At 41.8% G+C, this 141,488-nt stretch overlaps 10 protein-coding genes and 2 non-coding genes across 21 annotated transcripts in view; 2 read left to right on the top strand and 10 right to left on the bottom strand.

Annotated features, from left to right (window-relative positions):
* Positions 1–848: 848 nt before the first annotated feature.
* loxl2a (lysyl oxidase-like 2a) lies at positions 849–30,923 on the top strand. The gene is made up of 14 exons (XM_085776009.1): positions 849–955; positions 2,940–3,245; positions 6,203–6,375; positions 15,027–15,235; positions 17,816–18,032; positions 19,037–19,220; positions 21,144–21,295; positions 21,391–21,558; positions 24,212–24,380; positions 24,508–24,748; positions 25,132–25,247; positions 25,378–25,514; positions 25,965–26,076; positions 29,537–30,923. The coding sequence occupies exons 2-14, from the start codon at positions 2,969–2,971 to the stop codon at positions 29,605–29,607; spliced, it is 2,226 nt and encodes a 741-aa protein (XP_085632135.1). The 5' UTR covers positions 849–955; positions 2,940–2,968; the 3' UTR covers positions 29,608–30,923.
* On the bottom strand, positions 28,513–34,594 carry r3hcc1 (R3H domain and coiled-coil containing 1). Its single transcript, XM_085776010.1, has 8 exons — positions 34,417–34,594; positions 33,677–33,814; positions 32,894–33,476; positions 32,559–32,734; positions 32,244–32,314; positions 32,044–32,139; positions 31,758–31,903; positions 28,513–28,773 (listed from the first exon to the last, which is right to left on the bottom strand). The coding sequence occupies exons 1-7, from the start codon at positions 34,458–34,460 to the stop codon at positions 31,794–31,796; spliced, it is 1,218 nt and encodes a 405-aa protein (XP_085632136.1). The 5' UTR covers positions 34,461–34,594; the 3' UTR covers positions 28,513–28,773; positions 31,758–31,793.
* A 4,510-nt stretch (positions 34,595–39,104) lies between these two features.
* golga7 (golgin A7) lies at positions 39,105–41,815 on the bottom strand. Its single transcript, XM_085776011.1, has 6 exons — positions 41,723–41,815; positions 41,120–41,242; positions 40,085–40,237; positions 39,853–39,954; positions 39,661–39,719; positions 39,105–39,356 (listed from the first exon to the last, which is right to left on the bottom strand). Exons 1-5 carry the CDS (start codon positions 41,729–41,731, stop codon positions 39,672–39,674), a joined length of 435 nt encoding a protein of 144 aa, XP_085632137.1. The 5' UTR covers positions 41,732–41,815; the 3' UTR covers positions 39,105–39,356; positions 39,661–39,671.
* A 684-nt stretch (positions 41,816–42,499) lies between these two features.
* On the bottom strand, positions 42,500–44,769 carry rplp0 (ribosomal protein, large, P0). The gene is made up of 7 exons (XM_085776015.1): positions 44,711–44,769; positions 44,447–44,622; positions 44,104–44,191; positions 43,541–43,687; positions 43,240–43,425; positions 42,995–43,135; positions 42,500–42,818 (listed from the first exon to the last, which is right to left on the bottom strand). Exons 1-7 carry the CDS (start codon positions 44,762–44,764, stop codon positions 42,660–42,662), a joined length of 951 nt encoding a protein of 316 aa, XP_085632141.1. The 5' UTR covers positions 44,765–44,769; the 3' UTR covers positions 42,500–42,659.
* On the bottom strand, positions 43,766–43,894 carry LOC146987047 (small nucleolar RNA SNORA63). The gene has a single exon (XR_015035958.1). It is a non-coding gene; the product is annotated as a small nucleolar RNA SNORA63 (small nucleolar RNA).
* Positions 44,266–44,395, bottom strand: LOC146987048 (small nucleolar RNA SNORA63). Its single transcript, XR_015035959.1, has one exon. It is a non-coding gene; the product is annotated as a small nucleolar RNA SNORA63 (small nucleolar RNA).
* A 1,217-nt stretch (positions 44,770–45,986) lies between the features above and the next one.
* On the top strand, positions 45,987–47,644 carry LOC146987049 (uncharacterized). The gene has a single exon (XM_085776016.1). The coding sequence runs from the start codon at positions 46,156–46,158 to the stop codon at positions 47,506–47,508; it is 1,353 nt and encodes a 450-aa protein (XP_085632142.1). The 5' UTR covers positions 45,987–46,155; the 3' UTR covers positions 47,509–47,644.
* A 1,902-nt stretch (positions 47,645–49,546) lies between these two features.
* LOC146987050 (uncharacterized) lies at positions 49,547–82,584 on the bottom strand. 2 transcript variants are annotated; one of them, XM_085776012.1, is made up of 14 exons: positions 82,257–82,584; positions 60,395–60,573; positions 60,225–60,310; positions 59,823–59,962; positions 59,415–59,604; positions 59,164–59,311; positions 56,807–58,108; positions 55,714–55,977; positions 55,089–55,472; positions 53,679–53,837; positions 52,697–52,870; positions 51,436–51,517; positions 51,172–51,320; positions 49,547–50,615 (listed from the first exon to the last, which is right to left on the bottom strand). In XM_085776012.1, the coding sequence occupies exons 1-14, from the start codon at positions 82,267–82,269 to the stop codon at positions 50,349–50,351; spliced, it is 3,537 nt and encodes a 1,178-aa protein (XP_085632138.1). In that variant the 5' UTR covers positions 82,270–82,584; the 3' UTR covers positions 49,547–50,348. The 2 variants fall into 2 exon arrangements, with proteins under 2 accessions (XP_085632138.1, XP_085632139.1); XM_085776013.1 differs by lacking the exon at positions 82,257–82,584 and adding an exon at positions 62,113–62,288.
* Positions 82,585–87,249: 4,665 nt separating this feature from the next.
* On the bottom strand, positions 87,250–90,903 carry myl2a (myosin, light chain 2a, regulatory, cardiac, slow). The gene is made up of 7 exons (XM_085776017.1): positions 90,861–90,903; positions 90,115–90,207; positions 89,434–89,509; positions 89,227–89,331; positions 88,346–88,424; positions 88,026–88,074; positions 87,250–87,490 (listed from the first exon to the last, which is right to left on the bottom strand). Exons 1-7 carry the CDS (start codon positions 90,861–90,863, stop codon positions 87,386–87,388), a joined length of 510 nt encoding a protein of 169 aa, XP_085632143.1. The 5' UTR covers positions 90,864–90,903; the 3' UTR covers positions 87,250–87,385.
* Positions 90,904–93,413: 2,510 nt separating this feature from the next.
* On the bottom strand, positions 93,414–131,391 carry cita (citron rho-interacting serine/threonine kinase a). 9 transcript variants are annotated; one of them, XM_085776019.1, is made up of 50 exons: positions 131,243–131,376; positions 130,889–131,011; positions 130,592–130,733; positions 129,960–130,135; positions 128,732–128,833; positions 126,238–126,380; positions 125,763–125,856; positions 125,453–125,659; positions 125,073–125,226; positions 123,425–123,614; positions 119,189–119,294; positions 118,491–118,634; positions 118,190–118,309; positions 116,430–116,600; positions 116,278–116,331; positions 116,121–116,174; positions 115,731–115,871; positions 115,473–115,598; positions 114,808–114,903; positions 114,160–114,276; positions 113,370–113,479; positions 112,818–112,992; positions 111,333–111,530; positions 111,039–111,092; positions 110,228–110,425; positions 109,511–109,704; positions 109,239–109,374; positions 108,973–109,077; positions 108,543–108,683; positions 108,222–108,329; positions 107,900–108,092; positions 107,207–107,368; positions 106,261–106,284; positions 105,631–105,768; positions 104,965–105,145; positions 104,772–104,863; positions 104,499–104,603; positions 104,116–104,285; positions 103,698–103,742; positions 101,938–102,018; positions 101,693–101,828; positions 100,891–101,030; positions 100,636–100,728; positions 100,392–100,500; positions 100,092–100,220; positions 99,793–99,873; positions 99,621–99,699; positions 98,686–98,868; positions 96,843–97,230; positions 93,414–95,558 (listed from the first exon to the last, which is right to left on the bottom strand). In XM_085776019.1, the coding sequence occupies exons 2-50, from the start codon at positions 130,988–130,990 to the stop codon at positions 95,535–95,537; spliced, it is 6,411 nt and encodes a 2,136-aa protein (XP_085632145.1). In that variant the 5' UTR covers positions 130,991–131,011; positions 131,243–131,376; the 3' UTR covers positions 93,414–95,534. The 9 variants fall into 9 exon arrangements, with proteins under 9 accessions (XP_085632145.1, XP_085632144.1, XP_085632147.1 ...); XM_085776018.1 differs by having other exon boundaries at positions 115,473–115,601; XM_085776021.1 differs by lacking the exon at positions 106,261–106,284.
* Positions 131,392–132,218: 827 nt separating this feature from the next.
* Positions 132,219–134,114, bottom strand: LOC146987053 (beta-crystallin B3-like). Its single transcript, XM_085776030.1, has 6 exons — positions 133,980–134,114; positions 133,511–133,590; positions 133,284–133,399; positions 133,046–133,178; positions 132,813–132,955; positions 132,219–132,684 (listed from the first exon to the last, which is right to left on the bottom strand). The coding sequence occupies exons 2-6, from the start codon at positions 133,583–133,585 to the stop codon at positions 132,402–132,404; spliced, it is 750 nt and encodes a 249-aa protein (XP_085632156.1). The 5' UTR covers positions 133,586–133,590; positions 133,980–134,114; the 3' UTR covers positions 132,219–132,401.
* Positions 134,091–141,488, bottom strand: part of LOC146987054 (uncharacterized) — a 20,762-nt gene continuing 13,364 nt past the window's right edge. Inside the window, exons 4-10 of the mRNA XM_085776029.1 lie at positions 138,426–138,538; positions 137,662–137,746; positions 137,318–137,462; positions 137,045–137,178; positions 136,744–136,955; positions 136,527–136,612; positions 134,091–135,602 (exon numbers count right to left, since the gene is read on the bottom strand). Coding sequence (XP_085632155.1) covers positions 136,537–136,612; positions 136,744–136,955; positions 137,045–137,178; positions 137,318–137,462; positions 137,662–137,746; positions 138,426–138,538 — 765 coding nt within the window. The 3' untranslated portion in view covers positions 134,091–135,602; positions 136,527–136,536. The remainder of the gene's footprint in view (positions 135,603–136,526; positions 136,613–136,743; positions 136,956–137,044; positions 137,179–137,317; positions 137,463–137,661; positions 137,747–138,425; positions 138,539–141,488) is intronic.

Consider the following 141,488-nt stretch of genomic DNA (forward strand, 5'->3'; position numbering starts at 1 on the left):
TCCCTGGGTGAGTCTTGGCAGCAGCTTCTCACCACATGGTGGTGTCCTCAGACACACGTGATGTGTAAAGATCCCTCACAGATACAGTCTGGAAAGTTTTCCTCATGTTTCCTGTCTGTTCTGAATTGAATCCAAGTGTAGACCTGGCTACTCTCAATTCTTCTTTAGATTTTGTTTCTTGGTAAGAATATAGATCATCTTTTTTTTATCTCAGATTTATGGTATCAAGAAAACATGTCTCTTTTTGGTGTGTAAGATATTTTTTATCACACACTATTTTTTATTTTGTTTAGTCACTGTGTGATGGAAAGAGTCTTGTTTATTGGAAACACTTACAGGTGAGGCAAACCATTGATTCTCAGTTAAATCAGCAGTATTATGAGCCTTCACCAACACTGTCACTAAAACCAAACTTTTAAGATTCACTCCAGGTGCTCCAGTATCTCAGCTGAGATGTATGCTTATGAGCTGGGAATAAGTTTCATCATCTGGTTTGATCCAGTCCAGTATGATTTGATGTGATTACAATAATTGGACAATAAGAACAACAAAAAGTTAAAAAGTTATCTGAGGTAACAGAGTGAAGATTCAGCCATGGACTTTGCATATGTGGCCATAAAACTTTGTTATATATCATCTTAGAAATAGGTTTCATAATCCACAGATTCAGGTCCAGGATCTTTCCAGCTCCTGCTGAGTGTTTTTGTAACCCTGGTGACTGTGCCGGAGGGGGCGGGTCCAGGATGCTGAGGCGGCCGCTGATTGGCTGCCGGCCGTGGTGAGGAGTGGGACGGGAGCGCGCTGCCAGCTGTGAGGGGCGCAGAGGAAAGGGCCAGGAGGAGAGTACTAAAGGGACGAAGAGCCGCAGCTTCACGTCTCATCCTCTCCGGCAGGTTGGAAACCTAAGATCTGCGTCCAGAGGAGGCTCCACACTGCTTGTCCTTCGTCTGTCAAAGTAAGTGAGACTTTCCCTCTTAAATTTCTCTGAGGCGCGTTCACCAACTGATGGGATGTTGTTTCGCACGTGCATGAAATTTTAGGAGATAGCAGACTTAACTGCAAACTGTGTAATCTTCTTGTCTTTTCTTTTCTTCCATCCTCTTTTTACGACTTTGAATGTAAATATCATGTAAGTGTACTTTTTTTTATCCAAGTAAAATGTAGTTTAGTTTTATTTTACATACCATAGTTGTTTCTCTTTTAGGAGTTGTGCCCACCAAAAATTAGGGTTAGGGTTAGGGAACCGGTGTGTTGCTCCGTTGTAATATAGATATAGATATAGATATAGATATAGATATATAAATTACCAAATCCTGCAGAAACTGGAATTGATCTGTGTTCCTGACTCTGGAAAGACTCTCCAGTCTCTTCAGACATCTCTGAGCTCTTTCTTTTGTCACACACACTGAACATTTGGATGTGAGCCTTCCAGAGCTTAACAGGCACTTGATGGTTGATTTATGCTTTTTTCTTTCTTTCTTTCTTTCTTTCTTTCTTTTTTTCCTCAAACGAACAATAGACAATACAAAAGTACTGGCTTTAACTGAGAAGGCAATAAATTCAGGATGTGGGATTTTGGATTTTTCCAGTTGACTGGACAGTCCCTGGTTACCTTTCACTGCTTCACCTATTGTTTAAACTTATTGTTCTTATGCACGACCTACATGTGTTGGATTTAAACCATATTTAAAACAATTCATAGACTATATCAGCTGCTGTAAATACAAGTCTAAGTCTAGACCAGGTTTCTGAGCCAGATTTATGTGTTGGATGTGAACATTGTTCTGTGGGAAGTGGGTGTGTCTTCAGTGGTTTTGTAAGAAGTAGCATATTACACAGATCCTACTTAATATAAGTGTTGTCAGGACTGGATTGATGTTTGCTGCACTCGGTTCTCTGGTGAACAAACATGCACATTTCTGACTCTTTGACTCTCTGTGTTGAACTAACTGTTGTGTGAAGAGACACACTGAATATTAAAGGAGCAAATCAAAGTAGCGCCTGCCTCCTGATGAGCACGACGCTCCTTTAATGGGAAAATAAGCCAGATGTTTCACTGGGAACATCACAAGTGACGTGCAACAGTTTATAGAGTGTGTACTCCCGGGGTGTTTTTTCAAGCCTATATGCGCTCAGAGTTTGTTTGGCTGTTACTATGACGTCAACTTGGAAAGCAAACCCCCCCCTCCCCTCCTCCTCCTCCTCCTCTGCGTTTAACACACCCGAGACGTGGAGGTCTCCTAACTTTCACCGTCTTCCTTCCCTCCTTAAACTCCAGAAACATTCCTCCCCGAGGGCTTCTGGTTCCTCCATTGACACTTTCATGGTTTACCATGAAATATCGAGGTGGAGTCAACTTTCCCTATGAACTTCAGTTGTGCAGCCTCCAGGCACAGATCAGTAGATAAATGAAAGGGGCAGCACCCACCCTGCAGGAGCACACATTTGCTCTCCATTAGGCTGTCAGAGGGACGGAGTGAGGAGCAACATTAACCTTCATTCTCACCAAAATCTCTCTCTCTCCCTTTGGTATAGTCAGATGTATCTTCACTGTTTGTTCACTATATTGTGAATCTGTGGTGAATTCAGTCAGTGACTCTGGAACTTATACTTGTGGTTTCACAGAGGCCAGTGTGGGGTCTCTGGTAGCCCGATCATGGCCAAACCAAACTGTTAGCACAAGCTTTTATACTGAAACTGCTCACTGGCCCAAATTATGGAGAAAACCTACCACACACCGCAAATTACTCTCTGCCTCTTCCTGTCTTAAGATCATATTCAGCCCTCATTTTAACTCTTTAGATTTGGGAAAGGCTATACTTTTGAATTGCAATACATCTAGAAATAATCTAAAGCACAGTTCAGTGCAGCAATATTTACCTTAAAATTAGCCTCCGATACTGATGCTAACAATCTTTTATCTTATTATCTCCCTCTAGATTCATCTTTTCCTCCCTCCTCCTGCATCATGCTTCGCCCAGTTGCCATCCAATGTCTCTTGTTTGCCTGCATGTGGGCGCTGTGCAACGCCCAGTCAAACTCTGGCACCCACACTATCCAGCTTCGTCTAGTTGGTGAGAAGCGGAAACACTACGAGGGCCGCGTGGAGGTATTCTACAATGGAGAGTGGGGGACGGTGTGCGATGATGACTTCTCCATCTACGCTGCCCAAGTGGTGTGCAAAGAGCTCGGCTTCGTGGGCGCTGAGTCCTGGGCGCCCTCGGCAAAGTACGGAAGAGGAGAAGGTAAGAAAATGGAGCAGCATGGAGAAGTATTTGTTGCTTTCTAGAGTTTGATTCAAGTCTTTTATTATATAAGCAAACTTTGAAAATTCATCTCAAAGCCATCATATTCAGCTGTCGAAGACCTGAGGCGAAGTTTATAGGGTGTTTATCTCAGTAACCTGCCAGTCAGCCAACCACACACATTCAAACGCAGCATATCTCTTCACTTAGTTTCATAAGTTCCATGGAAATCCTTCAATGAGGTATATGTTTCCCCCTGTCTGGCTGCTAATATCCTAAGTCACTGGTTTACCCATTAGAGGAGATGTGAGAGACGCCAATCAGTTAAGAGCAAGAGGAGTAGGTCAAGACTGGAAACAGTGGGAGTGTAGATTGGACTCACACAGACATAATCTCATCTCCATTTTCTCATGAATTCCTCCTTTTACTGTAAAAAAAAAAAAAAACCCAGATGAGTTCCCAACTCTATAAATGCAGTAGCTGCTGGCAGACGGTCGTATGTGTAGGTTGGTAGCTGGTAATTAAAACAGTGTCGCTTGTTAAAGGCACATGTTTTCCCACTGGGTCAGACGCATCCAGACGCATCCACCCTGCCACTTCAAAAGTGGAATAATTAACTCAGTTATTTTTGCTTCCCAAAGCACCCCAGTCATTACAGCAACTTAAAGAATTGCTACATTTATGAAGTCATACACTCCATGCATATAATGCTGCCTGCAGATACTGTTTTATGAGAAGCAATTAACAGCCAGTTAGCTGTATGTGCAAGGCCCGGTTGTGCAGAAGGGTAAATGTCTGCACTTAATTTTAGCTGTGGTGTAGGTATAAAAAATCGAGGCATCCGGGATTGGACTAGAGTCTGTCCAACTAGTGTTTCTGTAAGTTTACTGGAGGACACTGGTGCCAGTTCAGAATAGGGTGAGGGTGCAGGAAGTCTGACTTTAACATTTATTATGAGGAGTGTTCCCGCTTTAATCCTGACTAATAGATATTTTGTTTATCTCACAACTCGTTGAGGCTGTCTGCGTGTGTGAGAATGGGAACTACGTGCTTTCTTGTTGTTGGTGGAGAGAGACACATGGCTATAAAAGTGATCAAGAGCATTTTCCATTTTCCATCATCATGATGACTGGTGAAATAAACCACCAAATGTTTTTAATTGAAGACATTACAACATAGCAATTACAAGGACATCCCTTTTGGATGCAGCATGCCTTTCCCGTTAATCACATCTCCAGCTGTCTTTGCACAGCTATCACCTACGAGCTCAATCTATAACATCACAAAATCCATTTTAGTCTGATCTTCATAGGAACGCAGTGCTCTGTCCAATTTGTTATGACTTTGAGTTAAACTATGTGGTTGATTTAATGTGCCAATAAAAGCAGCATTTCAAAATTAATGGCTCCCTGCACGCTATGCTCCATGCTCCTTTCACCAGCTTGTGAAATTACATTCCCATAAGACCTGCAAATGATGGTTTTAACACAGCAATCCAAATTTATCACAATTGGCAATGTTGGATATTTGTTTAGACTGAGGTTTACCGAGTCCAGGCTGGTTCTTACTGGAGACCTCAGCTCCAGAAAACGTGCCTCTTATTTTGAAAAAAGAAAGAAAGAAAGAAAGATAGTTCCTGAGGTAATCATGTGCTGCCAGGAGGAGGCTACGTGACCGTACAACATGCAGTCACTTTCTTGGTATGATCAGGATGTTCCTCAGCAACATGTTGAGACTGTCTAGATGATGAGCAGTCTGTTAGCAGTTTCCATGGCCACAGTTATGTGGATTTCTTTCGCTGGATGATTCAGAACAGCCAGCTGGACAGCAGATGATCCGTTTCAGCCGTGACAACATTTTTTGGCCCGTGTTTAGCAGAAAAAAAAAACGTGCCAGGTTAAGTTAGAGACCAAACACATCTCCACGTGAGTAAGTTTACTGCGTCTGTGACTTGACTCATGTGGAAATGCTGAAATAGCTAGATGTCAATAGGCTGTGACACAGCTCAGGTTGTGAAGGTGCAATGATGAAATCACTGCTTCACCTGACTTCCCAGTGGTTTTAACCCCCTGTTAAGGAAAATTACAGGAAATTGAAGATTGTACCTACAAGAGTTGGAGGCATCAATTCAGACAAGATACTAGATTCTCATTTTCTATGCCTGAAAATCGATTCACAAATACTGAAAACTTACTTTTAATAATAATAATATAATATAATTTGTACTATTATTATTATTATTATTATTATTATTATTATTATACATTTTGGTTTCTGCGCCATTCTGGTTTCCGTAGGCGGTGACGCAATTACGCAGCCGAAGATACCTTGGTGGTGCTATGGCAGCAGGGAATCGATTTTGAATCAAATCGTGACCAAAAGAATTGTTGGATTTCTTGAATGGTGAGCCCCTAGTGGCTACATGTTGCAGAGTAGAAAGAAAGAGGCACCAGACCTGACAGTGCAAAGAGTTTGACTTCTGATACCAAGGCTCAAACTCAAATGATGATATACAGCAAATGCTCTAAATTGCAGAATGCCACATTCTGTTTCTTTTTATTATTATTTCTAATGAGGACACAAATAGAAAACTTCAAGCGTCTCTTGAAGTGAGACCTACAAAGTAGCACCAGTCAACATGCACTGTGGCTGTAAATCATGATTATTTTCTTCGAAACTGATGCTCGTGGCATTTGTGACGCTTCCAAACCATTCTTGTGGAAGTCCAGTCGCTTTTTACTACAACTCCACAAGAATAAGATGACCTGGATGACTGAGAACCTTCACAGACTTCCAAACCATTAATTTTGGTTGACAGTCCAACATCCATTAAGATCACATAAGACAAAGCAGCAATTTGTCACAGTTAAAGAAATTGGAGCTGTTGTACTACTAGGAAACCTTCATCTTTGTCAGAATACGTGCTCATTTCCTCGTATTGCCTCTCTCTGTTCCAGGTCGTATCTGGCTAGACAACGTGCACTGCACTGGTGGAGAGAAGAGCCTGGCTCAGTGTGAGTCCAACGGCTTTGGAGTGTCTGACTGCAAACATTCAGAGGATGTCGGGGTGGTGTGCAACCAGAAGCGCATTCCTGGCTTCAAGTTCATCCGGAACCAGGCCAATGACGAGGTAGGTTCACATGGCGCTACCCGTTCACAGATGTGGTCTCAGTCAAACCTGCTCATGTACAGTACGCTAACACTATACCTGGGTGCAGCACCTGGGTGGGATCGCTTGATTTCAGAAATGATAGCACTTAGGTAATATCCACACATGGTTCAGATACACAAATGTAACAGAACAGATGTTCATCATAATATAAAAAGGAACAGGACAGGCTTGGGGTGAAAGAAATACCTTATCATAGTAGAGGATTCCTCCAAAGAGCCTGAAGTGCACTACTGTCTTTGAATCCTGCCAAGATCTCCAGACTGAGCTGTGGATTATATGACTTTTCTGTCTGTTCATTTGAAGAGGAGCAATATTTACACTCCCCGCAGTAAAACAGACCCCACACAGAATACAAAAAAACTTACTGTGTGATTAAATATTTGCCATCCATTCATCTTTTTGGTTCACTGATTAACTTTCACACTCTTGCTCCAACCCTGCTGTTTGAAAATCTGCTTAGAGCACAGGACTGGGTGGCAGCAGCTTTTTGTAAATCCCCTGCTAAGTTTCTGGATAAAGTCCTTCCTGTGTTCTTAGTAACTACAAGATCATTTCAAACCAGATTAACTACATTAGGTTGCACCATTAAAATTTAACACATGTCTGAGCCTGTATAGACAAGTAAGGTGTGAAGTGGATGATAGCGAACATGCATATTGAAGAAATGTAGCTTAACAGGCTGTGACATAAATTCAAAATATTACGCTTTTAAGACCAAACAATATATATATTAAGCATAGTAGCATACAGTACTGATCAAAGTTGCACTTGTTTCGTAACAGTTAATCTCATCATAGTATGTATATATGCTGTTTTAATATCCACGTATGAGGAGACAAAGTTATTAAAAATTGACAAAGAGCTGGTGAAAGTGGCTCCAGAATTTTGAGCTGTGTGATTAAATGATCTAATGGATACTAAATATGAACGTCTGGACAAAACCAGACGAGCGTTCTTCCATGCAGGTAGTCACATCTACCATGACATTAGGCCAGTAAAATAATCCACTATAGTCAGCGCAGAATGGCAAATAATGTAGAGCCATTTGCACTAATGACTTTGCCAGGCCTCTATTAGTCCATCGCTGCCCTCAGCAGACCCCCAGTCTGCAGCCAGGGAGAGTTTGGAGATGAGTCAGAGAGGAGGGGAAGACCATCCTGTCTGGCTGCACAGAACGCCTCCGTATACCACATGGAAAGTCAGTGTGGGTCTGTGAATGCGACTGAAGAGAGGGAGGGAGGGAGAAAAGAAGATAGGAGCATTCCTTCAGCTTGTCTAAGAACAAATGATTAAAAACACTCACTGCTGCAGAGGGTTTCCTAATTAAAGCCAGTCTCATAAAAATGAAGCAGAATTTCTTTTGGCAGCCTAGAGGACAGTGCTCTAACACTTTGCTACTGCCTTCATATTAACAACATATTTAATCCACTAGACGTGTAGTGGTAGATTTAGATTTTTTATTCCTCTCTCTACAACTGCCAGAACAGTGACTGTGCTTTTTTTTATTGGATTATACTAGACGACACCCTCATGGACTCCATCTAAAATCCTTGTGTCCCACTCTCATGTCTTGCTGAGTCATGGGAATGAAGAAATGAAAGAATGGAGAAATTGAAATATTTAATTATAGACTAATGAGCCTCAGACTCAAAGAGTTCCTATTTTTTTTACAGGTTGCATACATAAGCAGCACCCTCTCTTGTTCCTTATTTGTCTTGTGTATTTAGGATCTCCGGGGTGTAACTGCAGTTCAGCCCCACACCCTGTAAATATTTCCTCAGTCTGGCCAAAGTTATACACCTCTGTCTTCAACCGTGCTTGAGCTGACGTCAGCAATGGGCAGCACTGTTCCTTCAATCTGTTTACTCGCTGTATGAATTGACATTCTGTGCTCAATCTGGAAAGTTAACACCCAAACCATGAGTGTACTACAGTCCAGGTGAAGGTCAATATCAAACGGGTGAAGCAAACAGAGTATTCACCACCGTATTGATAAATCTAAACGTTTGAAGAGGTAAACTGGTCAGTCAGTGACATGTCAGGTCATCATGACAGTTTTTTAAAGTCTGGTCTGTATTTCATTCACAGACTTTGCATTATCAGCAATTTCTTTTAGTATATGAATATTTCGTAGTCTCATAAAGCTACAGGTCACAGAGTTGCTTCAAACGGTAATTATTTTGTTTTTGTGAGGAGCACATCATGAGACTACTTTACAGGGATATGGGAATATGTGAAGATAAGACCATAACAGCTCAGTCTGCCAAGTTCAGCTTCGACCACAAATGATAGTCCACTGAAAACATCAGTCTGTCATTAATGAAAACAGCAGATTCCAGTGCCACGAGCTGCACGTCTCGAATTTTAGCAGAGGCAAAAAGCAAAGACGTGTTATCCGATACGCACAACTAATACCAATCGATCAGTCAGTCACTTTATTCATCCCTTTATCATGTATCTGTGGGGCAACTGGATACGCAGTCGTGGGATCCATGCATTCAGCATGCATAAAACATAAAGATATAACGTCCTAATAGAATTAGAGCATTAGCAAAGTATCAGAGTCATTTAACCGAGGAACTAGTGTTGTTTTCTCACAATCCCAGCTCCTGTCAGAGCCGTCATTTAACCTCCGACCCCTCCTGATTGCCGCTTTGTCTAAGTAACGTCTGTCTTTAATGCTGTCTGCTACCGATCTGACCTCTGGGGGCTCTAACCATGACAGCCTTCTGAGCTGGTTACGTAACACCCCTAAAACAACAACAGAACATACATTCCTGCGCGACTCAGTCATTATCATAAATGTAAAAGTTCACTAATCCCCCCCTATCATTCTGACAAATCTACGATCTATTTAATTACACACAATGCACAGTTTTCTTTAACAGAATTTGTCTAAGCCAGCACAGTTGTGTTATTTATTACCATGTGTTTGACTCAGGGACTGTTTTTTTAGTCAGAAGAGGGGGTTTTGTTTCCCAGCAGAACCAAACAGCAGAATAAAAGGAAAACTTTGTTTATCATCTGTTTGTCGGGACTTTTTAACCAACTCAGCCATGTTCCACTGTTGTTCACGTGGGAATGGCACGATGCACGTGCCGTCCGTGCTCACACAGGCTCATTGTTGATTACATCTCCTTCATTAGGAGACCTCTGAACTCTCAGTCCGTGTAAGGTTGATGTTTATGAGAGAGCGTGGCCAAGATTGATTAAGAAGATAGTGTATATACTGTGTGTTTCAGGCATTGCTCTGTCACGTGTCATTGTTGCATAATGCATTGCTCTGAGCAGATGAAAAGTTTCTAATGGGAAGTCACATAAACGTGAAGATCTCCTTTTCATGCTGTTAAAACCGCGTTCCTTCTAAACAGATTACAAATGTAGATGAGTTCATCATCAGTCCTCTTCCTGAAAGCATGAGAAAAAGGATCAGCAGCCAAAGCAGCTGCAGTTTGCCCACCAGACCATTTAGTGTGTTTACTTGGACCAAACACTCAGATCTTGAGGCAACACAAACACGTCAGGAACCAGTTGTGATAACAGCAGCGACTCAAGAGCCTGTTGATTCTTCGCAGGGCAAAGGCTGCGATTCTCCACGAGGCGTGACGGTGTCCTCTTACAAGAATTTGAGTTCTGCACATTCTGAGCTATAGAACAAAAGGAAACGTGAGCCTGAGCTGGATGCGCATGCAAGAGCTTTGAGAGGAGGAGAATGATCGAAGGGAGAAAAGGTTGATGCATGTCAGGAGGCTGCAGCCAGTTTCTTTCTCTCTCTCTCTCTCTCTCTCTCTCTCTTATGGATAGAGTAGCAGAGACATCCTCCACATGTTCAGCAGCTGGATCCCAATGTGGCCTCAACTCTCCTCTTGGCTGCACAGCATCCAAAGTCTTTTGGACTCTTTTTATTCATACCTACACTTTATGATTTACCATTGGCACATTGGGCTGGCTCAGTAGAGATGATTTATTATAGGTTCTCTGCACATCCTGTATGCATTTAAACTGAAGTATAGATATTACACAAGTGAATTTATTCAGATATCAAGAAGTTACTGTAAAGGCACACATGAATCACTTGAAACCAATTTTGGTGTAGATCTTCAATCCCTCCACAGAGCTGTTCAATGTTATTAATTTTCTTGCTGGGAATTTAGATAGCATCGGTGTCAACCTCATTTTTCTATTACATATGACAGTCTAGTTTAGTTTGGCATAAAAGCTGGAGGGAGGAAACAGCAAACACAATCTGCCCATTAACACGTCTAAAGCTTATTGTAATTTAATTATTATCGTATGTGTTTATTCTGCACAAACAGTGAAGTGTAGAAACACTTGAATGGGAAGTTTTTCGCTAGATTATTTTTTGGCTGTGAGCAGTGAGCTGGTCGTCTGGCAGCCTCGCAGTGACGAGACTCCTGGGATGAAAACCGTCGTCCGACAGGAACGTTTCTGGCAGGTGACCCAACTGTGAAACTACAAATAAACAAATAGGATCTTTTTCCATGTGAAGCAATCTGAATACAAACCATTAAGACTTGAGTTACAACTATTTCACATCCAGTCAGTTTCTGGAGATAAATAAATGAAGAAAAATCACCTTTAATATTAACAGTATAGTATTACACTGTTTTAAGTTGATTCATATGCAATAATAAGTCATTCTGTAATCAAGTCCAGCAAAACCCTGCCGACTTTTTTCAGTCCTGAAATATTTGCTCGGGGATTAGTTTGAAATGTGTACGTGCACGGATTTACCTGTAGTAATGGTTCTTTTTCATTGCTATGATGGGAGCAGCACTGTAATAGTTATTCCAGATGCAAAGTACACACACACACACACATACACACACATACTTCCTCTGTCAAGTCAGACTGGGGGCCGTTGAGGCAGAAAAGTGGGGTGGGGCAGATGTGAAAGTCATTTCAAAGGAGCTCGCTGTTCTCTCGCTTTTCATCTAAACTGTGGAGTGATTAACATTCAGACTTGCCATGTTTTGTAAGGTGGGGCGGGTAGTTGATGGGTGGGGGATCTGGTGGTGGTGGGGTGTGCACGTGCAGATGAACGTGCAGCAGGTCTGGAAAGCTGAGTAAAATGGAAGAAATGCACAGTAGTGGAAGCATTAGTCAGACACTGGCTAGACCACAGTCTCATGTTCACACATCTACATTGTGAGGGGTCCTGGTCAGAAAAACAAGTCTGCTCTCCAGTTGGAAACAGTTCAGTAATGGTCATCAAAGCTCACTTCAGAGATGAGGAGTAGTGAATAGAGCTAAATGAAGAATGTTTTCTTTTTTTTCTCAGACGCCTCTTACAAACAAGAGCAGGAATGTGAGACTATATTTGAAAATGAAAAGGTATTTTGGAAGGGAGGGGGAGAGAAAAAAAAAGAAAAGAAAATCCTCATAGTGAATGAATCACTACAGCAGCAGCACAGTCATAGAGTTACTGTAAGATGAGACAATTCTGTAGAAATGTCCAGTTGAGATTTAACCTCACAATGACCTGCAGGATGGAAAAGCCTGCTCTCATAATAAATGGGTTTATGTCCCTGCATCACATATTTAAGCTGCTCCGGTTGCCAAAACAGTTACACACATCCTGGTGACATCCACCCACATGTCCTATACTTAAAGGAATAAGTAGTTGCATATATTGGGCAATACCCTTATTATATAGAACTACTTGTGGGAAATGAGGAGTTACCACCATGCAGCAGCCATTTATCTTACCTTCCTACAAAGACTGGAAACAGGAGGGAAGAGCAAAGCGACAATAAAATACGCTTAATCTTGATATTTAACCTATGATATCTTCTTTATTAATCTAGGACAGAACAGGCCTTTATGCTAAGATAAGCTAAGCTAACCATCCAGTAGCTGTAACTTCATACTTATATGAGGGTGCTATAAATCTTCTCAATACGTCCATCTATTAATTCCTGCAGCAGATCTGACCTCTTTTTTTGGAGAGTCTATATTTCCATCCACATTGATATTATGTGATTATTTAACCATATAATATAAAAGGATTTATCATGGGTCCATGTTCTATGTGCTGCAGCAGTCATTTTCCTGCATTGCTTTACAAACCAAACAGCATTTTGCTGAGTTTATGTCTGGTGGTCAGAGCTCGGTGGTGGTGTGGGGGTTGGGGGGCACCTGGACTGACTCCAGCTGTGGGTATCTGTCCTCTTCTCTTTTAGTCTCACACATTCAGACGGCCAGTTTCCTCTCTCTGGGCCAAATACAACACTGGTCAGACCCTGCTCAGTGCCCCATTTCATCCTCCCCTCGTACCCCTCGTCCTGTCTGGTATTTTAACCTCCACACCTGGATTCACTTTGGTTCTGCCAATGGTTTTTCCGTATGATATCATGTTTTGTATCAGGTGTACGCACATTAAGCCGTTAATGAGTGTGATTTTCAATTGTTTTTTTCTTTTTTGTGTTACACAATTTCACAGAGCTTCATGTTTTTTAGACCATAATTAACAATACATCTTTCTTGTTTTGCTTTTATTTTGAAAAGCTAAATAAATTTCTGAAGAATACCGGATCCGTGTTCGCGATCACGTCCCCTCACCTTCATATCCTGCCGTGGAAAACACTCTGTCATGCTATAGCCAGCAGGAATCTCTTCATGAAAGAGTGGTTTTTATCCGGTCTAACCGCTGCGGTCAGTGGGTGGACCGGGGTCACTGTTGAAACAGTCTGACTTAGTCGTGGCTCCTCCTGCCTTGCAGCCTTAAATGTTCAGAGACCCTGAAGCCTTGAACATTCCCTCAGGCTGACGCCATCGCAGGAAACCACCCTCAGGGCAAGCATTTGATATTTCTGGGAGACGTGCCTGAATGTGTGGTTTTTTTAGTTAAAGAAGCTGGCTGTTTCGAAATTATACTGAGATCAGCGTTTGCATACCACAAAGCAGCTCAAGAAGTTTTTGGCTCCTTTTTGGCAGCCGGCCGGGGAACAAACTGCAGCACTTTAGCTCAAGCAGGAAAATGAACAATGGAGGCGAGTTATTGGGTGGCTGTTCTCCCATAAAGCCCTGGAGGTCAAAGGTTACCATTCCTTCCTGATTTAAGGGGTCTTCAGGAGACACGTGATGCTAACTGTGGTTGTTGACCCTCCGCCTCACCAACTGGCCTTACAGCCCTTTATAGTGGACGGTGGACCACCCGCAGACACTCTCCCAACCTGAGCCGTGTCAGACGCTCGGCTCATCATGGCTTCCTTCTTTAGCCGCCATTGATCTAAAATCAGATCCCTGTAGATAACAATCTTCTTCTGTTCTTCTTTTGAACTCCTGCCACTGTTTTCTTATCAGGCAGGAAATCCAAAATGCAATTTGAAAAGTCTTTGAAAAGAAATTTGGGCCTTGGACGATGAACACTCATGTGCTCTAGTGATTCATGTGAACTTCTTGTCTAAAAAAATAATAACAATGATTTGTTTAATTTAATTGAATCTGTGAATATCAAATAATCTTTCATCCGGTATAAAACACCAACTCAAGCACTGTTAGTTGGATTTGACAGCTGTGATGTATGTCGTCCACCAGCTCCCCGCGGGCCCTTAAATCCCCGGTCTAAACTCTAAAGACGCAACAAAGATGGAGAAAAAAATTCCAGACATTCATCCGACCTGCTAAGGCCTCTCGCCGACACTTAACAAGTTTAAACAAAGATTTCATCTCCAGATTTTTTAACTTCACTTTTTGAAGCATGTGTGTAAATAGTGCAGTCCCTAAAAGTTAACAGTGGGATTTCTTTTCCTTTTTTTCTTCTCCAACACGCCTGCATTTGCTCTGAATGCGATCTTCCTTTATGAGTCATTGGCCGCATAGTATTTACAATATATCAAAATGGAACCCATACATATGAAGTCCAAGTATAAATAAAACCAACTACATCCTGTAAACAACATTGTTCTTGTTTAGACAGCTGGCAGAGCTTGATATTCACGTCACTGCTTATGATAAGTGACAGGTTAAAGAAGTTGTCTGTTTTCTTAGATAATACTTAGATACCTTTTGCCATCAACACATTTCACTTATTTTCTTCTTTGCACTGATTATTTTACAGCAGGATTTGTCATAATGGAAAATATTTTGAGCCATTAAAACTCTGAAGTACCGGAATCTCATGAGACTCTGTTTGCACAGCTTCTCTTTAACAATGATAGATGAGTCATTTTCTTAAGAATCTGTGCCTGCAGCCCTGTGAGCTAAATGCTAAAAATCAAAATGCTAACACGTGGTCACTGAAAATGGTAACATGCTGATGTTTTGCATAATGTTTACCATGTGCACTCTTTCAGTTTCGCATGGTAGCATGTTAAAGTCATGCTAATGCTAATTAGCACTGAATGCAAAGTACATCTGAGGCTCATGGTAAAGTCTTTAGCTGTGCAGGTTGTAGCATTCACCCCCTGAGGACCATGAACAGCTCATTTCAATCCATCTGTTGACTGATGCTGGCATCTGAAAGAAATGTATGCTCAGCACAGTTGTCTCCAGATGGACTGAAGTCAACTTTCAGAGGTCAGATTTGTTGTTTTTATTACGTGTGTGGCAGAAAGGAAACATTTCCTCTGTTCTGTGTGTCTCAGAGTGCGACGGTGCAGGTGGAGGATGTGAGGATCAGGGCAACGTACTCTCACAGGAAGAGGATTCCCATCACTGAGGGCTTCTTGGAGGTGAAAGACGGAGGCAAGTGGAGACAGATCTGTAACGAGGAGTGGACGGCGATGAACACCAGGGTCATCTGTGGCATGTACGGCTTCCCTGGGGAGAAGCGCTTCAACGCCCGACCCTACAAGTGAGTGATGGCGCAGAGGCCAGCCGCACGGTCTAAATAAGGACAAACACATAGGTTATAATGAAAGCCTTCACATGAGTTCAATTTTAACGTAAACATTTGGCTGAGTTAATTGCATCTTAGGCTGTGGGAATCGAGCAGCGTTACACAACACTGAATCCGTTTAAAGTCACACCCGTGAAAACACTTGTTATCATTCGAGGCACACCGCACGCATTCCTTTATCATATAAACACTTTGATGTGTTAAAACGCTGCGTTTCCTGTAGGTAACCTTTTAGGTCTGTGTCTATTTAGAAATGTTGTATCACACCAGACCAATGTTAGGAAAGATTACATAACCAAAATTTGTTTACACTGGTCATTAGTCAACCCTTCGTCCACTTTGAGCAGTGAGAATAAACAGACTTGGGCCTGGAGATCGTTGACAAGAAGCCAAACGCTGCTTTAGGAAGTCACGGGATGAACGATGGGCCTTGCTGGGAAACGTCTGAGTGCAGCGCTCTGCGAAAACAGTGGCTCTTTTGGCAATGTCTAATTATTTCCCTCTGAACATAAGTGATAACATTCTGCCACTCTAAATTGTCAATCTGTAGTCAATATGTTGCTGACACGAAGCCAGCTACTTCCTAGAACATTTTGTGTCCAATAACTTTTATCTGCTTTGCATGGGATGGTGGGAAGTTCACAACAAAGCAGACGCCTATGACACATGAAAAAATAATCACATGAGCAAATCTCCATCTGGTGACTGCATCAAAGAGAATAACATGTTTCTCTCTTAAACAGCTCAAAACTGAGGTATAATTTCCAAGAAACATATATTTCTGACATATTCTTAGATGATTTTGTCTCAAGTGTTTACATTCTTAAGTGGGCATTGGTTTATGTTTTTCATATCTCTGTCAAATCTTTTCATTATGCACATCCAGCCAGTATTAGACTTTAAATTCTTTGGTTCAACCACAGTCAAAATTAAAGCAGACAGACAGCAGAAATACATTTATTTAATACTTTGAGTCTCTGTGATGGTCATGTTTACTGCGGCAAGTTTGCACCTGGATCTTCACATCTTACACATAGAGCCACTATTGGGCAATTTGTTTTTAGGTTTATTTCCACAAAGCACGTATGGTTTTAAAGCATGCATTGCTGCTGAGGTCTCACGTGGTTCACTGTTTTACGGAGGTGAAAGATCACAGTCAATCTGTCTTTTATCTGGAACAACAAAAGCCACTTCTCTTCACCTAATGTGCCCATAACAGTCCAACAAAATTAAACCCCCCCCCAGTCAAATTTGGCATTTCTTCACACTTTCACAGGCCACAAATTGTTCTTTTATTCAAACGGACTTGGAGCTTCATTGTGTTTACGGCATCTGGACGAGCTGTGAGTCCTGAGAGGTTGTAAATGAAGCTCATGCTGGTTTCATTACGTGGTCATTCTCCTCAAAGGTTCAGACCTGCAAAGTCCAGTGTTGTTTAGGTTTCCTCTATTCAAGTACGGGGGTCATGAGAAAGTTCAGGTGTCTCCACAACAATATCTCAATTGTGCCTCTCAGTATAGGATGGATGTTGATGAATTCTTCAAACAAAAACCAATTAATCTCATAAAACAGAGCTATAATATTTTAGTAAAGTATGAGAAAGTACAATAAAACATTTTACCACTTTTCTACATAACAGGAGCAACACTGGAGGTGGTGAAATTAAAAGCTGTTTCAAAAGAACTTAATAATAGTGCCAACTCTGAACAAAACCACTGCTTTCTTTTCACCGAGGGTGTTTTTTTAATTCCTGTGGATTTCAGAAACGTTACTGTAGAAAATTCCTTATAGATAGAAGTTATGTCATCGTTGTCATCAGCTCTTCTTTGCTAATATGAATCATAAGAGAGCAATGCAGCTGAATGGTGATTGATTTAGCGATGTCAGATTCTCTCACCGGTACAAAGTGGAGCCCTTTTCCAAACAATCCTTGCACCATCGTCACCATGCAACGATGACATAAGATAACATAACAACGACTGGATAAATACTGAGTGTGATGAAGTGAAGTGAAGTCTGCAGGTTTTGGCATGAGTTGACATCTTAATAATTTGAATTACCTCTGTAAAGTCTCCATGTTGTAAAACTGACAGCTATTTAGGACCGAATGTTGAATATTTCCCCCCAACTTCACGATGATAAAACCAAAATCTTTATCATGGCCCCTTAGAGAATAAATTTGTTTAATGGTCCTTTAAAAAACTTTCATATTTATCTCTCCTTAACCAGAGTCACTCTTCTGTGTCTCAGCTTCCTCTGGTCTGAAATGCAGCCACTAGACTGTTAATTAATACATGACATTGGTTATTATTAGTCTGTATATAAAAATGTATGTATGTATTTGTCCTCTATAATGAAATGTTAATAATGTAACCATGCTTCAAATATTCATCTTTAAACCTATGGCAAATGATCACAAATCATCAAATCATGTCAACCATATGTAGCTGGTCTGCAATTAAATGAAAGAAGAACCCATCTGTTACATATAGACTGTAGTAAATAACCTTAAGTGTCATGTCATTTCGTCCTCAGATTGCTGGCCAGCCGTCGCAAGAAGAACTACTGGGGTTACGCTGTCAACTGCACAGGCAACGAGGCCAATTTGTCCGACTGTAAACTGGGCGGCGAGATCCAGCTGAAAGGCAACAACACCTGTGGACAGGGCATGCCCGTAGTCATCAGCTGTGTGCCTGGACGTGCCTTTGCTCCCAGCGTCAGCATGGGCTTCAGGAAGGCCTACAGGGTGGAGGTAGGTCAGATTGCACATTCTCGGCCGTGCGGTGGGTCAGTGGTCAACACGCTCGCTGCAGGAAAAAGAGTTTTGGATGTGAGGGGAAGCATTTTGAATCCTCGAGCCAAAAGTCTTGGAAAAGACTCAAGAAGGCCTCACGCTGGGCTAGTTTCTTGTTGCTGCTTCGTACCTAGTGATGTGAGTTGTTTACAGTGAGTCCGATACTGAGGCCAGATATGCCGATGGGGATCAATAAAGTGAAATTTATTTGTTAGTAACTCCTACAATCAGATGGTTCCCAGGAAGAAATTAATATCCAAGATGATCTCAGTTTGTTTTCTGAGCCTCATGGAAATCAAACGGCCGATGCCGACGTAACACAAACACCAGCAGGGTTTGTTCCTGGAGTTCACCTGACACCGCGCACAGAGGAGCTATAAAATAAGCAGAAAAATCTCCTCAACACTTCAACACGTCAGTTTATGGTGCCACGTGGATGGCATTCATCTCTCTGAGTCAAACTGGACAGATGTTTGTTTGTTTGTTTGTTCTGGATTTGACCACATTGATTTACATCATGATTTTCCAACTCAGCATCTGTTAGGTCCATAAACACCGTACGTTGCTGCATCACTACGTTACGTAATAAGAAGCACAAACACGTGTAAGGTAAATAGACTTAAACAAGTACAAGACAGGAGACAGATCGTCCTATAAGCAAATCTTGACCCCAGTTCAGCTCTGTCTGGATTACAACATTTCCTGCATATTAATCAAGTGGCCCCTGTTGTTGTCAAGCATCTGGAAACAATTTGAATGGACGAATGTTCAACATAAAATAACTAGTATTTCCTCCTGGTGTTTATCCCAAGGGGGAATCCGTGTTAACAAAGTATAATCCACTAAAGTAAATTCATCTCTTAAATTCAAACTCTTCATCTGTACTAGATTTAAAACAATGATCATTTACAAGCCGGTCATTTTTCAACTCATTTTATTTTTTTAATTGATTTTTTCTATAGCAACCTTTGGTGCGTCTGAGAGGCGGGGCTATGATAGGCGAGGGGCGAGTGGAGGTGTTGAAAAATGGCGAGTGGGGCACAGTGTGTGACGACAACTGGAACATCCACGCTGCCACCGTGGTCTGTCGAGAGCTGGGATTCGGTAGCGCCAAGGAGGCCCTGACTGGAGCCAGACTGGGACAAGGTAGGATCTGCTGCACAGATTAGTCACTCTGTAACATTATACTACTGTCTATGTGGGCGTAATGACATTAAAATAATGATAATACTCATTATAAAATATCTTTAGGGTGCCGGTGAGTCAATATTTATGCATATTTAATTATTTTATAATGCATTCATTGGAATTTAAAGAGTAACTTTTGTTTTATTTTGTGAATGTAGGCTACTCTTGAAACACAAAATATCACAATTCACTTACATGTATTTAACAGATCCTTATAAATAAATAAAAAAGTCAAAGGTGACTGAAAAAGATACAAAAAAATGGCTATACATTGTTAATAGATATTTTAAACGGGGCCTCAAATATCCAATAATGGTCAGGCTTTAGGAGAAATTATGCAATTATTGCAACACACTCCTGATTGCTCGCACTAAACCTTGACGGACCACAGTCCCAACAACCCTCCTCCATGCAGATAGACTGTAACTGTTCCTCCAGATGTTCAGGGATCATCTTGATATAGAGCTGAGCTTAACTGCTCACGGATTCTTAACCTTCATTACATTTCACATTTACGGTAACATCACTAACAAGAGTTTAAATGTGACATCGAGAAGAATTATTTCCAGCTGTGAAAATAAAAGGTGTGGAATGAAACCAGAGAGAGACCTCCACATCCACCTTATCTTTGGCCTCCGTACGGTATCACCACCTGTTTGCGTCTCACTTCAATCAGACTAGACCTGAAGTCAGCACATTAATGCATTAGGGAATGTATGGAGTAGCACATTAGTGTTTATTCCTTCACTAAGGAACCTGATTTTGTGAAATGCAATATACTTCAGCATTATAAGAAACATATGTTTGGTGGAACGGTCGTCTGCTCTTCTGCCATATTCTCACAGCAAAACACACAGTGCACAAAATGTTCCAGCAAAGAAAACAGAGTTTATGGATTTCAGAGGAGGAATTCTTTGTTGGAAAGTCCACAAGGTTTTTTTTTGAGGGGGCTTTTTTTTTCACGAGCTGACCACTGGATCCAAGAATGGTACCACACACAGACTTGAAATAGATGATTGTGTTCATTTTCGGAAGTCAATGGAGTGGGAATAAACAAGAATGACAATAGAAACGATACTAGAGGACACAAATAGAGACAAATTAAATGTACCACATAGGAAAAGCTGTCCGTTTTTCTTTTTTACCATGTAGCATGTATGTATTTAATGTATTTTGGGGGGATTTTATATCTTTTGTCAATGGTATTTTATACATTTAACCTCCTATAATTGTCTCTCAGACATGGAAATTGACTGTGTGTTTACAACAACACTGTGTTCTTCCTGTCGCTAATTTATTTTTCTCCCGTGACTGCCAGTCCGTCTCCGTCTTAGCCTTAAAATTTCAGAGCTCAGCTCACATCACTGGAGACATTCCTGCTCAGTCACATGGGAAGAAAACTGGCATGGAGGGACTACTCACACATGTTATTGTGGAAAAACTGCTCCACTTTTTTTTTTCTTTTAGTTTCAAAAATAAAAGATGCAGAGTTTTTTCTTTCTTTCTTTCTTTCTTTTTTTCTTTTTACAGGTCTCAAGTGTCCCCTTTTCATTTGAAATAACTGACTGCTTGTTTCCGAGTAGTTCTAGAAAACAGGATGAAATGTCACATCTGTCTTCGGACAGAGTTGTTCTAACGAAACACTCACGCGGGTGAGGTTACAGGAACAAGGAGCTGCTGGCTTGTATATCCCAAAATCACTATGTAATCCACAGATCAAATTTCCTCTTTCCAGTCAATAGATGATGCTCTAAAGATTATTTTGTGTCCAATTATGAACATGGCGACTACTCCAACCCTGTTGTTAGTCATAGTGACTTGAATAATAAGTTCAACAGGGTGAATATACTCAATGTGCCTGCTTTGTTTGTGTCCCCACAGGCATCGGACCGGTCCACATGAACGAGGTGGAGTGCTCTGGGTTTGAAAAGTCACTGACTGAGTGCCACTTCAACCGGGAATCCGTGGGCTGCAGCCACGAGGAGGATGCAGCTGTCAGGTGTAATGTTCCTGCCATGGGTTTCCAGAATAGAGTGAGTAACTCCAAAATCCATCATGTCAAATTAAAGCAGGTTTTATTTACATAAGCACCCTAAGACACACTGTCTCTGTCTATCTCTGTCCTCAGCTCCGGTTGAGCGGTGGCCGTAACCCCTACGAGGGCCGAGTGGAGGTCCTGGCAGAGAGGAACGGCTCTCTGGTGTGGGGCGCCGTGTGCAGTGACAGCTGGGGAACCATGGAGGCCATGGTGGTGTGCAGACAGCTGGGCCTGGGCTTCGCCAGCCACGCTTTCCAGGTAAGGTCTCTAGAATAATATTCATTCCCTCCTCCTGCTCATATACCCCATGAAATCATTTTTAAGACCTGCAGTATCTCTACTGCACCGGAGATGGTCTGAAGTGCAGTTCCTGTGTGTTATTTTCATTCAAACTGTCTCCAAGTCACTAAACCACATCGTGCCACAAACTGTATATCTGGGATTGGATGCTGTCACATTGTGTAGGCTGCCAAAGTTCAAACATTTAAGAAAACTAGCTCGCAGAGTAATGATAAACATAGTAAAGTGGTCATAAACTGTTTATATTCATCCACATGCAGTAGTATCCACTTTTACTGATAGAATTTGAAGTTAATGCTCATTTCATAGCAGCAACAAGAGTGGTTTTCATTATGGGTGTCTGTTTCTGTATAGTCTTGGGTTAAATCAGTGGTTCCCAACCTTTTTTGGCTCGTGACCCCATATAGGCGTTACAAATTTCTGGCGATCCTGCAGTCACGTGACGGCCGTCAATGAAGATGCGCCAACTCAGATATTTTTATAAGCTGCATTTTATTTGAACTCGGTTTATATTCAAGAATGTGAAAGTATAGAATACAGTTGTTTTAGATTGTGTGTGGTATTTGTAATGATCATTAAAAGAATAGTAATTTGTTAAAAAACATCAGTAATTTTTTTTTATCAATTACTAGACATTTCAGGCGACCCCACGTGGGGTCCCAACCCCAAGGTTGAAAAACACTGGGTTAAATGGAAGTAGACGTTCCTTTGTTTACCTTATCAACCAGGTTACATTTGTGAAATGGAAAGAAAAACACTCATATACAGTTTCCAGTGTCATTGCACCTCAGGCCCCCAGTGTTTCAAGTTTTTCTTTTCCTCACCATAACAAAGCAAATCTGTGTTATCAGATCCTGAGAGTTGGACGTGAACTTGAATAAAAATCAAATAAAAGTTACAACATGTCCAATATGAGAAATCCAACTGGCAGTAGTGCTACGCATTTTAAAACGTGTGTGTGTGTCAGTGGTTGCTATTAACTCTCACTGTAACAAGCTTGAGCTTTATTGATCCCAGAGGGCAAAATAAAGATGGCGCTAGCTTGGAAACATCGGAAACACGCAGTCAGCAGAGAAAGCAGGTCAGCCATTTTAACCCATGACACAAATGGGCGTTTCGCTCCTCAGCAGGAGTGACGGGGAAAGCCTCAAACTTGAAGTGCGTTTGAAGTTCAGGGGACCCTCTGACAGTAAAATGACTTGGCAGCGTCACAGCACTGTCCTGCTTACGTTCCACTCTTGCTTTTTAACTGAGACCCCCAGCGCTCTTTTTTTATGTGATGAGGTGAGAGTCCGGTAAAGAGGAAGGAACCCCTGCTTTTATTTCTATTTTAAGGCAGAGGCGAGTGTGGCATGCGTGTTTTGAGATTATATAGGTCTGGAAAGTATGTATGAATCACTGGGGACTTGCCTTGATATCAGCGGGGGGTTTTATGAGTGGAACATGGACTGGCTCTGTTTATCTCACCCGGCTGTGTTTGGGACAATTACTTGAGATACACTTCTAATGGAGCAACACATAAACACGTATCATTGTGTTGAGCTTGCGGTCACTGCTCGAGCACTCGCCCTCAAGTCAAGAACACTTAAACAACAAGATGTTTTTCTGATTCAGTATCTGAGATAAAGTCTCTACTTGTGAATACAAGTAGTTATTTCACTTTATTAAAGAGTAATTCTATGCCAAGTCAAATAATCATGTCAAGGTCTCGTAATAACAAGTCTCTTTGCCATCACATACAGCTGCCTTTGCATAAGAGCTCTCATGTTAACGGCAGGTTTAGGAGTAATAAATGTCTTCTCCATGTTATCACAGCAGTGCAAGGAATCAGTTTCTCCGGAGACTCTTTCCTGTCTGACTCCTAAATGCTTCTGCAGGCAAATCCCACCACCAGATGGAACAAATGACACAGAGCTTAAACTATACAGCTGTACGTCTGTCCCTCCTCTCAACCCACCAGCACGTACTCCCACATCCATATCTCTTTTTCCATAGCTCAATTTCTCATGAATCCCCCGCTTCCTTGAAAGATGACGGAAAGTATGAGTTTGTTCTACAGAAGGTTTTTCCCTGTGGTCTGCAAGATGTTGTAATAAGGCTGAGTCAGGACTCTTGAGGACAACAGAGCAACCCCCCCACCTCCCCCTGCTGTGTATGTGATACACCCTCCGATGACATTGGTCTTGTGGGATAACTAGGACAACGTGTCTGCAAATTAAATACAGGAGTAGAAATTAAAATAAATGTCTTGGTTCTAAACCGTCCCACACACATCTTATTTTCCAAAACAGTTTAATTACCAGCACAATCATCGTTTCCTTGTTTGCAGCTGTGAAATGATGTAACAGAGCTGTGGACTGAAGACTTACGACTCAACTCAGATCTAAAGAAGTAGTTTGAGACTATGGAAAATGGAAAATCCCCTTCCAGAGTTAGACAAGTAGATACATATTGTAGCTCAGCACAAAATCTCACCCAAATAATATGGTGCTATAAGGGAGATGAACTAGAGCCAGGTTAAGTCACAGCAATTAGGACTTGAAATCTTTCTTTCTTGACTCTCATTCAGGTGAGTCACTTATTCTTTTATTATGTGTTTGTCTTTATTTAGGAAACATGGTACTGGGAAGGAGCTTCCACTTCAACTAACACCGTGGTAATGAGTGGAGTGAGATGTTCAGGAACCGAGCTGACTCTGGATCAGTGTCTACATCACGGGAAACACCTCGTCTGCCCCAAAGGAGGCGGACGTTTCGCTGCCGGAGTCTCATGCACTAAGAGTAAGAAACTTCAGCATATGAGGGCAACATACTAAAAGAAGCTTTTTGCAAGCTTGAGAGAAAATACTGTATTGTAGCTACACAGCTGGAAATAAACTTTGTAAAACTGTCTGTCTGTCCCTCCCAGCGGCCCCAGACCTGGTCCTCAACGCTCAGGTTGTAGAGCAAACCACTTACCTGGAGGACAGGCCCATGTACGCGCTGCAGTGCGCTGCAGAGGAGAACTGTCTCTCCACCACCGCCATGAAAGCCGACCCCACCTCCTACCGCCGCCTCCTCCGCTTCTCCTCCCAGATCCACAACAACGGACAGTCAGACTTCAGGCCGCGGGCAGCACATCAGTCCTGGGTTTGGCATGAATGTCACAGGTGAGAATCCAAGTTATTCACAGGTGATTATTAGCAAAAGTTTATTAATGATACTGAATGAAGTGGGCCACTTCGAAGATGACTGAACTCAAATGAAAGGAAGTTGGAGCACTCGATAAATTGCAGAGCTTTAGTAAGGTGCAAACAGACTAATGTTTCAACACTGCTGCATCTTCATCAGAGTCCGTTTTGTTTTATTTTTAATGTTATTAATGTTTGGCATTAGATTAAGCAACAGAAAATCTCCTCATCCTGTTGGCGAATCAGGCCTTTTTGCCTCAACTTCTGCTGTAAATGCTGTTTGGACTGGTTCCTAATAAGAGCATGTGTGGTAATACAGAGGTTTCAACATCTGTATTTTGCCTTTGTCCCTTCTAATCTAGGCATTACCACAGTATGGAGGTTTTCACCCACTACGACTTGCTGAGTTTGAACGGCACTAAAGTGGCAGAAGGACACAAAGCCAGCTTCTGTCTGGAGGACACCTACTGTGACGAGGGTAAAACACAGACACCTTCCTTTCCATTTTCATTTTCTTTTTGAAAAATATGTCACAGTACACACAGAGTAAGATTTATCATGTCAAAATATGAATTCCTTCTCTAATTGTAAACTCTGGATGCTGACAGGTATCCAGAAAAGGTACGAATGCGCAAACTTCGGCTCACAAGGAATCACAGTTGGCTGCTGGGATACCTACAGACACGACATCGACTGTCAGTGGATCGACATCACAGACGTGAAGCCCGGCGACTACATCTTCCAGGTTAGTCTGTTAGCTATGGTGCATGGTAAAGATCGTCTCATCTCCAGCCAGTGTCTCTCTTACAGACCAAACAGACACTTTCCACGTCTCTGCAAACTGCTGTTGTCTGGCTTTCAGCCCGGGTATACTGTGATTCAGACGTGAAAGGAGTGAGCAGGGTTTCCTGAGGACACAGATATGTCTGATGGTCTATTGAAACGTACTCCGACCTTGATGAAAATCCTTGTTCTGAAGCATTTGCAGCAGCTTTTTCTTTTTGAGACACTCACTTTGTCACCCTGCCATCCTCTTGCTCCTACGACAGTTAATTAACAATTAATAAACCTGTATAATTTGGACCTGAGTAGTGCTAAATCGTTTATTAATAGTGCATAAAAGTGTAAAGGGCAAACATTTTTATAAACATTACTTTTATTCGTTTAACATATTTATATATTTTTTCTCTACCAGATTGTGATCAACCCCAACTATGAGGTTGCAGAATCAGATTTCACCAACAACGTTCTGAAGTGTCGCTCTCGGTACGATGGACAACGGATGTGGACGTACAACTGTCGTATAGGTGAGACCACGATCTCCTCTGCATTTGGGTTAAATTAGATTAACTACACTACAAAAACTCAAAATCTTACCAAGAATATTTGTCCTAGACTAGTCAAAATGTCATTTCTAGTCAAAACAAATCTAATTATACCTAAAATAAGACTCATCACATAAAAAGTAGCTTGTTTTTACTTCTTTCAAGCATATTTTCACTTGAAATAAGTAGAAAAATCTGATAGTGGAGCAAGTTTTTCTTTCTTACAAGCACAAAAAACTTGCTTTCACTGGCAGATTTTTCTACTTATTTCAAGTGAAAATTATCTAATAACAAGTAAATTTTAAGGTGGTGAGTGGAAAGAGATTACTTTTGACTAGAAATTAGACATTTTGACAAGAAAAAAGACAAATATTCTTGGAAAGATTTGGATTTCTTGCAGTGTACAGTCATAAAACAGCTCAAGATTTATAGTTTGGGAAATTAGGATTGACTGAAAATTAGATTATTGAAAATTATTTCAAAACAAATGTTAAAAGTTAAGACAATTTACACTGCTGCTGCACTGTCAAAGCACTTTGTTAGGAACAGCTATTACTATTACTGAGTAGGGACTCCCATTGCTCTCATAACTGCCTGAGCTTTTCTTGGCACTAACTCAACAAGTTGGAAACTTTCCTGTGAGATTCTGCTCCATATTGACAAGATTTCATAACTTTATTTCTGCTGGTTTGTCAGCTGCAGATTCATGCCGCCAAATAATCTCCAGTTTTACCACGTCCCTATGACTCAGGAGGTCAAATGAGTTCATTGACCGCATTGCCATGTTCATGAAACCAGTTTGAGAGACTTGGTGCATTATCCTACTGCAAGTAGCAGTGTGATAAACAAACTGTGCACATAAAAGCACATGTTCAGCAGCAATACTCAGGCTATGGCATTCAAGCGATAGATGTTGGATAGGAAAACATTCCCCTCACCATTGCACCCACTGTTGACACAAGGCAGGTTGGGTCCATTGATTCGGGCCGTTCGTGGCAAATAGACCCGGACATGTGCTGCCTCAGCAGAAATCCAGATTCATTCAGCCGGTCTACGGTTTTTCCAGTCTTCATCTGCCCAGTTCTGGTGAGCCGGTTCTCACTGCAGCCTCAGATCTCTGTACTCGGCTGACAGCGGTGAACCCTCATGTGGTCTTGTGTATTTCTGAGACGCTTCTCTGCTCACCACAGTTGTAAAGAGTGATTATCTGACTTACTGTAGCCTCTCAGCTCCAATTAATCTATCTGACTCATTCTCCTCCGGTTACCACTCATCAACAAAACTAACGTCTGATGTGAACATTAACTGAAGCTCCTGACTAGTATCTGCGTGACTTTAAGCAGTGCACTGCTGCTGCACGATGGGCTAATAAGAAATTGTGTATGAATAATCAGGTGTACAGGTGTTTCTAATAAAGTGCCTGGTGAGTGTATGTTTATTTAAAATGTTACAACACTTCTTTTATACAATATATCTTATCAAATCCACATATATATTTCTTATTTCCATGGGATTGCGCTGCACTTAATGCTACAATCAAACCTATTTTTCCCCTGCAACTAGGCAATACTGTAGTTAAGTTCAACTCCACAGGTAATCGACATGGTAACACTTACATACTAAAGAGTAAGTCCTGTCAAACTCAAATCAGGCACAAGATAAGTTCAAGGAAACAGCACATCATTTCAGTTTGACAAAAAATAAAACACTCATCTTGTTTTACTCATTACAAACTCATACATTTCTCTGTTAATGGCATGTTGTACGTCCCTTTACACTACGTTGCACGTACAGTACGTGACATAGGAACATATTTACACTAATGGCTGAACATTCAAATTCTCAAAGCTTAAACTTTAGTGGATCAAAAACCTCTGAAATCTGATATTTTCTCTAACATTGAGGGAGAAATAACTTCTTTCAATCCTAAAGTAGAATTTGATATTTAGAGAAATAAAATAAATATTAAAAGTAACCAAACATCTTGCAACTTCTTTACAAAAAATAAAAAAATTACTGTAAAATGAACTAAAATATTATAAAATATCTATGAACTCCAGTATAACACTGCTTGTAACTTGCAGTTTTTGTTTGAACTGTCTCTCTTAAATACTGGCTTTTGAAAACAATAGTGTTTTTTGAACAAATCTGCTTCTGGTTTTGCACTCTATATAAAATCTATCACAACACCGCATAATGAAATTTCTTTAACCAAATCCTGAGAATTAATCTGTGGAGGAATTTGACATTATGTTAGAAGAAAAAACGCTACTGTTTACACAGAATTAATAATGCAACCAACCCCTGGATTACCTGGGCAAGAACAACCTGACCAACCTTGAAACCCTCAGTCCCTCAGTTTCAAGGCAACATGCAAATCAAACCACAACAAGGACAAGAGTTTCTCCAGTGTCCTTTCAGCTCTCTGTATAAACTACCTGGTTAAGACTGTTTCATGGTGACTGTGTGAACAAGTGGAACCACGACAGTAACGTCCAAAGATCAGGGGTCAGGTGGAGCTACAGAACAACACTGAGTCTGGTGGTGATTAGGTGTCGTGCTCCACAGTTGAGGTTGATGATGTCGTGAGGCAGTGAAGGAGGCAGATAGTGGTGGACGGTAGTCAGGACTCTTGATGATCATTTAGCCTCTTCAGGAGCAGACCGCTGCTGCACCTCTCTGTAGAAGATATACAAAATATTCCAGTTAAAAGATATCACAACATGGCACAAAATCATTTCCAATTAGGGATGTCACGATTATAAATTTTCTTGGTACGATTATTGTCAGAGAAATAATCACGGTATTACGATAATCACGATTATTATGCATTCATTAATTTCACAACACTATGAATGTGTAAAATAATCAAATATAGTCAAAATATAATTACATTACTCATTGTTTACACAAAACATTTCCAGTATTTATTAATATAGGGACCAATTAATTAAGTGTTTGGAAAATTCAGATCATAAATTGTCATGTATACCAAATGTTTACGTTTATTTTAATCTTTTTTGTTTTGTTTTGTTTTTTTAATTACAAATGACACGCCAACATCTAAATTTCTACCAATTCAATGTTACGTTCGTACGTTAATTGGACCAGTATCTGACTGTGCATTTACCTTTATTTTGGCGCACATCTGCACATCATTATCTTTTTAGGAAAGTAACGGTATTTTAAAAAAACTTTACGATTAATTAATTGTGGCGTTTAATACCACAATTAATTGTGAAAACAAGTAATTGTGACATCTCTTTTGATTGTTAATAAACTGCAAATGGTTGTGCCACCACTTCGTCACAGCTAATTACAGAGTGTCTTGTTTGGTTGGTGCATTTTTACTGTTTTAAGTTTAGATTTGCTGACCTATGATTTGCCTTATGTTACAACGTGGTATTGTTCTTCATCATCCTCTCCCTGTCTGACCTCACAGGTGGCACGATGAGCTCGGAAACGGAGGAAGTGTTCCCGGGACTGCTGACCAACCAGCTCTCACACAGGTAGACTCGGGATGGACAACACCATGTGCACGCACGGACATTGGGGAAGCAAATATCAATATTTGACAAGACAACCACTAGAGGGGGCTGTACTGCTTTGCTTCCTCGGATCAGTGCTGGATTGATGAGCTGCAAGAGCTCATCTGGTACAACGGACAATGAGACGATGAGAAAAAGACCTGCTTGCTTATTAAATGTATTAACCACATTCAGCTGTACAATAATGTTCTTATCTCTTACTGCCTCTTGCCTTTGTTGGCAGTGAAATGTAGGCGTTGACCTGGTGCTTAATGAGGGAGATGTCAGGGAGGATTGTAGCCAAATTATTTATTAAATGAACTGTGCCAACAGTTACTTTCTAAGCCAAAGTTTCAAGCATTTGAGGACAGCCTCAAATGGGAAGAAAAACAACATTAAACGTGGCCCTCAGCTGTATGTTGAGTTGGCCTGGGGTGGATGAAAACCGTCTGCTGCCAAATATGCCGCTGCATATGGTCGGCATTTTGCACAGACTGTTTTCTCCCCATCACAACTGAACTGAAAGACGGGTGTAGAAATCACATTTGCTTCCACATTATTAAATAGTACAAGGCCTTAACTCAAAACCAAAGTGAAATACGTTACAAAATGATAATTACTGCAGAGAAACAAGCCGCAATCTATTGGCAACAACACAACAGACGTGACAAATCATTTGTTTTCTGAAGAACTGTATTTAGCTTTCGGTAAGTTATGACAGCTGCAATATAGGCCGTGAGTGTTGGATTTGTTTTTACAATTCCTGTTACAGCCACTCCACTGTTGAATATAGGAGATTTATTTAATGCCAACAGTTGCTTGGATTTGTTTCCTGCAGTATTTCTGACAATCTGACATGATTTCCAGTCATAAATTGAAGTCAGAATTAAGCTGAGTGGGAACGTGCTTTTTGCTTTCAGGACTTTGTGTTCCACATACTTGAGCTCACTTTTGAAAATGTTTTATTTATTGATTATTTTTTCTTGGTTGTTACGGTAGACACACACGTTTTCATCTTCATGAAATGCACATCCCCTCAGCTTATTTTTCCGTTTTGTTTAAATTATTACCATCAGGGACTATGATAACATTGTGGATGTACTGTAATAGCCACAAATGTGTGTGAAAATGCCTGTTCATTGTTTTGTAAATTAGTTTTTTTTAATGTAACAAATTTGAATGACCCCTCTTTTTATAAGGGTACTTGTTAGTTGTTGCCTGATTGTTTTTATTTTGTATGCAAGGGTGAATGTGGAAAAGCGTTACTTTTTGAAATAAAAGTCGTAAAAGCAGATTTTGGATAACATGAGGAACCTTTTTTTTCAAGCAGGATTAACATGACATCTGCTATCCAAAGTTTTGATCTACACTACTCACAAAAAGTTAGGGATGTTTGGCTTTTGGATTAAATTTCAGAATGCACCTAGAATGCACTATAACCTTTACAGGTGAACTTAATTTAACCTTCTCTAAACTTTTGAATGCACATGTCCAATTGTTCAGTGTTTCAGTCCTTATTGAATAACATGCTGTTCTGTAACAAGGTGATTAACCACAAAAATCACAAGCACCGTCTGATTTAGTGGTTCAATTGTCACTGAACCACTAAATGTTCTGGTTCAATGACAATGGGCTCTATGCACAGCTCCACTACTTCCTGATTTTAAGGCTGCTCTTTTATTTCCTGTCTTACATTATTTGACAAACTGATTAATCCAGGTGTGTTTGACCATTGTGACTACTCAGACACAACTGAGGACAGTTTGTCCAATAATGTAAGACAGGAAATAAAAGAGCAGCCTTAAAATCAGGAAGTAGTGGAGCTGTGCATAGAGCCCATTTGTATACAGTCCTCTTCTCTCTCCCTCTCCTCCCCACCATGTTCAAATTTTGACATCATGAGACCAAGACAACACTTTGATCAAATTGATCAAGTTATTGAGACATTGAGATTTTTGTTGTGCTATAGCCACCACTGTTGTTAGCTTTTGTTTGAGATAAAGAAATGACCATTGCATCCTTCTACTTAAAAAGCTTTCATGATAGAATATCACTGTAGCATGAATTTTTTGTGAGTAGTGTAACTCCACCAGTGTTAGCTGAGTGAATCTATAATGCCTGGATTGGCCTGTTTACCTGTATATACCGACACAGTATGAGCAGCACGTCTCTTCAGTAGCGCTGTACTCTGCCTCGTCCCGGCAGCCCCAGGGCTCTGGTCACCATCCGCCTGGCGACAGCACAGTCTGTCCTGGGACGCTCCTTCACTGGCTGGATAAACTCTGGAGGACAGCAAACACAAACATTGTGTTATCCAGTGGTACAACAAAAACTAGTTCCCAGACTAAACATTAGATACCACAGAAGGGCAGATTTATTATTGTGTATGGGGGGGGGGGGTGTCAGTAAGTGAATCTCATACCTGCTCGTCTAATCGCCTTGCCTTTGGATTTTTTACTCCCTTCGGCTAGTGTTCGTGCCTTCAGCAGTGGGTGACAGATGGAGAGGGCGTGGAGTGCTGCGTGTGACACAGTGAAACAGCGCTACATGTTAGTAACATATCAGACAGTCATATAAATTAGCTGTTAACTTCGAACCCTTTCATCCTGTGGGAACTCAGACCTGCTGACTCGCTGGAAAAAACTCCCAGGGCATGTGTGTTGTCCACCCACTTAATCTTCATCCCACCATCACTGAAACACACAGCATAGCATATGTGTTTAGTACATTTTGTTAACAAGTTTATTGGCTACATCAACAGTTTGAGTTTAAATTGGAAACATAACAATGATGAGAATGTTTTTTTACAACTCTCAATTAAAACATTTTGATTTTGTTGAGTAAATACAGAAGAAAAACAAGAGAAAGAGAGTTTCTCCTGCTAAAGACTAAACTTAGAAGAGGGTTAGGTTGAGGATATTGACTCTCTGTTCACACCTGTATTCTGCAAAAGCATCCAGGAGGTCGTCTGTTTTAAACATAGGTGGGAAGTCATAGATCTCGATCACATGGCGGAAATCATCTGCGTTGATGCACACGTTCTCATAAATGGAGTAGTCGTTGTGGACGTGCTCAATGGAAAAAGACACTGCCTCTTTCAGATGTGTTTTAATCTGATGGGGGAAAACACAAAACAAATGGTTACAAATGCACATAACAATGGAAAACGCCTTGACAAAAAGTGATGATAACGATATTAATATATATAAACTGGTATAGAAAAAAAATGAAAAAACAGCTAAATCTTAAGAATTAAGTATTTGTTGACTCACTTCTTCAGTTACATCATCTGTCTCTGTGCTGATGTCGTCTATCTGGGAGCTGTATGGCACACTAGCAAAGTCTCCTCTGTCTTCTTTCACATCCTCCTCCAGAGTCAAGTCAGCGAGGCAGGACAGATTCTCATCCCAAATTTCAGTTTCATGCAGCCTCAGCACCAACTTCTGTGTCTCCTCCTGAAGACAATGTGCTGAATTGTCTGAAATATGGTTAAGGACACCGTCCGTTACCCCGGGGTGCGATTCCTGTCCGGATGTGGACGAGGGTTGAGTGCTTTCTGAAGTTTCATTGCAGGAACAAGAGTCAGATGAACTGCTGACGTGGCTACAGCTAAAGCTAGAGGATGACGGACTTGGTTTCTCTTTGAACGCCGCGGGTCCTGGCGAGTCGTGCGACAGTCTCTCCCGAGCGGCTCGCGGCATGTAAAGAGGTTTGTCCGGCCTCTTGGGTCCGCGGCTTCGTGATGGGATTGAAGATTTAGGCTTAGCGAAGCTGTCCATCTCCTCCTTAATTCTTAGCGGCTCTTCACACAAGCTGTTGTTGCTCTCCAAATCACTGTCTTCCTCAATCTCACCCCTACAGAAGAAAAAAAAACAACAGAAACCCACATTTGCATCAAAACCCTACACTGAATTTGATTTGCCATTAATTATTCATTTCAGATCAGATTGAATGACGAAATCTGGCTGCTCATGTATCTGACAAACTAGCTGTGATTTTTTTTCTCAGTCTAACGAGACAACTTCTAAAAAAGAGCTGATAAAAGAAATGTGTACCTGAGCTCAGAGTGACAGACCACCACCCTTCGACACCAGCTTTCTCCCACTGAGAAAGATGTGAGCTCCGGCAGGTCCTCTATGGTCTTGTGGATCAGGTATCGCAGTCTGCTGGGTAGACTCGGGAACAGGAGCACGCTGGAGAGAGACACAGAGGGAGTGACAACAGAGATGGATAATGAGAGGCCATGATGTCTTTAGGCAGTGTAAAACCTGGTATTGAGGCTTTAATTTCTATGTTTATAGTTTGTTTTTTATGTTTGTCTTACATTGTTTTTAATATCTCTCTATTTGCATATTCTTCTACTTTTTTTTTTACCTTGTATGTTACAAATGCTACTGTAACAACCAAATTTCCCATGTGTAAGATGAATAAACAGTCTTGTGTCTTTTTAAATCAAGTAGTCTCAATGAAATCAAAACATAACAAGAAAAAAATACAGAAAGAGGAAACAATCAGACACATCTCTATAAAATGGTATCATAAGATTATTTTAAATACACCCAATGCTATGGGATATTCAAGTTTTAAGACTTTTATCATGCAGTTCGTTTTATTTTGTAGATTACTAAAAGACAGTCTGCCCTAGTTTAGTGTTGTAGTATTGTGTATAAGTTACAGTGTAATGTTCTCTTCTTATTAATTAATTAATTGATTAATTAGTTACAATACGAGTGATAGGTTCTGGTTCTACAAAAAGTTTTCATCTTCTATTTATTCCCAATGAGGAAAGACTCACCTCTTTTGGTTGCTCCTGTGTTGGTATGTGTCCAGTTCATCCATGATTTGGTGCACGAATTCATTTTCTTGCTTTGGCAGGTAAATGCCATCGAAACAAGGAAACGCCAGGGTGGCCAGAGGAAGGATGGATCCCGATGCTGTGGTGATGAAGTTAACTTTTCACTGACTTCAGTGGCTGCAACGTTAAAAAAATAAATCAAAATATGAGACATAATATAATGCAAGTTCACTTGTGCCCTGTACCGTTAGCTAGCATTCGCTGTTATAAAAGCTAGCCAAACTAACAAAAGGTAAGAGGGGGGGAAAGTTAACGTTAAGCTGGTTGTGTAGTTTTGATTTTCCCCAACTGCACGTTATTACAAAAAACAGGCTGAGTCCAGTCAACATTAACGTCCGTGTTGAAACTTGTCAATCTAACGTTACCAGACATTTTAGTGCATGCTTGTAGTAGCTTTAGTGGGCTTACCGTTGTTGTTGTTGTTGTTGTTGTTGTTGTTGTTGTTGTTAAATATATTAGTTTTCACCCGGGTTTGTTTTAGTGAGGTAACTAAACCCACAAGATCACAGGTGACAGTCAGAGGCAGCAGCAGCAGCTCAGCACAGCGAGTTGCTAGCGTCGTTTAGCTTCCGGAAGCAGATGTGCTGTTTTTTCTTTTTGGACATATCCGGTAAGATTATTTTCACAATAAAAGCCGTATACATTTAAATAAATAAATAAATAATAAATGGAGAAACTAAACTGTAAACAAACCCTCATTCCGGGTGTTGTTTTTGTTTTTTGTTTTGTTTTCCTTCATGAATCCCCTAAATGTTTTTGCACTTTTATACTTTTTTTTTATTAGAGAGTCTGCCAGTAAACCCGGAACTCCGTTGGCGCTTTTAGCACTTCCGGTTCCCTCGTCAACCCGCATCTGACGGGGATTTAAAAAGTGTAACGTTAATAGTGTTTTAAATTGTATTATTAAATGCTAGACGATGGTGTTTTGCTTTGCACCGGGATGCAACCACAAGTCTACGCGTGAAAATTGCTCGTTTCATCGTTTCCCGACCGATGTTGACCAGCGGAGACTCTGGATTCGTGCTTTAAGGCAAACTCACATTACTATGATTTCCATGTCAACACCACATTTACTTGCTTGGTCAGGGTGAAACAGTCTGCATTGTGCTTGAAGCAACGCTGGTGTTAATTATAATTGGCCACATGAAGCTGTAAAATAATTTAGGGGAGCTTTATGGTGTGCGGATCTCCACGTTTTGTTATAAGCTAAAACACAACAGTAAATACCCAACTTGTAAATTTTGAAACTTTTATTATCTATCAATTTGGGAAATATTTATATATTTGATTATCATCCAAAATGTGTCACATTCCATAGGCTGTTTTCGTGCACTTATTGGGCTGGAAAACCCATGGAAAACATTAAACCAATCTGACAACACTATTAAAGGCACCAAAAGCCGTTTTAAGTCCTGCATGAAGGTCTAATTTGTACACGACTTTAATTGAAAGATTCATATTTAGTTGTAAATGTAGCCTATTGATTAACAATGTAGGCTAATGTATTTTACATTTAGAAAGTATAGAGAAAAATAGATGCAAATTTGTACAATATTCTTCCTTTATTTCTTTCCTGCACTTGCTCTTTATGACTGTGTTGTGATTGAATGGAAATATTATGTAAAGCACATTGTGTTGCCTTGTGTATGAAATTAGCTAGGCTAAAGATTGACTTGACTTGACTAAGTGAGGCAATGGGCCAACTATAGTCTATTACAAAAATAATAGCGTTATCTGTAGTTTGAGCAGTGTAAATTTTAAATGTGCGATGGCCCCATCAGTGCTGCTTAAATTATGATTGGTTTTGCATGCACCATGGTATTTGTGCACTTGGTTATTGTAGCCTTAAGTTTGTGTGCTCTTATCTGAGAGGGTGTAACTTCCATGAAACTAATATTGTATATTTTATCTTATCTTTCCCCCTAGACAAGCTGACAGGAAGCCCACTGCCCACTCCCGCATCTGTGGCTGTCATTTTCCTGTCAAGAACAAAAAAGTCCCTGTTTTATTTGTAATCACAACTCCGGTTCAACATAGAGATCATTCCTACTGCCTGACGGAGGAAAACACTGAGAGGGATGAAACTGCTGTGGAAGTAAAGCAGGAGGAGGAGGAGGAAGGAGGAAGCAGACAGCTTATGACTGCTGATGAAGAACATGGAGAGCAGCTATCTCAGGCTGATGCAGAAGAACCTCAACCCCCTACAACGGTTAAAGAAGAGCCGCAGTTTGAAAGGAGTAGGTGGATTCAGCTTGAGATGGAGCTAGAGCAGGCCAGAGCAGAGTTGAAGTCTCTCAAGGATAAACAGAGTTACTGCCGTGACAGGTATTCTGCCTCTCAGCTGAGTGAAAATGTTATTCGGATGGAGACGGGATTGCCAGATAGAGAGACTTTCAGTGCTGTTTGTGAATACGTTGCCCGTTTTGAGGATTCAATCACATACCAAGCTGATTGGAGCCCCAAAGAACTCACACTTGAAGACCAAATCTTTATGACCCTCATGAAACTCCGTCACAACTACCCACATCTGCATCTGGCTGCACTCTTCCACTGCAGTAAAAGCACTGTCACCAATGTGACAATAACATTCACTGAGCTTCTTCACAAGCTTTCACCTGCATTATTAAAGCTTTCACCTGCATTATTATCCTCATTGAGAGTTTGTATTTCTCGTTTGCTCAATAAAAAATCAATGTAACTTTAAAGAAAAAGGAGAAATAATTGTCTGAAAAAGTTTATTTGCAGTTTTTTTATGACTAATATATATAATATATAATAAATGTCTGCAGTTTATAGTATTTTAATTTCTTATGACAACTAAAGAAAATGTACCAGTAAATAGGTTTTTTTTTTTTTTTTTTAAAGTATATTTTTTGGCTTTTTGCCTTTATTTGATAGTGATGACAGTAGAGACAGACAGGAAATGGGGAGGCAGAGAGAGGGGGAATGACACGCAGGAAAGGTCTGCCCGACGCGGGATTCGAACCGGGGACGCCTGCGGCGAGGACTGTAGCCTCTACATGGGGCGGCCGCTCTACCCACTGCGCCACGCACCGCCCCGTAAATAGGTTTTTTTTGTTTGTTTATAATGTAATTCAGCTGTTGTTTAATTTAAATAAACAGACTTTTGGAAATTACTGTAAAAATGGATTTGCATTTCTGTAAGATTTTTTGATCTTTATATACAGCTGTAAATAGTATTTGCTTATTTTGCGTCTTTATTTATTTCTTTATCATATTTAGAGTAATTATAAGAATCTACCAAGTAATTGTTTGATTAATAAATATACTTAAGTAGAAGTGAAACGGTTCCCATTTTAAACGTAGTGGGAAAATACTTAAGTGCTAATTAGCACAGTATTTCAGTAAATAATGGGTCACCTTCCACCAGTCCATATGTACGTACTATGGCATCTGAAATGAGGTCAAACACAAGGAGTTCTGCAGATTTCAGGAAAAGACTATTTATTTAGACAAAACAGAACAATATTTGTAAGAAAAGTAGACCGATTAAACACCAACAACAGCAATCATCTGTGGAGTTCAAAATGTTTAAGGTGTTTGGTGATAAAGAAAAAGGGGGGTGACATTCGCAATATAGATAGAGAATCTTAGGAGAAACATTAACAGGACTGCTGGATATGATTTTTTAGGAGATTTAGTGCAGTTTAAGAATGACACAGTAGAGACAGACATTTCATAAAATGTACTAGGTCCTGTTACTGTTCTGTGATACACTTATTGACAGTAAACATGCTCCACCTTGAAATCTCCAGTTCAGATCTTCCCATGTCTGTGTTTCACAAGCCAAGATTCCCCTGAAAAAGTCACATTCTCCCACAAATAAGAAAACATCTGCCTCAACGAAGGCTACGACCAGCATGTTAACATTGTGGAGCACAACCCATGACAGAATCACTGTTTACAGACTGAGCAACAACAGCCCCAACCTATTTCTATCACAACTCTTGGTGACAACACATTATTTGGAAATACAATTCACAAGTCCAATCGCTCATGATAACCACGGTCAAAAACTGGCATTAAACACAATGGTACTATTTATAAAGACCAGCCTTTATCAACTAGGACATGATTTATACAGTCCAGGCAACAAGTATTTGGACAATTACACATTTTTTTTGCTCTTCAATTAGGTTCAGAACATTCGATCTGAAATACAAAGATAATAGATTGAAGTGCTAGGCTTAAGCTTCGATTTGAATAGACTGAGGATACGTCTCTTTTAGCCCACAATACCAAATTGTCAAAGGAGTTAAAGGGTAACTGGATAGATAGACATCATATCTAATATTTTGTACAAAATCTATTAGTACCACAACACACAGTTCTTCAACAAGTGGTTATTTGGATTGAGATTAGGCGACTGACCCACCCAATCAAAGATATTCCACCTCTTCATCCAGAAAAGCTATTTGGTTGTTTTGGACACACATTTAGGATTGTTGTCCTGCAGAATGATGAAATGCCACCTAATGACGCATTTGGCTGCATTTATCATGTTGCTTGTATCCATGTGAGCTCTTTTTGACTGTATCTCCCACACAGTCATTTCTATATTGATGTTAGCCTACTCAAAATGAAGTTAAGACTTGTTATTATTGTGTTTCAGTTTGAATGTTCTGAAGTTCAGAGTCTGAAGGGTAAAAACATGTGTCATTTCCAAATACTTTTAGCCCGGTCTGTGTGTAGCTTCATGTATAAAAAAGACATGAAAACACATTAACAAACATAAGGATAGGCAGACGGTGATGTGCTTATAAATAACAGAGAAAAAAAAAGGATCAGATCAAAATTATTTACATCCATTCAGGTGAAGCAGATATCTGAATATGTGTTGCCAGACAAATGTAGAGTATCTGGTCAGTGTCATCAGTCAATGGAAAAAAAAAGTAGGGAAGAAAGAGAAAAAAAAATCTGTTAGTGAATAAACAAAAGGTTGAAGTCAATGGAGTGACAACTAGCTTGATTGAAGTCACTATCAAATGATGATCAAATCAATTTGTTTACATATAATAAACAAGTTTAAGCCTGACTTTTTGGAAGATGTTGGAAAAATTCAGATTTCTCATTGTAAGAGCAAGAACGGCATATTGGAGCTCCATTTTATTTTTTTCCCCCAGCTGACTCTTCATAAACAATGGCATCTGAGAAACAACATACCACGAGGTTCTTTATCTTCCAGAGCCAATACTTCTGTCCTCAAAGATGGTGATTTCAACCTGGAGAGCAAGTTAAGGGAAAATCCTAATTTACCTCCACATAGCATATGGTTTTGTGCTGCTATGTGGGAAAAAAAATGACAGAAAGTGATCTACATTATCCTCTTATTATCCCACTTGTCTTAAAGGATACAACTCTGAGTCCTCTCTCTATGGGGTCAGTCAGCAGCAAGCCCCTCGGAGCATATATCTTCTCATTCTGGTCCTTGATGAACCGGGCAATCTTCTTCAAGACCTGTATGTAGAGAGGAGTGGTTATGAACTCAGACAGCAGACAGGACAGGTAGTGATATTCCAATTCACACTAAAATATGAGCTGTTGGTATACTGTATATTACCCAACATAACAATGAAAACAGCTGTACCTTTTCATAGTGTGTCTCCATACAGAGGAAGATTGTGTAAGCAGTTAGACAAGCCAGGCAGCCTTCCAGGTAAGACTTCCCCCCTATTTTCTCTGCTTCTGCATACAGGTTGTTTAAAGTTTGGATGGTTTCCTCGAACTGCTGCTTGTCGATCTGAAACCACAACAGCAGGTTTAAAAGGCATAATCTTTTCAAACTGAGTCAGCAATGATAACATCAATGTACACAGTGTTGTAACACTCAAGACCGGTGTTGAGACCACATTTTCAAGGTCTTGGTCTTGTCTTGGTGGTCTCAGTCGAGCTGGACCAGTCAAGACCACAGCTGCGGTGACATCTTTTTTTTTTTCTTTAACCCCAAATGTCTCTATGTCACTTACCCAGTTTGGTTTATGTGATGTAATTCAATAACTCTAAGATAAATAAATTCTACAAAAGTATATGCTTGTGTAACCATCTGAAGAACTTGGTTGGACTTGGACCACTGTCAAAAGTGGGAGGAGACTTCAGCAAGTTCTGTGCTGTGTTCTTATGTTCAATCCAAACTTTGATTCAAGTATAGATTTTATATAAAATGATTATTTTCTTTTTAGCTGAGGAATAATGTAAATATAAAGCCAAATGATTATTATGTGTAGTACTGGTACTGATTACAGACTGTCCCTAAATGGGGCCCCTAAATTTTGAGACAGTGCAAGTAAATGTTTCGTCTACTTGTACATCTGCAACAAGTAAATTAGCCCCCATTTTTTAACACTGGTGAAACGTGGAAGGGTCGACTCAAAGTATCTGCAATCTGTCATTACAGGTCAGGTGGCAGGCCAATGTGTGTGAGGATCATGAATGAAAAGGAAATGTGGATATTTGCTTTGCAGGTCGATTTGCGGTGTGTGCCCCAAAATGTTCTGCTTGTGCTCCAAGTAAAAGATGTTAGTCTGGAGTCTTGGGTCTTCAAAATAGTCTCGCATAAGTTTGGTCTTGGTCTTGTCTCTGTCTCGGGTTAGGTGGTCTTGGCTACAACAATGATTGAACATACCCTTGACTCCAGATCGGAGGGGAACTTGGTCTGAAACCTGCAGATGGTCCCTGAGCTGTAATCTCTCTGGACAAACACCTTGGAGGAGACAGCTGGCTGCTGGAGGTCCTGTAAGCTGTGGGTCTGGACAGAAAATCAAAAGTTGTACTTCTTTATCGTGAATGGTGCCTGTCTGAGAGGCTGGGATAGTGGTATCGACTGTGAAGCTATATTTCACTTCAACTAAGGAAGTGAGCAGGCTCATCTAGCCAATTATAACAACATATAACAACTAGCTAACGTTATGAATCAACTATTAGCTACAACATATACTATACTTCCTTATATATATATATCTAATTCAATGACAATTATTACCCATTTATGTGTAATTTGACAGATAGATCCTACGATCTGCTTATGATAAGGGGTAACGTCAGCTAGCGTTAGCTAATAACACATTAGCTTACGTTTGTTGACCCATCAACGCCGCTGGAAAAGTACGGCAATATCAGCCTTTATCAACACCAAAATAAACAAATCACCGTAAATACGTAACTATCTAGGTATCCAGCTACATGACAATGTTTAAAAATCAATTAAAACCCCCTAGAAAAGCCTTACCTCAGCCATAGTGGACGTTTCCCCCGGAGTTGCTGCGCATCTGAGGTGGTGAGCTCCAGCCCGACTTCCGGTCCACCGTTTTCACAATAAAAGTCTTATACAGACATGAGTGATTTTATATCACGCGTTACTAATATCAATTTGCCCAGAAAAGAAGATGACCTGCATGAATGAGAATATCCATAGACACTAATATTACTTTCTTTTTTTTGGGGGGGGGGGGCTTTTATTGCCTTTAATCGATAGTGCAATCGAGAGAGAAAGGAAATGGGGAGGCAGAGAGTGCGGGAATGACACGCAGGAAAGGGCCGCCTGCACCGAGGACCGAGCCTCAACATGGGGCGGCAGCTCCACCCAGTGAGCTAAACGCCGCCCGACACTAATATTACATTTTTAATGTCTCCCCTCTCGATGTCTAAATGGCATTAGTACAATTTACTGTGTCAAGAAAATTGTGGGGTAGATTTTAATGTATTCTGTAGACTGCACCAAAGGCAATTATTTTCCTTGGTGTACAGTTTGCTATACTCACAAGCCGTTTTGTGGTACAATGAGTGCTATACTTCACTTGCGAACTCATTCACATTACTTTATTCTGAAGGATGACACACCCAAGTAGTGTGTGGATTTCCACTGACCAACCTCAAGGAGAATATTGGAAGTTCATTTCCTGGTATGTTATGTTAAACCCACCTCCCCCAACTAAACTAGTTCACTGGTCAAAGAGTTAAACCTGTGAGAGACCAAATGACCAAGCTGTTTAACCATTAAGTATAGGTTGATGACCACAGAAACTTGACATACAAACTGCAGTTTAACCACATGTAACCCACTCATCTACAGTGAGAGAAATGCACAAACGCAAGGATTTAAAGAACATTTTTTTATTGAATCAAGGTCTTGCGATTCATATCTGGTGCTGTTCGCCGTTAGTGTTTTAGTCGAACAGACCGAAGCCCATGTCGTCATCAGATTCCTCAGACTCTTCCTTGGCCTCCTCCTTAGCAGCAGCAGCTGGAGCTGCGGCGGTCTCAGCTGCTGCTGCAGGTGCTGCAACAGCAGCAAAAGCAGATGGGTCAGCCAGGTAGGCCTTGACCTGTGAGGGAGAAGAAAAAAAAATTTTGTTTTCCCATGTATACTGTAAACCGACAGGGAGGGGAGGAATGAAACATGTTGCTATTTGCAGGTTGATCAACAATGCAGCACTGCACAGGCTACACCAGAACCAATCCTGCACAACTAAGCACACTTTCCTAGTTCAATGTGAATTACCTTTTCTGCCAGAGGGAAGGAGATGTCTGTCTCCACAGCGACAGCCAGGACTCTCTTGTAGCCATTGATGATGGAGTGGGGGATGGAGGCCAAGGTGGGGTAGCCAATCTCCAGGCACACACTAGCAATGTTCCTCACACCCTAAGAAATGACAGTTTAATTAGTCATTTTACAGCAGATGCAGAACATAATCATGGCCAATTGTCAGAGTAAGACGTTTACTTCAGACAAGCACTGTATCTCACCTCCAGGAATCTGGTGTGCAGGGAAGCCTCAGTGATGTCGAGCACCTCAGGGCTGTACACACTACCATTGTCGTACACCTGCTGGATGTTGAGTCCGTACGAGAAGGGCGAGATGTTCAACATGTTGAGCAGCGTGGCCTCACTGGCACCGACCTTGTCACCAGTCTTGATCAGGTTCACGTCACTCTGGGGAGAGAGAAATATTCATTAGTTAGTACTGATGTTATCAATAAGTGTGCTTTATATAACAAAAAGCTGCTGCATGTTCATACAAATTCAAGTAGGGGCATTGTAAACTCACCAAGATTTCAATGGTTCCCCTGGAAATCTTGGTGGTGATACCCAAAGCCTGGAAGAACGAGGTCTTCTCAGGACCCAGACCGGTGTTCTGGGCAGGCACCATCACTTCACAAGGGGCGATGGCTCCAGCACGGGCAGCTGCAGGCACCTGAGGAGTTGAGAGAAACAATTTAGTATAGTACTTAACAACCTGGGGTTGAAAAGGCAGAACTTTGTTTTAAGTTTACTGTCTGAAACCTTACGTCCCTGGCAGCCAAAGGGTGTGACAGACAGGGATAGCGAAGGAACAGTTTACTGTTTGCAGGGGGAACGACAACGCAGTACTACACAAGCTGCATTGTAACTTATCCTGCACATGTAGTTTGTCATTTATAGCATTTGGTCACATGGCTGTTTGTAGGTGCACTTTATGTTGACATTAGAGGCTGTAGTTGGCATTGTTTATGATTTGTGGTTTTTCATAAGCCAGTTGCACCCTCAAATGTGTCACCAAACCAATCAATACAGATGTATGTGGCCTACAGCTGAGTGTACAAGACAACATGGTGGTCCAAGTTTTCTCACCTTGTTGGCCAGCAGCATGTCCCTGACCTCAGCCAGATCCTCCTTGGTGAAGACGAAGCCCACATTGCCTTTAATGTGGGGAAGGAGCCTGTCAAAATCATGGGATCAACTGTTATTTATGCTACTAGATTGCTACTTTAATAAAATATGAAAAACTGCAAGTTGTCTGAGACCTTGCGTCCCTGGCTGCCAGGGGAATTTGGGCAGACAGGGATAGCTGGAGACAGGTTGTTGTTTGCAGGGGGAACGACAACACAGCACCAAACAAGCTGCACTGTAACTTATCCTGCTATATAATATAATGATTCAAGATAAAATGGAGTAAATTGAATAGTAAACTCACTTCTCCAGAGCAGGGTTGTTCTCCAGATGGCCACGGATGGCTTTGCGCATCATGGTATTTTTACCCATCAGGACCACGGCCTTGCCACGGAGGGACAGACGGATGGTCTGCATCTGCTTGGAGCCCACATTATCTGCCCCGACAATGAAGCATTTGGGATAGTCATCCAGGAGTTGCTACGAATCGCAATACACCAAATTACTATGTTTATGGTGAATTACTTATCAGTGATTCTAGATTTGAATACGGAAAAATTATACTTACGATGATTTTCATAAAATAGTTGGACTTCCACGTGGCCCTGTCTTCCCTGGGCATCTTTGCAGTGCTTCCAAGGATCGCTACGTTAGCTGGTTTAAAGACAAGGTAGTATCTGTACAAAATAAAAGCATTAGTTATTTACAGTGTAATGGAGAGAAAAAAAAAACTGTACAATCCGCAAAGCAGCACACCCTAACATGTGGTCGGCCGCTAACGTTAGCCGGCTAATTGTACGCTAGCAATATCTGAACAGGCCGCACTCGGTAAATTCGCACTATCGCACATCTACGCTGGACAAAATACAGATCAATATGTGCTAAAAACATTTGTCTAACTATTTCGAAAACAATAAACAGTGTAATTTTTCAAAATACAATCTTTTTCGTTCAACAAGACAGCGAGGGAGAATGGTCCTTACCGCGCTCGAGGGTCGCGTGAAAGAAAGAGGAAGAGGAGATGACGCGATTCGAATTTATAGAGAATCACCAACCAATCACAGTCGAGCTCTGGGGCGACAGCTCCGCCCCCATTGGACGGTTCCACTGCCACTAATGTCTGTTGCTACAAGGCATAAAGTATGGAGAAAGAAGTGCATTTTAAAACAATAAATGAGATAGACTCATCTAAACAACTAATACACCTTGAATTTAATATTGATTTAAATGAATGTACATTTTGTAAACGAAATGGAAACACAAGAACACATTTTCTTTTATTGTAATGTTTCTGTAATAATTTGTCTCTGTCAGAATTAACTTACAGTAAGGTTTGGTGTCATTTTAAAGGATTCAAAACTGGAATTTGTCTTAAATAATCCCATATTCCTACTTTCTTCGAAGAGCTCTCTGTATTTTGTGATTCACTAAAAATGCACATCTTTCCCTTCATCAGACCCCAGGAAACTATAATTGATTGTAATATTATTATGACTCTAATGTGTCATGTTTGTATTTATTTATTTACCTTCCTTGTATTAATCTTTTTTTTCATGGCTTTCCTGTACCATTCGTTACTGTGTTATAGGTTATAATATAGGCAAACGCTGACATGTGGCATTTGTTCAGTATAATTTGTATTGGAAATGATTCTGCTTGTAAGATTTTTATTTCGAAAAAATAAATAAAAAAGAAAGAAAAAGAAAGAAAGAAAGAAAGAAAGAAAGAAAGAAAGAAAGAAAGAAAGAAAGAAAGAAAGAAAAGAAGTACCGGTAGATCCTGTTCCACCCCCGCCGGTACGCCAGGTGGCGCTGTGTGCACGTAAAAGTTGATATTGCAATCCGACAAAATATCACAAAGAAGAAGGCTTCCGACACATTAGTACACATGAGCAAGCGTGGGGTGGAGTATTATAGTTTTTTGCTCTCCGATTAAAGCAAAACAAACCAAATAGCAGCGGTTAGAGAGCCGACCAGCGGACGGACAGATGCGGTAGCGGAGCGACGCGACACGATGGCGCAGCCGCCTCCACAGCTGCTGCCGGCGGAGGTGTGGAACCACGTTTTCGGATACCTGTCAGCGGCGGATAAGTTTCAGGTCCGGGCATCTTGCAAGTACTTCAAGAAGCTCGTCGACCACGGCTCTCTGTGGAAAGACTGGGCCGTGGTTCTCGGGTTTCAGCCAAATGGCTCGTACAACGGCGAGTTCTGGGCGACGCTGCGCCGCAGGAGAGTCGACAGCGTGGTGGTGCGGAGCTCCAAGGCGAAGGACTGGAAGCAGCTCGCCCAGTCGCTTCCGGCTGTCGGCACCGTGGTGATGGACCAGAGCTCCCAGCAGAGCCTCGACTGCTTAAAGGACTTTGCACATTTGCAGCGTTTGGCCATAAGGAGCAGCTGCACGTCTCTTTCTCTGGACGCGTCCACCGTGTGCGCACCCGAGCAGCTGACTCACTTCAGCATGTGTGATGTGACGTTTCCCACCGCAACGATGGACAGCGTCATCTCAGCCGTCTCCCACTTCACAAACCTCACATCTCTGGTCTGTCATCAGATGGGAGTCTTTGAAGAGACTATTTTAATGGTTCACTCCATACTTAACTGTCTGCCCAAGCTGAAGCATCTGTCTTTATCTGTTGTGCATAGACTGTGCACCTTCCACAGCATCCCCAGACTCAACCCAGGTCCCTCAGGAGGAGGAGGAGGAGGAGGAGGAGGAGGAGGAGGAGATGGACGACCTGGTGCTCCGAGCTTGTCCAGTTTGGAGCTGATCGACTGCATGGATCACTCGCTACCAGAAGATGCGATGAGGCTGATGCCTGGCCTGAAGAGACTGGCTGTTTTCTACAGACACTCACACCAGGAGATGCTCGACAGGAGGCCGTCGCCTGTGTGTCACCTGAAAACGTGGCTCAGCGACCTCCCTCAGCTGTCAGCCCTGGTCATAGTCAAGGGTCCACCTGTGAAGAAGTACGTCGCCTCCATCCCAGCCACGGTGACCAGCCTCACGCTCTGTGTTGCAGGTTTATCCTCTGGGGACATGTCAGCCGTGGCCGTGCAGGTGCCAAATCTCCTCCACCTCCACATAGACCCCTGGCCTTCACATCTGGGGGCTCGCACAAGTCAAATCCCGCTCCTTTTTGCAAAGCTGAGACGTCTCAAACTGCGGCACGAACATGTGCCAGAGAAAAACTTCCTGCGGCTTCACCAGCTGCAGGATCTGAAGTACTTGGAGATCCTGGATAGCCGTCCACATCTCTCTGAGCTCATAGCAAAGCTGCAGGCTCTCACAAACTACAGACTTGAGGTCACAACCTCTCCACGCAAGAGAGACGTGCTGTCTTGTCCTTGTGTTTGTCAGGTTTACTGAGGAGCTGCCACTTGTACAGATTGCAGCGGGACCTACGAAGAACTTGTCTGGGTCCAATTAATGTCTGGGGTTGTAATTTCAAGAGATTTTTATAAATCACACTGCACAAGCTGAGCATTACTTTGTTTTGTTTCTAATTTTGACTGCCTTGGGCATCTGTTGTGTCTTCCTTTTACATTGTTAACCTAAATGTGCAGTTTCCCAATCTGTGGTTCAGACCTTTATTAATATAAGGTCACAAAATAAAATAAAAAGTGATTTGCTCCATTTTGTGTGTTTTAATACTTTGTGTAGATCATGTGTGTCAAAGATGAAATTTTATTTAAAAAAAAAAATTTCAAAGTATGTGTGAAAAGTAAAAGCACAAAATGTCACACATTCTCTTGGACAGGACAATGCCAGAAATACTTTTTATTTGCAGCAGTTATATTCATCGGTCAGTGATCAGGACCCACCCACACATAGAGCCAAAACCATTTGAGTGAGAAAGTTCAAATGGCAAAAGATCACATGAATGTCTCCATTTACAAAGCAAAGTTCACATAATCTCAACAGTAAAAGGTTTTGATTTTTTTTCTTTCATTAATCTTTGACAGAAGCAAAAAAAACTATAAGGCAATACCGTAAGAAGTTAAATGTACACGGGGCAAAATTAACTCACAATTCCTGTTGATTTTCTTAGGCATACACAGTTTAAATGAAGGCGCAAGTGTCTTTCCAACAGCCACACCGCCCCTGCTACCTGTGAAAATCTTAATCTGCTACACTATACTGCCTGCTCAACGACTCAGTACAGAGGCTCTCGTCTTTTACAGTGTAAAGTTTCTGGGTTAAGATGCACCACAGCAGATGAAGCCTCTTTTGAGAGTTCAGCCCCAGAAAAAAAGAGTCAAAATGACAGGAAAGGCTGAAACTCCACAGTGTGTACGACCTTATTGCATTGACACATTTGGCACAAGAGCACAAGAAAAACTCTTCCTCAAAAGTAAAAATTATCTGAATGTGGATAACGGTGCATTGATTCCTTGCACACACCCAGTGATCAAAGTCAAAGACGAGCAACACTGGGGAAAAGTCTTACGTCAAGTCTGCAAGTAAAATAACGATTAAATCAGTCATTACATACATTTTGCTAAAGGCTTGGTGTCATTTTCTTGTAACATCCATCTTCCACCAATATCAACCCAGACAGCAGGATCATATCTCACAACTCGTCTTAAAGATACAGAGGGATGCGTTTCCTCGAAGGTCTGACACACTGGAGTCCAAGCTGGTAAAGTGTGTGTGTGTGTGTGTGTTAATGTGTGAGGTGGGTAAATGATTATTAGCCTACTTGCCAACAGAGCCAGCTCTTTGCATATCAGTGTGAGCCTCCACAGCTCAAAAATATAGGATATATATATTTTTTAATCAAAACAGCGACAAAACACAGTTCTGTCACAAAGTCGAGCATAATATAAATTTAGATTCTGATTGTAACAGCAACTGGTGGCAGCTAGTGCTGATAAAACCCCACAATAAAAGCAGCATGCTTCTAATAATCCAAACGCACAACCCAATTTAACCCATGAACAAGCCTCATTAACAGATTTAATACAGTGATAAATTCACAAGTGTAGCAATAGTAAAATAGGGGGGGGGAAATGTCAAACTGAAGCATCATTTATTCTGACGGCACTAAATCTCCATTTCTAATAACTTTGTTGGGGTTCTTTCTTGAAATGTAAAACTGCACCAAAAGTTCAACATTTATGACCACGGTACAGATTGACCTATTTTTGTCATCACTAAGCCGCAATGTTTTTATTTCATTTGAACATTACTAATGTAAATGACAACACACACTTTGCAGTAGTAAAATAAAGACAAAAGTTTCAAGTTGCTACATGAAGAAGAAAGAGAAAGTTCAGTGAAGTTATTTTCCCAGTAAGTGATTTCACATCCACCGGGAGACAGTGAAGTTACACAAGCACACATGAATGTACTGTATGCTGAAACTGAGAAAACATCTGGGTTTATTTTTTTTAATATATATATATAATAGTAAAACAGTAGAAAAATAAGAACCGATATCTTGATGACAGTAACTAGTAAAATGCACCTTTAAGACGGTCTCATCAAGAGATCTGTGGTTGGAGTGTGTTAAAGAGTTTGAACTGGTATCTTAAAGATGTGAAGACGATATGAAGAGTCCAGTGTGTGTCGTGTCGTGTCGTGTGCATGTACATGTGGAGTGTTGTCATAGGTATTTTAAATGGCACCTCGATCATTTCCAAAGCTACAAAAATACATCTTTTTTTTCACAGATTAACACTCATTGGCCAAGCACTGGGTGTTCAACACTCAACATGTTTTAAAACTGATTAAGTCGACTCTCCGTGGTCCATGCAATCAAGCAGCTGTCTCATACCTGCATTCTGTAAAACCACCATACGGTGCAAGGTCTCGCCCTGCGGAAGGGGAATAAAATCATTTACAAATCACAGCTGTGAGAGGAAGCTTCACGACTTCTCTCATGTTTATATATGTACACACGCACAAGGGGAAATAAACCTCTAAATAAAAATCTCTTTGGGCTCTCTTAAAAATGTTTTAGCAAAAAGTGTGAAACGCCAAGCCTGAGAGGTTGGACAGCTAGGGAAGTCCCTTTAGTCTCAAGAGTCAATAATAGTCAGAGTTGTTTCCAATCTTTCTGATGTTATCCACCCTCTGTCTTTTAAAACCACCTCACTGACTCATACATGCTAGTGCGCACACATCCGCACGCGCATTTAGACAGCAGAATAAATGTCTGCGGACGTGTACACACACACACACACATTCACACGCAGACACTCTGTCTAACTGAAGAGTTTGATGAAGCAGCCGTGGCAGTAGGGCTTGTCGTTCTGCTCCTTGAAGGTGCCTTTGTTGAGCTGCTTGAGGCAGAAAGCGCACACAAAGTGCTCCGGGTGGAACTTCTTGGCCATGGCGGTGATGCAGCGGCCGGTGATTGGCTTTTGGCAGCCGGAGCACAGCGAGCCGCGCCGCTCGTGGTAGTGCGCCTCGCAGTACGGCTGGCCGTCGTGGTCGAAGAAGCTGCCATTTATGAACGGCGTGAAGCACTCCTGCAGAATCAGAAGAGAGGAGGTTTATGATGAAGGGGGTGCAACTTAATGGCAAAACGGCTTTGTTTTGTTTTTTAGGGAAAGCAAAACTGAATATGTGCATATCATCCCAATTTACTACCATGGGAACATTTGTTTCTTTTTGTTGTGGGTGTGTGCGCGTGTGTGCTGTTGCCTAGTCGACATCAGCGTTTTGTTGTCCTCTAAGAAGATTGTTGCTCATTTGTGAGCCTTCATTACAGTAATGGGATGTTTTAAGGAAGTGGCGGAGGTATTTATGGGCTCTTGGTTGGTTGCATCTTCATAACAACTCCTGTTTAACTCAGATGGCTTTCAAGGTTTTGAATTGTACTAATTTAGATTGTTTACCATACAAAGTAGTGCTTCAAGTCACTACCATTAGGGCAAAATGAAAAATAAAACTGGGTTTACATTTAATTTTGTATTTTTGCATTTTTCATTTGTACCAGTTTGATTTCTGTCATACAAAAGGCTTTTTGTCCAGAGCAAAAAAAAAAAAAAATGGCAAAACGGCCACGAGCGACAAGTGACTCACCCTGCAGACGAAGCACTCGGGGTGCCAGAGAGAGTTGAGAGCAGAGATGTAGTTCTCCAGGATGGCGCGGGCGCAGCCGCCGCATTTAGGGGCGAACATGTCAAAGTAGTCCTTCCTGCAGAACGCCTTCCCATCCTTCTCGTGGAAACCTAGAGGGCAGAAAAGACACACACTGACTCTCTCTGCACGCTTCCTTTAGCAATTAAAAACATTCCAGCACCGCTCTGAGGCTGTTTGTGCCGCTAACTGATAAACAGCTGATACCTTCTGGTCCGAAAAAGGCTCCACACTGGGCACAGAAAAAGTGCTCTGGATGCCAAGTCTTGTCCAGAGCAGTCACTACTTTCTGTGAAACAAAAAGGTGAAACAAATGGTTAAACACTCATTCTCCATCTCACTCTCAACAGTCAGATATGTTTGCATGAAGTGAATACATCAGTGAGTGTGAAGCCAGGAGAGGGCAGACGAAGCCCACAGAAGCGGTGGTGTGGGAGGTGCAGGAATACTCTGAGTGTTAGCTCATGTTTTCCAGGCCTGATATCATTTCTCAGCAGCTTCAGCCGAAAAGCCCACTCACACTGTCTGTGTATTGTATAACACAAGATTTCAAAACATCCACAACTGCGTCAACGACAGTTTCGAAAGAAGAATAAGGATTACTCATTGTAAACCCCCCACACCTCTGAGTGCAGAGGTGATTCTTGACTTTGCCACCAGGGGGTGCAGTGTTGCAAAAGATGGGGTTTTGATTACCATTCATTAACTGTATAGAATACATAATATAGGTGCTGTAGATACAGTTACTGAGGTATTCAATTGAAAATATCACAGCACAACTGGTCATTACCAAACTTAATCAAAAATAACTCAACATTTTAATACAGTTGAGAATTTCTCGATCAATTATGATGTTTAAAAAAAAAAAGTGCACATTTTAGATCTACTTTGATGTTTCATGCTCACATCATGGGGACTTGTCAATGTAATGTCCTCTAAAGTGTGTGTGTGTGATGAATCTAGAAGTCTTGGCAGGGATTCATGTTGGCCTTTCCCCAGGCTAAAGACCACGATCCACTATCTACTTCCCTTCCAGCACCTCTGGCACTGTGTGTGTGTGTGTATGTGTGTAAGTGTGTGTGTACTAAGAGCAAACATCCGATGGGAGTGTGTCACTATGAAGATATGACTGAGCGCTGACAAGTGACAAATGAGAGGAGCAGTAGTGACATGGACGGATGCACTGGTTCAGTCTGCATCAGCGAGACAACTAGCAATCACATCCCTTCAACTGTAGCTAGGACTGTGTGTGTGTATATGTGTGACTGTGTGGGAGTGTGTGTGAGTGTGTGTGTGGTAACTGACAGTCTGCTGCAAAAATATTTCCACCATTTCCGACATATAGCAATTTCCAGTAAGGCTTTAATCCATTAGGTTATGAATAAATAAATATCATTATCCACCCACAAGTATATGCGCGCGTATGTGTGTGTGTGTGCGTGTGTGTGTTAATGTGTGCATTACTAACATCCAGTATGGGTCCATTACAGTAGTGGCATCGTGGTGAGAACAGGCTGTGGTAGTCTCTCTCGCAGTAAGGCGCCCCATCTCGCTCAAAGAAGTTCCTGGAGCCTATCTCCTCCTGGCAGTGGGTGCACACAAAGTGCTCAGGGTGCCACGTTCTGCCCATGGCAGTCACCACCTGGTGTGGGGAGACACAGTGCATTAAACTGAAATGAGCTGCTGGGGGGTGGGGGGTTGGGGGTTGCCCTGGCTCAGCAGAGAGAAAAATCAGTGCAGTCGTGCATGCAAGAAGCAAAGGGGATCTTGCAGACAGCAGCAGCTCTAGATCGGAGAACTCAATGTTTCAAAAGACAAAAAGTTTTTACTCATCCATTTTTGGCTCAGTATTTATGATAACGTCAGTTCCTTTTAGGGGACATTTATTCCCAGAAGAAGAAAAAAAAATCTATCTATGCTTTCATATGGTCCACTTGGGTTTCTTCAAATTGAACGCACAGTTAAATCTCAACATTTCTCAATGATAAAAATATATGATCTGCTAACGGAAACTGCTATGAGATAATACCAGTTAAGGTAGAAGGAAATCTAACCTCAGTTACAGTTTAACCACTTTCATTTATGTCTGTGATGATGTTGTATTGAAATAAATATATACTGAAACAATTAAAATTGTTGATTGGTACATGACAAGTTGCATTATTGATAGATTGTGAGGATTTGACCTTAATCATTGTAGCATAAACATGGAGCCTGAGCTAACGATGCACAACCCATCCAATTTGGGTACATACTGTACATGACAGCTATGATGATGTTACATAAGTCCATTGGATATTCTTAATTATGTTTCAGTTGCATGCTTATGTCATGTGTATATGCCGCAAAGCTCATATCTAAACACATCCACATTTTCCATTTGGTATATATACCAACTTAAATCTTGTTTGACAGCGAGGATGACTGACTTATATGATTTAGTATCTCACCTGTCCAACAATTGGTTTCTTGCAGGCTCCACAGACGCCTTTAGCCACAGTCTGGACTCCCAGTCTGTTGAGGTCTGATTGCAGGCTTCCCAGCATGTTGTCCAGCTTGTTGGCTGGTTTGGGGACCGCAGTCGGAGACGTCTTTCCCTGGGACTGGATCTGGTAGAGATGGACGGCCAGCATTGATTTAATCATAACATTTAGCTGTACAGTACAATGGAGTCAATAGTTTTACAGGGAAGCTTGTGATATTCAGACACAGGAGACAAAGAAGACCTGTCAGCCTCTATAAGGGATAAAATATTTACAGTTAATATGAAAATGTGTTGTTATACTGTATGAATAACAAATAGTGTGACAATGCTAATGGGCCTATGACAAAATGTGTCTTTATCAAGCGTAACTCATGCTTGCAGGGTTCGATGATGACTGTGAATGTGCATGGAGATGCATTTGGCTTCTGTAATGTAAGCAAACACCTTCTCAAATGGTCTGGTCATCGGAGCTTCATGACTCCTGCATTCCACTGAGAGAGAAAATAGCATCTCTGCTCCATGTATTCTCTCTCTCTCACTCTCACACACACATACTCAGTGACACACACATTGAACACACACACACACACACTGACACACACATTGAACACACACAAACAAACAAGCCACCTTACCTTTGGCCACATTAAAATAACCTGGCCTCTCATCAGGCCTTTGAATATAACACGCGCCTCATGCCGATCATCTAACTCCACTGGGCTAAAATTGCCTCACAACAAGATATGGATTTGGATTAGAAAAGATGTGGCATCCAACAAGGACATGCTGGTATCTAACCTAGTGGGACCTGTTGACCTGTTGACGGAAGTCCTGTGGGAGATGCTATAATTGTGGTGGTAACTGCGCTGTCATGTGGCAGATTAGGTTTCAGTTGCACCGCGAGCCAACCATTCCTGCGCATGGCAGGACAGTTAAGTGTGGCGGGAACATAGGGGGGCTACACTCTAAGCCCCTTAAAACTCTCCACTCCACTCTCCTCTGAACACACGGCTCTTGGCGCCATCACATGACAGAATTAGAAAAGGGGGCTCAGTCTCGCTTTCCTGAATGTCAGCACCCCTCATAACCTGGACTGACTGGATTTCAGACAAAGTTTAAAAGAGGCAACCGGCTAAAAACTTGGCACGGACGAACAACAGGGGTCAAAGACAAGAAGAGCCGATGACGAGACAAAATCGGTGGCTCGCGCTATCGCGGTGCAGCAACTGCTTGGATTTGGACCAAAAAAGGAAAGGTAAGTAAATAAATAAATAAATAACCCACAAACTCACTCACAGTACAAACAGGACAAAGAGAGTCAAACAGTTCAAGTGTGAGAGAAAAGTGGAGAGACAGTATGAGGTCAGAGCCGTGCCTGCATCGGTGGGAAGATGGGGTCGTACTCGGTCTGACATCCGACGGATACAAAGACCTTGGGAGGCGGAGGTGGCGTGACAGGCTTGGGAGGGGGGCTAGGTGACGGAGGGGGCAGGACAGGGGGAGGAGTGGGCTCTCTGGGGGGAGGAGGAGGAGGAGTGGGCTCTCTGGGGGGAGGAGGAGGAGGAGGAGGAGGAGGAGTTGGCTCTTTTGGCGGCGGAGGGGTGGGCACTCGAGGAGGAGGAGGTGTCGGAGGGGGAGGAGGCAGCGGCGGAGGAGTCTGCTTTACTACTGGGGGGGGAAGCTTTTTGGGAGCGGGGGGAGATGGCGGAGGGGACAGGACTTTTCTCTGTGGGGCGGGGGATTCAGGAGGGATGATGATCTGAAGGAAAGAAGGAAAAAGGGAAAACAGCAAAGAGAGGAGAGCAAACAGATGAGATACAAGAAAAAAGGTCAGGATGAAGAAAAGGAAATAGTGATGAATCATAAGTGGCTCAATAAAAATGATAAATATTTGCCGGTCAATTCCTTAAATTAAAAAAACAAACGGATTTATAATTGCGAATTCCTGGTTTAATGTGGTCCAGGATTAGCCTTGACCACCAGCCACCTGTAACATCTACCTTAGATGGCTGGGCCACTTCTTCACGTGTTCGCTGGGGGTTGGACATGACGATGACTCCTTCCGTCATCCAATCGTCCGGCTGCTGTTTGCGCCGGCGCTCCACTCGCCCGATGCCCAGTTTCCCCTGCAGCTCCTCGATGAGTCGGTCTTGCGAGTTGCTTTTATTCACAATGACCGGTCCCATTTTGCGCCGCAGCATCCCCTCCCTGAACATCGGATGCACGTTGGAGGTCTCTTTGGTGCGGCGGATGACTGACTTGAGCTGGAGAGTATAGATAATAAAGCTGGGGTTGCGCCATTCACCAGAAAGTCCACGGTGGGTTACGAACACAAGCAAGGCAGGCTCCAACGCAGGATGTCGCACTCGAGTGGAGAAAATGCTCAAGCACTGTTTTTTTTTATCAGTTTTTCTTGATGAAGCTAAGCACAGCCTGCCATTGCAATCCATTCCCTACTATCAAATCCATTCAGGAAACTGTGGTGTGACATGCTGGATGGTTGATGGACAACACAGGCGTACCACAAAATGCTCTCAGAAAAAGGGTCTACACATGCCAAAAGCAAGGCCAATGGTCAAAAAAGCAGAAGTCTTGATGTGATCTCATTGTATTGACACAGCCAGCGATTAAAAAACACGTCTCTGCGTTATTCACTGGTTGCGCAACCATGGTAAGGCCAAGGCCCAGTGACGAACACAGCAAAGTCGACTGAACTGAAGCAAGTAGGGGCGTGCCGTGCACAGATATCCTTAAGGCCACAAATAGTTTCTACAGGGAAACTTCTCCCGCAAGCCATTTTGTAACTGCTGCTATGAAATGACAACACATGCATCACACCAGATGGAGGAATTTCTTCACACACCAAGGCACTTTTTGTACAATTGCACAGCTCCTGACATGTTTACAGGAACTACTCTCCCAAAATAAGCGTGTCTTAGCAACTCGAGATATATCCCACTTTGAGAGATCCTCTGACACCGCCGTTATGCCATTAAGTCAGAGAGGTAAATAGTATCTTAATCACAGAAAGACAACAAGGCCGTTTCATTATGCCAGCCACTTATTTTGGAAGAGTTCGGTCGAGCCTCCTACTTGTCCAGAAGCAGATAGTCGCTCCACAGCTGACGGCTGCTGTACGGGCAGCTCCAACGTTGCGTCCGGGGTCCCGGGGCAGGTGGACGGGGTGAAACACTCGTCGATCCAGCTGGACTCAGTCATGGGCGTCATGGTTCCGTCTCGGCTCAGGTCGGGGTAAACTCCATCTTCATCCTCCCAAGATCGGTATTCATCTCCAGGTGGCTGGTTCTCGTCCAGCTGGGGCGAGTTAGGAGCTAAGAGTTTGTCTAAAGCGTCGTCCAATAGAGGCTCCCGACACGGCCACGTTAAATCCAATCCTTCCTGTTTTTCTGAAGGCGGAGGAGACAGACTACTTGGTGGCACAGCACCGAGGGAAATTGGTGAAGCTCTGGGGCTGTTGGTGCCTGGAAGTGTGTAAGCTTTTCTAGCGAATGAAGCGGGACTCTTGGGAACCGTTACTGGACTTGAATGTCTCGGCAGCGTTGGGGAACTAGAGATATAGGGGATCGTCACAGGGCTTGAAAGTCTTGGAATTGATAGTGGACTTGAACACTTGGGAACAGTTTCGGGACTAGGACTCTTTGGGAAGGTTGTCGGACTAGAAAGATTAGGGACCGTCACAGGACTCGCACTCTTTGGTACTGGGCTTGAAAGCCTTGGAGCTGGGACCGGACTGGCAGCCTTTGGCTCTGTTGCTTCTGCCAATAGACTTTGATCCTTTGCAGCTGGACTTTGGCTACTAAGAGCTGGACTTGGACTCTTGTAAGACTGACTTAGATTAGAAAATTTAAGATCAGGCGGACTAGGACTCTTGGCTCTAAAAATAGGACTAGGGCTCTTAGAAACAACAACTGGACTGTAGTTAGAACTTTGGCCAACAGTAAGTGGACTTGGACTCTTTTCAGGTGGATTTGAGACTTTACTAGCAAATACTTTAGTAGCTGAAATCTGCGTAGAGCTAATTTCAGGCTGACATAGAGAGTTTTGGGTAGCGGATACACTGAGGCTCTCCACATGAGAGATCTCAGAAGAAAAACTGACACCATCATCTTTCTGCTGGATCTGGGAGAACTTGGATGTCGTAACTACTACAGTGGAACCGGCTGAAGCTGAAGGAGCCGAACACCCATCTTCATCAATATGGAGCTCTAGTGGAAGAGGGGTGCAGGAGGGAGTGGTGTGACTAGAAAGTAGAAGAGCATCCACTGAATCAGCATGGGAATTTATGGACGGGGCAATTAGTGCTTGGACGACTGGTGAGCCAGCTTCCAGAGACGGTTCTGCTGCTTCCTGATTTAAAGACGACTGAGAGCCAGACTGACTCGAGAGCAATGGTGTAATAATGCAATGTACATACAAAGACAAGACAGACACAGTGGTGGAGAAACGAGAGAGAGAGAGACCAGGAAAAATAGATTGAGAATGAAGGGAATGAACAATAGAGTCTCACACACAAAACCCAGCGAGGGCAGAGCCTCCGAAATCAAAAATCAATGCAACATGAAAAAAACTTCACTTTAGCTTATTTTTTTAGAAAATTAAGTCTTGATCTTTTCCCTTCAGAGATGCAAGGACCAGACACCATCACCTAAATTAACAAATATTACTGAGTGTTTGAGGATATATTTTTCTCATATTGTGTCAAAGAAAACAACAAATACATACAAATCTAAAAATACCAAAAGTTACCTTTGTTTGTTCATGGACTTTAAAAGGAAATTGCATTAAATTGTATTATATGAAGCTTTTGCTGCATAAACCCAACAACGTCCTCTATGGCTGCATGCTTGAAACCAATTGGACAATTATTCAAATGAAGCAAAACAAAACTTTTCTTTGAACCAAGATTGAGCACAATTTAAAGGAAATGTTGAAGTAAAGCCCAAAACTATAGTCTGGCTGCTGCAACACTGCAAAGGTTTAAATGTGTGTGTGTGTGTGTGTGTGTGTGTGTGTGTGTGTGTGTGTGTGTGTGTGTGTGTGTGTGTGTGTGTGTGTGTGTGTGTGTGTGTGTGTGTGTGTGTGTGTAGGCTGTGGAAAAAAGCTGGATGATGATATGATGTGAATCAGTGTAATAGGAGAGTGTGTATGGCAGGAAAGCTCTGCCATTACTGCCGTGGCCCACGGCCAGCAGCAGTAACCAACTCATCAAAACAAAAACACTGGATCAAATCAGTCTGATCCAATCCATTTCTACAATTAATATAACGAATGTGCAAACCCGCAAACATGTACAGCACAGTCCTAAACAGTCTCATACACACTCTCTCACTCAAACATACACACACACACACACACACACACACACAGACAATGCCAAAAAAGCATCCTCAATCATCTGTACAGACTGCAGAGCCCCAAACTCTACTCACATTGCTTTGGACTTTGAAGTCGGACAGAGACGCCATGAGCTCATCCAGCTCTCGTGTGGCAGAGGAGGCAGACATTCTGGCCTGCTGCTGCGCCGGCGTTTCCTCCTGGCCGTCTGTTTGTTCATCTGACACCACCAAAGGTGTGGGACTAAATAAAAAAAAGAAGGAAATCAACCCCCCAAAAATTGCATTAACTAGAAACTTTTTTTTTTTTTTTTAAAAGCCTTCTGCAAAAACACTGCATCTCTTACATGGGTGAGGGCACAGAACTTTCCAGCTCATCGAGGAGACTCTCCACACTCGGTCGTACGTCCTCTATTCCACGAGCTGTCGCGCTGCGTTTGGGCTTCTCCATTACAGGTGGTGCGACTTTGCCGGAGACTCCATTCTCTTGGATGTGGTGGACGACGCCGCTGGCAGGCAACGGTGGAGCTGCCTCTTCTGTTATAGAATAACAAGCTAAATGAATTTCCCACATACATCTTGCATGGTTAGCTTATTATAAAAAATGTTTTTTAAAAAGGAGCAGGACAACAAAGTAGAGCGTAGAGAGAGGAAATCCCTGTGCAGCACCACAGGAACAGAGATGCCCAAATTTGATAGTGACATCTGAGCTCGTACAGTGAAACGGGAGAGAGTTTTATGAACTGTGAATGAACCTTCTGTGGCGAAGGCAGGGGTGCTTTGCTGGACAGCGTTGAGCTCCAGCAGCAGGCGGTCCAACTCAGACAGGTTGCTGCCCAGTGATGAGTTCATGGCCACAGCTGATGACTCACTGTTCTTCTGCTTATTAGGAAAACTGTACAGAAGAAGAACCAAGACTTAGCATCAACAGCTGTGAAGTGAAACTGTTGTTGTGCTTTCAAACAGACATCATCTGTACACAGTGTTTCTGCAAAATGACGACTCAAACAGAAATAGTCCAGTTTAATTTTACTGTGTCAAACTAAGGTTAAGGTTAAATAAAAACACCGTGTCACCATGTGAATCCCCTCTAGTCCCAAAACGAAACGATCTCACCAAAGACTTCATTCACTTCTAGAAGTTATTGTGATTCCTACCTGTATACGTGGTCCTCTTCACCAGCGGGTTGGGTTGGACTGCTGCTATCTCTGGGCCACGGACTTCTCTGAGCTGAGCTGAAGGACTGAGCAGAGGACACAGAGGACCGTTCACTCCATTTAGCCCACATAAACCTTTATTTATATAAGTAAATAAAACCTCTGTTTACCTCTGTTTCATCTAGTCCATTCAGGGCTTGTTCAGTGGGAGCAGGTGGGACGGGTGGAGAGCAGACGTCTTGCTGGGTCTGACCCCTGACAGGGAACGAGTAGGCGGTCTCTTCAGACAGGAAGAGTGGGCGCTTGGAGATGTGGGATGTTGTGGACTCAAGGTCCGCCAACAAAGCATCTGCAGAAAAAGAAGATGTATCGTCAGCGGTGTGAAGATGTAAAGATGCTCACAGACAAGTAAGAGCAACATGATGACATATGTCCTGTAAGATTACTATTTTGGTATCTGTTTGTATGTTTTGCTATATTGTTTTCCCCTTGCATGTATATATTTACTGATTCAAGTGGTGTATTATGTCTTGTGTTATACGTATGTCTGCCTCTACTGTATGATTGTATCTATGTGTTGTGACTGTATTAGCTGTTTTTGTTTTGTTTTTTCCTTGATGGACCTTGAAGAATATAATAGTCAATTTTGACTTAATGTTTGGACTCCAGGAAGAACAGCTATGTTAATGTGCTGATGCTAATGGAGATCCAATAAATGAAATGAAATGAAATGTATATACTGTAAAATGAACAGAGAAACTGTTAATACACTGAGATACTGTATCTTAACATTGTGATCAAAGTGCTAGAGTCACATGGTAATATTAGATTTGACAGGATTTCTGCATTAGTATGAGCATTTCATTCATTGAATTAGCTTTAAATCAACATTTCCATCTGGTTATCTGATATGATGCCAGAAAACACAGTATACCAACCATTAAAAAACAACTTCAACATTAAATCATGTAAAATATGACAGATTTCAACCATATTTGCACACCCCAACTCAAACACTGAGATTAAACATTGTACAGCAACAGTTCGGTACACACACACACACACACACAGGCCAAATAATTACAGTGCCTTTCGCAATCGCTCAAAACCCCATGTGCACTGACATCAGCAGCGGTGCACTTGTAAAAGGTGAGTCATGGAGACTGTCATAGCCGCTCCTTTAGTTACTCATTGACTCTCATCTGTCTGCAGTCTTTACATGTCTTAAATCCGCTTGTTGCTGTCAAGGCTGCAACCGGCGGGGACACAAGGTCATATTCAACATTTACACACCGGCTGCTGCCATCTACTACCACCGCCTGAAGGGGTTATTTAGTATTTAGAAAACCACGCAGTCCAACAACACAACTACTCATTTAGCAGCCAAAACCAGTAGGTAGAGCAACACACAACAGTATAGGGGATTTAATAAAGAGCAGCACAGGCTGTATTACTGAATACTTGGGCTTATTTTAGCGCGCTCACTCACCACAGCAGGGTTTAGTTTCTCTTGCAGAATTTCACAGTCCTAAAAAAAAGTAAAACCCTACATTTAACAACAAACTGGATCCAATGAGAAAGACTGTAGGATCTGTGTGTAATTACTGCTTCGCATTTACCACAATAACAAGATATGACACTTTGTTAGACTTGTAAAAAGTCCAAAAGTCCAAGAGTTAGATACAGAAAATGAATCAACACCACCATCATCTAGTATTAAATCTGCACCTGCCTTCAACAAACTATAAACAGTTCTGATAATACTGTATTATTACCAAAATTGCCAAGGTGCGTTCAAGAACGACTACACTCAACCTCCATCCAAAAATAAATCGCTGGGTCAAGAAAGACAAAACCACGGCTGCAGTAACATGGACATGAGACGTACCTTTGAAAAGGACAAGCAGTTACACCCAAGGAAATGAAGAGGAGATAACACAGAGTAAGACGAAGAAGTAGTGGAGAAGGACCGGGGGTCTGTCTGCCAGGCAGGAACTGCCTCTCTTAACTCTACCATCAGTATAAAGAGCGGGAGATGAGGAGAAGGAGAAGGAGAAGGAGAAGGAGGAGGGGGGAAGAGTAGGGGTAGCTACTGAACACAGGGGGGGTAAAGAAGGGATGGAGAGGTTAAAATTAATGGCTGGGGAGGGGGGGTTAGGTTCATCCGGCTCAAACTGCCCTACTGCTATGTCAGGTTGAACCAAGCTGTCTGTCTGCTGTCTGAAAGCTCAAGTTAAGAGTTACTACTCACGCAAATGACGACCCCCCCCCTCCTCTGGAAAAGTCTGGAGCTGTCCAACTTGGGCAGGCAGAGCACGTTACAGCACAGGAAGCCGTGATGAGGACAACTGAGAGCAGGCAGAGCTTCTTATCAACAGAGGCATGCCCATCTATGGGAGTGGTATCACAAAGGTATATAAAGGTGTAATCCGCCCCTCCTTCACACTGAAGAGGGCAAACTCTGCTTGGGTTACTCATGACTCACAGTCACTTTTAAACGTTACATCTCACGTTAATCTTAGCGCCGAAGCACAACGAGGATCAGATTATTAAAATTCGATCTCTTTTACAACTTCATCCGAACATAAAAACGTGCCTGCGAGGCGAGGTGAGGCGAGGCGCACCGTGGTATCACCAGGTCTCAGTGGGTACACTGCAAAAACTCAAATGTCTTACCAAGAATATTTGTCTTATTTCTAGTCAAAGTCATTATACTCAAAATAAGACTCATCACGTTAAAAAGTAGCTTGTTTTTAGACGCTTTTTTACTTCTTTCAAGGATATTTTTACTTGAAATAAGTAGAAAAATCTGATAGTGGAGCAAGTTTTTCTTCCTTATAACAAGCACAAAAACCCTGCTTTCACTGGCAGATTTTCTACTTATTTCAAGTGAAAATTAGTTTGAAACAAGTGAAAATGATCTAAAAACAAGTTCATTTTTAGGTGATGAGTCTTATTTTAAGTGGAAAGAGATTAGTTTTGACTAGAAATTAGACATTTTGACAAGAAATAAGACAAATATTCTTGGAAAGATTTTGCAGTTTTTGCAGTGTAAAACCAGACAGAGAGGAGACAGATCAATACCAGATCCACTTGGAGCAACCTAGCGTTCGCATGGCGAACATGATGATCATGGCTGACATACCAGTTGACTGGGTTTCACAGCACTGTCTCTTCTCTGGACACATTCCATAGAGTTTCATTATGGACACAGCACAGCCCAGTGTTTACACTACTGCAGTGTGTGTGTGTGTGTGTGTGTGTGTGTGTGTGTGTGTGTGTATCTTCATCTCTCATTTGGTTGTAGCAAATTATACCACACCCACAGATATGAAGACACAGAGGCAACACAACCGTCAATCTGTATCGTCCATATCAAAGTGTGTTGTGTGAGACAGACCATTATACAGACAGGTGAACCTAACGCTGAAGTGTCTAAGCTCAACCTCTGGTCCAGAAGAAGAGGAAATGAAACTATGAACTTATTTTAAAAAGCAAACTTCTTCAGACTTCTCCTTCTTCACCACATTTCTCACAGTGCAGTTGATTTCTTTTCTTTTTTTTCTTTTTACAAGTCTAGTCCAGTCGACATGAACCTCTCATTTTCTCATGTCTGACCTGATCTTCATTAAGTTTTACACATTTACACACAGCACCAACTGAAAAGCTATAAAACCAGATCAGACTAGATGAGAGCACGTCCACACGTTCACATATTCACTCTGCAAACATGATAAGAACTGATCAAAACATAGTTAGGATTTCATCAGAGGCTCCACTGAAACGCTGCATAAATACATGGTAAGCATATCTGCAGGACTCCGAGCGAATCCGCCGCTGATGCCAGAACAAAGTTTTTTTTACTGCAGCTGCTGGAGACCACGGTCTTCACAGACATTGGTCCAGATGGTTTACACCAGAGATGTTAATCAACTTAGCTCTGGAGCTGAACTGGCCCTCACCCTGGTTATGAAGAATCTGCAGCTCCAAAATAGAGTTACCGCGGCACAACACAAGCCTGCCGCAGGCTACATGAAACAAATACTCTGTTTGGCCTGTAGGACTCGCTTTAATGTCTAGGACGTCTCGTATTATAATGAAGCAACCCTAATCGAAAATCAACAGCTCATTTCCCTCGAGCACAGTCCTATAATTTAGAGGATTACAAGATAAAGCTGAAAAACAGAAACCAGCAGCTTCGGAGTTGCCTTCGCTGCATACTAGACATGCTCTGACCCATCCACAAACTACACAAACACACAGAGGTGTGTCAGCCCCCCTCTCTGCCAAGGGAACATACCATGATACACACAGACTCCGGCGCAAAGCACAGACTTGTTCCCCAGTGACCAAAAATGGGACTACAGTAAAACCAGGAACATCTGAGCACACAGTCTTAAAGATGAGCCTCCTGAATCACTCTGATCCTTTGTGAGGAGACGAGAGATAACACCAGAGATATTATATCATTCAGGACTATGAGTATATTCTATCTAGTATATATTTTTTGGAAAGAGTATATGGAAGGAAACTTGCTTGAAGTAATTTCACGTGGGATTAAAACTTCTGTTTGATGGTTTATAGGCACAAAACTGTAAAAACCCAGAGAGACCAAAGTTGCTGTAAAAGCAGGCAGATGTAGGGAGGGTGACAGATCTACTGCTCTACTCCTGGCTTCCTAAAATAGTCCACACCTACATCTGGCCAACTGCCTTCATCAATTAAACACAATCCACCCTCTTCATCTGCTGCAGCCGGTGAGGACAGGAGGGGGAAAAAAAAAAAAAAAAGCCATCACCGCCATCACTCTATGTCCACACTAAACTCTAAATGTGACACGGCCGGGCACAGCTGGGCTCAAACTACGAGGAATGGCGACAAGAGATAGCGAGGAAGTGTGTGTGCGTGTGTGTGTGTGTGCGTGTGTGTGCGTGGCACGCAGCAGGCAAATCCTCAGAGGCTAAAATGTGGGTTGACGCAGATTAAGGAGACTCCCTTCCTCCCAGATGAATGGTGTGCATTTTAATTACACCAACACTACTCCACATGGGGCTCATTACAGGAAAGACAGAAAGGAAGAGAGAGAGAGGGAAGAAAAGGAGGACTGGGATGGCAGGAGAAGGGATGAAAAGGGCAGGAAAATTAGGAACGAAGGGCGGCGGATGCAGGGAAAATGAGGGTATGGAAAGGAAACCATTTGAAGAGTCAAGTATGTGGAGAGCAAAAGGCCTGAGCAGATGTTGGATCAGCACTTAAAATTACAACCTTTGACAGTCAAAAGCAACATAAAATATAAATGGGATCTAATTAGACAGAGTAATCTTAGTGGTGCTATGAGTTTTTAACTCTATGGAGGTTGTTTTTTTTATCAACATGAGTCCTGGACGTCAGAGAGTCAGAAGCAATGTCTCCATTAGCTCTGACAGGACATCCTGTCTGCTTCACACTGCACACACACACACACACACACACACACACACACACACACACACACACACACACACAATGCTCCAGCTCCTATCAGTGCTGACCAGTCGGTGCACGCAGTGAATCAATGCTGTCTCCTCCTCAACACTTCTCGGCTTTATTGAATCCAGCTCAGGGACGAGTTTCCTCTGAAATGTGGCAGTATAATAAAACGCAGCCTGCAGGGGGGGATGTCGAGTCGTGTTTGGAAGCCTGGTGAGCTTCTGGGGTTTTTTTTTTCCCTCCTCCTCCTCCTCCTCCTCCTCCTCCTCCTCCTCCTCCTCCTCCTCCTCTTCTTCGGGGCTGATACACAGAACGAGCTTTATCTGAGGGCTCCACAACAGCACAGGCATGAGCTGACACCACGGTGAAGCTGAGAGGATGAATATCAGCAGTAAACCTGTGCATTTCTGTCAGTGCAGCAAGTTAACCTGAGTTTCCTGTCCTGCCTTCATTGCCTTCATCCCCCCCTCCTCCTCCTCCTCCTCCTCCTCCTCCTCCTCCTCCTCCTCCTCCTCTGTATCTGATGTGCTGCAAGGTGCAGGGGTGGCTGAGTGAATTCCTAACATGCCACAGCTCGTCCTCCAAATGTTGAGAGAAAGGGCGAGGAACGCACAAAAAAACCCGATAAGACAGAGAAGGAGGGACTACAGGCAAGATAGCGCAGATGAAAGAAAACAAAATGTCAGCTGTTAGACAAAAGACATTCTGGATCTAATCTGTGGTCTCAGTGTAATATCGAATAAAAATGTAAAAAAAAAAAAATGTAAAAAAAAAAGCAGCAGCCTCGGTGGTTAAACCTAAACTGACAGCCTTTCATGTGCTGCAGTGAACGACGCGGCCTTTCAGTGCGACGCAGGCTGACAGGCCATCACAGAAATGATAAATCCGTCTCTTTGCTTTCACTGGAAGAGAGAAAAGAAAATCAGGGCACATGCACTTACGCTTTGCTCCCCCTCTGGGTGTGTGTTGGGCAGCAGAAGGCCTGTGCCTGTGTTCATTTGGAGCGCTTCAGCAGGCGCAAAATTAAATCACAGTGGAAACACACACACACTCTCACACACACAAACACAAACACCACAGGTACAGCTGTAGAACAACACAGCGTACAGGTGCCTCTCGGCCCGGCTGCCCACACACACATACCAGAGACAGAAGGAGGCATCTAGCCCCACTATAAATATAAATACCTCCCACCGCCCGACCCTGACCTGCGCTGCTGCGTGTACAGTAGATGATGGATGGTCGTGACGTTCAGGACAGACCACCCAACCGGCCTGTGATATGTGTTACATTATATTTTGCTGTACTCCTTCTCTCCTTATAAACTGTGTGACGAAGAGCCAGCTTGAAGTTTTCCTCAAGCTCAATGAAGTGCTGCCACAGATGCCGTGAAATGGAAATGGCACCACAGCACAGCCCACACTGGCGATTAAGCCGTAGAGTAGTAGGACTCTGCCTCTGCAGCAGTGACTGAACTATTCAATAATACAATTACACCAAGTCTGTTTCAGACACAGTCAATTCTAAACTTAATACAAGACCGACAGCCCAGAGAGCGTATAGGCTACTGTATGCTAACCAAGAACACTGCAAAAACTCAAAGTCTTACCAAGACTATTTGTCGATTTCTAGTCAAAACAAATATCATTTTACCTCAAATAAGACTCATCACGTAAAACGTAGCTTGTTTTTAGACACTTTTTACTTCTGTCAAGCATATTTTTACTTGAAATAAGTAGAAAAATCTGATAGTGGAGCAAGTTTTTCTTTCTTATTACAAGCACAAAAAACTTCACAGGCAGATTTTTCTACTTATTTCAAGTGAAAATGTATTTGAAACAAGTGAAAATGATCTAAAAACAAGTTAATTCTTAGGTGATGAGTCTTATTTTAAGTGGAAAGAGATTAGTTTTGACTAGAAATGAGACATTTTGACAAGAAATAAGACAAATATTCTTGGAAAGATTTTGAGTTTTTGCAGTGAAAGAAAAGCAAACTGACTGACGCTAGACTCTGTGGGTGGTGATATGAATATCCCTGTATCATTATGACTTTACAGTGGGTTTGCATGATGATTTTCAAAATGACACTCCTAAGATTCTGCATGAAGAGCGAGCTGCGAGATGCTTAGTTTCTGCAGCGTCTCTGGTTCACTTCTGGCAGACGACCTTTGTTGCACATCTTTTTTCTTTTTTTTTTGCTCCAAATCCAAATCTTCTCCCGTCCATACAGCATCTTACCCAGACAAGGCTCTGGAAAAAGCTAAATGCCAGCAGGCAGCTGTTTACAGCAAAAAGCTATGATAAATCAACTTACCAGCGCAGCACCAAACAACAAACAGACACAGTTGAGTGACTAGACGGAGGATTTAGGAGCTAAAGGAGTTACTGGAGACCAAAAAACAAGGCTAAAAACAGAGTGAATACTGGACTTACATTCGTCTTGTGGCCATAAATAAATGCAAATTACTGAACATATAACTGCGGGATGTAAATAAGCCACTACTTAGAAACCATATCAAATACAGAGGTGAAAATATTTCATTGTTGTGTTCACAGCTCGTTTCCTGCGGCTCAGAAAACGACCAATTTGGTTTCGGCTAGACTGCTACCACTCTCATGTCTGGTCAGGTACAGCACTAATAGTACCCATAGCTGAAACTGGTCAAGGGTCAACAACAAGCACGGCTCTGACAAAAGGTCAGAAATATGCCGAACAGCATCTCTTCTCCAACTCCCATTCATTTCCCAAAAAGTACCACTTCTTCTTTAATTCCAGAGTAACACACCGATTATTTCATTTACTTTATGCATGTACATTTTATTTCTATTCCTTCATACTTTTTAAATAAGCTTCATTATAAATGGATCATATGCTACTTGCCGTTAAGCCGTCTGACAGGGTGCAGCCAGCTCACCACATGCTGTCTGCAGCGCACGCTCACAAGTTTGACACCTCATCTCTGTACATTTCCACCCAGAAAGTAACACGTCTGCTCTCATTTAAAGGCTATGACCTCAACAAATATGTATCAAAAAAAAAAAAAAAAGCTGTGGTCAATAAGGTGTCAAAGTCTGTGGGTCGAAAATATCTTCAAAAGCAAACATCACCTTTTTAAAAAGGTCATTAAAGAGCATGAAGAGCACGACAGCAAGTAGACGATCAAGATTCCTGCACTATATTATTCTGAGTCATTTTTTCGTGGCTCATTATCTGCAGCTTTCCTCAGTCCGGTCTCATCTTTGAGTCCTTTTCATCTCCCACAGCCGAGCCGATGGCGATTTTGCTTTTGCTCTTTTTGAGCACGTTTACCTCACTGTGGATTTCATTTACCTTGAATTTGGTCTGTTGATTAACCATTACCCAGCATCCAACTGAGACTCTGGATCATTTCTTCATTAATATATAAATATATTTTTTCATCATCTTCCTTATTTTAAGGCCGAAGCAGATCTAAAAAATATGAGAGCTGCCTTGACATTGTTATTTTATGCAGCCCAGTATAAAAACATACAAGTGACAAATGATCGCCAGGAAGGATATAGTTTTACATTGTCATCCATCACACAATATCACTTCCTCCTCTGTCTGTTTTAAGATCACCGCTGATTACATTTGCTTGATGCTTTTTCTACTGTTTTAATCCTCCCGCTGTTGCTCCCGTCTGGCTTGTGTTTGCACTGTGTTTTAAATCCTTGATGCAAACAGCTGCTCATGGGGGACAAAGAACTTGTCTTCTAGTGACCAGACCACAATCACCTCATTTGAAAAAAAAAAAAAAAAAAGTAAAACCAGCGATGAATATTTCAGCGTATGAATAATGCATCAACCTGAGAAGAACTGAGGGAAATAATAAGGGGAGAAAAGAGTTTTTGTAACCAAAATACAAAGACTCTTCTCTTCCTGATTCTCACCTGCCCCCAGCCCCAGCCCCCCCCCCACCACCACCACCACCACCACTTCCCCCCACACCCCTTATTCCCGGCAGTCAAAGGCACACAGAGCAAAAACAGAGGTAGTTTGTGGGCGCAGCAACAGCTTTCCTGTGGTTTTTATGTTGACCGTGTGGTTGGTATACGCTACGGTGAAACGCTTTAAAAATGTTACAGCAGCACCTACAAGCAGGATGGTGCTGCATTTATTAAAGACAGTATGAACATTGTGGTGGGCATGTTTCATTTTAAGTGCACATATGAACATCTACGTCTTTTACCATAAATATTATACAAAGCTCAAACTACAGACTGGACAAAAAAGAAACTATACTACAGATAATAATGATACTATTTATACTGAATGCCTCTGTACAGTCAAGTCATTCATACATATATGTTCTCAAGTGGAGTGAGGAAGTAAAACACTCCTCTAGACTATTGTTGTGACACTGATGACATCCATTCATTCATTCCTTCAGACACCTTTTCCTGCTCCACTGCCAGACAGGAAATCCTCAGCACTTGTCCTGTGGCGATCATGTGACTCTGCCCGGTGAATAACGCTGTAATTGAGGCCACAACTGAGGATGACAAACTGTTTTACTCCACCTGAGGCCAGACACAAACTGCCTCCCATTCATATAAAATGTTAAATTGTAATTTCTAAATCTTATACAGGTGATGCTACACAATAAGAATCTCTTCCTTCCTTCCTTCCTTCATCCACACAGTGATAATACGCAGGAATTTGGCAGGTAAATCTTAGCAGGTTAACATTTTAGTTACAGTTTCATCTGAGCACATTTCATCCTTGAACGATTTGGAAACGACTGTTCAAGTCCTTAATGACTTTCCTCCGCTCACTACGGTCGTAACCCATACCCCCAATTAGTGTCATAAAAATAAATGGCTGCAGAGACAGATGGGATGGATGGAGGGATGTGATGTGATGGATTGAAGGGTATTTTCTCTGCTTTCCTCCTCCAGTTCTGTCTGGTTCTGGTCTTTTCTGGGCTGAAGTAGGTCACAGCACCAGAAACAAGCTGCTCTTTGTCCCCCTCCGGCAGGACGAGGACAGAGGGAAGAGGATGGAAAAGGAAGGGATAGTGAGGTCTGCAGAGCAGGGCCGAATGATTCCACTGGAAAACAATCAGCTCTGTCCGGGTGCCAGAGCCTGCGTATATGTGTGTGTGTGTGTGTGTGTGTGTGTGTGTAAATTCTTGTTAAGCCTACACCCTTATAAACCTGTGGGGTAGTAATCCTGCCCCAGCATCACTGATGTTGTCATTAACTCGAGTGGGGTCTAGATCAGACCTCCTGAATGATCCTCTTTAACAAGCCAGATGCTGATTGTAAATCCAGCAGAAGCATAAGCAGTCTGAAACACACACACACGCACAGACACACACATAGACACAACCTCACTTTCTCCACCACCCCCCCCTAACTTCCCAATTCATCAAAGGCCCTCATTGTGATGTCTTTATATCCCAAATAGGGCAGAAACAGAAGTGTGTGCTGTGACTATTTAAACCTATGGCGCAGCCAGAGGAAACCTGCTGGGCTCAAATCCATTTCCTAAATAAAAGAGCGATGAGCAATCCGAGCCTGCAGCCACGCCGACCGTACAACCTCTTAGAAAAATGACATTTAGGAGCCAATTAGAGGAGGAAAGCCTGCAAAAAGCAAACCACGCACCTTTGCGTTTGAAAGGCCGTGTGTGACATTTCAAAAAAGCTCCATTTCACATTACTTATTATAACACCGGAGCAAAGGACTGCTATTTTAACGGTTGGTTCCTGTTTGTGCCATGCATGCTGCTGCACCCATCACGAGCGTGGGGTTCTATTTCTACGATGCAAGAAATTGTGATACCAGCTGTTTTCCCATTACAGCTCGCATCAGAGGATCAGCAGCATCACATCAAGCGTCCTGTCAGTCACTGTCAGGATGCGCAGGGATGAGAATCCCACCGAAGTCAACAGGGAACCCAATTCATCAGAGCACAGCAGGATGGCGGAGGGGCTTATTACAGCTCCAGGCTTATATATGCGGATATTTATACACCTAATATAGTGTGATACTAAATATTTCATAGGCGCACCTTTACTTTCTCATCCTTTTGCCTCATTTCTTCACTGACAACATGCTACATCAAGCTAATGAGCTGTTGTGGTTGCCAGGAAACAGGGAGGAAAACATAAAAAAAAAACACAACAAGAAAGAAATCCATGATTCAAGAAGATTAAAAACCAGTTCCTTCTGCTCAGAACAAGGAAGTTCACAAAAATAGGAGGATGAGGAATGCGCGCAAGTTGTGTGTGTGACTAACATCTTGTCTGGGATGGCGATGAGACCTCCTGACTGCTACTACTACAACAGAGGGGTCACTAAGGCCACTTCCTGTCATGAAACATGTGTCTCACTTGGTGGAGAAGCTTCTCGATAAAAAGGGCTCATTGAGCTCAGCTGACAAAGAGCCAGACGGAGAAGATGAGCACATAGACTCACTAGTATGTTGTGACATGTTTGACTATTACTAAACCTGCACAGATTCTCAATGCAGCCAGATTTCTGTGAGCCTCCGTTGTGTTTTTTTTTTTTTCAGTTTTAAAGGGATACGCCAACTTTTTTTTTTCATGTCTTGCCTCACTCCCGAGTCCATGACAAGCAGATAGACACCATCCTTTTGATTGTGCGTGCAGTAACAAGGGAGATAGAGCCGTATCGCCCGTAATTAGCTTAGCTCAAACGCTGGAAGTGTATAGGTAGTGTTAGCCTGCCTCCACCTAAAGTCATCAGAGACATTCTTCAGCATCTCTTAACGGAAACCGACGGGCCGATCTTCGTCTCAGAGCTGACAAAACTCTCCGGTAAGGCATCTTGAGCGGTCAAATGCCGGTAACGGAACGAGATCGGTCAAAACGGAGGGTTCAAGCAAAGACGGTTTATTTTGGTTCAAGCTAGCTACATCGAGGGTAGGTTAGCTTCCTATTTCAAACTAAAAGCACTTCTGTATGTAAAGGGCAACGGGTGTTTTATTTTGTGAAAGTAACCGGAAGTGCGTTGGTCACAAGGGCTAGCTTGAGTAGCGCCGAATTCGTCCGAACAAAATTGTAAACAGCTGGTATTTAGACAAATTGGCGACACACTGCTGATCTAAACAGCTACTTTCTCACCTAAACATGTTTGAAATGTCGATAAAGTGATATATTTACAGAGTTTAGAGCTAAAATGAAATCAGCTTCTGACTGCTGATTTCGGCTGGGGTAGGAGGCAGGCTAACACTACCTATGCACTTCCAGCGTTTGAGCTAAGCTAATTATGGGCGTTACGGCTCTATCGCCCTTGTTGCTGCACGCACAGTCGAAAGGACTCGGGTCCGGGAGTGAGGCAAGACACACAAAAAAATGTTGGCGTATCCCTTTAAAATTTATTTCCATGTTTCCACCGGTTCCAAAAAACCCACAGTAGCTAGCTGCTGGGATATCGACCCTGCAGGCTGTTGTTATGGTGCGCTGGGCCCATGAGAGATGACATGACGGTTGGCTGAGTGTGGAGCTGTTGCTGCTTAGTCAGCTTCCCCTTCTGAGCTGTCTGTCCACACCAGCAGTCTGTGATGAGGAGTGTGTATGTATGCATGTGTGTGTATGTGTTTTACTGTGCACACACACCATATGTTTCAAAGCCCTGCAGCATTTTCATTTTAAAGTTAAACAGATGGACTACTGGTAGTGGAGGAGATGCAGGGGGATTGTCTCAAGCCTTCTGATGCTACATTGATTCTGTGTGTGTGATTTATGTGCATGTGTCAGACACTAGAGACTTATCATCCAGCGTGGGCAGCAGCCCCCTTGTTGCATTTTAAGCCCAGGGTCACTGGGGGATGTAATCCGCAACAACAACTTCACAAGAGCTTTTTTTCCCCCTTTTTTGAAGCAACACAAAAGTTAACTGGAGGGGATGTTTGATAATGAGATGGTTCAAGTTCAAACTTAAAGGGATAGTTCACCCAAAATTCAAATTTCACTCATTATCTGCTCACCCTCATGTCGACTAAGGGCTGGGAGAAGTTTCAGAGTCCTCCGTGCCTTCTCGGAGTTACAGGGGGGTCCGCGCAGCAGTATTTGTCCATATAATGGTTGTGAATGGTGCTCACTTTTCTTTGTCCAACATGAGAAATTGTTCCGAAAAAAAATTAAATAAGTATATATTTTAAGCTTGTTTGCAGCGGAAGCTCCCAGTGTCTCAGTTCACTGCTCTTCCTGTGTGATGTGCACTGACCGGCGGAACAATTTCTCATGTCGGGGCTTCAATACAAGAGGGACATTACAGACGAGCAGCATGGAGGTATTTGGATGTTTTTTTGGTGTGTCTTTTTGAACGAAGAAAAGTGAGCCCCATTCACAACCATTATATGGACAAATACTGCTGCGCGGACCCCCCCGTAACTCAGAGAAGGCACGGAGGACTCTGAAAATTCTCCCAGCTCTTAGTCGACATGAGGGTGAGCAGATAATGAGTGAAATTTGAATTTTGGGTGAACTATCCCTTTAACCCAAGTGGTTAAATACCACACGAAGGAGCGGGACTATAACAAGAGATAGAGTCAAATGTGTCGACCTCCAAACTCACTGCAGCCTCTTCCTCTTATAGAGCAACTCAACAGCATCTTTTGTCAGAGACCGGAAACAAAGACCCAGGTGTTTTAAAAACCCCAAGCTTTTCTCTTAGATACACCGTCCTCGACTGACAGCTGAGATTCCCTTTTTTAAAGGAATCGACCAACTAACAACACTGTTTGTTGTTCACAGTCTGGGCAGGTGTCAGATGACGACATTGATACCGCTCTCACATCTTTTCAGTAAACATGTAGCATCCGGTGGCCAGTTACCACGTAACCACAACATCTACAGTTTGACTCCAAAAAAAGTCCCCCTGTCTTTAGTTTCAGGTCACATCTCCCTCTATTAAATAAATAAATAATGCAAATGCTCAGCTTTGGAAGGTATTAATCAATACTTCCCAAGATACCACACTATTCCTTTGAAGTCTCTCTGTAGAAGATCACATGAGAAACTGCTTCTGTTTCTGTTTGCATCAACAACACAGAGTGGTCAGATATGTAACTTCACCCACAACTGATGTTCCCTAAAACTTGTTTGCAATCTGTAGGCCTATATATGAGGTCCATCATGCATTTTCTAAGTAGAAACCCAACCTCACACGTTCAGTAGTTACTCCACTGTGCTGCTGCATCACATGATTATAATGCAAATGAGGGAGAAGTTTGAACTGTTACTGGGAACAACGGAGCCTGTCGAGGTTTTGTTGTCAGTATAAAAAGGAAGAAATGAGGTTACAACACAAACCGTGTCCCTGATAAAACCACAACTCAGGCGTAACCAAACATCTGTGTCACAGTCTCACATACAGCATTTTGTTGGGGGGTGGGTGGGTGACAAACGTCCACATGTGAATTGTCTGATGTTTCTTTTGCTGTATAAGGGTCAATGACGTGACGCCTAAATATTCTGTCCGTCTGTATTTTTTTAAGTTAAAAAAAGGTTTAAATGTACAAAAATCTACTAATCTATAAGTAGTATGTCTCCCATATATGTAGTCACTTCAACTTTTCAAAAATCAGGAGTTATTTCTAATTTTTTTGTAATTTAAAGTGTCAAAATATCATGTGGTGCGACCGTCCAGCCCTGACTACTGTTTTGAAAACTTATTTGAAATTATTGTAAATCTATTACAATTTATTTTCTGCCCTATTTGGCATAATTTACAAAGTGTTTTGTATTCCTGTACAAAATTGCAAAGCTTTTGCAGTTATATTTCTTTCATAATATACAAATAAACTTTGTCCGCTCATATCCATTTCATTAAATATCATGTGGCGCGACCATCAAGAAATGACCACTATTGGAACTTTTATGTTGAAATCTACTCATGGACAGGGAGTTTTATCATCCACCATTTTGTCATAGAGCTATGGAAGCAGAAAGAAGGTTTGTGGCTCTCTCATTTAAAAAAAAAATAGAACCTTTTTAACGGCTGTAATGTTGTTGCCACATTTGGATATCATGTGGTATGACCTCAAAAAAACAATTAATTTAAGTTTTTTTCCACAAATATCTATTTTAATTATAAATTCCATAGTGTCCTTTTGTGAAAAGCTAGCTAGCTTTGTTTATGTTGCTAATCTTGTTTTAGTAATATTTGACCGAACTTGAAAATGTCATGTGGTGCGACCAATTATCATGTGGTGCGACCGCTGCAGATTGTTTTCCATCATAGATATATGACCTAGATTGGCAGTTTTTGTGCTTTTTATATTGAATTGATGATTGATAAACATTAAGTACTTCATTTTTAGTATTATTTTGAATATTTTTTTGATATTTCATGAGTTATTTTGCTAATATTGCAGAAATAATGGTTAGTTCATTTTAGTAAAATATAAGAAAAAAAATATTAAAAGCATGCCATTTCACTTGGGTATTTATGCAGTTATTAGCAAAAATATAAATTATTATACCTATTTAACTCATTTTAATTAATTTTGACAGATGCCACTGCCAAGCGAAGCTAAAGGCGCTCGCCACAGGCAGCGTGTCAACTCTGACCCCACAGCAAGAGCAGAGTACCTTGCCAGGAGAAGAGAAAGATGTGTTAAAGGGATAGTTCAACAAATTGGCCCATTGTCATAATCCCTATAGTCATAGCAGTAGGTTTGTTACCTTTATTTGTTGGGGCAAGCTATTTTTAGAACGGCGGAGCAGAGCCGTGAGCTGCTCAGAGCTACGCTACGGATGCTCATGGGATTTCTTGGTTTCCCTCATCAAACTCATCAAATACACAACTCCACAACGCTCTGGTGGACAAGTTGTGGCCTGCACATTCACCACACTATGAGATAATAACACAACGTTACCACACAAAGTTGTTTTAGAGGGAAATTCATGCAAAACCGCTGATGCACGTTCCTGTCGTGGACAATTTCCCTCTACAACAACTCTGTCTGGTAACGTTGTGTTATTATCTCATAGCGTGGTGAATGTGCAGGTCACAACTTGTCCACCAGAGCGTTGTGGAGTTGTTGGATTGTGTATTTGATGAGTTTGATGAGGGAAACCAAGAAATCCCATGAGCCTCCGTAGCGTAGCTCTGAGCAGTGCACACACACACACAGTTAGATTTTATCATGAAATCAAAAAATGTTAAAGCGGAAGTAAGCGATCCGGTCGTTTTAGCTAATGCTGCGTTCCAGGCAGGCTTTTGAAATCGTAAATTACAGCTTCAGGTCACAACTTACGACTTTGTAGCGTTCCAGGCAACCCACTCGTGTTTCTCCGACCTGTTTTACCTGTGAAAGTCACTATAACGGCCACTCGTAACTTCTGACCCGTGAACTCGTACCAGATCGAACTGGTACCACTTCACAGGTCGGAAAAACACGAGTTACGAGTTGCCTTGAACGCACCATAACAGTCCTCGTCCCTACGTCACCACATGCACGGCGTCCCTTGGCTGCACACACAGCCCTGCATGCCGTTCTCTCTCCTCATTTGATAAAAACTGTAGGATACGAGAAAAGTTTTCTCCTGGGCTCAGAGCAGAGCAGAGTGACTGACAGACCCGTGTTTCGGTTCAAACACTCTATAGAAGTGATTGCTGTCGGAAGATACAACTAATTAAGACTTATATTAACACAAATATATCACTTACTTCTGCTTTAATGAAAAGAAAAGAAATATTTGCGTTGTTCATGCGAGGATTGGGCTAAGATTGGGCAAAGCTCAAAAAGGCCTGGGGTTAGCGGCACATAGGCACATACGCACACACACACACAAACAAACACACGGTTAGATTTTAATCAATAAGTCAAAAAATGTTTATGAAATTAAATGTTTGTATCCATGTTGTTCACGCGAAGACTGATCAAAGACTGGGCCAAGATTGGGCAAAGTTCAAAAAGACCTGGGCCACGCACACACACGCGCACACACACGGTTAGATTTTTGTCAAAAAAATGTGAAATGTTTGTTTTCATGTTTGAAAGGTTAATAAAATATGGTTTCAATATGAAATTTGCTTGAAAGTAATTATTTATTGGTAGCTTTAAATAGATTTTTAATGATACAATGTCTTTAGGTCATTTGGCGCGACCAAACATCATGTGGTGCGACCAATAATAACAATACCTAAATAAAATACAAACTAAAATAACTAATTTCTATAACTTAAACATTAATAACTGATACAATATGCTTAAGTGAAAGGTATTTTTAAAACATTTGTATCAGTATTATGCAATTTAAAGAAAAAATTAGTCGGTCAACTACAATTAATATAGCGACTGTGACATTATAGAGCTAAAATATGAGAGTAGTATTTGCAAAAATTCAAATGAAATGCAAACACTTTGTTTCTATGTACTTGATATTACTGACTATTATAAAAAAAAATATTAAGTATGTTAAGAAAATTTATTAATTTTCAGATAAATTATGGTTGCACCACATGACATTTTTTAAGGCCACGGGCGATTCATCTATATGAAAAAACACTAAAATTGCTAAATTTAAAAATTTAACGTTATTTTTTGTATACACGACATCTTTGTTGTTTGAACAGTTGCAAAAGATATTCTTTTTTTTTGTTTTTTAAAAATGGCATGTTGAAAATCCTTATACGTCATTGACCCATAAACAATGAACCAACCTAAATTTAGACATGGTTGTGTATCTAGGCTACATCAGATCTCACTTTGGAGTTAGTAAAGCCGTATTTCGCCTACGCCCACTCTGTGAGTGACATTTCCAACGCTGCAGCTTCTGCGCTGACAAGGCTCCGGGGAGGGGGGGGGGGGGGTCGCTTCACTTCAAATGACGCCACTGAAGTGACGGTAAAACAAATCACAGGGAAGAGAGAAACAGCGCAGCTACTGTATATGTGCTGTCGTAAAGAAAAAAGAAAAAAAAAGGGAAACACTGAAAGGTAGTGCGGATGAAAGTCGGTAAAAGGAAGTTAACTTTGGAGGCTGTTTGACATTCATGTCTTGTTGGTGCAGGCCCAGAGCAGTGAAGCACGGAGCAACGCTTGGCAGCGCTGATAGCTGAGGAGGGGAGGTCAGAGAAAGTTTGCCTCAGAACATGCCACAGCCTCTTAACTGCAAAGACTGCACAAATAAAAGCAGCCATAAATGACACAAATCCAAATCTAGCATCATAGAGGGAAAAAAAAAAAAAAAAGACTTGTGTTAGCAAATACCAATACTGGCTGGGAGTTAAAAGCCCTGATAACTGCGAGCGATCAAGCATTACAATCTGCCTTGATGATCCAAATCTTCCTAAAGGCTAATCTGCTCTCCTGCGAACTCAGGCAGCTTTAAACTGTCAATAGATTGCAGCCTGCAGCTTCCTATGTGGTTCACCACAGGAATGATGGGGAGTGGGAAGAGAGAGACAGGGAGAGGGAGAGAGGGTGGGGCAGTGCAGTGTTTAAGAAGGATAAATTCTGGCTGAGGCCCAATCCCTGCATGTGGGCCTGATCCACCCCGACACCCTGCCTGCCTGCCTGGGAGCGGTGTCGGTCTGCTCCCACGGCCGGAGCTGGAGGAGGAAACATTAGGAAAATAACAACAAACTGAGTCTGTGTATATGGTGTGCAGACATCACAGGGAAGATGGCGACAACTTAGCACACCTGCCAGCCAGAGTTGCTGCTTTTATATTATAGGGAGCGTTTGGGGCAAAAAATGCTAAGAATGAAAAATGAAGGTGTGGGACAAGGGGGACAGAGCACTGGAGGAAGGAAGGCTCCTCTGAGCTGCTGCCTCAGCGTTTGAGAAGAAGGACGCTCCTCTGCTAAAAATACATTTAGGTTTCGTCGTCCTCTGCGGCCTCCCGAGGTGCAGGGATCCTCACGCTCTCACTCACTTCACGTCTTAGAGGGGTGGAGTGGGGGCAGCGCTTCTCCAAATCCTCAACTGCATTTAAACCATATCATAATAACATCACCAAGCCTTCTAATTTTCATAAACAAATGGGAGATTAAAAAAAAACTTCCCCGGCTGGGCCACCGACTTCCCATGCCGACACCAGCAATCCATAATGACAGAGCTCAGACGAAGAGCATCTGTATCTTGTGTCTTGTGTGCCAAACTTTTACAGGTCTCCGCTTAAAACGATGACAGAATTTACAACCCCCTGTGACATGGTAATTACACTTGGGTTGTGTAACGCTCCTTTTTTAAGCAGCTACTTTAAGGGGAAAGCCCTTCACTCGTGTAAACTGAGAGGGGATCCATAAATATTGACTGGATATAGAATGACCCAATATTCTTAGTGCCGCTCCATCTCACTCCCAACGCCGATGTGTCAACCACACAACTGGGTTTTGGCCCAAATTAGACGCCGATCTGCAGCACCATGGTGAGAAAAACTTCTCCCATGAATTACCTGCAGGTCACAAAGGAGGTGGAGAGAGGGGGAAGGGGTGTTGATACTTTCTGGATGTCTTCTCCCACACACTTATCATCTTTGACTTTACGAAAGCATCCTGGTGTTTTTTTAGAATCAGATGAACCCGACTCCTTCGATGCTTTTCACAGAAGTCTTGCTAAACTTAACCTAACAGTTGCCAGGGTAAAAAAGAAACCAAAAAAAAACAAAACTCAAAGCCTCAACACTAACTTCTCTTTAACAGTCATTGTGGGCAAATTAATGCAAACCACTGCTGATCATAATAGCACTACTGTGCAAGATGCATTACATAACGGCAGCATAACAGCTTACTTCTGTTTTTTAATGCACTGTGCACTGAACAGAGTCTGAGTTGCTGCTTGTTTAATGTATTTTTTTACTCAAATGAAACACATCCAGTGTCATTTTGTCATGCAACTCTACATGCATCAGTGAAAACAAAGCAAGCAGTTTGAGTGTGGTGCTCGCCTGGTTCACAGCGAGAATTTCTGAGATAACTGTTAAGTTAATTGCAAAAGGACCTGTCACTTTAAGTGTGTTGTGTGTCTCAACAGCTTTGTGCTGAGCTACACACACACACACGCACACACACACCCTCGCTGTCACCATAACCTGCCCTCAGGCACTACATTTTCCACTGTCACTGAATGTGCCATGTTACAGTGGAGAGTTATTATCTTCTTCCTCCTCACACACACACACACACACACACACACACACACACACACACACACACACTCACACACACACACACAGGCAGGAGGGACAGCACTACCTACTGTCCTCCTGGATTCATCAGCTGGTTATTATAGTGGCTTTATAAATGCCTATGGATGAATTATAAAGCAATGGAGTCTCACACACACACACAAAACTACAGCTCTGGAAAAAAAAAAAAAGAGAGACCACTTTCACAAATGTTTCTTAAAAGCATCTCTACATGTATGACAGTCATTCTTTTCTTTTCTTTTTTAAATAGCAAGACAAATACAACTCATTCTACTTAATGAGACACTGATGAGGTGATCACCTGAACTACATCTGGTTTTATAGGAAGATTATAAAAACCACTGCTGGGATTAAACACTGACATTATCCCACAAAAAACTGATTTATAAACTCCTCCTGGTTAAAATATTCTTGCTGTGTTGTTTAGGAATAAACATGAACATGTTTTTTTTGCATTATTATTCAAGGTCTGAAAAGACTTGATATTTTTTGTTATTTAGACTAGTTTAGTCATTTTCAGCCAATAAAAGCTCTAAATTACAATATTTCTATTTCAATTTTGGGAGAAATGTTGTAGGTAGTTGATTTTTTAATTGAATTTTACTCAAACACATACCTATAGTAAAAGAAGAGAGAAACTGATCATTTTGGGAGTGGTCTCTTAATTTTTTTCCAGAGCTTATATTGATCACAGGTTTCACTGCTGTGACCATCCCACCTGCAGGAAAACAGCCACTTATGTAACTCTGGCCATCAGGGGAAAGGGGAGAAGGAGGGAGGGAGGGAGGGGGCAGCTTAGTGGGTCACTGTCCCATCAGATGCAAATAGAGAGAATTTATTAATTTCTATTTGCAGCTTTGAGGATGAAAAAGTTGCAGCAGCACCTTCATGCCTGCTTCACTGACGTGGTGGATTAATTCGCCCCCCCACACACACACACACACACAAGGAAAAAAAAAACCCCAGCGCGGATGGAGGCTCCACGTCCACTCCAACATGCTCCCACCACCACGTTACAAACGGTGGGAACATGTTTCATTTCAGCTCATAATGGCAAAGAGACTGGCACCAGCTGTTTTTTCTTATGTGTGTGTGTGTGTGAGCACGCGCCACCAGGGCCTTTCTAACCTCGCGCGGAGCTCATCTGAACCTGGATAAGTTAAAACAAAACCTCCACCTGGACGTGTTGTGTAAACACCGCTGACCCAAACACAACACACATCGGTTACAACACTGGTACCGACCTGCTCGGAAATAGGCTACAACACATTCACATTCATTCGCTCCAGCGTTGTGAGCATTGTGTGGTTGTAGTGTTTGCACTCACACACACACAGAGAGAGACACACACAGACACACACATGCATGCGCTGCTTTAATGTTGCGTTCAGGGCGAAGCGAACTTACCTAAATCATCCATGTTGTGCCGGAAATCGTTCCTATGCTGGGAACCGGACCGGTGCTCCTCTGTCGACCACAGCCGGACTGTGAGCAGCCGATTTCAGCTCCTGGTCTCCGGGTCTCCGCAGGCGGATCTAAGACCTAAAACCTAAAACCTAAAACCCCCTCCTTCTCCTTCTCCTCCCTCTTCGATGGACGCGGTGAAGTTTTCAAGTTCCTCCTGCTGCTCGACGAGCCTCAAACACACTCACAGACACACACATACTAGTACACGCATACACACACCACCACACACACACACACACATACCCAGCTGCCCCCCTCCGGAGTCTCCAACAGTCCACATCCAGCCGCCCCCTTCCTCCGCCTGCCCAGCGGCCGCACCGCGCAGGGGCCAGCGACACCTAGCGGAGACTCGGAGACCCACATTCATGGATTTAATTCATACAGTCTATGATTTAATTACAGATTCTCCTGAATTGTTTTGTCTCTTTTTTCAAAATACTGTCAAAACAGTATCTGAAACTGTCACTCAGTTTCTATTGCATGGTTGCAAAAGGTACAAGTGAGTCACCAGGAACGTTTAATTTACATTTCAAAACATAATTTGTGCCATAATATAATATAATATAATATAATATAATATAATATAATATAACCTAATATAATATAATATAATGTCTTCAGACAATTTACTGTTGCAAACACTTCATGTCTAGCATATATGTGTTCATGTCAGATTTTGATAATTGAATGGATCATTTTGCATGTGATGCTTTAAAGACAATTGACAATAACAATGAGAATCAACTGATCAGTTTACTTTTGATCAATGAGCTATAGGCCTATACAAGTTGTGCAAATTTGTGGAGAACTGTACTCTGTTGCACACATGGCCCAAAATTATGCAATGTGAATAGTAATTGAATGAATGAATGCAAGTTCATTTGAACACAGTAATAAAGAAAAAGAAGAAAAAAAAACAATACAATGTGTCAACATAGGCCTACAATAAATGAAAAAATTAGAAATTCTGATATGTTGTGGATGACAAACTAATTGTTCAGAGGTTTGAGCTTAATGTTTAGAAAAATGATTTTTTTTAAAGCCAAAGTGAATCAGAAAAACTGCAGGTTAATTTGGTTAATTGTAACCCAGTCAAAGCAATCACATTATTGTTTACTTCACAACACGGTTTTATTGAAAAATTGCCTTCACATACTTGCGCACATATATTTTGCACGTTTCATTTACATATTTTCATAACTGGTTACTAATATTTTTCATATCTCATTCACTTCATATTGATTATACTGACATTTTAAACTTCACCATTGACTCTTTAGGGGACACAGCTGTAGCCTATAGGCCTGGACAGGACGACAGCGCCCTCTGGTGTGTGTGTGTGTGTGTGTGTGTGTGTGTGTGTGTGTGTGTGTGTGTGTGTGTGTGTGTGTGTGTGTGTGTGTGTGTGTGTGTGTGTGTGTTGACAGTTTCAGTTACAGTGTTTTCTGTTGTTTATTCTGCTCTGTTGTCTGTTCAGAGACACTGAGATGAAGCACTTCAGACAGTGAGACAATGAGTTGACAGCTTTTTACAGCATGCAGCCTCACAAAATAATATCGAACCAAAACCATGGTTGACTGGACTCGCCACATAAGCTTCAATATTTCTTATAATAACACGTCAAAATCTATATTAAACAAAAAAAATTGACAGATTTTGGAATATTTATGAAATTAGTGTGGGGTTTGGTCTGAATACAGCACTGTTCTGTGGTTATTACTGTTAAACATATATGCCTCTAAGTGGACGCCTTCCTTCCTGTTCATTAAGTGCTCCTGGAAATCCTCAACACAGACACTCACTGACACTCTCACAATGTTTGCACTTGCATTTAACACACTTTTTTCTGATGTATATTGTAGCACAATACACTATAGCTGTGGAAGGCTCTTTAAAAGTCATTTTATTTACATCTTTTCATTTATTAATTTGTGGGGAGGAGGGTTAGGCCCTATATGAGTGCGGAGATGTTGTGAGAAGGCCATTCAAACTGTTTACCCAGAAAATCTTCCTCTTTTTCACCACCCAGTGTTGGCAGACCTGTATGGACTTTTTCTAACAGCATTCATTGATAAATTCCACTAGGACTTAGAAACCTGAAGTTGAACTGTAGTTTTCCTACATGGAGTCATTTTAGGATTATTAATTTCCAGTCTTTCCTCCACTTTCCTGTCTGTCATGTCTCCTCTGCCTCCCTCTGCTTTTCTCTGTTTACCCTACTGAATGTCTGCTGAATGATAGATGAGACAAACAATGTGAATCTGAAAACAACAGTGAGAAACAGGCAAACAAACCGAAAAACTGCAAGTGAAGAGTAAAAATCTAAAGGAGAAACAAAACATCGGATCTTAGTTGGCGGGACCAACATGATTTAATATTTACACAATGCAGAAACAAACTGTTTCCAGCTATTTGTAATCCACATAGCCTACAGTGGAGGTATCTGCATCTATAAAGGCTATCTTGGTCTTCCTCGGTCAATGGGCCATTTTTATGGTCACATCCCACCAATAATCACAACTGCAGGACCAGAAGTGATAGATAACTGAGTCACAGCACACGGAGCACAATTTGACACTTCTCACTGAAAATTCATCAGTTCTGTTACAGATTAGATGTCACTGAAGCACTGTATTAAATCCCAATATGAGGCTGAATGAGAGGGCGGTACTGTAATTGCACCATCAGCACACTGTAAAAACACTTCCCCTGATCAATGATTGGTGTAATATTCCTGTAATATTCCTACAGGGACTTCCTACAGACTGCGTTGGACTCAGCAGTGAGATTATAGTGACCTAATGACGCCTTAACTGAGCATCCTAATGCCTTTTGTGTGATCTCAACAAGAGCTCTGTTCAAAACCTCATTTTCTATCCTGCTGCCTGCGATTTATATATTTTTTATTTCTTTTCTTGTGAAAGACGTATTTGAAATTTCACCATTAGATGACTGGTACATTTTATTTTGTGGATACAGAGAGCACAGTCCCTTTGTTTTTCTTTCTCAATGTCCATTGTGCTTATTTCATGTCTCATTGTCGTCAGCAGCCACTAGAGGGTGTTTGTCTACAAAGTTTTACAGATGCTCAGATTGAATGAGTCACCACTCAGCTTCTCTGCGTCAACAACGCTGCTGTTGTCAGTAAAAGTTTAACTTTTAATTGAGCTTCAGTGAACTTCATCAACTGTGCACTGCTGCATATTTAATTAGATTTTTTTTTTTTTTTTTTTTTACTTGTCTTTCCAACTTGGTCTTATTAATTTCAAGGTAACAGTTTTGTTATTCTATCATCTATAATATTAATGTAATCAGTCTCAGCATTTTTAAAATGAATAAATAAATAAACAAGGAGCAGAGTTTTGATTGGCTCCAGGGCTCACAGCTCTGTGTCCCAGGAAGGGGAAACTGGGAAACAGGGAAACAAGGAGCTCATGCAGGCTGAGAACTGCTGACTCAGACTGGGTGTAGCGTGGACTGGTGGGAGGGGAGACGCTGGGGAACTACTGAACCTAATAATTAACATGCAGTCTGAGGAGGAGGTCGTCAAGCAGCTCCTCGGGAGACGATGACATTTGTCCTGAGATGTCGAAGACCATTATAGGGGCTGTGACTACTGTATGTGGAGGTGGGACAGTATGTGGTTGAATCACACTGTTAAACCTCCCTGTTTCTATTGTGTACATTGTTTTTGTTTTTTTTTACTACAGTTTCATCTTTATTCATATTTTGTTGTATTTTTTTTAAAATCCCTCCTTCTTGTTTGCACTATACACAAATCCAAACCCTTATATATGTGAAGAACACCTTGCAGTAAAAGCTTTTCTAATTCTGATTCTGCTTTTAAGGGGTGTAGCCAGATCTATATCTGTTTGCTATGTCTGTACCGCTCTCAGCTAATGGCCCAAACACTATGCTATGCCATGCTATATGAGAGTCAACCAGGGAGTGCTTTAAAAAAACAACACTCATCCATTTAAGGCCTGTATGATGTGACCGAGGTTAAAGCGACAATGTGCTGCTACTCCTCACCCCCCCCCACCACCCCTCCCTCCCTCCCTTCTTAATGGCCACAGTCTGTTTCTAGAGACTGTTAAAACAGGACACATGATGATGTGAGCTCAAATGTCCGAGTTGATCCAAAACACTTTATCCCTCACCACTCCCTTTGGTCCCCAGAAGACAATACTTTAGTCCGGGGGGTTGACAAGATGGGTTGCCCTCTGCCCCCAGCCGCCCCGGTCTGGATTTTCACCCCCCCCTCATCTGGGCAAATGCGGTAGGTGAAGGTGGTGCGGATCACTCGGTGGCATCCTGTTGTGTAGCTGCAGCCTGAACTCCTCAGTATAGCATTACCCTGCTCACATCATCATAGAACCAAAATAACAACAGGGCTTTGTCTCACTAAAGCCCTCTGTTTCAGTAGCCAAACATTTTTACACACACACACACACACAATCCACATATACACACACACAATCCACATATACACACGTACAATGCCAATGTTTTGGATTAATCTCTGGGGGATTTCAGAGGACCACCAACTGCACATACGCTATTCTCAAGCACACAAATTCACTACCTAACATGGAATTAAAGATTAGCTGGTATGGCCATGTGTTCAAGCTTCTAATCCCATGATCCTATAAACATATGAACATCTCTTACTGGCTCTTTTGAATATAATACCTTTGGCTTCCCTTCGGATAAAGCCATTCAAAAATTCAGTGGGAGAGGAAAGCACAGGCTGCTGCTGCTGCTGGTGGCTGTCTTTGAAAACTTTTTATTAGACGAACAGGCACAGTCTGAAACAAACGGACACTTTCTATGAAAAACAGGCGAGAGGGTTTGAGTCTGTACAAAATGGTAAGGGAAATAATTTAATTAGATAACGGGAGCTCATCCTTTTTTCTTTTCTTTTTTTTTGGGAGGGAGAGGGGTGAGGTCTGAGGGAGAAACATCCTCTTAATTAGATCCTCTTGTACAGAAACAAAGCAGCCAACATAAGAGTTGAGTGAATAAACAACAGTTCGTATCCCCTTCATGGGCGGTGGTGGGGGGTCGGTCTACTCCTGGTCCTTCTCCTCTCCGTGGGTGATGATGTGAACCAGGTTCTTGTAGTCCAGGTTTCCTGCCACATCTGGAGGGAAGGCGGTGAACATCTGCTCCATCTTAGCAAAAGAAAAGTAGATGTTGTTTTTTTTGTGATCAACTTTTTAAAATTTTATTTCATTTCCTTTTCATTCATCCATACTCCTTACTCCTCCCCCTGGGTAACATTAAATTATGAAAAAAACATTACATGAGAGAAAAAGAAAATAAATAGTAATAATAATAATAATAGAAAATACACACATATGTAAATATACATTCATATATACATTCAAGTAGCCTCAAAACAGAGCTTTAACTTTCTCAGCTGCCGAGAAAAGTAGATGTTATCACCACTTATGTCACAGCTTCAGCCCCTCACTCACAGCACAACTCATAGTAACAAGGTGCGATGATTCACTGAGTTTCTTTTTTTGGGGTGGGGGGGCTGCGTCTGATGTGCATGCAGATGATCGTCATTATGACGCTCATCAACCCCCCCGTCTTGTGCTTTTTGGATTCACCCACACACACACAGCAGCAGCAGCAGCAGCAGCAGCAGCAGCAGCTATCTTCGGTAATAATGATAATTAGTGTAAAAGGACTGCAATGTACCTCTTCAGGGGAGAATCGGTCGGCTTGTGTTGTCAGCATCTGTGTCACACTGGGCCGGAAAGAGGAAAGAAAGAAAAAAAGCAGTGTGAGATGAGGAGGCTTGTGTTCGCAGCAGGAGCAAAATGTGCAGGTGATAATGGTCTTTACTCATTGTGGATTGGCACTGGCATGAATGATGATGAATGATGATTGCAGTCAGACTCAGTCATAAATTGTGAGTAGGCCTAAAAGCCGGTGTAACACTCCTCGCAATGAATTTGCATATTACAAATTGATGTAGTGTGAAGTGTGTGAGTGTGAGAGAGAGAGAGGCCACTTACTAATCCTTCCTCAGCACACCTTTCCCCTCAGGGTCAAAGACTTTAAAAGCGTTGAGGATGGTCTCCTCTGGATCAGCACCTGGACACATTAAAACACATTACAACTCTAGAAACATATTTAAATCAACTCTGTGCTCCATTTTAAACTAAGTAATGTATGTCTGTATTATCAGTATTGTCTCCACTTGGAGGAAGGGGCTTGAGGGGGAATCTGGATGGGGCTTGCCACTCTGTATTATTATCTATTGTATATGTTGTTATTTTGGATGTTATTTTATTATATTTTATCATTATTATCAATTAGTATTGTACTATCATACTGATGTATTGTTATTTTTGGTCATCATTAGTAATATACTGTTATAGTACTGTATATATATATACACTGTTGTGTTGTTAGTTTTGCTGTTATTTTGCTTATAATGAAACAGAGAGTGGGGGTAGGAGTTTAATACGTTTTTTTGTTTTTGTTTCCTACTCCTTTTCAAACACATATACTTTTTATTTCAGCTTTTATAAAACTTTTCTTTTTTTTTCTTTTTCTCTCTGATCATGGAGATTTTGTTGAAGTTTTGTTTCATGCATGTTTGAAATAAAGATTTCAATTCAATTCAATTCATGTTGTCCATGTGACCATCTGTGCAACTCTTGTGTGTACTGCTTCTATGCTGTCCATGTGTTCACCTAGGTCGTCCTATGTTCCAAGCTCCTCCTGTATTTTATTGTGATCTGTATTTGTGAATTTTATGTTGGAACTACAGATGGAAATTAACTGCTGAAACTAAATCTGGTACGACCATCTTTTCGTTGCTCTATACAATGGTATTGTACACTAAATAAACTAAACTAAACTTAGATGTCCATGTGATGTGAGCTCTTACCTTTCAGCTTCTCACCGAACATGGTGAGGAAGACGGTGAAGTTGATGGGGCCGGGGGCCTCTTTCAGCATCTCATCGATCTCCTCCTGTTTCACGTTGAGGCGTCCTATACGGCGACAATCAGACAATATGAGCTAATTGATACGTGTGTAAAATTGTCATAGCGTCTTATCAGAGTGAATATGAGTTATATACACAGCCAGCACACCTAGAGCGGCAAAAGTGTCCCTCAGGTCGTTCTTGTCGATGAAGCCGTCTCTGTTCTGGTCCATGATGGTGAAGGCCTGAGGTCAGAGGGCACAGGACATGCACATGAGGCTTTCTGCTTTGGGAAAGTGAAAGTTGTGAACAGACTGTAGCCAGAAAGAAAAAATAATCCAGATGCTGTAAAACATGATTTTAGCTTCTCTCTCTCTCTCTTCCTATAAATGTTTTGTGTGCCATCTCCATAGATGAACCCCGCTAAGTATTTATAACCTGAGAGTCCCCCCCGGGGTTTAGGCTGGCATCCGGGGCATGCCCAGCAGTTTATCTGCAGCCTAATCACTGATGACACAGTCTGGATGTCTGGGCACCACTGACCCTCATACCGACATACCACATGCCTCACTGCTGTCAGGCCAGAGCTGGGGAAAATAGACAGGTGGGCATACTGAAAGGATGAACAATGGAAATGGAAAGACAGAGGGAAGAAGATGATGAAGAAGAAGAAACGGAGGCTGCTGTGTGTGTGTTTGTGTGCTGCTGTGCATTTCGAAGGAAGAAAATAAATCCTCGACATTGGTGAGCTAACATGCATATTCGTACAACATTTCCACAATTCTCATGTCAATCTCAGCCAAATGTGAATCAGCAAAATAAAATAAAAAATTGGTTCAGCACTTCGCACCTCTTTGAATTCCTGGATCTGGGCCTGCTCAAACATGGAGAACACATTGGAGTTGGCTCCCTCTGCTGTCCTCTTCTTGGCTTTCTTGGGGGCCTTTTGGCATAAACACAGGAGGAGAGATGTGGCAGACACTACATGCTAGTTAAATGAAAGCTACATGGCAGATAACAAATGAAAAAAACGGGACTCTGTGGCTTAATCACAGAAATTGTTGGCGATAAAATGTGGAAAATCGCTTTTGGGAAATAACACAAGTGCATGGCACACATAAACATTTATGTTTCACAGTTATTAAGATCAAAACCTTTGAAAAATGGTTTGATATCTAGATGAACAATGTGATGTATAGCCTATAATTTCAGTGTCTTTAAGCAAATTATGCAAAATGAAAAAGTATATATTTCCTTGAAAGTCTTATTAAAATATAATATGTTGCTTGTAATTTGGGATGCATTCAATTGCAGGTGGAAAGTTGTTAAATCCACAGTGTGGAGCCACTTTCCATCCAAAAGTGCTTTTATCATTTCTTGCTATTAAATAAACACAGGAAATAAGTTGAGAAATAGAAAATAAAAAGTTTTTTAAAGTGAATCAATAAAGAGATGAGCAGGGTTGAATTACTCATCTTTCCAAAATAAAAAGCAGCATCCTTGAGGTAAAGAAACCCAAAGCACATCCCACGCCTATCTTTGCACAATCAACACACACACAAACAAACACACACACACACACACACACTGACTTACCATGGCTGAGCAGCTGGGAGGTCAGACCAACAATGATGCCAGTGAACAATGGGGAGATTGTGGGTGGCCTTTTGTAGCCCCAACCCTCAGCTCCACTGGATGATATTTATAAACTATGCCCTCTTTAGGAAGTGACAGGTAAATGATGCTTCATACAGAACATACAGTATTGCACGCTCTTAAAACGAGCACACACAAACACATACACACACACACACCCCTAACCCTTCTGTAGAAACAGCTTGTGTATTGTCGTGACTGACGTTGAACAAAGCGAGTGGAATAACTGGTCTAGAATATCAAGAGCAGACTGAAGGTTAAAGCCCTTAATCACTTTAAAGTGCCCTGTGCCCACAGCCCACTGTCTTAACATGTCTTAAGTAGAGAGACAATGGTATTAACACAAGCAAACTAAAACATAAAGTAAAGATCTCATAGACTGTTTTTTTTCAGTCTCTGTCAATCGTTCACTTTCCTGCTCCTTGAAAAACCTTTTTGAATAGGATCTCAGATTGGATAATATAATGCAGCTTGTGAAAGTATTGGTAGGTTTATAGAGTCCTTAAAAAAAAAAAAAAACACTTTCATAAACGAACAGGTTTCATATCGTCTCATAGCAACCACCTCCACGACAGCAGGATGGTCTATCTGGTCTGGATCATCTTCTTTCCTCCTTGGATGGTGCAGATTTTTTTTATTTTTCATAATTATTTCTCTATACATTATGTATTAGACCTAGTGTACAGTTTACAAGTAAAACACTTTTTCAGTGGATGTTTTTGACAACATAGATGTCAGTTTCAAAAGGTTGATTTCAAAGTTTAGGATTTTCATATTCAACCCACACACAAAAAAAGGAAAACAAACCCACAGTTGTTTAAATCTGTATCCAATAGGGTTGAAATATTGAGCTTGAATTTATCTGTGTTCACCGACAAAAACATCATCACCTCTTCATTTGGTATTTGTATCTGTGCCACAATCATTTATATCGAAATGGATAAAAGGCGCGACGAGACCGTGTAGAAATCACCAGCTCATTTAGCACAATTTATTGACCTGTCATGACCACGTTACCACCAACCTTCGTCACATTTCTCGCACGCTTCCTTCTCATGACTGACGTTGGCCTACGTTTGTCTGACAAAGTCATGGAGCGACAGGGCACGGCACGGCACGGCACACATAGAACACAAACTATTTATGGGCCCTCCGTTTATTCAGTGAAGGTAAATGCACTTGCTGACATTCATTCCACTGAAGTGTGTGACTGACTGACTGTCCTCCTCTGGCTTTTTCTCTGCTGGAGCCTATAGTTTGAAACGCTTCCACCACGGCCAAACTTTTGGTATTTGGATTATCTCAGTGGTTCCCAACCTTTTTTGGCTCATGACCCCATTTTGACATCACAAATTTCTGGCGATCACGTGGCGTGGTCGTCAGTCAAGATGCACCAGCACACATATTTTTATCTGCTGCATTTTATTTGAACTTGATTTATACTCGAGAAAGTAAAAGTAAAGAATACAGTTGTTTAAGATTGTGTGTGGTGTTTTAATCATAACTTAAAAAAGAATAATAATTAGTTTAAAAAAAATAATTATCAGTAATTTTTTTAATCAATTACTAGACATTTCAGGCGACCCCATTTGAATTCCAGGCGACCCCACGTGGGGTCCCAACCCCAAGGTTGAAAATCACTGGATTATCTTAACAGCGTCTGAAACCTGTTTATAGGAAATATTAACAAAAGTCATTGAATAAAACTGAAACAGTTTTGACCTTTTAGATTCATTAAAAGGGGAAAACAGAAGAATCTATTCATTCACAAAACGGTCTTTGATTGACGTTTTACACTACACTGGTGTCAGCATTAAAGAGCTTGTGAAACTAAGCTCAGCGATGTCAACAGCAGTAGGTGTGAGATACTTGAGTGTAACACTGCTGGCACTGAACTTGTCCTTACAATGTGCCACGTCCCTCAGCGCCATTAACAAGTCGTCCCGTGTCACTTGCAGCTCCCAGGTCAAGAAAAGTGACAGTGTGTGAAAATGAGCTCAATGAGCCGGGGTTAGGAAGGCAACGCTAAGGGAGTGAGTGCGAGCTAAATAAAGACAAGCCGGCCCCCACGCCCACCACCACCACCATCATCATCGTCTCCCCCTGCACTGTCAAACACAATGCTGTTGATGAACTAACAGCAGATGCCAGCGGTGTCATCTCGCAGCATAGTGTGTACAAGGAGGTTAGAATTAGACGAGGTATTGTTGACCAGAGGCTGTTGTTGAAAACTTCAGCTCGGCTCTTAAGTTTGTGATCTGAGCAGCCGCTGCAGCTACTGGCACCGGAATGACAGTCGACTGAGCGCTGGGATCAGGCACCTATAAATAGACGAACACTCTCCTAACACAATGGACATGGACAAATGGTCATTTCACAGTGCGAGTTTTGATCGGAAAGAACAATGAGAGAAAAGGAAGATAATACAAAGGAAGAGTCTGTCTGTGTCCACAACTTGAATTAACACAAACACAAGAAAGGCAAAATTAGAAGTGAAAGACAATGGTTATAATATTTAATATTCTGTGACAAAATCTCTACAGGGAACGCTAATAAAACATTTGTTAGCAGACATCAACATCATATCCAGCGTTTACGGCATTGTGATTCAGGATCATGTGGAAATAAAAAATAAAGTTAAAAAAACAATATAGTAATAATAATAATAATTATACAAAATAATGCAGGATGGGAAACCCTTTTGTGTAGAGGCCCTACTGAGACCTGTAGAAAACTTGTGCAACCTGTAGCATTGGGTGCTTTCTGTTGAACGTCTGGGACCAATGAACGTGTTCTATCTTCTTGGCTTAAATACATTCAGGAAGATTTCCTACATCTAAAAATAACAAGAGCGGATTCAAAAAAGGTGAATAAAAATCTTCCTATCGAGTGCCCTACTATTGACAGACACACTTGGCGAGTTAAAATGTGTCGGCTTCCAATTTTTCGAATAGAAAATTCTATTTCTATAGATCAAATTGTGATGCACAGAAATAAAGTGAGCTAAATTGGTTCAATGCGCTCGGCAAATGTGGACGGATTTTGGATTTTAACTTGCCAAGAGGGCCTTGAGAAAAGGAAAAACAAGAGGTTTATTAATTATGATAGGAATTTACTGTGCAAATAGGTAGTAGTGCTTCATTCTTGAATTGTGGACTAAAAATATAACCCGAAATGAGGCAGAAGCAAGAAGACAACACTCCGTTTCATCTCAGATATACATATCCATGCCATTTACGAATCAGGGAAAAAACAAAAAAACAAACAAAAAAAAGATTATTTTTATCTTCACCTTGAACAGTTTTGGGTTATATACAATATTAAGGGACATTATACAAAAAGTAATGCTCAAGTACTATGTTGTTAAGCTTCAAACATGATCTTTTTTTCCCTCCTCTCCTGTCGTATAATTCAGCTCTGAGGTTTTGCCATTGACAGATGGAGATGCATACACGAGTTGGATCGAGATACAATCACTCACTTGATAAAAGACGTTTTGGACATATTAAAAGAATACTCATCGGACATTCAAGAGGACACGTAATCACGTTGTTTTGTTTTTTTTTCTTTAACAAAAATAGACACGGCTTATCCAGCCTTGAAATTCCTTCTCAATATATATAAAATTATGTCTTGTCTATTTACAGTCAGATAGCGTTCTGAAGGATTAGAAAGGTCCTGCTCCATCGCTGCTGGGGATTGTGGGTAGTGCAGTTTTTTTTTTTTAGTGTCGACCTATCCGTGGGCAGACAATCATCCGGTGGTGTGGTTCTACAGGACGGGTTGGGGTTCGATTTGTTGAAATCTTATTTCAAAATTTGTTGCTGCTCCAGCCGAGTTGTGTCATTGTAACTAACCAGAGTCTCGACAGGAGACTCAGGTGAGCAGCGAATGATTGTAACTAGCTGAAAAAAATGATTGTGTGTTGACTTGTCAGCGCAGGGCTGGAGACAGAAATGCTATTACATGTGTTTCGACCGCTCTCCTGTCCTGAACTGTAGCTACTATGGACAGAGCTGAGTGTGGGAAGGTGCCGGGTGTTTTAATAATGTTATTTTTTGAGTGAACCACTGCCATTTTCACTAGTGACTGAAATGATTTAGGCATCCACATTGTGAGATAACGATGCTACTGCTGTGCTTATCTATTGTCGTGTCTACCGTCGGGAGTTAAATGAACGCTGAGTCAAGTCTATTTACGGAAAGGTTTTGTTTGCTTGTTGTTGTGGAGGAAACCTAATCAATATACTACCTTCTCAGAGGATAGAGCACATATTCAGATACACTGCAAAGAGAAAACCTGCTAATATTGTTAATATGGCATTTTGTTGACCTTTATTGACTTTGGGTCAGGGTCATTGAGGAAAAGAACCTGATTCTGTTGACATCTATTTTTCCTTCCTCTCGCTCTCTCTCTTTGCCTTTTTTCTGTTCTACGGTTCAGCTACTAGTTGTTTTCCTCTCGGTGGTTTTTCAGTTTAGATGTCAGGCAAAACAGATGTGTGGCAGTGTTTCATCATGAGTTGGTGACATTCTCACTGGTTCTCGGTTTCTTCCTTTCCCTTCTCAAAGATGAATCTCTCTGTCCATGCTGGGTATGCGGCTCTGCTGCGTCTCAAACAGATGATTGGTCCCACACCTGGCGGATCAAGTCAACAACAGACATGCAGGGACAGATGTTAGAATAATTTGATGTATGCCTATGATATCGGTACCAAATGATAAGCTAAAAGAAAAGACTGTTCTTAAAAAGTATTAAAAGTGTCAATCTCCTCATCCTCTACAACCATTGCCAAAACAATACTTTTACTTGAATTGGTACAATCTGGAAAAACTTACATTCATCATAAAAGATGATATCACCTGCTACAACAACACCTGGTCCTCATTTATGCAATTTATCCAGAGCTGATCCCTCCAAGCACTACTCCACTCTGTTCATCCTTTTTTTAATATATATTTTTCTCTTTTCTTCTTTTTATTCCTAACAAACTCAAAATGCCTGCTCAATACCCTTATCACAATTCCACCCCCGCTCTTTGTTTTGTTCTGTCTTAGTTTGTTTGTTCTGTTGCCCCTCGTCCCATACTGTTCTGTACTTGTCTAACAGTCCAGTAATGTGTGCATAAATGTTCAATAAAAAAAAGTGTCCATCACCTGTTTACAGCAAATGTGGAGTAACTAAAATATTTTTATCTGCTTTTTGCAGGGTTACATGATAAAATGCAACTACCATGCCTGTGAATATGAGGCTCACAGCTGCATCAGCTGGCTAGCTTAGCATTACGACTGGAAGCAGAGAGAAACTCCCATGATGCCTGACTGGGTGCAAAAGTAAGAGAATCCACCTCCTAGTGTCTCCTAGATCAAACATTAATGTTATATGTTTTTTTTTTTCATTCATACAAAAGTACAAATGATTGGTTGCCATTTTTTGTCACATTGAGATTGAGGTTACCAAGGCAACCAGTGGAGACACCAGGTAGACTACACTTCCAGCCAAAGCAGTCTGAGACATAAAAATGACAACTAGTCATTTTCACGCTTTGTTTCCTGTCTCTTCTCAAAAGCTGAACTAAACTCATTGGCTCCAGTTTCATATTTAGCACAGAGACAGATCTGAGAGTTGTGTCCTTCTCATTTAACGCTTGGCAAGAGAGTGAATAAACATTTTTCACAACAACTCCTCTGACGTAATGTGTATCATTAGAAGACACAAAAAGCATCCACATGTTGTCTACATGTGTTGTCACCAGTTCACAGAAGGGTTTGTTATACAACCTTAAAAGGTGAACATCGGTCACTTCAAAACTACAGTATATCAGAAATAGTCATACAGTCTTTGGTTACACAGTCTTGCATAGGCATACATGAGTTATATCAAAATTTCCCATTACAGCATCAACAGAGACGACTGACAAACCTTGTTAACAGGGTTAATGGGCGTGCGTCCAGAGCCGGTATGAAGCCTTTGGCGCTCTTCGTATCGTCCGGGGGACCTCTCCCTACGGACGTCCATCATGCGGCCGGGGGAGCGGTCCATGCGAGGGTCGGCCATGGCTCTGCCCGGGGAGCGCTCTAACCGGGGGTCGGCCATGGCCCTGCCCGGAGACCCCACTATCCTGCTCTCCAGCATCCTGCCGGGAGACTTCTCTCTCTCCAGCGGGCGGCTGGGCGACTTGTCACGGCGAAACTCTGTGCGAGCCTCCCGGTAGCGGTGAGGCGTGCCGGGGTCTCCGTGAACCATGGGGTTGGCCGCCAGCCTTTTAGAGATGTGCTCATTGTAGGACGGGGGCCCGCGTTTGTTAGGGCTGTTTAGGGAAGGAACCGAGGCATGAAGACGAGCACGGAGCATTGGTTAAAGGGAAAAAAGGAGTCTTGTGCTTTGGGACACGGGCTTTGCTTGGCACTGTGGGAGTCAGGTCGGTCTGCAAAATGAGGTAAAGGATGATGTGCTCACCATCGAGCCTATTTGATAAGAAGCAGCGCATCGCATTGCTATTTATAACTATACCAAAAAGAACTCATTTACTCCATTTGGTTTTCTAAATGAGAATATAGTGAGTGACTGGTTTGGAAATTAGTCCAGTTTTTAAAAAATCAACACAATGAACAAGAACAGCTCAGTTATTTGTGAGCTTCACATCGTAACAGAACAGTCGCAGAACATAATTGGAGGAAGTTATTAGTCTTTATTCATCAGTTTCCTTCCAACATTTGACATTCATCCATTTAAAAAGTAATTTCAATTTTTTTTTAAAAAGACAAAACTCATGATTTGCTACAGATAAAAAATGAACTCCTCCTCCTGTAAAGAATGAAATGAAGGTGTTACTCTTCTGTTTTACTGTGTTATTATCATTATTATTATGTCAAGCATTGAACCGTCACCACCAGTGCATATCGACCTGTGCCCATCAGTGCCAGCTAGTCCCAGTGACCCCTCAACAACACCAGTGAACATGGAGTAAGGAAGTTAGGTGAAATGCTCCTAACTCCATATTCTCTGGAAGATGAAACTCACCAAGAAATAACAAATAAACAAACAAATGAATTAATTAATAAATAAGATGCTGAGAAATGAGGAATTAAACTAATGGAATGTATATCTTTCTCTTCTCTATTTTACTTTCAACTCTAGACTTATTTTCCGTCTGCAGGATTTATTATTACACTACAGCAGAACTAATTTCCACTGAGCAGGATTTTCCTCTGGAGGTCAACTCTTATATTTCAACGGAATGAATGAGGGAAGGGCATTATTTATTTATCAAATGCAGAATAAAAGCAGGTATCAGACTATTATGGGTCGTCCCAGGTTGCTTATTGGGCATCTGGGCATCTCAGTCAGTTGCTACAGCCAAATAACCTCTTTAATCTCCATCTTTGGCAATTGCAATGCTATATTAAATTACTTGTTTGAGTCGTGCCCATTACACTTTGTGGGATAATTTTATTTCCCGTTAATAGGAAATAAGTAATTACACTAATCCTGTAATGCTGATTATATACTGAGGGAATCTAATTCTGCTAAAGGGATAATACTGATGTTAGAGTAAAAGATAAAACACTTTGAAGTTGACATGCAGTATTCATCGATTTAATGTTAAAACTTGTTTGGTCATTCCATCAGCTTATTCCTTCATTTCTTTATTTGAGCAAAGTGTCAGTGACATTAAAAGCCCCAGACTTAAGATTTTATTAGTAACCACAAGGAGATGTGAGAATGTCACGTTTAACAAAATAGTCCCTGTTCATGTCCTCACCTGCGTCCGGAGCCGTTACGCTGCAGGTCTCCCATACCCTCCTGGCTCTGGACCAGGTTGCCCTTGCAGCAGATGACCCTCAGTTTGTTCTGGTAGGACGAGGCCAGGTAGATGGCTCCAGAGGAGATGGCTGGGCCCAGGTAACGTGGGTTTGGGATATCCAGGTGTGCATACGAGTGAGGCCTGGACAGAGATAAAAGGATTAGATATGGAACTGTTTAAAACAGCATTGACTGAAATGGATTAGTTCAACATTTTGGCAAACTGGCCATTACCATAATCCCTATAGTCATAGCAGTAGGTTCGTTACCTTTAATTGTCGGTGCAAGCTATTTTTAGAGCGGCTGAGCAGAGCCGTGAGCTGCTCAGAGCTACACTACGGAAGCTAATGGGATTTCTTGGTTTCCCTCATCAAACTCATCAAATACACAATCCAAAAACTAAAAAAAGGCTCTTGTGGATAAGCTGTGACCTGCACATTCACCGCGCTATGAGATAATAACAGAACGTTACCAGACAGAGTTGTTTTAGAGGTAAATTCATGCAAAACTGCGGATGCGCATTCCCGTCGTGGGAATGTCATAGCGTGGTGAATGTGCAGGTCACAACTTGTCCACGAGAGCGTTTTGGAGTTGTTGGATTGTGTATTTGATTAGTTTGATGAGGGAGACCAAGAAATCCCATTAGCCTCCGTAGCATAGCTCTGAGCAGCTCGCGGCTCTGCTCCGCCGTTCTAAAAATAGCTTGCACCGACAAATAAAGAACCTACTGTTATGACTATTATGGATTATGGCAAAGGGCCAATTTGCCAAAATGTTGAACTATCCCTTTAACAACAGGATTTCTACAAAGATCCACAAAATGATGATTATGTTTACTCGTGTAAACCTTAAATGAGGCACCGATACCGACATAGAAACAGAAGGTAACCTCACCCCAGAGCAGCGTGTCCCTGAATCTCAATGACATCCAGAGAGTTGAAGTAGGTCACAAACAAGTACGGTTCTCTGTAGGCTGAAAGACCAAACAATCCACATTATTTTAGAGAGAATATAAACCGTTAATTCATTGGGAACTATTTGAAAATAGGCTCTGATCTGCACTAACCAAATGAGAGAGGCAGACGGCTCCATTTGATATCATCAGTTCTGCTCCTGCGGCCGTATGCATCCACAAACACGCCAAACTCTGCAAGAGAAATATTTCAAATGTCATTTTAAAGAAACTGCCTAAACAAATCTCTTGTCAAAACTAGGCAAACGTCACACATCCACAAGAATCGTTTTCCTGGTGGTGACAAATTTTCTTGCACAAAAGGTTAAACTTCAGCTCCTTCACTGGAACATGTTTTGACATGCTCGACTGCACACACATGTGCCCACACAGACAGAAGATAAATGTCTAACCATGGAAACAGAGCAGGTATTCATCCTTCTGCGGAGCGGTGGTGACCTGGATGATGGAAATGGGGAAACTGTGGGAGGATGCGGCGAAGACAGCCGAAGCCAGCGTTACGTCATTCTTATCAAGGAACTCTGCAGAAAGAGAACAGAAAGAGAATCAGCAGCCGTCAGTTCGTTCAGGCGTGAATGTTCAAACTTCACAGCCAAAGAGACGCACTTGTGTAAGATTTGCTCAGAACACCATCTGGTTGACACAAAGTTTTATTTTTAAAGTGCAATATCAGTGCAGAAATTTTCAGCTACCTTCCAGCACATACTGCTTCATTTCAATCTCATAGAACTTGTTGGTGCCGATAATGATGCTGTAGCCGGTGAAGTGGATACAGCTGCAGGGCTCAGACGTCTCAATCTCCTGTAAACACAAGGTGAAGCTCAACACGGACACTTTTTTTCCAAACTCATTACAGCCTGAAGAAAAACAGAGCGTCCAACATCATACCGTCATCACTTCACACTATTATCTGTGCTTCTTTAAAAGCCCACTCACCTTTCTGATGCAGAACTTGTTGAGGCTTTCATTGAGTCGCAGAATTGTAATCTTAGTGGGCATAGCAGCACAGATACAAGTCCCATTATCAATCTGCGAAGAAAGAACAATTCTGCAATCAGGACAGCAGTAAACGTCTGCAATTAGACGGCACACCGCTATGCTATTACTCCGATCGTTACCTCTGACTAAACAACAGCCTAGCATGAATGATTTCATTCTGTGTTAAGCAGCAGCAGCAACAACCAGACTTACCTTTCCAGAGGAGAAGAGGTGGCATCCCTTCACCGTCTCAAAGATGAAGGGGTTGAGGTCGGGCTGAGCCGGGAGATGGGACTGGGACAAAGACTGTTTCACCTTCTTGATCTCCACCAGACACAGTGCCCGATCCTCTCCTGGAGAATGTGAATAAATGAATAAGTAAGAAAAAAAAAAGTGCAATCTTACATTGATATACACTCACATACACTGCCCGTCCCCAAAAAAAGTCACACACTCTAATATTTCGTTGGGCCGCCTTTAGCTTTGATTACGGCATACATTCGCTGTGGCATCATTTCAATAAGCTTCTGCAATGTCACATTTATTTCCATCCAGAGTTGCATTCATTTTTCAAAGGTTCTTAATGGGGTTAAGGTCTGGACTCTGGTCACATTGGACCACATTTCTTCCTTGAAGATGATGGTTCTCCATTATCCTTCCAGTTTTTAATAATGTGTTGGACAGTTCTTAATCCAATTTTAGTCTCAGTGATCTTCTTAGATGCTTTATTTGCTTGATGCATGCCAATAATTTGACCCTTCTGAAACAGATTAACATATTCTCCATGACCACAGGATGTGTCGGTCGTTTAAGAAACGAGAAGCTACTGACTGCATCAGTTAAGTTTAAAGTTGTTGCCAGCTGAAACATAATCATCCATGCAGTAATTATCCAATGGGAGGCTCTTAACTATTAGCTTAGTTAAATCCAAGTGGTGACTTTTTCTTTGGACAGGCAGTGTATAAAACCTGAGCAATTGAGTGTACTGGGTTTCATCTCACTGGGATGTACTGACCAGTGATCATGAGCAGCTTATCGAGCTCCTTCAGGATTTGGATCTGGAAGACGGACGCCAGCCCGGGGATATGTGTTAAGGAGTTCTTTATGACGTTTAGAGCGTACAAACCCTCCTCAGAGCCGACCAACACGATCTGAAGGAAACAAGAAGTCAGATCATAAAGGTTTAACATGTGAACAACATGCAGCAGGATAGTGTGGGAGTCAGTCATCCTTCCGTCTATTTTGTTTTTGTCCTCATACCTGGTCAGTGAGAGGCAGAGTGCAGTTGATGTCTAAACGGTCGTCACCCTCCAGTTTCAGCAGAGAGTTCCCCAGGAGTTTCTATTCAGACAAGAATCAGAGAGAGAGAGAAATGGAGCAGGGGAAGGAGGAAGGTTAGGAAGATTTTTTTTCCCTGAAGATCTGTTGCTTTAGAGCAAAACAAGCTAACCCAGCAGGGATGACAGCCAGGGAGCCTTCACAAAAACCAAATTAGTAAATAAATATCCAAAATTAGAATAGAATTTACATGTAAGCTGGCGATGGCTAAATAAAAGAGACATTTTATTCCAAAAATATTTCAGCTTAATAAAGTATTTGCTGAAATAATAAAACATGTTCCACACCAATTTGTGCCAAAACTTTTGTTTAACAAAAACAAACTAAAGCAAAAGTAAAAAGGACCAAAAATGATTAAAACTAGGCAACATCCAGTCAAAAGTAACTCAATAAGACGAGTAACTGAGCAAGCATTTAGCAATCTGGTGTGTTTACATCTGTATATCACAGCAGTAACAGGCACAATAGTGGAAAGTAGTTTAATTCAATAAAAAATTGGTTTAACACGGGTAGTAGTTGTTTGGTTTTGACTTTGGCTCTTAATCTCAGGTTGCAGGGAGTCCAGGGACATAGACATTTTAAGGACAGGTGCTGTGAATTCAGTGAAAGGAGGACAGGACTAACAATACATCAACTATACGGCCAAATGTATGTGGACATGATGTTATCCTAATATTTTTTGGTCTGGCACAGCTTGTACTAGGTCACTTAGTTCCAACTAATAAATGTCTTAATGCTTGATTACATAATTTGAGACAATAAATATAAATTTGAGGTAACACTGTAAAGAAGGTCCATTCTTGTTTCACCACAACAATGCCTCATATAAAGAAGTGTTTCTTTAAGTGTGGTGTAAGGGACTGCATGGTGTACAGCCCTGACCTAAATCCCATCCAACACCTTTGGGATGAAGTGGAAACCAAATACAAGCTCAGCCTTGTCGCCGAACGCCAGTATTCAACCTTGTTAATGTGCTCCAAATTGTGGAAAGCCTTCCAAAAAAAAAAAGTGGAGAGACTATTACAGCAGCATTTTTAAAGCACATTTGGGTACAAAGGGTTGGGTGTTCTCACACTTTGTTCAGGTGTCCTCATATTTTTAGCCATATAGTACTGTATATTCTGCCTTAGGGGGGCGGGGGGGAGCTGCATATTGAGCTTTCAAATGCATATTTAAACAGTAAAATAAACACTAAAGAGACAGGAGCTTTAAAAACACTTATGTGCAGTTAAGGGGAACAAATCAAACAGTATTTACAAAAGTAAGAATATAAGAATGATAAGCTGCTTCTGAAACTGCAATAAACACACAAATACCAAAAATAGAAGACTGCAGACTGAAGTTAAGATCAGATATGTGTGTGTGTGTTTCAGTGACAGGGGCAAAAGTAGCACGGCTTTTTGCAGAAGCATGCATACCAGTAACATATGACATAAGGCCAAAAGGTGCACAGCAGAGTCTATTCACATCCATGCAATATGTAAGTTTAATGAGTGAATGAGGCTGCTTTTCAAAGGGGCAGCTATTCCCATTTATTATTATTATACTCATTCACAGAGCCTGAGACTGTGCTGACCTGTACTGAACAGCACCAGTGTTGAATGCGTAGATGTGTACAGCTACTGCATGCTCAGTCGGTCGGTCGACTGAAGCCCAAGCATTCGTGCAGCTACTTACTGTACCTGAACCAGAGGGGAAAGGTTCTTCTGTCTTTTAGAGACACCTGCCTATAATATGATCCACACAACCGAGTTGAATGGAGATACACAATACACACGCACAGTATAATCACATCAACAAAGACGATGATGACGACACACAAATAGAAGACGTGGATGTTGAGAACATGCAGAGAGAGAAAGAAGAGGGAGGGGGAGAATAAGAGGTGAAGGCACTGGCTGATGTTTAATGGAGGCATTCAGTATATTTTACCCAACAATACAGCCACCCTTGGATTAAATTACCATTTGACATGTGCATAATGAAATAGGTGTATTTGGGATGTCTTTTCTTACAGCTTTGATAGACAAACTCAAATTTTTTTTACCTAATCAGGCCTGGCACTAGCAGAAACATAAAATATACACACACAATACTTACAGCATCAGCATCTACTTTGTCTTTAGATCCACGGCTTCCAGCCACCACCGACTCCAGCACGGCCACCCAGCGCTGCTTGTCAGGGAAGCTGGGAGCCATGAAATAGACGGACTGGCCCGGCCAGCAGGTGGTGTGTGGATGCGACTCGAGCTTCAACACATACGGGATGTCTGCGTAGACGCACACACAGAAAGATGGATCGAGTGGTTATCTTGCCAACAGCTTAATTTCACATCTGGGCAGAACGGTCAACAAGTTGTTGTATTTTGGGATTAAAAGTAAAGATGTGATGTGTGGATCCAATTTAAAATTTGGCAAGAGGGTTATACTTAACATCCTACAATAAGCTGAGTGAAGCAGATTAGGTGGTATTGATCTGGTACCTGACTTGGCAGTGTTGATGAGCTCAGAGGCTCCAACAGCTCCATGAACAGTCACCTCGCCGTCAGGCATACAGAGCTCAAACTCCTCCTCAGCCTTGACACAGTCTAGAAGAAAAACACCACATGACTGTTTTTATCAAATTCTGCTGTATTGATCTCTGTGGAAACGGTTAAATGATGACAAACTGTCTGGAAGTAAAGGCTAAAACATATTTTCCCCAATTGTGTTGCGTCAGTGGGAAAATAAAGCCATTTATAAAAACCAGCGCTCACCCTCTCTGGGCTCACTGTCATAGATGGACACTTTGGTTCCATCCAGCACCACGTACTTCGTCTCCCAGCCTTGTTGGCCACGTTTCCCATTTCTACATGAGCAGACACAAAGATATACAAAACACCATCAATGCTGTGTATATATAAAATGCTGCATATAGTGTGTATGACAGTTAAGGACTGAATTAGTTACCTGGGTTGCTTCATCCATCCCTCCAAGCGAACATGTCCACTGGCCTCTTTAACCTGCAGCGCAGGTGAGTTTGCCTTTTCTCGGCACAAGGCCTCTGAAAAGTGAGTGGCATACTCAGCTGGCAGACCACAGGTGGCCGGAAGACATGGTGAGCATTTAGGATGACACAGGGTGTGGCACTCTACAATAAGACAAGACAGAGCGAGGGGGTGAATGAAAGGCAATTTTAGATTAATTAAACAATAATCGTAATATTCTTCTCAATAATGTAGCATTTCATCCTGCAGTGTTGTCATGTTTGGCAGATAAGAAGCAGGATGTCACTATAAAAATATACAAATAGCTATCATCATCATTTTTTGCTGTTATATTACAATAATTGACAATGATGAGAAATGCTACTGTGTTTTTCTCATTACCATGTGTCCTTTTAACACTGCCTCTTCACTGTTTGGGAATGAATCAAAATCACATATTTTCAAAACAGAAGGAATTTTAATGATAGCCAAAACTCATTTCATCAAGTGAGAGGGTCTGTTTGTGATAGCCACACAATAAGGTTTCCAACCATGTTTTTTGAGCCGGCCAATAAAAAAAAAGAAAAAAGATTTGTCCTCTAAAACATTATCTGATTTGTTGTTCCCAGCTACAGTGCAGAATACCAACCTAGGCAAGTGGCAGCCTGTCGTCCAAAATGCACAGTGTCCAAGCAAACGGCACACTTGGCAGCCCTCATGTTGAGCCCCACAGTGAAACGATGAGGGATGTTGTGGTGCATTCTCTCCTTCACACGACGCCCAAACTCTGCAGTACAAAAAGGGAGGAAGAAGCAGGCAGGGACGGGAGTTACTGAGAGAGAAATGTGGCACCATAAAGTTTTGATACAGGCTTAATCACTTCAGAAATCACTTAAATTTTCCCCCCCCAAACAGCATGTGGCAAAAATAATGAATGAACTTGTATTACTGCAGGTATTAGGCATATGAATATTTAAGTACTTTAAAAATAGTCAATCATAATAATTTTACACATGCCAGTGAGCATGGGATGCATTAAAATGCCCCTGGATGAAAAGCTACCTCTGCTGTCATCTAAACCATGACTCCAGGAATGAGGCTGAAGAGAAGAGAGGACGTCAAACTTGACCTCTACCGTTGTAGTCAAGTCAAGTCGAGACAAAAGGACACAGGACACAGTATGTAAGGTATGATATGGACATATGTGTGTAGTATAGTATATCATGCATGCTGATGAGCTCATGCATGCGAGGAGACGCACTGGTGACTGCTAACTTACTTTCAAAGGTGACCCTTCTCTTTTCTGTGAGGAGCAAGAGGAAAGAGACAGAAAGGAGAGAGCAGTCTAACAATAGCTATGTGAAAGTAAAGCAACACAGACAGTCAGGGGGTCTGCATCACAAAGCAAGTTCAACTTAACGAGCAACTGTTACCTAAATGTTTGCTGCTGCTGCTGCTGATGGAAAAAATAAAAACACATCAATGTGTTTCTGATCTTATCATATCATGATGACACACACGCACCATGGTGTTTAGAGATTCAGTTGCGTATGAATTCATTGTTTTTTTTTGTCATCAGAGGATTCATTTCAAATTGTTGCAGCATTTTTCCCCACAGAGGTTTTTCGATGGACTGTTTACACATAATGATGAGTCACTGAACCTGCCATGAAGCCTTGATACGCTTAATAAAGCTTCAGTTTCCATGGTGATCAACCACCCAAAAAAAAAAAAAATTATAGTTCAGCTTTGAGATAAGGGAAAGCTTGGATAATAAAAAAAACAACCACCAATGATACCTGGCTAATCCACTATTCTTACTTTGTGAGACAGGCCCAAGCAGGATTACAACGTTCGCTGGATAAACGCACAGTGAATAAAACCTGAAACAGCTGGTTTACTGTGAGCCCCAGTCACTGGTTTAACATGTGCTGAACAGTTATCCAGCTTGATTTAACTTTGTAATCCTGCTTGGTGAGACAGGCCATAAAAAAGAACACACACACACACACACACACAGAAACACACCTGATAAACAAAATAAGTGAACACAGGAGTCTCATTTTGTGTTGGAACCGATAGTGTCGGGGGTGAATGATCCCATGTGGGCAACTACACAGCTTCACAACAGGACGTCCACGGTTCAATTTGAGGCGTGTGAGCTGAAGGGGAGCTTTAAGATGTTTGTTTATTTGTCACTTCGTATCTCTGTGTGCACGACTAACCTTCGGGTGTGGAGGTCTCCTTACAGCGCGTGGAGGGGTTGAGCAGGCTGCTGGGGTTAGGCTGATGTTCTGGGGATTTCACTATGGCCGACATGAGGATTTGGTGGCGAGCCTGGGCCGGCGTGGACGGAGCCACGTGGTCCTGGGCTTTGAAGTGAGCCGCTGTTTCATCAGAAATAAAAAAAACAACCCAATATTAGATCAGTGATCTCAGAGTCTTTGAGATGGAAATATTTGGATCCATTACCAAAAAAACAAGTTAGATTCTGAAATGAATATCATAGGACCAGGCAGGTGTAGGTAATGGAGCAGGACCCTGCCATAGTAACTCTATTAAAAGATGTCTGGGAACAGATAAGGGAGGGGGCACATTATAGGATTTCTCTTCTCAGATGGGAGGTGCAATTTATGGTGTGTGCGTTTTAATGAAAAAATGTGATTACCAGAGTTAAATCAACAACACCCCTCTGACTCACGGTAAACAACAATTAAAAACTCAGTTTTACAGACAAAGTATCTGTTAGATGAATGCTGTATATCATCAACCTTGAATGATGATCCAGAGTTGACAACAGTGTAATATCCCTACAGCCAGCTGACAAGGATTTACCATCTTGCTCCAGGACTTGGCTCACCAGGAGATGCCATTAAGATATGAGACATGAGAGACTGTGTTATATATCTGGTCCCTACCCTCCTCTCTGAGGGACCGGAGCTCTATCCTCATCTTCTGCAGAGCCTCCTCCAGCTCGGAGCATCTTGAACGCTCCTTCTCCAGAGCAAGTTTCATGTCACCGTACTGCAGGGGAACTGCAGGCTGGGCCTGTGGAGCCAGAGCCCCGTTGGTTGTGGTACCTACATCCTCCCGCCGCCGCCCGAATATACCCTGTTCAGAGAAGGAGCAGTGCTTAATTTATTTATTTATTAAGATTTGCAGTTAAAATTAAATTTATTACTATGTTTATATTATTGCAATATAATAATATGGCTTATAGTTCACATTATATTCCCAGACCTTCTTTTTCTTGGTGGGTTGGTCCATTTTCGCCTGGAGGAAGTCAATGAGTTTGGTCTGCTGGGAGATGGTCCCCTCCATCTTCACCTTCTCATGGGAGTACACAGCCTGCAGGAAAGAAAACAGAGATTCAGAGAACGCCATACCTCTGAAGATTAAGGATTACTTTATCATCTTGGTCCCCACAGAGAAACACTGCTACTTACTGACATCAGCTGTACTGTTCTAATATCCAACTAGGACTCTCCCTTTCTTTCTCCCTTGACACGACAACACTGTTATGTATTTCATATTAAAACTGCACTGTGTTGAATTGAGCACCTGTATGTTCTCCAGCTGGTACTCCAGATCCGTCCTCTCAGTCTTGAGCATGTCAGTCTGGTCCAGGGCGTCCTGCAGCCCCTGGGTCAGACGGAAAATGTGGCTCTTCTGGAGGTCCATCTGCTGCTGCAGCTTCCCTTGCTATTGGGGACACCAGACGTCTGATTTAAAATCAGTCACATTTCAAAGTGGCCACAAATATGAATATATGGATGAAAAATAAATATAAACAAATATCGTTAACTCAAAAAAAAGATGCGCCCTAAACAGATTTCCTAAATCGTGCCTGTTCCTTTAAATAAAGTCATTACTTTCAATAGCAGGCTACAAATAGTCTCTGGTTTCATATTTTGGGGAGTTACGAGGGGCATAAATGCAAATTCCTTTCAATATATCAGGGATGTTAGGTAGGTCGTATTTAATCTTCAACCTCTTCCATGAGCCTCTGCTTCAGTTCTCTCTCCGTCTCCAGTTTCTGCTGTAAGCTGCGGGCGTTCATCTCCAGCATGGCGTGCTTCTTCTCCAGATCATTGAGCTGTGAGAACATATGAGTGCATGTTGAAGCGTTACACCACACACCCACTAACGGTGCTAGTTTACTGTTTCAGAAGTGAAACAAATATTTGTTGACCGTGGCGAGGCTTTTTACTCCGTTGACAAGAGATGAGCTTTAAGTAGGAACAAGCTTTAACTCACAGTGTCGGAGAGACTTTCAGCCTTCAGCCTCTGCTCCTTGAGAGCCTGCTGTAAGGCCAGTATCTCGGCCTTGTGCTCTTTGACTGCCAGCTCCACTGCCTGGCGAGACTCAGTGCTGCGCTGGTCTGCACGCAGCCTGTGAACGACGCAATAACAAATCTTACACCGGCGGTAACACGTTTTAATGAATAAATTGAATTACATTGAGCTGCCATCCTCGTGTGCAATAACAGTGTTAATAAATTCAAAAAGCATTCATGCTTGATTCTCACCGATTCTGCTTCTCATTGTCTAGCAGTCTCTGCAGGTCCCTGGTGCGTCTCTCGGCTTGGCTTTTTTCATCCTCCAGGGCCCCTCTCCAAGCCTCCCACTGCCTCTCCTTCTCCAGCAGCTCATCATTTAAGGACTCCAGCTCCACCACCTGCTCCTCCAACATGCTGCATGTTGTCTTCAGTGTCTCGATGTTCTGGCGAGAAAAACACAAGGCCAGACTGAAAAGAACGTCCTTCAAACTTTTTGGGGAAACTTGTGGTTATTGTGTCCTGTATTCTTCCCATAACAGCACAAAACAAAACATGATAATGCATCACTTTTTTTTGTTATCACAGTTTGAGTTATTTAAGTTTAAAGCAGAAGTAAGCGATCCGGTCGTTTTGGCTAACTTCCTGTCAGCCGATGGAGTTAGCAGTCCCCGCCCTCGTCCCTACGTCACCACATTCACGCGCATCCCTTGGCTGCACACACAGAGAGGACCGCCCCTTTATGCCGTTCTCTCTCCTCATTGGATAAAGGTTGTAGGATACAAGGAAAGTTTTCTCCTCGGCTTACAGCAGAGCAGAGTGACTGACAGACCCGTGTTTCAGACCAAACACTCTATAAGTGATTGCTGTCGGAAGATATAACTATTTAAGACTTATATTAACAAAATATTCCGCTTACTACTGCTTTAAGTTTAAATGCTCTCCAGCATTTCAGTGTATGCATATTACCTGTTTCTGGTTGTTGAGGTGCATCTCGCGGTCTGCCACCTCCCTCCTCAGTCGGTCCACTTCCTGGCTGAGCTGGAGCTGGTCCTCCCTCTCATCCGAGGCTTCGTCAAGTTGTTTGGACAGGTAGAAGTTCTGACGGTTTAACTCGGCGTTCTCCTGACTCAGCTGTGTAAGCTGCTCCTCCAGGTCAGTGATCACCTGAGGCAAGAAACAGGCAAGAGGAGGGGAGGGGGTCAGGCTGTGTTCATGGAAGTGAAAAGACATTTAAGCTTCTGTCCAAAACGCCAGGGTAATGGAATCATTTCAGTAACAGCACAGCTGGGCTACTCATAATTTATGACTTCACGATGACTCTAATTAATGCGAGCACTAATAGTTACTTCCACTACACTGGTCCCATGAGTGGGAGACATATCTTTGGCATGCAGGATTTAGGAAAAGGCTGATTCATTAAGTGAATAAGAATCCTAATGCTGAAGGAGGTGATTTGTTGAACCTATTGGATTAATGTTGTCCATCTGTGTTATTCATGTTGTCCTTTTATAAACTGTATAGTAAATGTGTGAAAAAATGTGTAGTGTGAGTGTGAAAACAACTGTGAATATCATCTGAATGAAGAAAATGAACCTGGGCAAAAAGTATGAGCCAAGGTGGAAAATCCCCCCATGCACCCAAGCAGTGTTTCCTCGCCCAAAAATTGATTAAGTCTACATTAGAATGAATTTAGGAATAACTATATATTCGAAGGTCATAAGAGAATTGTTCTTCTGCTGCTGCTGAGACTAAAGACAAAAGCTGTGGCAGCACTTACTGAGCAGCTGTCTCTCAAGGCATCAAACTTGCGCTGAATTTCGTCCCTGTGATTCTGTGAGAAACAAGAGCAAATGTAGAGCAGAAACACAACCACGTCTGACTGCCCTATATAATAATGAAGGATGACTTAACTGCTTACAGCATCATTTAAAATAGATCAAAAATGCAATGTGTACAGTACACTCCTCTTTTCATAACACTGATAGAGTCACTCATAGAAATACAGGTGCACATACGTTCATATTTGGATGTACACTAATTGCAGACATGTGCTAGAACTTGTTTGTCTCACCCTGAGGGCGGTGATCTCCTCCTCTGCCTCAGCGGTGGTCTCCTCCAGCTCGGTCTTCGCCTGCTGCAGCTGGCTCTCCAGGGCAAGACGTGCAGCCTGCAGGCTGCTAATCTGGGACTCGCGCTCCTGCAGTGAGAGGGTCAGCTCCGACACCTGTCTCTTGATCTCCAGCTTCTCCTCTTCATGTTCAAGGCCCATCTACAGAGGGGACAGGACCAATGTGATGATTGTGTGTAGGTGGAAATGTAAATCAAACCTGAACAGATTGTATTTGCATTAATTAATTTGCAGTAATTTTCAGAATTATTTCAACCCACTCAGATTTCCAGATGGGAGACATTATAGGACACAAGGGGAACTCAGAAATTGGAGTAACTCGAAACTTGTTTGAGTCACAACAGACGACCAGTGCAGACCGGCTGAAACCCACATCTGTTTATAGTGCAGACGTTTTCCAAAGAGGCAGATATGAATTTATTCATATGACTCTCTGTACAGAGTCCCTTTGCTTTCAGTAGGTTACATCCAATTTCAAGACGTTTCATTTCACCCTTTTAATGCCATCAAAAAATTAAGAGCCACAGATTAATTAAGTATGACAGGGCTCCGGCTAGCAGATGTAGAAATACAGATTCACACTCTAAGTGCAAAAACTGGGCAGCACAAAGAAGCATAAAAGAACATGGTGGAGAAAAAAATCTCTGGTAACTAGAGACCTAAAAATAAAATCATTTGAGGGAAAAGAACGTTCTTACTGTTACAGAGATGGAACGGCCAATTTCACAGATTGTGTGTGTGTGCGTGCGTGTGTGTGCGTTTATCTGTGAGGGGCAGAGAGGCCAGCAATTAAAATGCCAGTCCATATATTTTATCCCAGTGGGGAAGAGTGTGTGGAGGCAGAGCTATGACAAGCAGTCAGCAGGCTGTCCACCAGTAAGGTGTGTGAGACTGCACCCCAGGGGGGCAAGCTCTCAAACAGGAGGAAAGGGGGGGCATTGTGGTCCTCAATTATGTTGAAAGGTCTTTTTATATAATAGGTTTGTGTTGTACGCACATACAGCTAATGGGTTTTGTAGTGCTTTTCTCAGAGTGGTGGAGAAACCTTTTGCACATTTTAAACTTCTAACTTGCATTAAAACAAATTTACAAGGGACTGTCAAACACCTAAAGTTCAAATAAACACCTTTGGCCATGCTTTGTTTTCATATTATAAATATGTATTTTCTGACCTGTTATCAGCCAATGCAGACACATTGTCTCACAGATATCAAATCAATCCTATATACTCCTCTAGACCAGCAGACAATGGCAGTTTTGTAGAGGTGCCATTGTAGTCCTGCGGTATTTAATTAGCCGTTTATCTGAGAGGGATCTGAGCTCGGTAGCTGATCAGCTGCTTTAATCCCTTTTGTGGATGATAGTAATGAGGCTCCACTGTGCGCGACTTAAAGTGAGGCACTTTATCTTGAGTTCCTGTTGCCTCACCTCCCGTAGCCTGCTCTCCAGCTCCAGCAGCCGAGTCCTCTTGGTCTGCTCCTGCTGACTCATCTTCTCCAGGTGCTCCTCCAGTTTGGCGTTCTGCGCCTCCAGCTTTCCTGCCTGCGACTCCAAATAAAACTTCTGCTGCCGTAACTCTGAGATCATCTCTTCCTGGGCTTTCCTGATATAAACACACACAGAGATGCCGATTTTAGTGACTGTTTGGAAGCTTTCAAATCGCTCTAAATGTGCACAAAAAGTTATGTTCGCTACTAAGTGGTATGATGTACTTGAGCTAATTCATCTTAGTCGACAAAAACTTGCAAATTGAGGTGACGACGTTATAATAACACATGTATGTTAAGTACATTTGAGAGTTAAAGATGCACTTTCTGTATTTAACCAGAGAAATGATACACCAATTAACCTCAGGGGAGCTAGATTAGAAATGGTGAACAAAGATGCTAATGAAGCAATTCGACGCTCGAGGAGACAGAGTCAGTGTGGGTGTGGGCACTCATGAAAGTACAGTGTGGGCAGAAGGTCTAGTTAACTCACATATTCTTCTGGGTGTAGATGCTGCTGTTAGCGGCCAGCTTGTTAGCCTCTGACAGCTCGGCAATGCGTTGCTCCAGGTTCTTCATCTTAGAATCCATGGCATTAATGGTCTGCAGGAAGACGGAGACACAATAACAGTGGAAATCACATCACAGCAAACAGACTCAAAATGCAAGGATACATTTCACTTTGATTGATAGCCAAATCCTGCTAGGACACACATATTTCTGCAGCACAATTTTCATATAGGAAACTGAATTTTGTGCTCCAATAAAATCCTATTAGAGCCCATTAAGGTGTTGCCTAAGTCTTCTACTGTCAATGTCAGATGACTGCCTCTAAAAGCTTCTTAACTGCTTCAATTCTACCACATTAACCAGATTAGGACTTGAGCCCTGGCTTTATCGTGCAACATGATGTATACTTCAATTTAATCCAACTGTACATTCCAGTACATTTTAACCACTTCAATAAATTACTGCCTAAAGAAACAAATGAAAAACACTGATGGATTCGAGTCATCAAACTGTCAGAAAAACCTAATTTGAATAAAAGTATCATATGTTCACAAACAACTTTCACCCAGTAAAACTTATGTAATGCACTGAAGTATGCATTTGCTTAGTTTAACTGCAGGAATAAATAAAAAGTAAAAATCAGACAACTGTATAGACTGCTGCTGATTTAGTTTCTAATGCTACAAAACAATTTATGGTTTTTGATGATATGCAATATTTTAAATCCCTCATTTGGTTTAAATCAATGACAAATGCCTGTAGTGTTTCCTTACAGCTTTCTGTTCACTGATAAGTTTGCAGTTCTCCCTCGACTCCTCCTCTTGCTGGGCTCTTCTGGCCTCGAGGCTTTCCTTGTCGGCCAGGTCTACCTTCATCTGGGCCTCCAGAACCTGGATCAGACAGAAGAAGTGAGTAGAAGAATAGACAATGTTGGCCTGACATATTCACATTTAGGTCTAAATCTGTAATCTGCTATATAACAAAGAACTGAACCTGTAAAAAAAAAAAAAATACTGACATGGTTGTAAATGAACAACCTAGTGTGAAAGCAGTAATTAATGTGGTGTCAAGCCTCATTGTAAAACATACGACAGCTCTGACTTACATCCACCATAACACTGATTTAAAATGGCAGCGACAAATAGCAATTTCTACACTTTAATATATACACACACAGTCTAATGAAACAGTCCTGTAATAAATCCAACCTTCATGAAGGTTAAAAGTATGAGATTTTTAAGAAAATGTCTCAGAGGTGTTGAGTTAATTTCATGGTCATTTTGGAAAAATATGTGCTTACAATAGTTAATTTCAATGGAGTGGACAAGAAAATAGAAACCTGTCTTTATTATAATAGTTGATCCTGACCATCTTGAATGTTGGATTTATTGTATATATGGAAAATATTAAGACACTCCCACCTTGATCTTGTCCTCGAAAAGCCTTTCCTTCTGAACCAGTTGTGTTTCCATCCTCTGGGCTGTCGACTGGGCATCTCGCAGGTTTTCTTCCAGTTCCTTAAAAATAAGAAAACAGAATAAAATGCTCATATAAAACACTGAATAAAAAGCAAAGTGAAAATGGCTTAAGCTTATGTTAATCAGTACAACATAATTTGTATAATAAATAGAAACAAAACAGCACAAACTACCACCCTGATGACTGGACAAAGCAGGCTAAACCCCTGCGGCTACAGAAACACACACACAATCTACTGAAAAACAGACTGAAAGCTGTTCTAGTGAGTCAACTCCCAAACCAAAAAAGAGACAGAAAGAAAGAAAAAAACTTGCATCAAAAATCTTGAAATCCACAAATCGGCTGTAGCGGTTCCTGCTCATGCTGACACCGGAAAAATGTATGTATATTAAAAATCTATATATGCGCTGACACTTCTTGACTAGTAAGAGCTCAGCAAGCAGTTCTCTAGAAGAGGTGTATGTATGATGTGTACATGTGTGGCCTGAGATAGTCGAGGAGGATAAACTGCGAGGGGCTGAATGAATGGGAGAGGTAGGCTGGGGGGGTGAAATTAGGGGTGGAGTGGGGCAAGAGTATTAGCAAGCCTTATCTGTAGCTCTCTCACCAGGATCTTTTCAGCCATCTGCTGGATCTGCTGGGATTTGGTCTGAATGTCATCTTTCAGCTTATTCTCCCGCCGCTCAACCATCTCCAGCCTTTTTACCTGATTCTCCAGGGTCTTCCTGCCCTCCTGCTTACGCAACAAAGACAACAATATAAGTCTAACCACACAGAAAATGTCTCAGCAGCAGAGGCAAAAACAGTATGTAACAAACATCTGCATCATTTAGCTTTATTATTATTATGGGGTTTAGGCTGGTACCTCCGTCTCTCTCAGGCGGCGTTTTAAAGTGTCACTAGAGTCGGTTTTGCCTCGCAGCCGCTCCAAGTCCCGTTCCAGTCGTTCCTTGGCCTGTCGGACATTCTGCAGCAGCTCAGTGGCTTCGGTGCTCGCTTTTACTGCCTGGGGGAGGTCAAGAGTTCAAAGGGCTGTTAGTGGATCCCAAGACAAACCTCTTGATATGCTTCAGCAATTCCTATCCCATGAGACATTGAAAAAAAAAAAAAAAAAGGTTCTCCAGAGAGTAAACAGAGAGGCAGAGCAGGCTGAATACGGTTTGATCTGCTTTTCAAGCAGTAAAGAGAAAGGAGGTTACAGTAACTATAAAAGTTCAAATAACGTTAATGTGAACAAAACAGACAGTTAATTTACCTTGCACAGTTTGTCCTGGAGCTCTTGGATCTTCACTTGCTGTTCGGCATTAGTCTTAAAAAAAAAAGCAGAGGAAGCTCAGACATTTAATTCAAGTGTCACTACAGCTTTAGCCATGAAAATCTCTCCGACAAAGGAAGAACAGAAGAACTTATACCTTCTCAAGTTTGGAAAGAAGCTCCTCCACATCAGCTTTGCCTTGCTCTTTGGCCTAGGAAATAAAAAAGCACATTTCAGTCTCAAGACTTAATCCCCATTTTCAGTTGCATTAAACGACCTACAGTACAAGCATCCGAGGTGCAAACAAACCTTCTGGATCCTCTGCTGGTATTCCACAGCTTTCCTTTTCAGATCCTCACTCGTTTGCCTGGAGTCTCTGAGTTCAGATTCATAGAGGTCACTGCGGCGTCGGGCGGCGGACAGGTCCTCCTCCAGCTGCCTGATGGTCACCTGCATCTCCTCCAGCTGGGCATGGTACTCCTGAAGGCACACACAGGGGTCATCAGTGTGGAAACTGGCAGAGTTAATTGACATATGACGTCAAGCCTGGACTGTGATCAAGGCCATTTTAGTTCACATTTTTAGATATATTTTCTTTTCTGCATTTTGTGTTATACTGTCCTTTCTATGAATTCATAGGACAGAAACTGTTTAGTAAGGTGGATCCAAATAACGACTTTGTGTGGTTGGACGATGCTCAGAAGCTAAAACATCTTTTTCGGTTTAAAATATTTGCATTTTCTTTGTTTCTTGAAAAGGCCTGGGCAATGAGACGAAGAGCAATATACAGATGAGGACTGAAAGTAATCTTAAATTGTTTATTTATGTGTCACACTTGTGTGGCAGGTAATACCAACAGGAAGGACTGCCTAGTTTTTTTTTATCGGTCAGTAAATGTGTCTTGTAATCCCATATGGGAAGGGCCATTGGGCCACAATGGTGGCATGACACGAAAATAAAAAAATTCATTCATTCATTCATATATTTTCTATGGCTTGTCTGCTAAATAAAGTTAAGCTGGTTTAAAAAATATCTTAAGGATAGAGAAAAACTCTGCAGCTCTCAAAGTTGTGATAGAGTTAATATATTCAACACAGCTTTGTATTCAACACAAGCCTAGTTTCAATAAGCTTGTGCTTGTTGCCTTTCTTAAACAAATGCACATTTCTGTTCAGGTTTTTACTGTGGGGAAAAAAATTAGCATATCTTTATGTACAACAGCAACAGCAGTAAGAGTTTGTTTGGAACCGCCTGAACAGACAAACTGACTTGTTATTGTGGCCAGCAGTTGCAGACAAACAAAGATGTACTTCACAGATGTGCTGACACCGTTTCATTGTGCAGTGATCTATAGAAACTGCAGTGCACTGTGCTGCAATGACCATTTATCACTTAAAGTGTCAAAATCAAAGATAACAACTCAAGGATTACCACTTAAAAGCTGTAGTTGGCAACTTTGCTCTATAGGGCACGAAGTGAAAGAAAAATAACTGCTAAAGTTTGTAAAAAAATCTTTGCACAGACAAAAATGTTATATGATCTTTGTAAATTGTGAAATGTAATTAGTTACAAAGGGCAACTGAGCTGGGTCTTGATTGCAAGGGATGTTTTGAATGTTATAACCTTGAATTTGAAGTTCAATTTAAACTTGTAATTTCAATCATAGATGTCTATTGAATAATAAAATCTAAATAATGTAAGTACTGTGTTATTCCCCTGAGAGGAGAGTTGGCAAATCTCTTGGGTAATGATCAAAGCCTCTTTTTGTGCCTGGCAGGGATGCCATCTGCAGGGATGACCTTTACGAGGACAAGGGAGCCCTCGGAGGGGAAGACCTGCCTGTGTTACAGCCAGAGTCTAATCTCGTGACTGCTTTAATTACTCCATTATCAGCTATTATGGCAGTATTAAGAAGATAACATTGTTAAAAATGTATTAATGTTTTTCCTTTCTTTTCTTTTTTGAGTATAAACACCTTTGAGGGTTTGTAAAAACCTCTGAAAGCGCCGCATCATTATCGTGATGAGAAGGAGGCGACAGATGATTGTCTGATGAAAAGATTCACATACTTGCTCTTTAATTTCCTGCAACTTGTTGCTCTGTTCACGGATATCATGCAGCAGCTGCATGGCCTTGTCATCCTCTCTGGAGACTTCCACACGTGCCTCCTCCAAGCTTCGCTTCAGGCTCTACAAATACACACAAACACATCAACTCAAGGCTGCTGCTGGTTTAAATCAGGACTAATTTCTGACAAATGTTGAGCAGAGCAACGTGAAACAACACAAATATGTAAAAAAAAATACAAACGTGTGTGGGGGGCATCATTATATTTAATTATATATAATCACACTTATGATTGTGACTCACGCTACACTCGGTGATGTAGGTGGCGAGGTCCTGTTCCAGGATGCTCCTCTGCGTCTCGGACGCCTTAAGCTCCACATCCTTCTGGTGGAGTACTGACTCCAGGTCAGTCATTTTACGCTGAAACCTGGAGATCTCCTGCTCCATCTGATTAAAGGAAAAAACAGCACAGTCATTGTCAACAGTGTCATTGTAACTCCATCCAGCCATTCACCAGTGCTGTGGGGTTACGTCTGGGTAGGTCTACAAGAGACTAATCAACCATAAGCTCAGATCGTAGCCAATATATTTGACCTATTGCCCAGATCGTAGCCAATATATTTGACCTATTGCCCAAGCCAGAGTGCCTCACAAGGAGTAGTTATAATGTTTACACACAACAAGATTAACTTGGCGTATTACAGCGCCACCAGAAGCTTGCTTGATCTGTGTTAAGCCAGTCAACCAGAGTAAACACAAGACGTCTGGTAATAAAACCCATGATGGAATCTTTTTTTCTTTTTTTTGGGGCGAAAAGCAATTTTTACAACATGGAAATACAAAATTAACAATTCTGCGATTTCCAGTCTGTCGGCAGTTCTCTAATCATCTCATCTCTGGCTGGCTTGATGTGGCTGCTCTTACATTTGAATAAAAGAGTTGTTTGTCATAAGTGCTAGAAAGGAAACATTAATAATACAAAAAAGTAAGTACATCTTCACCTTGTGACATTTGTCTTGAGTTTCTTGTAATTCTCTGCTTTTAAGGTGTAACTTCTTTTCCATGGAGTTGGCCTTCGCAGGAGAGTTGAGGCCAGCAGACACTGACCTGAAGGTGACAACATAAACAGTTTGATGTTCTTATTACTTATTGTTTAAACCGACCATACACAAATACAAAATGTCCAACCTTACTTAGACGTAGTAAACATGAAAGAAGGTGCACAAAACTGTGCATTGCAACAACCAGCTTGCTTCCAATCCATGATGGTCGACATATTCTGAAGCACAACATGTGAGCCAACATGAGTGTGGCCTTCTCTGAATTGTATAAGAAAGCACACACATATATGTATTAAATATGTATGACACATTCTCAAATCTAAGAATCTAAGCTAAACCACAATGAGGATGGAAGCCAGTGCCATTTGTGGGATAAAGTTACATCACGTAACAGCAAGCAAGAGACACTGAAAGCATCAGCATATGCATCGACTCTGAAGAAGATCTATTCATGCCAACAAGGAATTCAACAGGGAATTTGTGAAGTGAGAGAGAACTCAGTATATTTTATTCATCACGGTTTATTCGGGACAAAACAGATTAAATGAACAAGACAGGCGTGTAGACCTGTTTGCCTGACAAAATTATGTGACAGGAGAATTCAGGCTATGCTTTTGCTTGGGGTTGATCCACACAGAGCTCTGTAGCGAGTCCAATGCACCCAATTTTTCTCATTTATGTAAGGTGATGTCCTATTTTGTCCCCCGCCCCCCTCCCCTTGGGAATAATTTAGAGCACAAAGTCAATTTTCTTTTCTATTGACCACAGTGACAACCCAACTCTGAATGGGAATCTTCTAAATGAATGAATGAATGAATGAATGGGTCTGTATGAATGAGCTCGCAAATACTGCAGAAGGATCTTTGATAAAGTTGACTCAGACTGAGTCACAGCGTTAAAAATAATCACGGAAGCAAGCACTGCTCCCTTTGCCTCTCTGCAGAAACACCCCCTGAAACAGACACATACAGTAGAAAGGAAAAAAGAGAGGGGAAGGGAGAAAGTGTGCAGACACAGACACACACACACACACACACACACACACACACACACACACACACACACACACACAGCTCCAACAAGTCTTTTTCACAGGGATCTAGATTAAAAAAAGAAGCGTTACAGCTAGTTGAAACCGTTGCTAATTAAAAATTGATATTGAAGATCAAAATTCATAAAGTTATCCAGTGCCTAGTTGAACAGTTTAAGGGGAGATATAAGAAAATGTGGCTAGAAGTCCTCAGCTGGGGTTTCTCTGCACAGACTTGTACATTTTTCACCATTTCATCTTTCTACACCCACTATTTGACATGGCTGCTTTAAGCAGTAAATTGGAGGAAACGTCAACAGCGTTTTGAAGGGAGCATGAGAAATATTTTACCGGTCAAAACATTGTGTAGGCAGAATTGAGATTAAATATTTGTACAACAGAGAAAATGCCAGGGCACTTTTCCCATCTGAGGAATATGGAAGTTGTCATGTCTCTACTGTGGAGAGAAAATAAATGAGTAGCCAGTGCAGACTGCATTATTGAAGAGAATCGAAGAGAGGCAGGAACTGAGGAAAAGTATGCCAGTTAAAAGCTTAGTCGCACTAATCAGGTACGCAAAAAAAAAAAGAAGATCACATGCAATAACACAAGGAAAATGCAAACAAACACACTTAATCCTACACACAAGATGTCAGGATGAACACAAGCAGACTTGCCAAGGTAGGGAATCCTCTAGGTCATTTTTAAAGAGTGAAAAATCAACAGAGCAGTGTCACTGCATTTTGAGCTCAAAGCAAATTAATAAAACAACACTGACAGAATCATTTAACACATATGAACCTCCTGAAATACATAGAATAAAATGTGAACTGTGAGTTGACTGGTGCGCTGGTTTCAAAAAGATGGGTATAACCAGAGCATCAGATCATTAGATGCAAAGTTCTTGTTCGAGATTGTTGTGTCCTAAAATAACCTACGGGCCTTTTTATTATTATCCCAACTGAGACTCAGATTTCTGGAATATATTCCTGCATTTCAGTTTCCTCTCTAATTATGTGTTTTTCTGGCCAAACTGAATTGAAACGTCTTTGTAGAGTGTAAACAAACATGATGGTTGTTGAAATATGTCCCTAATGTGTAGAAATGATATGTAGCAAGTGATCAATCTACTGGAACTGGATCTATTCAGTTATTTAGAAACAAGTTGAAATACACACAAACAAGACATAATAACTTAAAGGTTGCCCTGCAGGTGGTATTAGAACAAAGGGATTCATTTCCATTAAATTTAGACATTAAACTTTTTCCTAGCGTACTAAATTTGAGTCTGATTGGTGGCAACAGAGGAGAAGAGAAGGGGGTCAATATAAACATGAAATGATCTTCCAAGATGACAAATATCCACAGCAGGCTTCTTGAAAATCAGTCCATTATTTGCTTAGACACCATGTCAAGGGAAAACTCTGACCGGATGACGACACAAGATGAAAAGTCAGTTTGACGTCTATATCATTAGAAATCATCCTCTGGGGACTATAAATATCCAGATCATCTGGCAGTACCCATTCATGGCAATCTGGTCAGCAGTTAAGTTATTCTGCTCACAACTAGCGTGTTAAAAGACTGACTAGATGCTAAAACCTAGCATCTTTGTCCTGTGTTACCCAATAATGAGTCGAAAAATGTGTTTATTCATTTTTCAAAAACACCCCATGGTACCCAAAAGTCCAAAAAAGAGTCCGATTTTTTTTAAAGTTTAAGAGCTGCATTCAAGCAAAAGATGATTTTCTGACACCAAGCCACAGTCGGCTTCTTGTAAATGTGAGGAAAAGCTGTTAAGGGTATTTTGTTGTTGAGTTTTACTAATGAGGAGTTAGACAGACAAGGTCACACAGAATGGGAAAAAAGAGAATAGCAGAAACCCCCAAAACAGATGATTAGCATTTCATTATGCTTGGCTCTCAGTTCATTTTCTTTCCTTTTTGGCATGGTAATGAAGAATGTGTACACGCATATGCATGCATGCACCCACACACAAATTTGACACATTCTATCAGCTCTGAGCTCCTCTTAATCAAATGCTGCAAAGAAAACGACTGGCTTCAGATAAAAACCATGAACAGATGACTGATGGTGTAACAGCAAGGGACAGAGACATTAGAAGAGGGAGAAAATAAGAGGAAGAGATGAGACGGGTAAAGATGGGGGTGGGGACTGGGAGAGGAAAAAAAAAAAAGAAAAAAGGAAAAAACAAAAACATCACGGTTGTAACCATAGAAATAGATTCTCTTCCCCAATCTGAGCTCTCATCCTTTTCCCTGTCTAATCTGCTCACGCTTTTTCTTCCCTTTCTGTTGCTGCTGCTGCTGCTGCTGTCATGATCCGCAGTCTCTCCAGCACCATTAACCAGACAAGGCTACAGAAATCAAACCTATTCTCTTGCATTAATATCAGAGGTTAAGAAGTCAAACACCATTAGGGATAATTACAGTCCCAAACCCCATGCTATAAAACTCAGCAGCCCATTATGCTGCACAGTAACAGAGAAAGCACAATATAAGCAGCAAGGGTTGTTGGAGTGTGTGTGTGTGTGTGTGCGTCTGTGTGTGGGGTTCCACCTCTCAGCAAACCTCATTGACACACTCAGCCGCATACCAATCAGCGCCGATGGCAAGATAACGCCAGCTCACATTCACCTCCGGTCCATTCATTTGATCTATATATGCATCAGATCCACTTTGTGTGATCCCAATGAAAGCACAAAAACAAGAACCAGGAGAAGGGAGCACCAGCGAATGAAAGAGAGAGAGAGAGGGGGGGGGGATCCCTTCGCTCTCTCATTCCTTGTCTGACACAGCATATGGCCAAACCCATTTTAGCCCCAACAGGCACAACACTAATGACAGGGACAAAACACCAACTGCCCCGGGCGCCACACTAGGTCACCTGAAACAAGGCTACCTGAGAATTTGTAGCGGTGGTAATGAAGAGTCTAATGGCAGAACGGCCAGCCAAGGGTATCACAGGGTCTTTAACCAACAAAGGTGTGTTAGAGGTGTATGTAGGAGGGCTCTGCGTGGACTACAGTAAAAAAAAAAAAGGGGAGGGGGGGGGTCGTCTTTGAGAAAAAAAAAAAAAAAAGGCAAACAATGCATTGTATTGTATTGTAAACAGGTAGCACTTACTCAGTTTTGGCCAATGTTGTCAACGCTCTGCTGAAGAACCAGCCTAGAAAGGGCAGATCCTGGCCCTGGAAGCCCGCTGGCAGAGCTCCTCGCTGGGTTGCTGAGGCTGGCCAGGGGGCTGCCTGCTCCGGCTCCTCAAAATTAGAGGTGTCATCTTCAGTGTGCAACGCAGGAACGAAAGGCGGGAGAACTGCAGGAGAAAAAAGGATGAGAGAGAGAGGAGGGAGAGTAAAACAGGGCAAGAAGGAGGAGGAGGAGGAGGGGGAAAAAAGAGGAAGCAGCGACGAACAAGGTAGTAAAAAAAAAAAAAAAAAATGTAAAAGATTAAAAAAAAGAAATACAACAAGGAGAAAGGGGAGAGAAAAGAAGGGGAGGAGGAACGGAGCAGAGTGGTGGTGGTGGGAGCCTAGAGTGCGGTAAGTCGCGCGTTGATGCACATGCTGCCTCTCGGTACCCCCCCCTCCCTCCTTCTCCTTCTCCCTCTCTCACACACACACATGCTCACTCCCTCTCCCTCACTGCAGCAGAGCAAGCTAATCAGCTGGAGCCAGAGCTGAAGCATAGAGCTCCATCTATGCCCAATTATCAATAAACCTGAGCTGTAGTGTCTATATAAACATTTATATGTGCGATTCTCCTCTGTATGACGCATCTAATATTCAAATACTCAAAGAACATCAATTAATGAATCAATTAAAATTCAGAAACACTTATAAACACTGCCAACAAACACAGGCAAAAGAGGTTGCATTTCCCAGTCAAAATAAACCCTGGTTTTCCAAAAAAAACAATGAGATTCATTAATATTCAACACTGTTCTGTTGATATTATGACTGGAAAACAGCTCAGAGGAAATTAGTCGCATTGCCATGTTTAATAATGGCTTCATACTCACAAAAAAACAAGGTTTATTCATCTGAAATTGAGATCTTCTTTACAGCAAAACAAAACTCTCATCAGCCCTGCAGCGACACGTGCGAATTACAGAACCACTGTAGCGCTGCGGTTCTTTAATGTGACCCCATGATTCACTTGAAAATGTCCATTAATGAGAATGTTAAGGGCGTGTTTTCCCACGGCTGCTCAGGTGATAGAAAATGCGAAACTCTTTGTCATTCCGGTTCGCACTCTCACATTTGATGGCAACAACAATGACGTTCGTCCACCAAGCACGCAGGCAGACACACACATGCGTTTCCGCCGGAGAGCGCGTGTCTAGTGTTATTGGCGTAAAAAAAAAAAAAAGATTTTGTGCTGCGTCTGTGGAGAAGCAGATGAGTTGCAGTTCTTTTACTCCGTCTGTGTTGCTTCTTGTCTCTGCCTCCCCTCCCATTCTCCTCCTCCTCCTCCTCCGGAAAGCGCTGGCCTACTGCCAACGGCGCACAGAATCTCATTATTTTACTACCGACCAAAACCACTGGCAACACAATCACTGTTTGTTGTCTATGTGCAAACACACACACAAACACACACACACACAGGCTACACTTATTTGTATTATAAACAACATTAGCTCTTGACAACTAGTCATATATCATCTGTCCAGTAACGTGATTATAGCGACACTGTCTCATTTCAAGCCAAATTGAGCGTTTTTACTGGACAAACAGCAGAACAGAGTCTCGAGGGAGCGGGTTCTCCTCCTCACCGTGTCTCAAGTTGTTCCAGTCCACACTGGAGAAGAAAGCGTGACAGTGGAGTCCCTGGTAACCCAGTCGCTCTTTGGCTCCACACAGCAAGCTCTGCAGCAGGTCTACAAACTGCTTGCTGGCCTGCGGCTCCTCCGGAAACTTTAGAAAACGCTGCGGGCAAACAACAAGGATTTATTACATAATAAATGGATGGATCAGGTATAACTTCAGGTAAATCAAACTGCACATTTTTCACAGAATATGCTGGGAAACTAAGTAGGCAATTTTATTTTTTTTCTCTACAGTCATCTGGAATTATAAGATGCAGACAACAGCAGATAATAGATGATAGAAGACCAGTGTCGGTAGCCGTTAAAATGACAGTCCATCCATATACCTGGAAGTTTAGGATGTTGTGAATAGTCTTGGTGGAAGTGCCATCCGAAAACGGTGACCTGCCATAAATCATCTCGTAGGCTATGACGCCGAGGGACCACCAGTCACATTCGAGACCGTAGGTGCCGTGAGAGCCCCCATTCATCGCCGTCAAGACCTCAGGGGACAGGAAGTCTTGGGTCCCCACAGGCACTGTGGGAGCTGCCACCTGGAAACGCGGTAATTAAAATGCATTAATAAAAGCCAATCATGTCACTGTCAAACAAACCGAAGTAAGTACACACACAGCAAACTCTGTGTAATCTACTTACTGTTTTGTTAGCCGTCAGCCTGGCAGCTGATCCAAAGTCTGCCAGCTTAATGTGACCGGTCCGATCGATGAGAACATTCTCCGGTTTGACGTCTCTGTGAGTGGAGAGTTTAGAGGAGATTTGATACTGCTTTTACAGAGCTGTTTGTAGCCCGAGTACAGTAATGTCTCCAACTGCTCTGATAATAATGGAATACATTTGTAAACTCCAACAACGTATTTGTATTACAGTAACAACACACTGCTCCAGGTTAAATTACAATTCTACATTTCTCATGTCCAGTTAACGTTTCCCTGAATTGTGCCTTCAGCTCTGCGGGCGAAAACAAAAAGGAAAACGCAAGATGATTCAGGGAGGATCAAAGAAAAGTAGCAAATTAGGATATCCAGTCCTACTTCTCAAATCATTACTGCATATAGCCTTTAGAGATCTTTACACAGACTTTTTGTTAAATTCAGTAGCTTGAGTCTCTCACCTGTGGACGTAGCCCAGCTGATGGACGGTGTGAATGGCCTCTACCAGCTCGGCCAAATAGAACTGAGCCATGGGTTCGTCAAATTGATCCTCGTATCGGTTCAGCAGCGACATCAAGTCACCGCCTGGCAAGTACTCCATCGCCTGAAGACACATTTGTAATGATACATATTGCAGTGAAAGCAATCAAGAAAGTGGCAGCAATAAAACTATAACCAGCACTTTTTAATGAATCTGTGTTTAAATATGATTAAAGTTAACCGGTATTAAACTCAGTGGGAGCATTCGAGTGCTTATAAATAGGCCCTATATTTAGAGAGAAAAACAAAAGCAACAAGTGTGGGATAACACATGTTTGAGCTTACATCAAAGCTCTATTTAGCTTAAGCTAATAGGGTGGTTCTCCTCATTATAGATTCAGTTATGTAACACCAGACACTATTGCAGATTTATCTGTGATACTGCAGTCAAAGCACTGGTCTTCCATAGTTAAAAATACCCCAATATGAACTGCAAAACTCCTGTTTTGCTTATGATTTGTCATCTCAGGCTACAAGGTGACATGTTTTCTGTCACACAAGACGCCACAACAACAACAACAACAAAACAACAACAAAAAAAAAACATGTATTATCCCCTGATTTCATAATTTAAACTTGTGCAAAACAAACATATAAATGGTTACGTTTGACTTAAATCCTCATCTCTGCTGTCTGCACTCTGAGACGAGAGGCTCTGGTCAGGCTAATTTGAGCTATATGGTAGCAGTCATACAGCCATAACAGGCGAGAGAGCCCCTGGTGCATGAATGGTCGGCGAGTCTGAATGAACGGGAGCATTCTCCAGTGTTACCTAGCAACAGGGAGACTGGGTGCCTCTCTGACACACGGATAAAGATGGATGCTTTGTATTTTCCTCCATGCTCAGTTAGGGAGCAGGGTGAGACAGAGGGGGAGTGAAAAGAGAGGAGGAGGAAGAATGGAGATAGACATGTTGTTGTGGTGGGGAAGTATAAGTAGAGGGGGAGTGAAAGAAAAAACAATGGGTTGCATGTAGAATAACGCTCGGCTATGCAGGAAACGTTCCCCCCCTCTCTCTACACTCTCCGCCAGTCTAGCAGGTCACTAGAGAAAATATAGATTCTTTGTGAGGTTAACAGCCGTCATGATGATTACACTGGACGCTCTCTATGAGGAGGAAATTGACACTTTACCTCCACAGCTGAAGATTAGGCTATTAGGCAGACACTAACATTTCCAGGAAATGTGTCTGGTCCGCTCCTTAACCAGAGTCAAATGAGAAGATTAAGTATTAATTATAGATACGCACATTAACCTACACGTGAGGGAAACTGTTAGCTCAACTCGACTGTTGCGTTTTTTGTTTCTTTTCTTTTCAACAGATGCTGTTTCTGTGATGATTTCAGCATCAACAGTTTGAGCCAAAGCAAAAAACACCTCAGAGGTTTCTGTCCAGTGGCGGTGCCAGCAGTGAATAATGTTGTTAATGTGGACAAAATCCTGGTGATTTTCCAGCGTACTGGTGGTGGCTAGTTACTGTAAGGTGAGTTTCATTTGACTTCTGAAGGAGGCTCACTCTCAGCCCTGCTTCAAAGCATTTCTCCTACATAAAAGTTGATCCTTTCACTGCTCACTTCAGATGCCTTCCTGTAGCAGCTCATGTACTATTCTGACTGATCCTGCTGTTTTATTAGTCACATTCTGGAAAACACAGCTGTGAAAGAAAATGAGAAAAAATGTACACCTTCCTGTTTTCTTATACACAGCTTCATATATGATTTTTTTTTTTTTTAATCTATATTGTATTTTGTGCATTACACACATGTAGAAATAAGACAATGTTGTTCTAGGGTCACGTAATTCTTGTTCAACTATTGCTGGATCTAGTGACTGCAGTTTCGCTGTTGTTGGAAGATGTATTATTAAAAAAGTCACCATCACTACGCTCAATGAATCATTCTCTCAGTTTTTTTGTAGATATTTTGTAGATACCTAGTTCATAACATTATTTCAATTAATTTTCTATGGCAAATAATATTAAACCATCATATAGTTAGACACTGTGAGTAAATTTAATAACTCCAAAGCATCTTTTTTTCCTCCAACAGCTGGGGACCACTGTTTCCCGCGCTAGGTTTAGTTTAAGGCAAGAGATAAATTCAGACAACACATAAAAATGCAGTTAGAATAATCTCACTTAAAACAAAGGCTGAGGAGGGAACCACAACGGTATTAAAAAGTGCATCTCAGTTGGTATACTTAAATAAAGAGGCTGCCTCTAAGCCTATGCTATATCACAAAGCCTGCCCTGTACTATGACTGTAGGCTACTACTACATATACCACTTCACCAAGCTTGCACTCCATGTTAATTATCTGCCTCTAGTGGAAGAGGATTTAACTAGGACAAATTCTGTAATGCAAAAACCTTAGTCCATCCTCATGATCAGGAAAAAAAAAAAACCTGCAGTCTTACCAGGTAGACATGTTCTTTATCCTGGAAGGCATAGAGAAGCTGTGGTATCCAGGGACTGCTATTCAGTGTCAAGATCCTCCGCTCTTCTTCATGAAAAACCACCTGAGGAGTATTGAAAAATCCAATCAGCATTTAATTAAATTAATGCACAACAATTGTGCTGGACAAACTGTTGGTGTGAGAAGAGCAGCAGCCACATAAACACATCAATCTCGAACACCAAGAGGGCAACACCTTCAGGGCTTCATTGGGGTTTAAATGTAATCTAAGCTATCCGTTTTATTTTGTTAATTAAAGGGAGATTCTACCAAACCTTTAAACATAAGTCAAAGTCAAACTAAAATGTATTGTCATTCAGTCCATAGAACAGAAGTGAACAGCATCACAGCATGAAACTGTTTTTTTTAGCTCAATGTGCAGTCACATAAAAATGTATAAATATAAATATGCAAAGACAAACATAGACAGACGACTAAGACATAACAAACAGTGCAACATGTCACATAAGCATAAGCTCTCCTTTTCCTAGCTTCATTTCTTGATGCTTGTTTTGTTTGTTTAAAGTGGGATGTGATTTAAATTTCACAGAGTAGACACAGGTGGCATGAGCAAAACATTTCTTGTTCATACAAGTTGCTCACTGTATTGCTCACTTCAGATCCCTCCCTGTCACAGCTCATGTATTTACTGAATGAGATCAGTTTTATTAGTCACAGAGAACAGCTGTGAAATAATGTACCCATGGTTGTATGCAACCTTAGAGCACCCCCTAATGGAGCTTTTTCAGATTGCAACTTTGGAGCACAAAAAAGACAAAAACACTGCATAAAAGGTAGCAGAGAGAGGATAGGGCAAAATATTAGAAAACTTCACTTTTAGTGCTCCAGCCATAATATTTTGGGAATAAATGCATAAATGTAAAGAGTACAAACATAGTTTTCCATGTATTCATCCAGCTATTCTTTTTTTTTTTATTGATGGTAAACACAGTTTGTGGTGTCAGTTCCCCTATCGATTTTGAAATGTTTACATAAAAATGTGTTTGTAGTAATCAATGAAACTTAAGGTTTTTTCTCTACCCATAAATCCAGCAGCATCTTAAAGTTATATTACTGGTTCAAAACACACACAAAATGTTATGTTACAACTAAATGATCATTGTAAACAACATTTTTTTTAAAAGTCTGTTGCAGTTGTTTTACATGCAAAAAAAATTAATTCATCTTACATTTTCTTGAGTGCGTAAAACTGTCTTGTCCATGACTTTCAGTGCACAAATGTCTCCAGTGGCCTTTTCCCGGGCAACTTGGACTTCAGCAAAGCGACCTCGTCCCACCACTGCACGCAGTTCAAAGTCCTGAGCCCCTGGCTGCAGGGTCCGCAGCTCGGAGACCACTTCAGAAACTGTTTCACAAACACACACACACACGTTTTAGTTCCACTGTTTCTCAGAAGTGAAGAGGGGAATACCACAAATACAGTACAGTACATTATGCCATTAGACATATCTGCAAATATTTGATTATCTATCTTACAGTGACTGAGAAAAATATGGTCTGTGCATTCATTTTTATAGTTATAAATGTGAACTGTTGACTGTGCATTTTAGCGGTGACTTGTGTGTATCATAAACAAACAAACACATACTAAGAGTCAATGTGGAAAAAACAACAAAACCAGAAATATAGGGAAAGTATTGTGTTCCTAAAAAAAACAACAACAGTAAAGTAGCTAGATGTCTGAATGTCTTTTGAGCCACTTGCATGAACTGAATTTCACCCAAATAACAGTAAAAACTCAGAACTGATAAAATCAACAAAAAAGAATGAAATAATTTATATGTAGAGCACATATGCTTACACTTGTTGACAAAGTTTGCCACATGCTGTATCCTCATAAGCTCTGGGGAGCTGCACTCTTGGTAGAGGAGCAGCAGCGCCTCCAGAAACTGTTCGCGGCCCAGAGTGCATCCTCCCTGCTGCCCACACAGGCTGGCACGGCCCTGGGGACAGCAAATAAACACAGGAAAGGGAAGTCAGCTAACCAATAGTTACTGCAGCTCGTTTTAAACTCAACTGAAGCCTTATAAAACGGTGTATAGACATTACATTTGCTCATTTAACAGCATCGTGTCATCTTTTTTAGTGGTAACTTTACCTGGAACACCTGGTTAAGCCGCAAGCTACGGCTGGCGATGGGGTCCGTGGAGGAGGGCATCGTTTTCAGGCTTCCTTGACTCACGTATTTGAATTTCAACATGGCTGCTTACTAAAAAATAACCTGAAAACACATATTCAATCGAAGTGAATGGGCGTCAGTATGGGCAAAGGAACAACAACACTATACTGGTGGGACGACAAATGTCAACAATGCGTCCTTTTAGCAGCATGCTAAACTGACGTTGGCTAACGTCTGTTTGCTGACGTCGCTTGACACACAGACAAATAACGTTAACAGGACGTTAACAGACACGTCTTTAACTAAACGTATGTGTGTGAAAGTACTCACCACCAGAGTGCCATGCAGGTAGATAAAAATATTACTTTTAATTTAGCCTAAAACATGAGTGGGCTAAGAGGAGCACACTGTTTTCCTTTTTCCGGTTTAACTTTCAAATTTTGCGCGTTGCTCGCCCAACCCTCGAGCCTGCTGAATGAAGGCGGCGTCTGATTGGATGTTTGGCTTTTCCGTGGGCGGGACTAAGTGCTGCTATCAACCAATGAGAGGCGGTTTCCCCCCTGTTGTCACCACATCAAGCGGGTGTTCTCCTTTTACAGTCTATGGTGTTCTCATAAAGGCTTCTCACATTAAAAACAAGGAAATTGTTGTTCGTTGTAAATGCAAGTACACATGAAAACAAGGAACCATATCAAAGTCTGTTATAAACATAACAAAACAAGGAATGAATCATTATTCATATGCTGTTTTTATTAACAAAAACATTGTTTATCATCAGTCTAATGAATTTTGTAAGAAACAGGCCTAATTGTCGTGTAGGCTACTTCAATCAGTCATTTAGTGTTGTGCCTCCATAAAGCTTCCTGACTAAAATATATTTTATAAATAATGGCCAAAGCAGCAGTGGCTGAGATATCCAGCATGCAATTTTGTGGCTTTTATACTCAAACTCCTGGATCTTATATTTCCATTAATCCAACCAGAAGAATCATTTTGTTTGACTCCCTGCTTGTCAAAATCCAAAATCTTTCAAAAACAATACCACCACAATTTTCTGTGATAGATTAGTGGTCCTCGCCCTAATGATAGGATTGGGTTGGAAGCCTACTGTTTATTGGCAAGTAAAGTGACCTTTATGGTTATTGTCAGCCCATTCGAGTTCTTTTTGCAGTTTGTTTTTTCCATTTGGATTATCCATATTGCTCCTTTATGGCTCTATAAAGACACACAATAATATAATGCTCTGGTTTCAACAAATTTTAGTTTTTATATGCTTAATAGATAAAATGCAATAATTACACTACCAAAATCAGGACCAAAACTTTTTTTATTTCCAACAGAGATACATGTTTCATTGTTGTCTGTCCCAGTTTTCCAAAGTTGCATGGTCAAATAGCCTAAACTAACAGGGGGTATGTTGGAGAAACTGGGTCCTGGCTGGCCTGGCCTTCATCTTGCCCCAGTTGCTGTAGGAGGTCCTGGAGGTGTGGCGTTAAGATTGGGGTTGAGTTTGGGATTTGGGGTTGGGAGCAGGAGTGGGGTTGGGGGGAGGGATCGGGTTGGGATCGGGGACGGGGTTGGGGGTGGGCATGGGAGGTGTAGGGGCAGGGGCAGGGGCAATATAGCACCCTTTCTTGTGCCACTGCATGTCCCGCACACGTCGGACGGACTGGATCTGAGGTGCAGTGGCTCCCCAATCATTCCAGTGCTTGAAGTCTCCATGCTCAAACACATACTGGCTCCCTCTGTAGCCTGGATACATGTATCCCACCCACCTTCAGAGGGAGGAGAGAGCATAGCACATCACATTTCTGCGATACAAAACCATCAAAATATCTTTGAAAAAAAAACAATTAAATTAGTATTAATAGTATTATTTATCAATGGGAAGGTTACAGCTTACGTTCCACTGATAGCCTTAGCACTGGCCACGCGGTCCTGGAAACCATGAGCCCACAGACTGGGGACATCATCATCAACTATCTCCATTTTTCTGCCTTCAAAGCCTGCATTCTCAAACAGGTTCAGCTTGTGATCTGCGCTGTCCTGTGGAGACAAACAACAAGGTTTGAGCACATCTGGTTGGAGGTTAAAATAATATGTAATATATCATAATTCTGCACCCGTGTTACTGACCACTTTCAGTGGCCTGAATGAGCTCAGGATGTAGATAGTCTGGCAGTTGGTCCAAGTGCTCCAGCGAGGATATTCTCCCTTCTCAAGCACAAATTGCTCTCCTGCAAAAGCTGGTCGCTCAAACCCTACCCACCTGTGGACACAGAGAAAATGCAACACAATGTAACTTCACACATTCATCCTGAGCAAAAGAAAATTGCTTTGGCGAGATTTGATGAAAGGAAAGTGAGTCACTCACGGTCCTGACTCCACAATAACTGAGCCGACCCGCTGTGTCTTCTCCATCACATTTTTACATTCGCCAGACAACTCCACCTTCTTTCCACGAAAGTTCTCGAACTCAAAAACTGCCAACTGCAAGACAGGAAGAGTTGACAGAGATCAGCAAAGTCTCAATTCCATTTTTATTTTATTCTATACACTTTTTGTATATACAGTATAATAGGCTGGTTTCATAATAGGTACCTTATATGTGGCTCCAGCTCCTCCCTGGCCCTTCTCTGCAGGCAGCTGGTCTGGGGTTCCCTGCTGTTCCGTCATTTTCCCTTAACAAAACAAAGCATTACATCGTCTTGTGATTTTGTATCATTTTGTGACATTAATAAGAAGAAAATTGTGTTTCTTGCAACACTGGAAAAATCATCATATAACTTAAACACATCATCACAGATAGGGCTGCAAAGACGACAGCTGCAGACACACAGAGACTTCTCCTCTTTGACGGAGCTGCTGGATCCTGATCTAAATACTCAGAAATCAAATATATCACTCCAGTTGCATGTTTAGTTTTACTCAAAAGTTGTGAAAGAATAAGACATCAATAGTGCACAGACAAAAAGCTACTTAAGAAACACACACATGTAGAAGAAGGTATAAGAAAAGTAAAAGAGACACCTGTCAGGGAGAGGGATGAACTTTTCTTTTTTTTGTTTACCTGGATGGCTTGTGCTTCAATGCACCGCGTACAAGCCACACTCTCCGTCTTTCCTCTTTCTTTTCTCTCTCTTTTCTGTCTGTCTCAGTGTGAGGGTGTGTGTGGGTGTGGAGGCCTGGCGAGCGGGTCGGTGGAGGCCGGTTGGGGGTATTTATGGTTTATTTCTGGCCACAGCAGCAAAAAGCCTGTTGATGCAGCAAGTCTGTCGCACCCATTGTGTCCATCACACTGCTTCTCAATAGGCTTGCCCCTCTGTCCCTGGCACACTGGCAAACGCTGCCCAGCTCTGCCCATGCTGCCATCCTGACCATGATCCTATAGTGGGCACACGCACTGACTGCCAGCCAAGAGAATGAACAGAGATCAGTCTCACTCAGCACTATCGGCCCCACCCAGCTATCTTGCTCTCCACTCTCCTGTCTTCTACCTGTTTCTTTATCTTTCTCGTCACCCCAGCATCCAAAATGCTGCATCAGGCGTTCCTGCTTTTCTGACGGTGGCATTCATCAAAACACGGGTTTTAATAGCATTTCCACGTTTGCATTCCTCTGCTTTCCCTCCCCTCGAGGACATAAATTACAGTTGACTTGACCAAAAATCTGGTGCTGGGAGTGCAAAAGGCAACTTATCAAACACAAATGAGAGTATAGATTTTGTTTCCCCCATGAAAAACACACACTCCTTATCATTTCATAAAAAAGTTTTTAATAAAATTCCCTCAATTTCCTCTTATCATACAGTATGTTGATCATGAATGATTACAGCATTGATGACAGTAAATCACTAACATTAAAAAGGCACTGAAAAAAGAACCTCAAACAGATTAATGCATTTTTTTTTATGAATTAAAGATTTTTTACAAAAGACTCTTCCTGATTCTGTAATGCCATGCCCAAGAGTTCCTCCCAGCTCCCTGTTGACAGTCTGACCAGCTACCGGGGAGTGCATCTTTGTGTTTTTGGAACATTATTTTAAAGAGATCTGAACAAATACCCCTGATCCTGTTACTGCAGTTATGTATGTGATTATCCTATTGCTTAGATGCACTGCATGGACGGTAATCTTTTTTTTTTTTCATTATTAAAGTGCTAGGAGGGTTTACTTGAGACAATCTGTGATTGGTAAAACAAGGTAAAAGGCATTTATACAATTTAAACTAAATACAGACAAGGTGCAATCCATTATTTATATTCGGCATCTCCTGTATATACAATGTAGGTGTGTGTGATGGTAGGTTCTCTGTTAATAGCCTAGTGTCATCATTCCCTCTCAGTATATGATGCACACAGAAACAACAACATAGCCTATGACTTTGCTCTAAAATCATATTGGGATATTCAATCTCCATTCAAACCTCCTGGACAACAGTGGATAAAACATGCACTTGGCATTAACACATCACAGTCTTGGCACATAGCCTTGGCACTATTTCATTTACAAGATGCAAAGTTCTTGATGGCCTCGATATTCAGCAGGTTCCCCTTGTGCATAAACCAGCAAAAGGTCCAAAATAAGGCACTGATCGTGCAAAACAGTGCAATCATGGCGAGGTGTCTGTCAGCAGCAGCAGCAGCAACTGAGATGGATTGTTTCTTGTTCAACAGCAACAGCACAGTGTGTGTCCTACAGGCAACAGAAGATACAGTAGGTTCAGAACAAAATGTCAAACCAAAGAAGGGAGATAATACAGTTTAGGATTTATCACAGTATTTGTGAGATAAGTTTCCATGCGAGTGCATCTAGTTGTTTTTTTTTTGCACAGATGCTCCGAGTGCTACTTTAATCCACAACCCTGTTACATGAGCATCCACGTTTTTCGCTAGGCAGCACATAAAACCAAAACAGCATAAGGTCAAAAGAAAAATACGACTCCAAGCAGCAGTTGTACAGGAAAGCAACAAAACATAAACTGCATTCAGATACAATGAGGACATTTTACCCTGTGTACAGATAATGCTGCAGAGATATGGACCACTTCCTGTTTTTTTGTCCTTGCTGTCAGTGTAGTCACAGTCTGCAGCAAAGAGCCTGAGTGTTCGTATCCTGACAGCACTGCAGAAAAGTTTAAACCGTTCACTCTCTATTATTGCAAACCTATTCAGCTGTCTTGAATGATGACTCACAAGCAAATGAGTCTATTTAGATGATGCCTTCACTCCTACAGTAATTCATTTTATACGCTATATGTCAGAACCTTCATGCTCAATGCTCATCTATGGCTGATCCTGTTAAGTCCAACATAATGATTCACATTATCACAAGCAATTTGCACTAATGTGCTTGTTATAAATAACAGTATTGAAATTATATTGGCATCTGATGAACAAAAACATCATCTGAAAGGTGCTTTTATTTTCACATACAGTGACGACTGGTTCAACTTTGTCTTTAGATAATAATTATAAATCTACATGGTAACAGCAGAACTTTCCATTTCTATACAAAAAAATCTGTGTAAACAAGAAGTTATCATATTATGTTCTTATTCTATTATGTAACAAGAGTCACTATTTTTGGTGTTTTAATGATCTCATCCATGTTTGTTACCTGTGTGTGGCTAAACATCGCTGGCATGCTGACTCAGGCGCTTCTTGGACTTCAGTTCTTTCAGCCAAGCAGGAGAGGCGACGGCACTGAATGGCACAGAGTCACAGTTCAGAGGTGCAAAGTTTTAATAATCTTTCCATCATTTCTAAATAATAATTTTTTTAAAAGTTGTATGCGTTTTTAGTTGTGTGCTTTTTTTCTCTGTCTCTGCTCTTACCCTTGGTCTCCGCCTCCTATGGGTGGCAGCACCCGTGCAGCGCCGGCAAGATGAGCGGGAAGGCGAGGAGAGGGGGTGGGTTGTGAGGGGGACGGTGCCGTTTCCTCCTGTTGACTCGGCTTCTCTTCTCTTCCCTTGTCTTCCTCTTTTTCCTCCCCTCCATCAGCAGCTCCTCCTCCTCCCCCTGCACTTGTTCTCTTCTTTAATTGAGCCTATTTGAGAAGCAAGTCAAATAAACTTTACTCACTGCAGACACTTCCTTTTTAGATAAAACCTGGAAACCTATTTAACTTAAGCTTACAAGTAGATGTGCAGGACTCAGACCAGGGAAGACGGGAACTCTTTGTGAGGCGGAAGGAGAACGAGCTATCTTCGTTTTTGGCTGTTCCTCCTCAGAGTCGGACTCCCTTTGTGTTGGAGATGCCTCCTTTCCATCTACAAGCACAAGCACACCATCAAAACAGGGCAGTGAACCAACATTTCTATTTTGTTTATTTTCTGTAGATGAAAATAATTCCTGAGCACCAGCCCTTCATATAAAATAGATGATATTTTGGATGGATGCTGTAATAACCTGTGGAGTCACAAGCCCTCCAGTCTGTGCTGTCCCTCGGAGTCGGCCCTGTGCGGAGCGAGCGTGACGGACGCGTTCGAAGTCGCCTCTTACCCACCTCTGCCTTGGATCTCTGTGCACTGGTGTCGAGGAGAGGAGTGGAGCTCTGTGCATAGACACACACACATATTATCAATCAGCAATAGCAAGCAATACAAATAATACATCACACTATATATGCAGATATAGAAGCGCATATTTAATGAGGAGGCTATGCAAAGTAAAAATCAAAGTACATCTAAATGTTTATGATGGGTAACGAACTGTCACCACTCACAAAGCTGAACAAACAAAGAGTCACCAACCTCAGGGAAAGGAGCCAACTCTGGTTCTCTGTTGGAATCAGTGTTTTCCTCATCTTCAGGCACTTGGTCGGGGATGTGCTTTGGGCTGAAAAGAGAGAAAGTTATTTAGAAACACAGTCCGAGAGGAGAAGACAACTTGTGTTTCTTGAGATGCTTTCAGTTCAATTTTTTTTTTCTCTGTAATTTTGGTCCATTTTCAAGAAGTGTCACGCCTCTGGGCTGGTGTGTTGTGCTCTAGCAGCCACAAGGGGGCACAGGGAGTTCATCTCCTGGAGGCACTTGAAAGCTTATTTTATTGTGCAGCTGCAGTTGATTTTACCGTCAGAGGATTTATGTTTCAAAAACAGAAACTCCATTAGGTTGTATACTGACTTTTTTTTTTATTGGAAAGTCCAAATTACACAAAAAATGGAAACAGAAAAGCAACTTTGTTTTCAAAATCACCGTCTATTTGCACATGCTCCACTGGGCCCTCCAACCTGCACCTTGAGGCTACGTGTTTCAGCGTTGTTTCTTTAATGTCGGATAGCTATGGAGCTTCTGTTTTTCAGGTGCACTCAGTTAGTTAGTGTCATATCAGCTCAGCGTGGAGCCACACCTTTACATGAGATGCAAAAAAGACTGACACTTGAACCTGCCCAGTCCTGTCTGTCTCCATCAGTGCAGATGAAGGAAGTGATGCCACTTAAAAATCCAACATGGATGTCAGCCTCTGTTAAATAAGCTTTGTATTGTGTTATTATTAGGTAAACCCCCTCTCCTACCTGTCAGTGTCAGGTGTTTGTTCACAGCTGCCATTCTGCTGCTCCAGCTCTCTTTCTGTCAGTGCATCAGTGTCTTTGTCTTCTTCACCTCCAAAGTAGCCTTTAACCTGCGTCTGGGGAGACAGAAAGACTGTTAAACTAAATTACACATCAAGAAGAAAAACACATTATAGAACAGAGCTGGAGGAAACATAAAGGCCGCTTTTGATATCGGGGAATAACAATTTGCTAAACTTTGATTTCAACTCCCTTCAGATCTAACTGCTTTATCATCATCATAAAGACCAAATGACGTTAAAAGCTCCTCTTTGTTGTGTAAATTTGCATATTAGAACTTCACATTGTGGAGCCGAGGCAGGGGAGAAAATGGACTGTGTGCCGAGCCAAGATCACTAACTACAGAGGGAGAGGGAGAGGGAGAGAGGACCGAGGACCAGCCAAGCATGCGTCTTTTAATGAGCCGGTCACAGAGGCTGGGCTGTCCTCAATAAACACCGTCAGCCTGTGTATGCACGCACACACACACACACACACACACACACTGGCATTTCCACCTATATGCGTACACACAGACACCAACTGAGCACACTCATGCTGTCACGCCCACATGCTGGAATGCATGGGTGCACACACACACACACACATACACACACACATGCAAACAAATTCCAAACAAAAGCAACTACTGTGCACCTCCTCGCAAACATTCCTTTAAGCTCTCTTCACATTTTATTGAGGGGCAACATCTCAGTGTTTGTGTTGTCTAATATCGTCACCTGGATACAAAAACAGCAGCAGCAGCAGCGGCGTAAACAAACCCGCGCCCTCCGTATGATTTCATGCCCATTTCATCTCCTTCCTGAATCCATTTATTAACTCAGGACTCGCAGAGCAGCTTCATTTGCACAATGGCTGTTATCTGGCAGCATCACAGCTTGAATGAATAGGCTTCTAGTGATTTTCCTATAACCACAGGCTGAGTTCAGTTGCAGAGGAAAACAAAGTGTGGTCTAGCAGAGAGGCTCAGACAACAAGGGGGAACAACTCCACCACCATGCCATGTCCTATACCTGTACATGGTTTTTTTAATTCTTAAATGTTGTAAACTAAGATCGTTTTTCAGCACCACATGTGACTCGATCACCTTCCTGTCCTACTAAAATAGCCGTTTGGCAGTGATACAAGTATGCAGGGTGCAACAGTGAATAATGGGACAATGAAGTCAATCCACTTTTCTTTAGAAACAAAGAGAAGACGCCGTGTTTGTCTCCACCTGACAAGTCTGAGTCTATTATTCATCCCAGTTTTCGGCTTCTACCAACTCCTGAGGGAAATAATCCGGCTTTTTTAGCCACTAAATGTTTCACTGTGTTAACCAGATGGTCATTCACTTTTTTTTTTGTCTGCCTGTCATTTGGTAATGGTTAGGTAGAGCAGAGCGGGCTTATCAGAGCCTTTTCACTAAAAACATCTGCTTGCTGTGGCAACTGGAAAGTGACCTGAGGAACGTGAGACAAACAAAACAGTCGCAGGCTGTTCGACCAAAACAAGAATCAGAAAAGATGCAGCGATGCTCTGTGAAGCTGAGGGAAGTGCGATAAAGCCTGTGACATCAGCTCATATGACATATTCAGTGATGAGAATAATGGTGTTGTAAAATAACGGCGCTACTTTTTTCAGTAGCCTAACGAGTAATCAAAAAAGTTTCAGTTTCCCCCGTTATAACACCGTTACCGCTACTGACAACAAAATGCGCAGTTACTTGACTCAAGAAGTCCTATCACAAAATAATACACCCGTTAAGGTGTAGCCTAGGTTATATAGCCTACACATTTTCTTCCGTTGTTGATGTGGAACTAACCAACTCACTCAGTGTTCCTCCGCACAGGCAGGGTGAGTTGGTTAGGTCCGGATAAACAGGAGGTTAGGGGGGTGAGTCATATTTGAGTAATTTGACATGAAAGTAACGAATAGTTAATTTTCCTGGTAATTAGTTAGCCTACTTTTACAATAAAGTAATTCAGTTACTAACTCACCTTTTGGGGAAAGTAACTAGTAACTCTAACGATCTACTTTTTAAAAGTAACGTGCTCAACACTGGACATATTGTCAACTGAGCTATTATCAATGTGAAAATGTGGTGCAGCTTCAGTCTACAATAAACAATACAATTCATAGATACACACACACACTATGGAAATCTACTGATACTGGTTCTTAGAGTCCTGAAGTGTATGTGTGTGTGGGCCCGTACACTAAGTGCTCACGAGGGAGTGAGGATGTACAAGTCAAGACAGAGTCGGCTTCATTACAGTTTACCTCCATCACATTTTTGTCACGGCCAATGGAATGTGTAAGGGAGCTTGTTTACGGTGTAGTGGAGAGGATAACATCCGACAGACGCCACGGGCACAACGAGCCACGACTCTAATCCAGGATAGTGGACGAGCTCTGTCGGCAACACATCACCTCTAATAAAGGAAAGTGATGGATCATCTCATTAAGAGTGGTCATAGCCTGCAGGTTACTGTCTCTCTCTTTTTATGTCCTTGTGTCTCCTGTGCATACACACACATTCACAGTACAACCACAGGTAACACTTGGAAAAACTCAAAATAAGAGATGGATATGTCTGAATGCTGTTAATTAGAGGTGAATATATGACAATTTAAATGAAAATATACCATCTTGTGTGACTGTTATGCCAATTTTTCAGTAAAATGTAAGTTTATCATCTATGAAACGGGGTAATTTAATCTAATGAGCGCTATTGCAATGCTACGCAGTGAGATAAAAACATCTCATCCTGCCATGGGAATGAGTAAAAACGTCAACATGCCATGACTAAGTGGAATTAAACATGAGCGGCGTGGACAAGGGGACGGATGCAGATACTTGGATAAACCTCGTCCAAGTGTCACACTTTGCTCCGGTCCTCCACTTTATCTCTGACACACAACATAGACAAAGAGGGAAAGGGCATGCACGCTCACTGATAAAACCCTAAATTCAGACAACTCTATCAGATAACCGCGTCCTTCCGGAAAACAGACCGCCGCCTCT

The sequence above is a fragment of the Trachurus japonicus genome, chromosome 5 (genome assembly GCF_045865225.1).
Source record: "Trachurus japonicus isolate A0001 chromosome 5, Traja_1.0".
NCBI lineage: Eukaryota > Metazoa > Chordata > Actinopteri > Carangiformes > Carangidae > Trachurus > Trachurus japonicus.

Excerpts from the sequence above, each read along its gene's own strand:
- golga7 (XM_085776011.1), bottom strand. Across the intron at positions 39,955-40,084 it reads TGGAGACACACTATGAAAAG|GTCTTGAAGAAGATTGCCCG; the intron begins GTACAGCTGTTT and ends CTCTACATACAG. Across the intron at positions 39,720-39,852 it reads TAGAGAGAGGACTCAGAGTT|GTTGAAATCACCATCTTTGA; the intron begins GTATCCTTTAAG and ends CTTGCTCTCCAG.
- rplp0 (XM_085776015.1), bottom strand. The coding sequence starts at position 44,764 with ATGCCCAGGGAAGACAGGGCCACGTGGAAGTCCAACTATTTTATGAAA. Across the intron at positions 43,426-43,540 it reads GGGGAACCATTGAAATCTTG|AGTGACGTGAACCTGATCAA; the intron begins GTGAGTTTACAA and ends CTCTCTCCCCAG. Across the intron at positions 42,819-42,994 it reads CCTTCCCTCTGGCAGAAAAG|GTCAAGGCCTACCTGGCTGA; the intron begins GTAATTCACATT and ends TCTCCCTCACAG.
- LOC146987050 (XM_085776012.1), bottom strand. Across the intron at positions 52,871-53,678 it reads AGAAACCAATTGTTGGACAG|GTGGTGACTGCCATGGGCAG; the intron begins GTGAGATACTAA and ends TCCCCACACCAG. Across the intron at positions 51,518-52,696 it reads GTAATGGACCCATACTGGAT|AAAGTAGTGACTGCTCTGGA; the intron begins GTTAGTAATGCA and ends TTTGTTTCACAG.
- LOC146987049 (XM_085776016.1), top strand. The coding sequence starts at position 46,156 with ATGGCGCAGCCGCCTCCACAGCTGCTGCCGGCGGAGGTGTGGAACCAC.
- cita (XM_085776018.1), bottom strand. The coding sequence starts at position 130,990 with ATGTTGAAATTCAAATACGTGAGTCAAGGAAGCCTGAAAACGATGCCC. Across the intron at positions 108,684-108,972 it reads AGCAGAGGCTCATGGAAGAG|CAAGGGAAGCTGCAGCAGCA; the intron begins GTTGAAGATTAA and ends TGTCCCCAATAG. Across the intron at positions 105,769-106,260 it reads GAGAAGGGTCACCTTTGAAA|AGTTTGGGCGTCGTGTGAAG; the intron begins GTAAGTTAGCAG and ends TTTGTACTGCAG.
- myl2a (XM_085776017.1), bottom strand. Across the intron at positions 88,425-89,226 it reads GTTCGGTGAGAAGCTGAAAG|GTGCTGATCCAGAGGAGACC; the intron begins GTAAGAGCTCAC and ends TAATGTGTCCAG. Across the intron at positions 88,075-88,345 it reads GGTGTGCTGAGGAAGGATTA|TGTGACACAGATGCTGACAA; the intron begins GTAAGTGGCCTC and ends TTTCCGGCCCAG.
- LOC146987053 (XM_085776030.1), bottom strand. The coding sequence starts at position 133,585 with ATGACGGAACAGCAGGGAACCCCAGACCAGCTGCCTGCAGAGAAGGGC. Across the intron at positions 133,400-133,510 it reads GAGCTGGAGCCACATATAAG|TTGGCAGTTTTTGAGTTCGA; the intron begins GTACCTATTATG and ends CCTGTCTTGCAG. Across the intron at positions 133,179-133,283 it reads GTTATTGTGGAGTCAGGACC|GTGGGTAGGGTTTGAGCGAC; the intron begins GTGAGTGACTCA and ends CTGTGTCCACAG.
- r3hcc1 (XM_085776010.1), bottom strand. The coding sequence starts at position 34,460 with ATGGATGAACTGGACACATACCAACACAGGAGCAACCAAAAGAG. Across the intron at positions 32,315-32,558 it reads GATGCTTTTGCAGAATACAG|TGATGGTGGGATGAAGATTA; the intron begins GTGTGAACAGAG and ends TGTGTGTTTCAG. Across the intron at positions 32,140-32,243 it reads TTTTTCCAGCGAGTCAGCAG|CACTCCACGCCCTCTCCATC; the intron begins GTCTGAGTTCCC and ends TGTCACACGCAG.
- loxl2a (XM_085776009.1), top strand. The coding sequence starts at position 2,969 with ATGCTTCGCCCAGTTGCCATCCAATGTCTCTTGTTTGCCTGCATGTGG. Across the intron at positions 3,246-6,202 it reads AAAGTACGGAAGAGGAGAAG|GTCGTATCTGGCTAGACAAC; the intron begins GTAAGAAAATGG and ends TCTCTGTTCCAG. Across the intron at positions 18,033-19,036 it reads GGAAGGCCTACAGGGTGGAG|CAACCTTTGGTGCGTCTGAG; the intron begins GTAGGTCAGATT and ends TTTTTTCTATAG.